The sequence below is a fragment of the Pseudophryne corroboree genome (genome assembly GCF_028390025.1).
Source record: "Pseudophryne corroboree isolate aPseCor3 chromosome 3 unlocalized genomic scaffold, aPseCor3.hap2 SUPER_3_unloc_4, whole genome shotgun sequence".
NCBI lineage: Eukaryota > Metazoa > Chordata > Amphibia > Anura > Myobatrachidae > Pseudophryne > Pseudophryne corroboree.
The window spans coordinates 80,463-224,641 of record NW_026967530.1 but is presented as its reverse complement, the minus strand read 5'-3'; the positions used below and the strand labels follow the sequence as shown (position 1 = coordinate 224,641).

The 144,179-nt window shown below is 43.9% G+C and overlaps 2 protein-coding genes and 1 long non-coding RNA gene across 3 annotated transcripts in view; 1 reads left to right on the top strand and 2 right to left on the bottom strand.

Moving 5' to 3' along the window:
- Positions 1 to 40,992: 40,992 nt before the first annotated feature.
- Positions 40,993 to 95,071, bottom strand: LOC134984172 (gastrula zinc finger protein XlCGF26.1-like). Its single transcript, XM_063949796.1, has 7 exons — positions 94,726 to 95,071; positions 57,873 to 57,977; positions 56,772 to 56,963; positions 54,057 to 54,135; positions 53,841 to 53,938; positions 53,516 to 53,672; positions 40,993 to 45,562 (listed from the first exon to the last, which is right to left on the bottom strand). Exons 2-7 carry the CDS (start codon positions 57,948 to 57,950, stop codon positions 44,232 to 44,234), a joined length of 1,935 nt encoding a protein of 644 aa, XP_063805866.1. The 5' UTR covers positions 57,951 to 57,977; positions 94,726 to 95,071; the 3' UTR covers positions 40,993 to 44,231.
- Positions 95,072 to 102,948: 7,877 nt separating this feature from the next.
- Positions 102,949 to 119,160, top strand: LOC134984165 (uncharacterized). Its single transcript, XR_010191717.1, has 3 exons — positions 102,949 to 102,979; positions 116,878 to 117,071; positions 119,006 to 119,160. It is a non-coding gene; the product is annotated as an uncharacterized LOC134984165 (long non-coding RNA).
- An 11,254-nt stretch (positions 119,161 to 130,414) lies between these two features.
- LOC134984177 (zinc finger protein 260-like) overlaps positions 130,415 to 144,179 on the bottom strand; it is a 15,025-nt gene continuing 1,260 nt past the window's right edge. The window contains exons 2-6 of the mRNA XM_063949801.1: positions 143,901 to 144,092; positions 142,192 to 142,270; positions 141,975 to 142,072; positions 141,654 to 141,810; positions 130,415 to 134,948 (exon numbers count right to left, since the gene is read on the bottom strand). Of these exons, the coding sequence (XP_063805871.1) occupies positions 133,534 to 134,948; positions 141,654 to 141,810; positions 141,975 to 142,072; positions 142,192 to 142,270; positions 143,901 to 144,092 (1,941 nt within the window). The 3' untranslated portion in view covers positions 130,415 to 133,533. The remainder of the gene's footprint in view (positions 134,949 to 141,653; positions 141,811 to 141,974; positions 142,073 to 142,191; positions 142,271 to 143,900; positions 144,093 to 144,179) is intronic.

Here is a 144,179-nt window from a genome sequence, read left to right as displayed (position 1 = left end):
CTGTGTGTATGTATATTACAGTGTATGAGGTATAACAGGGATATAATATACAGTATAATACAGATCAGTGATGACATTGCTGTGTGTGTGTATATTACAGTGTATGAGGTATAACAGGGATATAATATACAGTATAATACAGATCAGTGATGACATTGCTGTGTGTGTGTATATTACAGTGTATGAGGTATAACAGGGATATAATATACAGTATAATACAGATCAGTGATGACATTGCTGTGTGTGTATATTACAGTGTATGAGGTATAACAGGGATATAATATACAGTATTATACAGATCAGTGATGATATTGCTGTGTGTGTGTATATTACAGTGTATGAGGTATAACAGGGATATAATATACAGTATAATACAGATCAGTGATGACATTGCTGTGTGTGTGTATATAGTACAGTGTATGAGGTATAACAGGGATATAATATACAGTATAATACAGATCAGTGATGACATTGCTGTGTGTGTGTATATTACAGTGTATGAGGTATAACAGGGATATAATATACAGTATAATACAGATCAGTGATGACATTGCTGTGTGTATATTACAGTGTATGAGGTATAACAGGGATATAATATACAGTATAATACAGATCAGTGATGACATTGCTGTGTGTGTATATAGTACAGTGTATGAGGTATAACAGGGATATAATATACAGTATAATACAGATCAGTGATGACATTGCTGTGTGTGTATATAGTACAGTGTATGAGGTATAACAGGGATATAATATACAGTATAATACAGATCAGTGATGACATTGCTGTGTGTGTGTATATTACAGTGTATGAGGTATAACAGGGATATAATATACAGTATAATACAGATCAGTGATGACATTGCTGTGTGTGTGTGTATATTACAGTGTATTAGGTATAACAGGGATATAATATACAGTATAATACAGATCAGTGATGACATTGCTGTGTGTATATTACAGTGTATGAGGTATAACAGGGATATAATATACAGTATAATACAGATCAGTGATGACATTGCTGTGTGTGTGTATATTACAGTGTATGAGGTATAACAGAGATATAATATACAGTATAATACAGATCAGTGATGACATTGCTGTGTGTGTATATAGTACAGTGTATGAGGTATAACAGGGATATAATATACAGTATAATACAGATCAGTGATGACATTGCTGTGTGTGTATATTACAGTGTATGAGGTATAACAGGGATATAATATACAGTATAATACAGATCAGTGATGACATTGCTGTGTGTGTGTGTATATAACAGTGTATGAGGTATAACAGGATATAATATACAGTATAATACAGATCAGTGATGACATTGCTGTGTGTGTATATTACAGTGTATGAGGTATAACAGGGATATAATATACAGTATAATACAGATCAGTGATGACATTGCTGTGTGTGTGTGTATATTACAGTGTATGAGGTATAACAGGGATATAATATACAGTATAATACAGATCAGTGATGACATTGCTGTGTGTATATTACAGTGTATGAGGCATAACAGGGATATAATATACAGTATAATACAGAGCAGTGATGACATTGCTGTGTGTGTGTGTGTATATTACAGTGTATGAGGTATAACAGGGATATAATATACAGTATAATACAGATCAGTGATGACATTGCTGTGTGTGTGTATATTACAGTGTATGAGGTATAACAGGGATATAATATACAGTATAATACAGATCAGTGATGACATTGCTGTGTGTGTATATTACAGTGTATGAGGTATAACAGGGATATAATATACAGTATAATACAGATCAGTGATGACATTGCTGTGTGTGTGTGTGTATATATATTACAGTGTATGAGGTATAACAGGGATATAATATACAGTATAATACAGATCAGTGATGACATTGCTGTGTGTATATATTACAGTGTATGAGGTATAACAGGGATATAATATACAGTATAATACAGGTCAGTGATGACATTGCTGTGTGTATATATTACAGTGTATGAGGTATAACAGGGATATAATATACAGTATAATACAGATCAGTGATGACATTGCTGTGTGTGTATATTACAGTGTATAAGGTATAACAGGGATATAATATACAGTATAATACAGATCAGTGATGACATTGCTGTGTGTGTATATTACAGTGTATGAGGTATAAGGGATATAATATACAGTATAATACAGATCAGTGATGACATTGCTGTGTGTGTGTATATTACAGTGTATGAGGTATAACAGGATATAATATACAGTATAATACAGATCAGTGATGACATTGCTATGTGTGTATATTACAGTGTATGAGGTATAACAGGGATATAATATACAGTATAATACAGATCAGTGATGACATTGCTGTGTGTGTGTGTATATTACAGTGTATGAGGTATAACAGGGATATAATATACAGTATAATACAGATCAGTGATGGCATTGCTGTGTGTGTGTATGTATATTACAGTGTATGAGGTATAACAGGGATATAATATACAGTATAATACAGATCAGTGATGACATTGCTGTGTGTGTGTGTGTATATTACAGTGTATGAGGTATAACAGGGATATAATATACAGTATAATACAGATCAGTGATGACATTGCTGTGTGTGTGTGTGTGTATATTACAGTGTATGAGGTATAACAGGGATATAATATACAGTATAATACAGATCAGTGATGACATTGCTGTGTGTGTGTATATTACAGTGTATGAGGTATAACAGGGATATAATATACAGTATAATACAGATCAGTGATGACATTGCTGTGTGTGTGTATATTACAGTGTATGAGGTATAACAGGGATATAATATACAGTATAATACAGATCAGTGATGACATTGCTGTGTGTGTGTATATTACAGTGTATGAGGTATAACAGGTATATAATATACAGTATAATACAGATCAGTGATGACATTGCTGTGTGTGTGTGTGTATATATTACAGTGTATGAGGTATAACAGGGATATAATATACAGTATAATACAGATCAGTGCTGACATTGCTGTGTGTGTGTGTGTGTGTGTGTGTGTGTGTGTGTGTGTGTGTGTGTATTATAGTGTATGAGGTATAACAGGGATATAATATACAGTATAATACAGGTCAGTGATGACATTGCTGTGTGTATATATTACAGTGTATGAGGTATAACAGGGATATAATATACAGTATAATCATACATGCCGACATTCTGGCTGCTCTCTGCGGGAGAGAGCAGCCAGGTCGGCTTAGCAGGGGGGGCAGGGGAGGGCTGTGACGTAGGGAGGAGGAGGGAGGAGGCGGGACGGAGGCGGAGCAGGGGCGGGACAGGGCGGAGTTACGGCGTGACATCATTTAAGCCACGCCCTCCGCTATGTAATGCCGCGATCCCCGACATTACACTGCAGGGGGCGTGGCTATGATGACGCGATTCAGCAAGAATCGCGTCATCAACTGCCCGGACCGCCCACTTTACATACTAAGTGGGCGGACGGGCAGGGGGGGCCCCAAATTCCGGGAGACTTGCCTGCTCTTCCGTGGGGCCGGGAGGGTCACCCGATTTTCGGGAGCCTCCCGGCCATTCCGGGAGAGTAGGTAAGTATGAGTATAATACAGATCAGTGATGACATTGCTGTGTGTGTGTATATTACAGTGTATGAGGTATAACAGGGATATAATATACAGTATAATACAGATCAGTGATTACATTGCTGTGTGTGTGTATATTACAGTGTATGAGGTATAACAGGGATATAATATACAGTATAATACAGATCAGTGATGACATTGCTGTGTGTGTGTGTGTGTGTGTGTGTGTGTGTGTGTGTGTGTGTGTATATTACAGTGTATGAGGTATAACAGGGATATAATATACAGTATAATACAGATCAGTGATGACATTGCTGTGTGTGTGTATATTACAGTGTATGAGGTATAACAGGGATATAATATACAGTATAATACAGATCAGTGATGACATTGCTGTGTGTGTATATTACAGTGTATGAGGTATAACGGATATAATATACAGTATAATACAGATCAGTGATGACATTGCTGTGTGTGTGTATATTACAGTGTATGAGGTATAACAGTGATATAATATACAGTATAATACAGATCAGTGATGACATTGCTGTGTGTGTGTGTGTATATTACAGTGTACGAGGTATAACAGGGATATAATATACAGTATAATACAGATCAGTGATGACATTGCTGTGTGTGTATATTACAGTGTATAAGGTATAACAGGGATATAATATACAGTATAATACAGATCAGTGATGACATTGCTGTGTGTGTGTGTATATTACAGTGTATGAGGTATAACAGGGATATAATATACAGTATAATACAGATCAGTGATGACATTGCTGTGTGTGTGTATATTACAGTGTATGAGGTATAACAGGGATATAATATACAGTATAATACAGATCAGTGATGACATTGCTGTGTGTGTGTATATTACAGTGTATGAGGTATAACAGGGATATAATATACAGTATAATACAGATCAGTGATGACATTGCTGTGTGTGTGTGTATATATTACAGTGTATGAGGTATAACAGGGATATAATATACAGTATAATACAGATCAGTGATGACATTGCTGTGTGTGTGTATTACAGTGTATGAGGTATAACAGGGATATAATATACAGTATAATACAGATCAGTGATGACATTGCTGTGTGTGTATATTACAGTGTATGAGGTATAACAGGGATATAATATACAGTATAATACAGATCAGTGATGACATTGCTGTGTGTATATATTACAGTGTATGAGGTATAACAGGGATATAATATACAGTATAATACAGATCAGTGATGACATTGCTGTGTGTGTGTGTGTATATTACAGTGTATGAGGTATAACAGGGATATAATATACAGTATAATACAGATCAGTGATGACATTGCTGTGTGTGTGTATTACAGTGTATGAGGTATAACAGGGATATAATATACAGTATAATACAGATCAGTGATGACATTGCTGTGTGTGTGTATATTACAGTATATGAGGTATAACAGGGATATAATATACAGTATAATACAGATCAGTGATGACATTGCTGTGTGTGTGTATATTACAGTGTATGAGGTATAACAGGGATATAATATACAGTATAATACAGATCAGTGATGACATTGCTGTGTGTGTGTATATTACAGTGTATGAGGTATAACAGGGATATAATATACAGTATAATACAGATCAGTGATGACATTGCTGTGTGTGTGTATATTACAGTGTATGAGGTATAACAGGGATATAATATACAGTATAATACAGATCAGTGATGACATTGCTGTGTGTGTATATTACAGTGTATGAGGTATAACAGGGATATAATATACAGTATAATACAGATCAGTGATGACATTGCTGTGTGTGTGTGTGTATATATTACAGTGTATGAGGTATAACAGGGATATAATATACAGTATAATATAATATAACATCAGGGATTATTACGCTGCAGGAGACATACTCACCGTGTGATATCAGGGAATGAGATGAGGAAACAAAGCATGCTGGGTAGTGTAGTACATATCAGGTGACCACTAGAGCTTCCCTGTCATGTGACACATTTGTCCTCTCCCAGGCAGCCATTTTGGTGTAGGGATCATTCCTAAAGGAACAGTCTCAGGCTTCTGTAAAATGGCCGAAATACAGTGTGTAAGCCACATGACTCTGCTTCTGCTGTGTGGGTCACATGACTTTGTGAGCCAATCAGAGCAGTGAGTGCAGGATCACATGACTGTGAGAGCCAATAAGAGCAGAGAGTGTAGCAGTGGAGGTGTCAGTGAGTACGGAGCACATACAGTATAATGAGGTTGGGGTGTGACTGCTGCTACTATGGGGACAGTGACATTATATTATTATGCTATATGCTGTGTGGTATTATCCCCATGTGTCTCTGTACAGTCCCTGTGCCCGACCGTCCTGCCCCCGCTCCTGCCGCCTCCACATAGAGTGTCAGCAGTGCGGCTCCCCCTGTATTATACACATAGTGCCCGGCTCCCCCTGTATTATACACAGATAGTGCCCGGCTCCCCCTGTATTATACACATATAGTGCCTGGCTCCCCCTGTATTATACACAGATAGTGCCCGGCTCCCCCTGTATTATACACAGATAGTGCCCGGCTCCCCCTGTATTATACACAGATAGTGCCCGGCTCCCCGTGTATTATACACAGATAGTGCCCGGCTCCCCCTGTATTATACACAGATAGTGCCCGGCTCCCCCTGTATTATACACAGATAGTGCCCGGCTCCCCCTGTATTATACACAGATAGTGCCCGGCTCCCCCTGTATTATACACAGATAGTGCCCGGCTCCCCCTGTATTATACACAGATAGTGCCCGGCTCCCCCTGTATTATACACAGATAGTGCCCGGCTCCCCCTGTATTATACACAGATAGTGCCCGGTGCTCTGTATTATACACAGATAGTGCCCGGCTCCTCCTGTATTATACACAGATAGTGCCCGGCTCCCCCTGTATTATACACATATAGTGCCCGGTGCTCTGTATTATACACAGATAGTGCCCGGCTCCCCCTGTATTATACACAGATAGTGCCCGGTGCTCTGTATTATACACAGATAGTGCCCGGCTCCCCCTGTATTATACACAGATAGTGCCCGGCTCCCCCTGTATTATACACAGATAGTGCCCGGCTCCCCCTGTATTATACACAGATAGTGCCCGGCTCCCCCTGTATTATACACATAGTGCCCGGCTCCCCCTGTATTATACACAGATAGTGCCCGGCTCCCCCTGTATTATACACAGATAGTGCCCGGCTCCCCCTGTATTATACACAGATAGTGCCCGGCTCCCCCTGTATTATACACAGATAGTGCCCGGCTCCCCCTGTATTATACACAGATAGTGCCCGGCTCCCCCTGTATTATACACAGATAGTGCCCGGCTCCTCCTGTATTATACACAGATAGTGCCCGGCTCCCCCTGTATTATACACAGATAGTGCCCGGCTCCCCCTGTATTATACACATAGTGCCCGGCTCCCCCTGTATTAGACACAGATAGTGCCCGGCTCCCCCTGTATTATACACAGATAGTGCCCGGCTCCCCCTGTATTATACACAGATAGTGCCCGGCTCCCCCTGTATTATACACATATAGTGCCCAGCTCCTCCTGTATTATACACAGATAGTGCCCAGCTCCTCCTGTATTATACACAGATAGTGCCCGGCTCCCCCTGTATTATACACATATAGTGCCCAGCTCCTCCTGTATTATACACAGATAGTGCCCGGCTCCCCCTGTATTATACACAGATAGTGCCCGGCTCCCCCTGTATTATACACAGATAGTGCCCGGCTCCCCCTGTATTATACACAGATAGTGCCCGGCTCCCCCTGTATTATACACAGATAGTGCCCAGCTCCTCCTATATTATACACAGATAGTGCCCGGCTCCCCCTGTATTATACACATATAGTGCCCAGCTCCTCCTGTATTATACACAGATAGTGCCCGGCTCCCCCTGTATTATACACAGATAGTGCCCGGTGCTCTGTATTATACACAGATAGTGCCCGGCTCCACCTGTATTATACACAGATAGTGCCCGGCTCCCCCTGTATTATACACAGATAGTGCCCGGCTCCCCCTGTATTATACACAGATAGTGCCCGGCTCCCCCTGTATTATACACAGATAGTGCCCGGCTCCCCCTGTATTATACACAGATAGTGCCCGGCTCCCCCTGTATTATACACAGATAGTGCCCGGCTCCCCCTGTATTATACACATATAGTGCCCAGCTCCTCCTGTATTATACACAGATAGTGCCCGGCTCCCCCTGTATTATACACAGATAGTGCCCGGTGCTCTGTATTATACACAGATAGTGCCCGGCTCCACCTGTATTATACACAGATAGTGCCCGGCTCCCCCTGTATTATACACAGATAGTGCCCGGCTCCCCCTGTATTATACACAGATAGTGCCCGGCTCCCCCTGTATTATACACAGATAGTGCCCGGCTCCCCCTGTATTATACACAGATAGTGCCCGGCTCCCCCTGTATTATACACATAGTGCCCGGCTCCCCCTGTATTATACACATAGTGCCCGGCTCCCCCTGTATTATACACATAGTGCCCGGCTCCCCCTGTATTATACACAGATAGTGCCCGGCTCCCCCTGTATTATACACAGATAGTGCCCGGCTCCCCCTGTATTATACACAGATAGTGCCCGGCTCCCCCTGTATTATACACATATAGTGCCCGGTGCTCTGTATTATACACAGATAGTGCCCAGTGCTCTGTATTATACAGAGATAGTGCCCGGCTCCCCCTGTATTATACACAGATAGTGCCCGGCTCCCCCTGTATTATACACAGATAGTGCCTGGCTCCCCCTGTATTATACACAGATAGTGCCCGGCTCCCCTGTATTATACACAGATAGTGCCCGGCTCCCCCTGTATTATACACAGACAGTGCCCGGCTCCTCCTGTATTATACACAGATAGTGCCCGGCTCCCCCTGTATTATACACAGATAGTGCCCGGCTCCCCCTGTATTATACACAGATAGTGCCCGGCTCCCCCTGTATTATACACAGATAGTGCCCGGCTCCCCCTGTATTATACACAGATAGTGCCCGGCTCCCCCTGTATTATACACAGATAGTGCCCGGCTCCCCCTGTATTATACACAGATAGTGCCCGGCTCCCCCTGTATTATACACAGATAGTGCCCGGCTCCCCCTGTATTATACACAGATAGTGCCCGGCTCCCCCTGTATTATACACAGATAGTGCCCGGTGCTCTGTATTATACACAGATAGTGCCCGGCTCCCCCTGTATTATACACAGATAGTGCCCGGCTCCCCATGTATTATACACATATAGTGCCCGGCTCCCCCTGTATTATACACAGATAGTGCCCGGCTCCCCCTGTATTATACACAGATAGTGCCCGGCTCCCCCTGTATTATACACAGATAGTGCCCGGCTCCCCCTGTATTATACACAGGTAATGTCCAGCTCCCCCTGTATTATACACAGATAGTGCCCGGTGCTCTGTATTATACACAGATAGTGCCCGGCTCCCCCTGTATTATACACAGATAATGCCCGGCTCCCTGTATTATACACAGATAGTGCCCGGCTCCCCCTGTATTATACACAGATAGTGCCCGGCTCCCCCTGTATTATACACATATAGTGCCCGGCTCCCCCTGTATTATACACAGACAGTGCCCGGCTCCCCCTGTATTATACACAGATAGTGCCCGGTGCTCTGTATTATACACAGATAGTGCCCGGCTCCCCCTGTATTATACACAGATAGTGCCCGGCTCCCCCTGTATTATACACAGATAGTGCCCGGTGCTCTGTATTATACACAGATAGTGCCCGGTGCTCTGTATTATACACAGATAGTGCCCGGCTCCCCCTGTATTATACACAGATAGTGCCCGGTGCTCTGTATTATACACAGATAGTGCCCGGCTCCCCCTGTATTATACACAGATAGTGCCCGGCTCCCCATGTATTATACACATATAGTGCCCGGCTCCCCCTGTATTTTACACAGATAGTGCCCGGCTCCCCCTGTATTATACACAGATAGTGCCCGGCTCCCCCTGTATTATACACAGATAGTGCCCGGCTCCTTCTGTATTATACACAGATAGTGCCCGGCTCCCCCTGTATTATACACAGATAGTGCCCGGCTCCCCCTGTATTATACACAGATAGTGCCCGGTGCTCTGTATTATACACAGATAGTGCCCGGCTCCCCCTGTATTATACACAGGTAATGTCCAGCTCCCCCTGTATTATACACAGATAGTGCCCGGTGCTCTGTATTATACACAGATAGTGCCCGGCTCCCCCTGTATTATACACAGATAGTGCCCGGCTCCCCCTGTATTATACACAGATAATGCCCGGCTCCCTGTATTATACACAGATAGTGCCCGGCTCCCCCTGTATTATACACAGATAGTGCCCGGCTCCCCCTGTATTATACACATATAGTGCCCGGCTCCCCCTGTATTATACACAGACAGTGCCCGGCTCCCCCTGTATTATACACAGATAGTGCCCGGTGCTCTGTATTATACACAGATAGTGCCCGGCTCCCCCTGTATTATACACAGATAGTGCCCGGTGCTCTGTATTATACACAGATAGTGCCCGGTGCTCTGTATTATACACATATAGTGCCCGGCTCCCCCTGTATTATACACAGATAGTGCCCGGTGCTCTGTATTATACACAGATAGTGCCCGGTGCTCTGTATTATACACAGATAGTGCCCGGTGCTCTGTATTATACACATATAGTGCCCGGCTCCCCCTGTATTATACACAGATAGTGCCCGGTGCTCTGTATTATACACAGATAGTGCCCGGCTCCCCCTGTATTATACACAGATAGTGCCCGGCGCTCTGTATTATACACAGATAGTGCCCGGCTCCCCCTGTATTATACACAGTTAGTGCCCGGCTCCCCCTGTATTATACACAGATAGTGCCCGGTGCTCTGTATTATACACAGATAGTGCCCAGCTACCCCTGTATTATACACAGATAGTGCCCGGCTCCCCCTGTATTATACACAGATAGTGCCCGGCTCCCCCTGTGATATACACAGGTAATGTCCAGCTCCCCCTGTATTATACACAGATAGTGCCCAGTGCTCTGTATTATACACAGATAGTGCCCGGCTCCCCCTGTATTATACACAGATAATGCCCGGCTCCCTGTATTATACACAGATAGTGCCCGGCTCCCCCTGTATTATACACAGATAGTGCCCGACGCTCTGTATTATACACAGATAGTGGCCGGCTCCCCATGTATTATACACAGATAGTGCCCGGCTCCCCCTGTATTATACACAGATAGTGCCCGGTGCTCTGTATTATACACAGATAGTGCCCGGCTCCCCCTGTATTATACACAGATAGCGCCCGGTTCCCCCTGTATTATACACAGATAGTGCCCGGTGCTCTGTATTATACACAGATAGTGCCCGGCTCCCCCTATATTATACACAGATAGTGCCCGGCTCCCCCTGTATTATACACAGATAGTGCCCGGCTCCCCCTGTATTATACACAGATAGTGCCCGGCTCCCCCTGTATTATACACAGATAGTGCCCGGTGCTCTGTATTATACACAGATAGTGCCCAGCTCCCCCTGTATTATACACAGATAGTGCCCGGCTCCCCCTGTATTATACACAGATAGTACCCGGCTCCCCCTGTATTATACACAGATAGTACCCGGCTCCCCTGTATTATACACAGATAGTGCCCGGCTCCCCCTGTATTATACACAGATAGTGCCCGGTGCTCTGTATTATACACAGATAGTGCCCGGCTCCCCCTATATTATACACAGATAGTGCCCGGCTCCCCCTGTATTATACACAGATAGTGCCCGGCTCCCCCTGTATTATACACAGATAGTGCCCGGCTCCCCCTGTATTATACACAGATAGTGCCCGGTGCTCTGTATTATACACAGATAGTGCCCGGCTCCCCCTATATTATACACAGATAGTGCCCGGCTCCCCCTGTATTATACACAGATAGTGCCCGGCTCCCCCTGTATTATACACAGATAGTGCCCGGCTCCCCCTGTATTATACACAGATAGTGCCCGGTGCTCTGTATTATACACAGATAGTGCCCAGCTCCCCCTGTATTATACACAGATAGTGCCCGGCTCCCCCTGTATTATACACAGATAGTACCCGGCTCCCCCTGTATTATACACAGATAGTACCCGGCTCCCCTGTATTATACACAGATAATGCCCGGAGCTCTGTATGATACACAGATAGTGCCCGGCTCCCCCTGTATTATACACAGATAGTGCCTGGCTCCCCCTGTATTATACACAGATAGTGCCTGGCTCCCCCTGTATTATACACAGATAGTGCCCGGCTCCCCCTGTATTATACACAGATAGTGCCCGGCTCCCCCTGTATTATACACAGATAGTGCCCGGCTCCCCCTGTATTATACACAGATAGTGCCTGGTGCTCTGTATTATACACAGATAGTGCCCGGTGCTCTGTATTATACACAGATAGTGCCCGGCTCCCCCTGTATTATACACAGATAGTGCCCGGCTCCCCCTGTATTATACACAGATAGTGCCCGGCTCCCCCTGTATTATACAGATAGTGCCCGGCTCCCCCTGTATTATACACAGATAGTGCCCGGCTCCCCCTGTATTATACACAGATAGTGCCCGGCTCCCCCTGTATTATACAGATAGTGCCCGGCTCCTCCTGTATTATACACAGATAGTGCCCGGCTCCCCCTGTATTATACACAGATAGTTCCCGGCTCCCCCTGTATTATACACAGATAGTGCCCGGCTCCCCCTGTATTATACACAGATAGTGCCCGGCTCCCCCATTATTATACACAGATAGTGCCCGGCTCCCCCTGTATTATACACAGATAGTGCCCGGTGCTCTGTATTATACACAGATAGTGCCCGGCTCCCCCTGTATTATACACAGATAGTGACCGGCTCCACCTGTATTATACACAGATAGTGCCCGGCTCCCCCTGTATTATACACAGATAGTGCCCGGCTCCCCCTGTATTATACAGATAGTGCCCGGCTCCCCCTGTATTATACACAGATAGTTCCCGGCTCCCCCTGTATTATACACAGATAGTGCCCGGCTCCCCCTGTATTATACACAGATAGTGCCCGGCTCCCCCATTATTATACACAGATAGTGCCCGGTGCTCTGTATTATACACAGATAGTGCCCGGATCCACCTGTATTATACACAGATAGTGCCCGGCTCCCCCTGTATTATACACAGATGGTGCCCGGCTCCCCCTGTATTATACACAGATGGTGCCCGGCTCCCCCTGTATTATACACAGATAGTGCCCGGCTCCCCCTGTATTATACACAGATAGTGCCCGGCTCCCCCTGTATTATACACAGATAGTGCCCGGCTCCCCCTGTATTATACACAGATAGTGCCCGGCTCCCCCTGTATTATACACAGATAGTTCCCGGCTCCCTCTGTATTATACACAGATAGTGCCCGGCTCCCCCTGTATTATACACAGATAGTGCCCGGCACCCCCTGTATTATACACAGATAGTGCCCGGTGCTCTGTATTATACACAGATAGTGCCCGGCTCCCCCTGTATTATACACAGATAGTGACCGGCTCCCCCTGTATTATACACAGATAGTGCCCGGCTCCCCCTGTATTATACACAGATAGTGCCCGGCTCCCCCTGTATTATACACAGATAGTGCCCGGCTCCCCCTGTATTATACACAGATAGTGCCAGGTGCTCTGTATTATACACAGATAGTGGCCGGCTCCCCCTGTATTATACACAGATAGTGCCTGGCTCCCCCTGTATTATACACAGATAGTGCCCGGCTCCCCCTGTATTATACACAGATAGTGCCTGGCTCCCCCTGTATTATACACAGATAGTGCCCGGCCCCCCCTGTATTATACACAGATAGTGCCCGGCTCCCCCTGTATTATACACAGATAGTGCCCGGCTCCCCCTGTATTATACACAGATAGTGCCCGGCTCCCCCTGTATTATACACAGATAGTGCCCGGCTCCCCCTGTATTATACACAGATAGTGCCCGGCTCCTCCTGTATTATACACAGATAGTGCCCGGCTCCCCCTGTATTATACACAGATAGTTCCCGGCTCCCACTGTATTATACACAGATAGTGCCCGGCTCCTCCTGTATTATACACAGATAGTGCCCGGTGCTCTGTAATATACCAAATGTGATGGTAATGTTTAGATGTTATGACTTTCCTAGCCTGTATCAGGGTAGGAATAACCTTGCTCAGAATACCCTTTAGAGCCAAGATTTGTCGCTCAACCTCCATGCCATCAAACGTAGCCGCGGTAAGTCTTGATAAGCGAATGGCCCCTGCAGTAGAAGGTCCTCGCGAAGAGGAAGGGGCCTCGGATCTTCCAGCTGTAAGTCCACAAGATCCGCGTACCAAGCCCTCCTTGGCCAGTCCGGAGCAATGAGGATCGCCTGAACTCTTGTTCTTTTTACAAGCTTTAGAATTCTTGGAATGAGTGGAAGTGGAAGGAACACATACACTGACTTGAACACCCACGGTGTTACCAGGGCATCCACTGCCACTGCTTGTGGGTCTCTTGACCTGGAACAGTACCTCCGAAGTTTCTTGTTGAGATGCGAGTCCATCATGTCTATGTGAGGCACGCACCAATGACTGGTCACCTCTGTGAACACCTCCGGATGGAGGCCCCATTCTCCTGGACGGAGATCGTGCCTGCAGAGGAAGTCCGCTTCTCAGTTGTCCACACCCGGAATGAAGATTGCTGACAGCGCCACCGCGTGCCTTTCTGCCCATAGGAGTATTTTTGTCACCTCTGTGTCACGCTCGGCGTAAGTTGGGGTTCCGACAACCGAGTTCTGGCTGAAGGGACAGCTACCTGTGAGGAGAGCAAACAAGGTGGCTGAATGTAATTCCTCCTCATGGGGTGGAAGCCATACTAAGTGTTAACGATGGCCGTAGGGCGTAAAAAAAAGGAGTACTTCGTAGGAAGATAACTGTAGTTTTAATGAATAATCAGGCTGTACACGAATATTGGAGCAATTGAAGAAACTGGAAGAATTAGAGTCTATGGTTAAATGACTTTAAGAGTGAAGCTGAAGAACTCCGGTAAAGAAGAACTGAAGACTGTGTTTTATGATTAAAAGACAAGGCTGAAGAACTTGAACTTTGAAGAAATGAAGACTGTGGTTTGTGATTGAAAGACGAGGCTGAAGAACTTGGACTTTGAAGAAATGAAGACTGTGGTTTGTGATTGAAAGACGAGGCTGAAGAACTTGGACATTGAAGAAATGAAGACTGTGGTTTGTGATTGAAAGACGATGCTGAAGAACTTGGACTTTGAAGAAATGAAGACTGTGGTTTGTGATTGAAAGACGATGCTGAAGAACTTGGACATTGAAGAAATGAAGACTGTGGTTTGTGATTGAAAGACGAGGCTGAAGAACTTGGACATTGAAGAAATGAAGACTGTGGTTTGTGATTGAAAGACGATGCTGAAGAACTTGGACTTTGAAGAAATGAAGACTGTGGTTTGTGATTGAAAGACGAGGCTGAAGAACTTGGACTTTGAAGAAATGAAGACTGTGGTTTGTGATTGAAAGACGAGGCTGAAGAACTTGGACTTTCAAGAAATGAAGATGTCTGCGGGAACCGCTGTTAGCACCTGGAGTCCTCTACGACCTGGGACCCCGTGAGCGCTTCCACGAGTGGCAACGGATTTAGACAGCAGGACTGCAGCAGTGTTTAGGTAACCAATGGATGAGAGCAACCAGGACCAGGGAACTAGAAGTAACTTGGGAGCACAGAGCTGGAGAACCTTTCACAAGGAGGTAACTTGAAGCACTGGCACTCTCCCTCTGAGCCAGCCCCCTTTAGTAAGGGAAGAACACGCAGGATTGGCTGGACACAGATTGGGAACTTCATTGGTAATACTCTGGTCTACAACATGGCTGCCCCCCCAGCACAGGAGACATACTTAGCTGTTAGCACATAGCTTTAGCCAGCTTCAGTCTCTGACACACTATACTGTGTCACCACTAGAGGACCTTACCGCAGCGACCCCCGCCGCAGCGCACGGCTCTCCAGACCCTCGGCCTCCGGCTCTTGGCAGCCGCACATCTGTCAAGAAGGACCCGCCGCCGCAGCCGCGCCAACCAGCGGGACGGTAACCCATGGGAGCACCCGCCGGAGGTAAGGCTCCGGAGCCTGACACTCTGACATTGCAGCTCTGCTCTTCGTTCCGCCCTTTCGGTTTATGTAGGCCACTGTCGTTACATTGTCCGACTGCACCTGAATGGCCTGAGCCTGTAGAAGGTTTTCTGCTTGAAGAAGCCCGTTGTACACGGCTCTGAGCTCCAGGATGTTTATAGGAAGAAGGGATTCCTGACTTGACCACCTTCCTTGGGAGGTTTCCCCTTGGGCGACTGCTCCCCAACCTCTGAGACTTGCATCCGTGGTTAGAAGGATCCAGTTCAGAACCCCGTTCCTGCGGCCCTCCAGAAGGTGAGGCAGTTGCAGCCACCAGAGTAGTGAAATCCTTGCTTTCGGCGACAGACGTATCCTCTGGTGCATGTGTAGGTGAGATCCCGACCACTGGTCTAGCAGATCCAGTTGGAACAACTGAGCATGAAATCTTCTGTACTGTAGAGCCTCATAAGAGGCAACCATCTTCCCCAGAAGGCGAATGCACTGATGAAACGATACCCGGGCAGGCATCAAGACATCCCGGACCATTGACTGTATCACCAACGCTTTCTCCCCTGGCAGAAACACCCTCTGCACCTCCGTGTCGAGGATCATCCCCAGGAAAGATAATCTACTTGTCGGCTCCAAATGTGACTTTGGAAGGTTCAGGATCCAACCGTTCTCCCTGAGCAGATGAGTCGTGAGAGCAATGGACTGTAACAACTTCTCCCTGGACAATGCCTTTATCAGCAGATCATCCAGATATGGAATTATGTTCACTCCCTGTCTGTGGAGAACCATCACCTCTGCCATCACCTTGGTGAAGACCCTCGGTGCCGTGGAGAGGCCAAATGGTAGTGCCTGGAACTGAAAATGATTGTCTAACAGTGCAAACCTGAGATAAACCTGATGCGGCTGCCAAATGGGAATGTGGAGGTACGCATCCTTAATATCTAGGGACACCAGAAACTTCCCCTCCTCCAGACCTGAGATCACCGCCCTCAGAGATTCCATCTTGAATTTGAACTCCCTTAGATAAGGGTTTAGCGATTTCAAGTTCAAAATTGGCCTGACCTAACCATCCGGTTTCGGTACCACAAAAAGGTTTGAATAGTAACCTTTGTTTTGCTGATGAGGTGGAACTGAAACAATGACCTCTGACTTTTCCAATTTTTGGATCGCTTCCTGTAGGATAGCCCTGTCTATCAGTAAAGCTAGCTAGCCTGATTTGAAGAATCGGTGAGGTGGGAGATCTTGAAACTCCAGCCTGTACCCCTGGGACACAATATCCTGTACCCAGGGATCCAGGCTGGATGACACCCAGACGTGGCTGAAACTTCTGAGTCTTTCTCACACTTGACCATCCTCCAGGCTGTGTGGTCCACCATCATGCTGAGGATTTTGAGGTACCAGAAGCAGGCTTCTGGTCCTGGGAACCTGCAGGTGCAGGTTTTATGGATTTTGCACGACCTCCTCTAAAAAAGGTGGTAGGAGGCTTGGACTTTTTTGTCTTAGTGGCCCGAAAGGACTGCGATGCAGATGAAGAAAAGGGTTTCTTCATAGAAGGCGGAGCTGAGTGAAGAAAAGGTGACTTACCCGCGGTTTCCATGGAAATAAACGCATCCAATGCTTCCCCAAATAGAGCCTGACCTGTGTAGGGTAGGTTCTCCACACTTCTCCTGGATTCCGCGTCGGCAGACCATTGGCATAGTCAGAGTCCCCTGCGAGCTGAGATGGGCATGGAAGATATCCTTCCATTCAGCATATTCAGATCCTTCATGGATTCCACCATGAACCCCGCAGAATCCGGTATGTTGCGTAAAAACAATTCAATGTCACTTCTATCCATTGTATCTAAGCCCTCTAGTACCGTGCCTGACCACTTTACTATAGCTTTAGAGATCCTCGCACAGGCAATAGTAGGCCTTAACGCCACCCCTGACACAGTGTATATGGATTTGAGCATAGTGTCAATCTTACGATCAGCCGGTTCTTTTAACGCGGTAGACAGGTAACACCACCTTTTTTGACAGCCTGGAGACAGATGTGTCAACTATAGGCGGAGTCTCCCAACTTTTTCTATCCTCTTCAGGGAAGGGAAAAGCAACCATAACCCTTTTGGGGATCTGGAATTTTTTCTCCGGGTCTTTCCAGGATTTAACAAATATAGCGTTTAATTATTTGGACGCAGGGAAGGTTAGCGAGGCTTTCTTATTATCTGTGAAGTAAGCCTCCTCAACCTGCACAGGTGGTGTCTCAGTAATGTGTAACACATCTCTAATGGCCTCAATCATCAGCTGCACACCCTTTGCAAGGGATGCCACCCCCCTCAGCACATCCACATCACCGTCCGCCGTGTCAGAGTCGGTATCTGTGTCATCTTGCATAATCTGGGCAAGTGCACGCTTCTGTGGGTATACGCTAGGGGTGTTAGAAGGAATAGGTATGGAACCTGACCACACTGCCATAGACTTCTTTAAAACCTGAGTTTCAGTCTCGGTGTCACGATCCGGGTATCTGGACGCCATTACTTACCCTTCAGATGCCTCCTAAGGCGGGCTCAGCGTTCCAGGACCGGATTCCGCTGTTCCTGAGTTTCCACATGCAGAGTGGTCTTTTCATCAGCCGCGGCCTCCGCTGTGCCCGCGTGGTTAAATGTGCATCTACAGCCTGGCGTCTCCTGTCTCCGGTGGCCGGCGCCGCCATTACTGTTTCCCAGACCACATGGATTACAAACCAAACTTCCCTCCAAGTGTCTGCATGGGCGCAGCCATCTTGGATTCTGTCATCTGATCATTTCCACCAATCTGCTGTCTGTGTTGTTGATTTGCATAATTGCCTAGCCAACCCCTTCCTTGCTGCAGGTATAAGTAAGCTGTACCTGAGCAAGGAAGACGTCAGTGCTTTGGTTGTCAAACCTAGTTCCTGTTTGTCTCTCTTCTATGATTGTCTTCCAGGTTCCAGCTCCTGTCTCAAGACTTCCACCATAGAGACCCGCACCAGCATTCCACCTGCGGTGTAGCCTGACTCTCCAATCCATTGTGGATTCATCTGTTTCCAGCTACAACACTACCTGCTTCCAGCCTCAGCTTCCAGCAGAGTACAGCGGTGTCCTTTCTACACTTTACCACTCTCCACCGGAATTATTATTTCTCCGCTCTCAAGTTCTACATTTCAGTTCACATTTCATCGTTCCCAAAGTTCATTTATTATTTAACTGGTTCCAGCCAGTATCCACTCCGTGCTAACAACAGTCTGGTTCCAGCCAGTATCCACAGCAGCTGTTTTACCTTCAGCAACCCAGCTCTTCCTGGAACACCAGCTGGTACAATCCTGGGTAATCTCCATTGCTACAGCCGGGCCTGGTAAGGACTTTCCATCTAGAAGATCATAAGAACTATCTCACACTACCAGTGCCCTGTGGCTCCTGCCATGCTGTAGTACTCAGGAACTGTATTTATTCTTTGCTGACTTTTACGTTTTCTTTTATTGCTGCTGTGATGCGGAGTTGTCATAATAAACATCATTGACTTTTATCTAAGTTGTCGTGGTCACGCCTTCGGGCAGTTATTATTCATGTTACTTACATGTCCAGGGGTCTGATACAACCTCCCAGGTTCCGGTACATCTCAGCCCCTACAACTGAGGCTGCCTCCCGTCAGCTCAGGCCCTCAGTTGTGACAGTAAGCACTGACCAAATGAATCCAGCCGGAGACCAGGATCAAGCGGCCAGGCCGATGCAAGAACTGGCAGCCCGACTTGAACATCAGGAGGCTGCACAGGGCCACATCATCCGCTGTCTCCAGGATCTCTCTACTCGGCTGGATGGGATTCAGACAACTCTCCGTGGATCAGGCGCGTCTGGTGCGTCAACCACAGTGACTCCAGCTATAACCCCACCCACCTTACCCATTTCTGCTCCACGTCTTCATCTTCCAACGCCAGCAAAATTTGACGGATCTCCAAGATTCTGCAGGGGATTTCTCAACCAGTGTGAGATTCAGTTTGAGCTACAACCTGGCAATTTTCCCAGTGACCGTACAAAAATTGCCTACATTATTTCTCTTCTCAGTGGCTCAGCCCTTGATTGGGCATCACCGTTATGGGAGAGGTCCGACACCCTACTATCTTCTTACACTGCATTTGTGTCAACATTCAGGCGCATCTTCGACGAGCCAGGCCGGGTAACTTCAGCTTCGTCTGAGATTCTCCGTTTACGCCAGGAATCACGTACTGTAGGACAATATCTTATACAGTTCCAGATCCTGGCATCCGAACTGGCATGGAACGACGAGGCCCTGTATGCTGCATTCTGGCATGGTTTATCCGAGCGTATTAAAGATGAGTTAGCTACCAGAGACTTACCCTCCAAGTTAGATGAGCTAATCTCACTTTGTACGAAAGTTGACTTACGTTTCAGAGAGAGAGCAACTGAGCGTGGAAGATCATCTGCTCCAAAATCTTCTACTCCTCCTCCTCGCCAACTGTCACCAACTACAGATGAACCCATGCAAATTGGCCGTTCCCGTTTAACTCCTGCTGAGCGCCGAAGACGTCTCTCCGAGTTTCTCTGTCTGTATTGTGCAGCTCCGTCTCACACCATTAATGCCTGTCCCAAACGTCCGGGAAACTCCAAATCCTAGCTCGCCAAGGAGAGGGCCGGCTAGGAGTAATGATCTCCTCTCCATCTCCTCAAGATTGTAACCTCCCAGTCTCGCTTCAAGTTGCTCAACGTTATCAGAACGTCATTGCCCTCCTGGATTCCGGAGCAGCTGGGAACTTTATTACTGAAGCCTATGTTAAACGGTGGTCCCTACCCACCGAGAGACTTCCTTCGTCCTTTTCCTTAACTGCTGTGGATGGCAGTAAAATTTTTGATACAGTTATTTCTCTAAGGACTCTACCAGTTCGTCTGAGAGTGGGAGTTCTTCATTCCGAACTTATTTCATTTTTAGTGATTCCAAGAGCCACACATCCTGTGGTCCTGGGCCTTCCATGGCTCCGTCTTCACAATCCTACAATTGATTGGACGACTACGCAAATCCTGGCATGGGGTTCCTCCTGTACTAAGACATGTTTGTTTAAAGTGTTGCCTGTCTGTTCTTCCTCCCCTAGGTCGTCTGTAGTTCCACCTCCTCCATATCAAGATTTCACGGATGTGTTCAGTAAAGCTTCTGCTGATATCCTTCCTCCTCATAGAGAATGGGACTGCCCGATTGATCTCGTTCCAGGGAAGGTTCCACCTCGAGGCCGAACTTATCCGTTGTCTCTCCCCGAGACACATTCTATGGAGGAATACATTAAAGAGAACCTAGCAAAGGGGTTCATTCGACCTTCTTCTTCTCCAGCCGGCGCAGGCTTCTTTTTTGTAAAGAAGAAAGATGGTGGTCTGCGGCCGTGCATCGACTACAGAGGTTTGAACGACATTACCATCAAGAACCGCTATCCTTTACCCCTGATTACTGAGCTCTTTGACAGAGTTAGCGGAGCTACCATCTTTACAAAGCTGGACCTGAGAGGTGCATACAATCTCATCCGGATCCGTGAGGGTGACGAGTGGAAGACCGCATTTAACATCCGTGACGGACATTATGAGTACCTCGTCATGCCCTTCGGATTGAGCAATGCTCCAGCTGTCTTCCAGCATTTCGTCAATGAGATCTTCAGAGACATTCTATACCGTCATGTCGTGGTCTATCTAGATGATATCCTCATTTTTGCCAACGATTTAGAGGAACATCGTTTCTGGGTAAAGGAGGTTCTGTCCCGTCTCCGTGTCAATCATCTCTACTGCAAATTAGAGAAATGCGTCTTTGAAGTCAAGTCCATTCCGTTTCTAGGGTACATTGTGTCCGGTTCCGGACTAGAGATGGATCCTGAGAAACTACAAGCAATCCAGAATTGGCCGGTACCCTTAACCCTCAAAGGGGTCCAGAGGTTCTTAGGGTTCGCCAATTATTACCGAAAGTTTATACGAGACTTTTCCACCATTGTGGCGCCTATTACTGCTTTCACCAAGAAGGGTGCTAACCCGTCCAAGTGGTCTGAAGAAGCCATGCAAGCTTTTCATCTTTTAAAACAGAGGTTCATCTCTGCACCTGTCCTGAAACAGCCTGACATCGACTCTCCTTTCATCTTAGAGGTGGATGCCTCCTCCGTTGGAGTAGGAGCGGTGTTATCTCAGAGGGCTAAAGATGGTCATTTACATCCTTGCAGTTTCTTCTCACGGAAGTTCTCCCCAGCGGAGCGCAACTATGCCATTGGCGACCAGGAGTTGCTAGCCATCAAGCTCGCTCTAGAGGAGTGGAGATATCTGTTGGAGGGAGCTTCTCATTCAATCACCATCCTTACAGACCACAAGAACCTTCTATATCTAAAAGGCGCACAATGTCTCAACCCTCGTCAGGCCAGATGGGCACTTTTCTTTTCCAGGTTCGACTTTAAACTCCAGTTCTGTCCGGGCTCTCAGAATCGCAAGGCCGATGCCCTTTCCCGCTCATGGGAGAAAGAAAATGAGTCAGAGTCTTCAGACAAGCATCCTATTATAAATCCGTTGGCATTCTCCACGGTAGGGATGGACTCTACGCCCCCATCAGGGAAAAGTTTTGTGAAGCCGACACTAAGGAAGAAGCTCATGCATTGGGCCCATGCTTCCCGTTTTGCCGGACATACAGGTATCCAAAAAACCCTGGAGTTTATCTCTAGGTCCTATTGGTGGCCAACTCTGAAAAAGGACATTTTGGAGTTTATTGCATCTTGCCCAAAGTGTGCTCAACATAAAGTATCCCGCCAGTCGCCTGCGGGGCAACTGGTTCCACTATCTGTTCCCCGTCGACCATGGACCCATTTGTCGATGGATTTTATTACAGATTTGCCCATGTGCAACAAGTTCAATACCATCTGGGTGGTAGTTGACCGGTTCACCAAGATGGCACACTTCATTCCTCTCACCGGTCTTCCGTCAGCTTCCAAGTTGGCTCAAGTATTCATACAAGAGATCTTCCGACTCCACGGTCTTCCAGAAGAAATTATCTCAGATCGAGGAGTTCAATTCACAGCCAAATTCTGGCGAAGTTTATGTCAAGTCCTCCAAGTCAAGTTAAAGTTTTCCACGGCTTACCATCCTCAGACCAATGGTCAAACTGAGAGGGTGAATCAGGACTTGGAGGCCTTCCTCCGCATCTATGTGTCCTCCTCTCAAGATGACTGGGTTCAATTACTTCCCTGGGCCGAGTTCTGTCATAACAACCAGTATCATTCTTCATCTTCCTCAACACCATTCTTCACCAACTTTGGATTCCACCCTAAAGTCCCTGAGTTCCAACCGCTTCCAGCAACTTCTGTTCCCGCAGTGGATATCACCTTGCATCAGTTTGCCAATATCTGGAAGAGCGTACGATCAGCTCTGCTCAAGGCATCGTTCAGGTACAAGAAGTTTGCGGATAAGAAGCATCGAGCAGTTCCTGCTCTCAAGGTGGGTGATCGGGTATGGTTATCCACGAAGAATTTGAGGTTAAGAGTTCCCAGTATGAAGTTTGCACCTCGCTACATCGGTCCTTTTAAAATTGATCAAGTCATCAATCCTGTTGCTTACAGACTCCAGTTACCTCCCTTCTTAAAAATACCCAGGACATTCCATGTTTCCCTGTTGAAACCGCTAATCTTGAATCGGTTTCATTTCTCACTTCCACCAACTCCGAAAGTCCAAACTCAACGAGGCGTTGAGTATGAAGTGGCCAAGATCCTGGACTCACGTCACCGTTACGGTCAACTTCAGTATCTCATTGACTGGAAGGGCTATGGTCCTGAAGAACGCTCTTGGACCAATGCCTCTGACGTCCATGCTCCTGCCTTGGTCCGAAATTTCCACGCAAAGTTTCCTTTAAAGCCTAAGAAGTGTCCTGGGGCCACTCCTAAAGGGGGGGGTGCTGTCACGATCCGGGTATCTGGACGCCATTACTTACCCTTCAGATGCCTCCTAAGGCGGGCTCAGCGTTCCAGGACCGGATTCCGCTGTTCCTGAGTTTCCACATGCAGAGTGGTCTTTTCATCAGCCGCGGCCTCCGCTGTGCCCGCGTGGTTAAATGTGCATCTACAGCCTGGCGTCTCCTGTCTCCGGTGGCCGGCGCCGCCATTACTGTTTCCCAGACCACATGGATTACAAACCAAACTTCCCTCCAAGTGTCTGCATGGGCGCAGCCATCTTGGATTCTGTCATCTGATCATTTCCACCAATCTGCTGTCTGTGTTGTTGATTTGCATAATTGCCTAGCCAACCCCTTCCTTGCTGCAGGTATAAGTAAGCTGTACCTGAGCAAGGAAGACGTCAGTGCTTTGGTTGTCAAACCTAGTTCCTGTTTGTCTCTCTTCTATGATTGTCTTCCAGGTTCCAGCTCCTGTCTCAAGACTTCCACCATAGAGACCCGCACCAGCATTCCACCTGCGGTGTAGCCTGACTCTCCAATCCATTGTGGATTCATCTGTTTCCAGCTACAACACTACCTGCTTCCAGCTCAGCTTCCAGCAGAGTACAGCTTCCCTTAAAGGGCCGGTGTCCTTTCTACACTTTACCACTCTCCACCGGAATTATTATTTCTCCGCTCTCAAGTTCTACATTTCAGTTCACATTTCATCGTTCCCAAAGTTAATTTATTATTTAACTGGTTCCAGCCAGTATCCACTCCGTGCTAACAACAGTCTGGTTCCAGCCAGTATCCACAGCAGCTGTTTTACCTTCAGCAACCCAGCTCTTCCTGGAACACCAGCTGGTACAATCCTGGGTTATCTCCATTGCTACAGCCGGGCCTGGTAAGGACTTTCCATCTAGAAGATCATAAGAACTATCTCACACTACCAGTGCCCTGTGGCTCCTGCCATCCTGTAGTACTCAGGAACTGTATTTATTCTTTGCTGACTTTTACGTTTTCTTTTATTGCTGCTGTGATGCGGAGTTGTCATAATAAACATCATTGACTTTTATCTAAGTTGTCGTGGTCACGCCTTCGGGCAGTTATTATTCATGTTACTTACATGTCCAGGGGTCTGATACAACCTCCCAGGTTCCGGTACATCTCAGCCCCTACAACTGAGGCTGCCTCCCGTCAGCTCAGGCCCTCAGTTGTGACACTCGGTATGAGCTACCCTAGTAGAGACCTGAGAGATCAGTCCCTTAATAGAAGTCAGCCATTCTGGCTCAGTAACAGGAATCTGAGACAAGACATTACATTCCTGTGTACATGGAATGGATTCCTCTGGAGAAGAAACATCCTCTGCAGCATAAGACACAGAGTCCCTGGACATGGTTATGTGAGAAACATACACCACACTCACCCAGGGAAATGCCAGACACAGTTTCCCCCAAGTACGCCACAGAGAGACACAGAGACTGGAGCCAGCACACACACACAGCGCTGTTTGAGGTAGAAGTAATGACACTACCAGCGCTGCCTGTATACCTTTATAGCTACACAGACTTTACACAACCCCCCCCCCCTTCTACAACCCCCTGGTACCGCACAGGATAGCTGGAGTCGCGTGGAGGGACAGCTCTCCCTGTCAGCGTCACTGTAGCTGGATCTGCAGGCAGGAAAATGGTGCTGGTGAGCTGCTGGGTCCGCTCTGAGGAGAAGCTCCGCCCCTTGAACATGGCGCTGCTTCCCGCACTCCCCATCTTTATACTGGCCTGAGGAATGGTGCTGGCAGCGTTACCGAGGTCCCTGACAGTGTGAGTGACCAGTGTAGGGTATAGGCGCTGTCTCAGGCTGCCCCTCACAGCGCCGCACATTGTACCGCTGAGCCTCCGGAGTGCGGTTAATACCGCGCTCCCATCCTGTTGCCGCCATCTTCACACCGGCTCCCCGCTTGTCAGGGAGGCTGGTGACTCACTCGCCACCGGAATCTTCTGGCTCTGTTAGGGGGTGGCGGCATGCTGCGGGAGTGAGCGGTCGCCTGGGGCGGCTAACGATCATCACCCTCAGGAGCTCAGTGTCCTGTCAGTGGAGATAGTGGCTCAGACCCCGCAGGGCGAACACTACTCTCCCCTAAGTCCCACGAAGCAGGGAGGCTGTTGCCAGCAGACTCCCTGTGCTTAAATACTCTTAGAAAGATAATAAAAACTAAAGAAGCTCCCCTAGCTGTGACCGGCTCCTCCGGGCACATTTTCTAAACGGAGTCTGGTAGGAGGGGCATAGAGGGAGGAGCCGGCCCACACTATTAAACTCTTAGAGTGCCCATGGCTCCCAAGGGTCCCGTCTATACCCCATGGTACTAAATGGAACCCCAGCATCCTCTACGGACTACGAGAAAAGCATTTACCGGTAGGTCATTAAAATCCTATTTTCTGTGTGTTCCCCATGCTAAGTGAGAAGATATGTAATAATACCATCTGGGGAGATATTCGTATTTCAAGCCCAAATATTTGGGTCAACAGATTTCCTATCTCTGTCCAAAAAGAATCAAGTTTTTAGAGGACCAAAATATATGTATAATCTCTCCAATTTCTTCTTGATATCTCCAACAGAGATCGAGTTGCTCTGGCCATATTCTATGCATCTTGGCTGGCGTTAGATACATGTGATAAGAAATCTTTATGTATCTTTCAGTATGGGTCATTGATTTGGACATTTGGTGTACTGAGTGGAACAGTTTGGCCCATTGTGTCTAATCCATCAAAATCGTTAGGTCTTGTTCCAATCTTTTCTGCCACACGGTCTTGTGTTCCCCTTTATCTTCTAGCAGTACCTTCCAAAATGCAATTCCTCCCCTTTTCATTGGTGCAGAAAGTTGGGCCAGGACCTTCCTTGGCAGTACCCCCTCCACCTTTTAGACAGTAGGATATGAATGTATCCAGTGTCTAATTTCTACAAATTGTATACAATTCTCCTGTTGCAATTTTATATTTTTCCTCAATCTGTGCAAATGACATCAGAACATTCTCTAGATATAGATCGTTCAATGTGTTTATTCCCTTCTTCCTCCAGCTGTGTAACTTCAAGTTAGGGGAGATGTTTGTCAGTGTCTCTGCTGATAAGTGCCTCATCAGGGCTCCAGAGTATCTGCTGTTCTATGACGCCATCCCAGACTTTCAATGTCGCCCCTGTTGCTTTTAATATTGGCTTTGTCATCTTTTGACTTTGTGGTGGCAACCATATTATATCTCTCAATGGTATTTCTCCTACCAATTTCTCCTCCAACTCAATATTTCCCCCCACCGCAATCCAGCCTACCCAAATTGTTTCCTGAGCATGTCTAATAATTTCCGTTAGTGGTTCTATCACCAACACAAAGATAATTGGGAACAAGGGACACCCATGTTCCATTCATGATGGGAAATTTGGATGAAACAAGCCCATTACAATAGACATGGGCTGTTGGTATAAAGTGCCAATATGGCATCCAAGAAGCCCCCCACTATTCCATAAAGTGTCCTTTTCATATACCACAATGCAAGTGGTCAAAAGCATTTTCTCCATCCAGCGATATAACCAGTAGTGGAGTTTCCTTTTGAGCTCGTTGTTCTATTATGTTCATTGCTCTGCGAATATTATCCAGTCCTTTTCTGTCTTTTATAAAACCTACTTGATCTGGTTTAACAAGTTCCCCCAGGGGTGGGATCAATCTATTTACAATCATTTTAGCATATATTTTGATATCCGTACTTAATAGGAATATCGGCCTATAGTTTTGTGATGATATTAGATCTTTCCCTTCCCCTATGGGATTCAAGCATCTCTTCCGGAAATTTCCCTTCCTGCATCCCTGCTTGGTGTACTTGTAAAAAAAACTGGAGCTAATTATTTTTGATAGTTTTTATAAAAAAATATGTATAAATCCATCTGGCCCTGACGACTTATTTACCTTCAATGTCGTAATGGCTTCTATCACTTCCTGTAATTTCCAAGGCACATTAAGTATTTCTAATTGTTGTTGGTTTATTCTAGGTAGATTTACTTTTACTAGGAAGGCATTTATGTCTTCTTTAGATGGTTGATACGTATTGGTATCCTCTTTTATGTTATATAATTGCTTAAGATATTCAGCAAATATATTCGAGATCTCTGAGGGATTTGTTACTTTAGCTTCTTTGGAATTATAAAGGGCTTTGACCAAGGTCCTCAATCTTCTCCCTTTAATCTTCCTAGCTAAAAACGGTGAGGCTTTATTTCCTTCTGTATAGTGTCTGTGGTTAAGCCTATACCAATCCCTAAGGATCTGTTTGATATTATGAGTTTCTAATTCCGCTCTTAGTTTAGTAAGTTCATGTCTATATTGATCATCATTGGGTTTTGCCTTATGAATTTGTTCAAGAACCCTTGAGTCCTATTGGAGAAAGAGCGCTATAGTAATAAAATGATGATGATTATTATTATTATTAGTACTATTATTATCTTAATTTCTAGGTCATTTAAAAAAGTTTAGCCTCTTGTTTTATTTTTTTTAATTTTTTTTTTCCAAATATGTTTTATTGAGGTACAGTCATAAACCAACAATAAGATTTTACTCACCGGTAAATCTATTTCTCGTAGTCCATAGTGGATGCTGGGGACTCCGTAAGGACCATGGGGATTAGCGGCTCCGCAGGAGACTGGGCACAACTAAAGAAAGATTTAGGACTACCTGGTGTGAACTGGCTCCTCCCCCTATGACCCTCCTCCAGACCTCAGCTAGGATACTGTGCCCGGAAGAGCTGACACAATAAGGAAGGATGTATGAATCCCGGGTAAGACTCATACCAGCCACACCAATCACACCGTACAACTTGTGATCTGAACCCAGTTAACAGCATGATAACAGAGGAGCCTCTGAATAGATGGCTCACAACAATAAAATCTTATTTTCTCTGACGTCCTAGTGGATGCTGGGGACTCCGTAAGGACCATGGGGATTATACCAAAGGGACTATAAATAACGATAAAAGAGAGCGCAAGCATACATACTGATAAAAACAATTTATTATTATAAACCGCATATAATTAAATAAATTAATCATATGAAACGGTGCTTAAAGAGCCATAAGCCAAATATAGAGAAGCACTAAATCATACCATATCATATATATCATATATCAAATGAATAATGAATAGGGATAAATATGTTAATATAGTCCCTTTATATAGTCTTCTCTGGTGGTTGATCCAGTATTCTCAAAAAAATAAAAAAATTGTTCCTTAGTATCCAAGACAATTATTATTCAGCTGAATCCCTGTTGTTATAAGAAATACCTGTAGTGTTGTAAATTGCCTCATTAAATGGTGCCAATATTCATGAAATGGTGCGCAAAAATTCTCCAACAGAAAGATGATTTTTAATTCTTTAACAACGTAATTATGACACCCCTCGGCCGTTATTAGGGTATATTCTCACCAAATATACAGTTCTTGATGCCGTGTCCTATTGCACAGGGACGAAGCGGCTGCAGCGGCGGTGGGTGTTAACGTTGGTGCCGGGTCCTATCGCACAAGGATCGGACGGCACTGAAAGAGGTGGCAGCAAGCCAAGTTTGAAATCACAACACATCAAATTTGCTGCCTGGTGTCCTCGTTGTAGTTAGTGTCACTGATATCTGTTTGTATTGCGGTCCTAATGGATAACCGATGGTTTGCCATCCGTTCCCTGAAACACCGGGTAGTAAGCCCCACATAACATAAACCACAGGGACATGTAAGGGTATACACCACAAAGTCTAACCTACAATGTAGACAGCATTAGACAACCTGATAACATCTATTAAAATACTTTATGTTACATATATACAGTACTCACCAATAGTGATCTGGTCCTCACAACCTCTACAGCCACACAGCTTAGAAGCTGATGGGCTGTCCTTATATACCCCTTACACAGGAAGTGAGTTGTGCACCCTGCCAAACGTCTCCCTCACCACTCTCCTACTACACAGGGATCTATCCTGCTAGTGCTAATGTCCTCAACGGTCTATACCTAACCTCCCACGGGTACATAAGCGAGACTCGCTGCCAGACACAGGACAAAACAGTCCGGGCATCGATCGCGTTTTCAGTGGAACGCAATGCGTTCCACGACCCGGAAGTCGGACGCCGGAAGCGCCATGCACTCCATTCTCTACAGTGGCCAAACGGGTGCAAAAAGCCTATTAACATTATGAACAGACAGCCCTCTGCTAGCGCCGATGATGAAGTGGACAGATTTAGATACATAGACAATAATAGAATGGGAAATACATCTAATCTCATAAAAAGTGTAAGATTTAGTTACACTCATGATTACTCATTCAGAGACATGATCAAAACTTAAATTATTAAGGGGACGCGGTGGTCACTGCGTGCGGACATATTACAAAAACATATACATCTAAACAAAAAGTCAAAATACAAACTCAATGTGGTACAACATAAGACAATTAACTGAAACCTCTAAAGATTACATTTCCTTCATCCACTCCATAGGTTGTTAATACTTTGTATCTGTGCACGGTGATATAAGCCCTCGGTGTAGGTGTGCATACACACGGTGATTACTTACAGAGACATTGGCTTGTGCTTTTGACTCACATTTGGTGTCAAACGAACTTGTTTGATAATTGACACAATGGGCGTGGTGGTCTACTGAGGTTTTATTGTATTTTGTTTCTTTATTGTATGTATTTTTATTTTTGGTCTATTCTTTGTTTTTTCAGTAATCAATATATGATGCTCTCAAAATATTGTGTATAAATTGGAAGCTTATCTTGATAAAGATCCCAAACTGAGGATCGAAACGTCGACTAAATAAGCCTAATCTTGACTGCAATAAAGCTACTGTGAAAAAAATGAACTTGCGAGAAATCATTTGATTGGATGAGTGCACCTCCACATTGCTGGACTTCTGTCTAAATATTGTGGGTCTACCATTCTATGGAGATTTCCACTAGGAGCACCCCATTGTTGTCCTAAAATTCTGATGCGAGTGCAGGATTATACTTGTTATATATCTGAATATATATATATATATATATATATATATATATATATTATCCCAAGCATGTTTAAAATTGCTCTACCATCTTAGCCTCTACCACCTCTGATGGGAGGCTATTCCACTTATACACTACCCTTTCTGTGAAGTAATTTTTCCTTAAATTTCCCTTGAACCTGCCTCCCTCCATTTTCAGTATATGTCCTCAAGTTCTAATACTTCTTTTCCTTTGAAGAATGTTTCCCTCCTGAACTTTGTTAAGACCCTTGGTATATTTGAAAGTTTCTATCATGTCCCCCCTTTCCCTTCTCCCCCTCCAAACTTGCAAGCCTTTCCTCATATTCCAGCGTCTCCATGCCCTTGATTAGTTTGGTCGCCCGCCTCTGAACCTTTTCTACCTCCAGGATATCCTTTTTGTAATATGGTGCCCAAAATTGTACACAGTATTCGAGATGAGGCCTCACTAGTGATTTATATAATGGGAGTATAACACTCTCGTCCCTTGCATCCATTCCCCGTCTTATTAGCCTTCTCTGCTGCCATCCTACTTTGGGTACTGCTGCTTAGTTTGCTATCTATGAGGACACCTAAGTCTTTTTCCAGTACAGAGGCCCTCATTCCGAGTTGTTCGCTAGCTGCTTTCGGTCGCAGTGCGGCGATTAGGTGAAAAAGCGGCATTTCTGCGCATGCATACGGGCCGCAGTACACACGCGCGAAGTACTTTTTACACAAAACTATGCAGTTTTACACAAGGTCGAGCGATGCTTTTCAGTCGCTCTGTTGATCGGAGTGTGATTGACAGGAATGGGGTGTTTCTGGGTGGCAACTTACCGTTTTCCAGGAGTGTGCTAAAAAACGCAGGCGTGTCAGGTGAAAACGCAGGCGTGCCTGGGGAAACGTGGGAGTGGCTGGCCAAACGCAGGGCGTGTTTGTGACGTCAAAGCAGGAACTAAACTGTCTGCAGTGATGGCAAGGTAGGAGTAGGTCTGGAGCTGCTCAGAAACTGCAGGGAAATATTTACGAGCAGTTCTGCTAACCTTTCGTTCGCACTTCTGCTAAGCCAAGATACACTACCAGAGAGCGGCGGCCTAGCGTGGGCAATGCTGCTAAAAGCAGCTAGCGAACGATCAACTCGGAATAAGGGCCCATGCTTCCACTTTAACTAAGTCGTTCTGAAGAGACTCCGCATTCCCCTCCGAATTTATAATCTTACACAATTTGGTATCGTCTGCAAAAATTTACGCCAAACTCTCTAGACCTACTGTTAGGTCATTAATGAAAATGTTGAACAATAGTGGTCCAAGTACAGACTCTTGTGGCACACCGCTTAGTACTTCAGTCCAATTTGAAAATGATCTATTAACCACAACGCGCTGTTCCCCATTATCTAACCAATTTCTTACCCAAGAGATATGGTCTCCAGAACTGGACACAGTATTCCAGATGGGGCCGTACCAATGACCTATACAGTGGCATTATCACTTCTTTTTTCCTGCTACTGATTCCTCTCCCTATGCAGCCAAGCATCTGACTTGCCTTTCTCATTGCTTTGTTGCATTGCTTTCCTGCCTTCAAGTCACTTGAAATAGTGACTCCTAGATCCCTTTCCTCCTCAGTAGTTTCCATTATAGTACCCTTGATACTATATTTAGCCTTTGGGTTTTTGAGACCCAAGTGCATGATTTTGCATTTTTTAGCATTAAACTGTAGTTGCCATGTTCTCGACCATTTCTCAAGCCTACCTAGGTCATCAATTATTTGTTTTACCCCTCCCACTATGTCTACCCTGTTGCATATCTTTGTATCATCTGCAAAAAGGCATATCTTCCCTTCAATACCATCTGCAATGTCACCAACAAAGATATTAAAGAGAACTGGACCAAGTACAGATCCCTGGGGTACTCCACTGGTAACTTTTCCCTCCATAGATTGCACTCCATTTACTACAACTGTCTGTTTCCTATCCTGCAACCAGGTTCTTATCCATTTAACTGTCTTATAATCCACCCCTATGCTTTCAAGTTTATTTAGCAGTCTGCGATGTGGGACAGTGTCAAATTACTTACTAAAGTCTAGATATGCTACATCTACAGCTCCCCCTTGATCTATTATTTTCATCACAGAAAAAAAAAAGTCTTCTTCTCAAGAAGATTTGTGTGCCACAATCAGCGGAGTTTTAAATTGCTCATGAGTTGAAGCATTTTACGGAGTGTAATGTGTTCGTCCATATTTTCCTCCTTGGATGTAGGGGAGTTTGTTCGTGAATGTGGGGATGTAGACAATTTATCTTTTTGTTTATTTATTGGCATTTGGGAGGGTTTAAAAAAACTTGGGTTGGAGATATTCTTATATATAAATAGTTAGAGATATTCTTATATATATATAAATAGTTCATAGTCTTTATAACCCCTTCTCCTCCCCCGGGCTAGTGTTCCCCCCTCAAACCCCAGTTCTTTCCCACCAAGTACCTTTCTGGATCTCTCCAGGCTGCCTGTAGTACAATGCTCTGTACTCAGGGTCGCCCTCCTCTCTCCACTTCCCTCCTGACCTCACACTTCAGGTTACCATGGTGGCTTCTGGGAAGGAGTGTGGGGTTTATGGATTCTGGCAGCGGCTGGTGTTTATTTGTGGCTCCCCTGGCCTCCTCTCTGGTACTCCAGGCACAAGACTGGGGCCGGGATGGTGTTGCGGGTCTCTGTAGCCCAGTCTTGCTAGCTGACCCGGCTCTCATACGGGAGTCCTATCCCGAAGCTTTCACGTGGCTCCCTTGATCTCCCGCAGCCACCTCCTCTTCTTGGGTCAGGGATGTATCCCTCTCACGTTCCGTTGCCGCTGTGTCCGCCCGCCTCCCTCCCGAGTCTCAGCCGGTAGTCCACTGCACGCTCTGTCCTGTAGCCGTGGCTCCACGTGTTGGGTTAGCCAGCATCTCCTGCTGCTACTCAGGCTTGGAGAGAGCATTTCCTTCTTCCTCTCCTCGTGATTATCTGGTCACTACCCCAGCTAGCATGGTTTTTAAGCACATGCATTGGTAGGTGTTACAGATTAGTGTAGGTTATTTTTAGTCCCCATTACAAGGGTATTTATGTCCTATTTCTTATTCCACCACCACAGCAGCCGTTACCACCACCACCTAGGCCACAGCCCAACTTTCCCAATGTGGAAGAGATTGCCATCTCCCTCAACCAATTGCGTCAACACCACATGGCATTTATGGAGCACCAGACCAGCCAGCTGGATACATTGGGTGGCAAATGCGGCGGCATACCATACCCAACTAGTTCTAAACATCTAGTATCTGTCCTGTAAGCTAATCTATTGCAGGCCAATCATAGCTGACCTTGCCTTCTCTCGAGTTACAATGGGAGGGAGATCTGGGACCAATTTCCAAAACGGATAACTGTCTATGTCACATCTAGCAAAGTTTGGGGATCCGGCAGTTGAGACTTGCCCAAGGAGGTAGCAGGCTGGGGAAGAACAAAATGAGGGGGTTGGATATAGTTCCTTTGCATGGGAATGAAGGATGTAGGCGGAGTTTGAGAGTCAATGAAAAGTGTTTATTATGTACATCCTCTGTAGAGTATTCATAACATCACATATCTTGTCTTTATTTAGTCTCACACCCTCCTGACACTTGGATAACTTTGTGGGGTATCATCATACAACCCATTAAGAACCTAGCAATCTGGTGGACCATTATGCAATAGGTAGCATCTATCCTTGTGTATCTATGCCTATTTCCCTATAGATTGTAAGCTTGCGAGCAGGGCCTTCCTACCTCTATGTCTGTCTGTTTTTAACCCACTTTTGTTCTATTACTGTTGTTCTAATTGTAAAGCGCAACGGAATATGCTGCGCTATATAAGAAACTGTTAATAAATAATAAATAAATAAATAAATACAGAGAAAAGGTAGAAAACTGAGGTTGATGAACGGTGACTTGAGAACGTGGTCGTAGACAAAGAACTGTGGAACTGTGGGTGAGTGTAAAATGAGGCTGAAAACAAGAACCTTGGACTGCGACTTATGAGGTGAAACTGCGGTAGTGGAGCTGAGAACTGTGGACGATAGTTTGGGTCGTGACTGGAGACTGTGAACTGTAGACTGTGGCTTGAAAGATGAAGCTGGAGATAACGAGCTGAGGACTGTGAATGGTGGTTCGAGGCCTTGGCTGGTAGCAAGAATCTGCGGACTGGGGCTTGGAGGACGAGGCAAGAGACCCGGGGTCGTCCGTGCCCAAAGGGTCTTACTGAACCGGGTTTTCCAAGAGCGTCTCCGCTGGCAGCAGCAGGCTAGGAACGGGAAAACGGCAACAGCAACTGAGAACTGGCAAAGCAGGGTTAGAAGTACCAGAATACAGCAGGAATCCTGGGAGCACAGGCTAAAGCACCTACAACAGGGTTGTAACTTAAAGCACTGGCATCCCTGTCCTAAACCAGCCCCCTTTTATAGGAAGAAGTCTCCCTGGATTGGCTGGAAAACTAGGAACAGGAATTATGTCAGAAACTTGGTCTCCAACATGGCGGCGCCCAGTAATGCAGACATTTTCTGACAACATGCTGCTCACTGCCCCTGGTCTCCTAGGCAACGGCTTAGCGAATGCGAGCTGCTGCAGTGGCGTCCCGCCGCCACGAGCGGACCCCCTCAACGCCATTTGCCTGTACCCATGAACCCAGCGCCGCAGCCCTCCACCACCACTGCCCGGCCGCCCGTGAAGCCCGCCCCGCGGCCCCAGCGTTCCGGTAAGACCCCGGACGCTGACAGTACCCCCCCTTTGCGGGTGGACTCCGGACACCTATAAGGTTTAGCTGGAAATTTGGCATGAAATGTCCAAAGAAGTCTTGGGGCATGGACGTCCTCTGCCTCTACCCAGGACCTTTCCTCAGGTCCATATCCCTTCCAATCAACAAGGTACTGGAGGCGACCATATCGTTTGCGGGAGTCGAGGATCTTATGAATCTGAAATTCGTCTCCTTGTGTTGACTGGATCTTGGGTGATTTAGGTAGAGCAGCTCTGAATCGATTGAGTACCAACGGTTTTAAGAGAGAAATATGAAAAGCCTTAGGGATTCTTAAATGTGGAGGTAACTTCACCTTGTAAGCCACACGATTCAAAACTCTTTCGATTGGGTAGGGCCCAATAAACCTGGGAGCAAACTTCTTAGTAGGAACCTTCAATATTAGGTTACGTGTGGAAACCCAAACCCGATCTCCCAGATCTGCGTAGGTCTTATACTTCTTGGATGTCTTGAGCAAGGCCTGGTGAATTTGTCTCCAGGTTTCAGTAAATTGTCTAAGTCTAATTGTCTAAGTAAATTGTCGAGGTTCCTGCGTCAGGAACCTCGAATGCAGGCAGAAGTTGGAAGTCAGGAACTTTCGGATGATAACCATAATTAATGAAAAATGGAGAAGATTTTGTGGCAGCGTGATAAAGATTGTTATGGGCAAATTCTGCAAATGGGAGGAAGTCCAGCCAGTCGTCCTAAGAGGAGGACATGAATAAACGCAGAAATGTCTCCAGGTCTTGGTTCACTCTTTCTGTTTGACCATCCGTTTGAGGATGATATCCTGAGGAGAAATTAAATTTCACGCCAAGAGCAGAACATAAGGATCTCCAAAACTTGGCCACAAACTGGGGACCTCTATCAGATACGATTTCCTGCGGTAATCCATGGAGACGAAAAATCTCTGCTATGAATAATTTTGCCAGCTGGGATGCTGATGGAAGACTGGCCAGGGGAACAAAGTGTGTCATTTTAGAAAATCAATCAACTATGACCCATACGGTGTTCCGTCCGCCAGACACAGGCAAATCAGTAATAAAGTCCATAGAAATATGTGTCCATGGTCTTTGCGGCACAGGTAGCGGATGAAGTAACCTGGCTGGAGGACCTTTAGGACTTTTATGCTGAGCACACTTTGGACAGGCAGCCACGAATTCCTGTAAATCAGTCCTGAGATGAGGCCACCAGTAGGAGCGCTGAATGAATTTGAGCGTTTTATGACCACCCGCATGGCCCATGAAGGAGGAGGAGTAAGCCCATGTAAGCAGTCTCTTGCGAAGATTTGGAGCAACGAAGATCTTTCCTGGAGGAGGAAGTAGAGAGGTATTGGTTGCTAAAAAAGAGGTGGAGTCTAAGATGTATTGTTCTTTTGAATGGTCAGAGGGTTCTTCAGAACTCAAGGAACGAGATAATGTATCTGCCTTTTTGTTGAGGGACCCTGGGCAGTAACTAAGTTTAAAGTTGAAACGGGTAAAGAAGAGTGCCCATCTTGCTTGACGTGGATTTAGGCATCGGGCTGACTGTAGATACAGGAGGTTCCTATGATCCGTGGTTACTGAGATTGGATGCTGAGCTCCCTCCAACAAATACCTCCACTCCTCAAAGGCTAACTTAATTGCTAGTAATTCTTGTTCCCCAATAGCGTAATTCTGCTCAGCGGGGGAGAATCTTCGCGAGAAGAACGCACAAGGATGGACTTTCTTGTCCTCGAAGAGCTGAGATAAAACTGCTCCCTCTCCTACCGTGGAGGCATCGACTTCCACCAGGAACGGACAACTAAGATCAGGTTGTCGAAGAACAGGAGCAGTCATGAAGGCCTTCTTTAACGATGAAAAGGCTTCTAAAGCCTCTGGAGACCATTTGGCTGGATCGGCTCCTTTCCTGGTTAATGCTGTTATGGGGGCTATGACAGAGAAATAATTCTGAATGAACCTTCGGTAGAAGTTAGCGAACCCCAGGAAACATTGAACTCCCTTAAGAGAAGCTGGAAGCGACCAATCCTGAATCGCTTGGACTTTAGCGGGATCCATCTGCAATTTCTGCCCTGAAAGGATGTAACCGAGAAATGGAATCGTGGGTACTTCGAAGGTGCACTTCTCGAGCTTCCAAAATAGTTGATTCCTCCGTAAACGAGTTAGAACTTCTTTGACTTGTTCTCGATGGGTCTTCAGATCCCTAGAAAAAATGAGGATGTCATCCAAGTAAACCACCAAGCAGTCATAGAGAAGATCTCTGAAGATTTAATTAACGAATTCTTGAAAGACGGCTGGGGCGTCACATAGGCCGAAAGGCATTACCAGATATTCGTAGTAGCCGTCGCAGGTATTAAAAGCTGTCTTACATTCGTCACCTGGGCGAATACGTATAAGGTTGTAGGCTCCCCGTAAGTCCAGATTAGTGAATACAGTAGCTCCTTTAACAGGGTCGAACAGTTCTGGAATTAGAGGTAATGGATATCTGTTCTTAATTGTAATGTCATTGAGACCTCTATAGTCAATACAGGGCTGCAGACCCCCATCCTTCTTTTTGACAAAGAAAAACCCCCGCCAGCCGGAGAGGTGGATGACCTAATGAACCCTTTTTCCAAGTTCTCCCGGATATACTCCGACATGGCCTGAGTCTCAGGGAGTGAGAGCGGGTAGATTCGACCTCGGGGAGGAGTCTTGCCGGGTACCAGATCAATGGGACAATCCCAAGTGCGATGCGGAGGCAAGGTGTCCGCCCCATGCTTACTAAAAACATCTTGGAAGGCCTGGTATTCTGCAGGGAGGCTGGAAGGACTAGAAGAGCAGAGAGGTCTGGAAGCAGTTTCATCCCCAGGAAAGAACATCCATGGTTTGCCAATCTATGTGGGGATTGTGTCTACTTAACCATGGAAATCCTAGGATCAGTTTGTGAGAGGCTTTGGGAATTACTAGGAAAGAGATGTTTTCCGAATGAAGAGCTCCAACCTTCATCTTAAGAGGAATTGTACGAAGAGTGATAATTCCCTCAGGAATATGACTTCCATCCACAGCAGTAATTGAGATGGTACGATCCAAATGGACCGTTTGTATACCAGATCGTTTGACCAGAGCTGATGTAATAAAACTTTCGGCGGCTCCGGAGTCGAGTAGTGCAGGGATGAGAAGAGAGGAAGAAGGAAGCTCCAGGTGGGTTAACAAGACTGACTCTTTCTTGGCAAGTAATTCTGAGAATTCTCCTAGCTTGACCTCTCCGGCACAAGCTAGGAGCGGGCGTTTCCCGGACGTTGGCTACCAGATTTAACAAAATGATTAGATGCACCACAGTACAGGCATAAGTTCCCTTGTCGCCGTCTCTGACGTTCCTCGTTGGAAAGACGGGAACGGTTGATCTGCATGGGTTCCTCAGTAGTTGGAGTTGATGGTGTTGGTGGAGGAACGACTCGAGGCCTGGGACGATCTGACCGTGATTTCTCCATACAGCGTTCTCTGCATCTTAAGTCTAATTTATTGCATAGGGAAATTAACTTATCCAACTTATCAGGTACGTCCTGAGTCACGAGGTCATCTTTGATCTTCTCGGAGAGACCGCTCCAGAAAGCTGCTTTGAGAGCCTCCTCATTCCAGTTCAGTTCAGAGGAGAGAGTACGAAACTGGATCACGTACTGACTGACCGTACGCGTGCCCTGACGCAGGCGCAGGATCTCCAATGAGGCAGCAGAAGTCCTGCCCGGTTCGTCGAAGATTCTTCGAAAGGCGGCTACAAACTCCGAGTAGTTAGACAGGATTGGATCTGACCTCTCCCACAATTGTGACGCCCATTCCAACGCTTGACCAGTAAGTAAGGAAATTATATAAGCTGCCTTGGTTCGTGCTGATGGGAAACTGGCCGACTGTAGTTCGAACTGGATTTCACACTGGTTAAGAAACCCATGGCATTGCTTTGGATTCCCATCGAATTTACTGGGAGATGGCAAATGCAACCGTGGAAGTGGGCCTGGCACAGGAGGAAGCGGAACCGGAGGTGCTAATGTGGGAGCAACTGTAGAAACTTGAGGAGCCATCATGGCAACACAGAGAGAATCGAGACGTTCGGACATACTCTGCATGAACTGCACAATTTGAGATTGTGTGGCCTCCTGCTTACCTAAGCGAGACCAGATATCTGCGGTTGAATCTCCTCCTGAGGCCTGATCACCCGTCGAATCCATTGGGCCAGTGCTTACTGTCACGTCTAGCAAAGTTTGGGGATTCGGCAGTTGAGACTTGCCCAAGGAGGTAGCAGGCTGGGGAAGAACAAAATGAGGGGGATAGATATAGTTCCTTTGCATGGGATACGGAGCAATGAAGGATGTAGGCGGAGTTTGAGAGTCAATGAAAAGTATTTATTATGTACAGAGAAAAGGTAGAAAACTGAGGTTGATGAACGGTGACTTGAGAACGTGGTCGTAGACAAAGAACTGTGGAACTGTGGGTGAGAGTAAAACGAGGCTGAAGACAAGAACCGTGGACTGCGACTTATGAGATGAAACTGCGGTAGAGGAGCCGAGAACTGTGGACGATAGTTTGGGTCGTGACTGGAGACTGTGAACTGTAGACTGTGGCTTGAAAGATGAAGCTGGAGATAACGAGCTGAGGACTGTGAATGGTGGTTCGAGGACTTGGCTGGTAGCAAAAATCTGCGGACTGTGGCTTGGAGGACAAGGCAAGAGACCCGGGGTCGACCGTGCCCAAAAGGTCTTACTGAACCGGGTTTTCCAAGAGCGTCTCCACGGGCAGCAGTAGGCTAGGAATGGGAAAACTGCAACAGCAACTGAGAACTGGCAAAGCAGGGTTAGAAGTACCAGAATACAGCAGGAATCCTGGGAGCACAGGCTAAAGCACCTACAACAGGGTTGTAACTTAAAGCACTGGTATCCCTGTCCTAAACCAGCCCCCTTTTATAGGAAGAAGTCTCCCTGGATTGGCTGGAAAACTAGGAACAGGAATTATGTCAGAAACTTGGTCTCCAACATGGCGGCGCCCAGTAATGCAGACATTTTCTGGCAACAGAAAAAGAGCGTCAGTGGGTGTAATCCCACAGACAAAAGGTGGGCGCTGATTACTAGAACTGATTTGATTATAAGAAATACAATTAATTGATTAAATAGGTGTTATACCTATGGTGTAAGAATCACCCTGTTAGCTGCCCACAATGGTGGACCTGGGTATCCACCTAACTAAACGAAGAGAAAAATGATGATAATGTGGGCGCTCAAGGGAATTTTAAATACAACAGCTGCTGGTTTTGTAAAAAATCAATGGCATTTATTGGTACAAATAAAAATTATCTAAAAAGAGCAAATCAACATGTATTATATGGTTGCCATAAACGGCAACTGATGACAAATTAATAAGACAAGTTACAACAATACTAAAATAGTTTAAAAGATATTAGTAATCACTGTGTCCTGGGTCCCGGGACTTTAAGTAATGTTAGTGCACTATCCCAGATTTATGTTGTTAGTTCTCTTGCATGCATGCATGTAGCTGTTAATAATAAGTAGGAATTGAGTGCTGTTACTGGCTCAAATGCACTTTGCGGGATAAAAGAAGAAAAAGGCTGAGAATAAACAACGCCTGTTTATACTTCACCAATTGGTGTGGCTGAATTGGTGGTATGCCAGTCCCGCAGCTGTCTCCCTCCGTATGACTGGCCGCACTGCGGCGGTTTCTCTTGGGGCCGTGCCTGATGTATATGGCACAGTGTCCTGCAGGCTTGTGCTCGGCTACGTCAGGAGCGGAGACAGAGAGCCGTATGTGGAGATCCTGGGTAGCAGGGGACGCTACGATGCCGCGGTTCGCGACTTCCGGTTACGGTGCTTCCGGCTTCCGGTTTGCGGTCCACCTGCGTTCCACAGTTGTGCAAGTCACAGTTGTGCTCACTGCCCCATGTCTCCTAGGCAACGGCTTAGCGAAAGCGAGCTGCTGCAGCGGCGTCCCAACGCAACGAGCGGACACCCTCAACGCCATTACCGCTGCCTGTACCCTTGAACCCAGCGCCGCAGCCCTCCACCGCCGCTGCCCGGCCGCCTGTGAAGCCCGCCCCGCGGCCCCAGCGTTCCGGTAAGACCCCGGACGCTGACAGTCTACAACCACGTCATACGCTGCTTGTATAACAAATTGCTAAAGTGAAAGAGGCCACACAAATTGTTCAGCTTGTTGTTTATTGTGCGGTAAATGTTATTGCTCATCAAAAACTCAATAAAAACATATTGTTTTTTTGTTTTGTTTTTAAATACACTCTGCACATTTGGTTATACTTTCCCATCACTTATATAGACTACTCTTACTATGTATGGCGGCATAGTGATTAGAATTGCTCAGGTAGGATTCCCACCAAGGCCCTATTAGTGTGGAGTTTGTACGTTCTTGCCATGTGTGCATGGGTTGCCAATGGATACTCTGGTTTCATACCACTAAATTCAACACCAGACTGGTAGATTAAGAGGAATCTGAGAAAAATTGGAATCCGGTGTGTGATATGGAATTTAGATTGTAAGCTCCAAAGGGACATGGATCGATATGACTGATTACCTGTAATAGCAACTGCACATACCCAAGATGGCTGCCTGCCCTTATACTAATATGCAAATGAGTTTATTCCTATTGGGAGTTTATTACAGATTTATCGTTACCACAGATTTCTTATATAAAATATTAATGTAGCCCTGTCTAATGTCTACAGACTCGAGGACACTCAGCTGTGACCATTTTATTCCGGACTTCCATGGCAGGCTGTAATGGAGTCCGAGATTGCCTGATGTGCGGAATACTGACCGATCTCTGACTTTTTATAAAGCAGCAATAACTTTCAATGCAAAATCATGCCTTGTAAATGATTACCCCTTTAAAAAGCATCAGGAATAAGCCAGGCATACCGCACATCCGGCAATCCTGGACTCCATTATATCCCACCCCCTATATTTATACCTACTCAGAAAACAGAAATATCTTCTCTCCTGTGTGACGACTCTGATGTCTATGTAAAACATTTCCACACACACAGATCATGGAAATGGCTTCTCACCTGTGTGACTTCTCTCATGTGTAACACAAGCTGATTTCTGTGTAAACCATTTCCCACAATCAGAGAACATGAATGGCTACTTCTTGTTACACATCGGGGATGGCGGCCGCCGCCGCATTTACCCCTGCGTGTTCGCTGGCTCTCCTGGTGGCTCCGGCCTCCGGTGGGTTACCGGGCCCCGGCGTTTGGCCGGCGATCCTCCGGAGCGTGGGCGCCGCCATTGCGCCTGGCGCCCTCATAGGTGTTGTGAGCGGGTGACTTCACTTGCTCCCCTCTCCGCCAATCAGGGCAAAGCGGGAACTACAAAAGCGGACGCTCGTCTGTGTCCGGCGCCTGAGTATCGTCTCTCCACTGTGGCAAACACCAGTGCTCCTGACAGCAGTGTGCTTACCAGCGGCTATACTCTAGCGCTCCCTGCATTCTAGGTGTCTGCCTGCAAATTCATTTCTTCAGTGTCTTTAAACATCGCTCACAAGTTCTTCATTTCTTCAGCGTCTTTAAACATCGCTCACAAGGTCTTCATTTCTTCAGTGTCTTTAAACATCGCTCCCAAGGTCTTCATTTCTTCAGTGTCTTTAAACATCGCTCCCAAGGTCTTCATTTCTTCAGTATCTTCAAACATCGCTCACAAGTTCTTCATTTCTTCAGTGTCTTCAAACATCGCTCACAAGTTCTTAATTTCTTCAGTGTCTTCAAACATCGCTCACAAGTTCTTCATTTCTTCAGTATCTTCAAACATCGCTCACGAGTTCATCAGTGTCTTTAAACATCGCTCCCAAGGTCTTCATTTCATCAGTGTCTTTAAACATCGCTCACAAGTTCTTCATTTCTTCAGTGCCTTTAAACATCGCTCCCAAGGTCTTAATTTCTTCAGTATCTTCAAACATCGCTCACGAGTTCATCAGTGTCTTTAAACATCGCTCACGAGTTCATCAGTGTCTTTAAACATCGCTCACAAGTTCTTCATTTCTTCAGCGTCTTTAAACATCGCTCCCAAGGTCTTCATTTCTTCAGTGTCTTTAAACATCGCTCCCAAGGTCTTCATTTCTTCAGTGTCTTTAAACATCGCTCACGAGTTCATCAGAGTCTTAAAACATCGCTCACAAGTTCTTCAATTCTTCAGTGTCTTTAAACATCGCTCACAAGTTCATCAGTGTCTTTAAACATCGCTCACAAGTTCATCAGTGTCTTTAAACATCGCTCACAAGTTCTTCATTTCTTCAGTGTCTTTAAACATCGCTCACAAATTCATCAGTGTCTTTAAACATCGCTCACAAGTTCTTCATTTCTTCAGTGTCTTTAAACATCCCTCACGAGTTCATCACTGTCTTTAAACATCGCTCACAAGTTCTTAATTTCTTCAGTGTCTTTAAACATCGCTCACGAGTTCATCAGTGTCTTTAAACATCGCTCACGAGTTCATCATTTCATCAGTATCTTCAAACATCGCTCACGAGTTCATCAGTGTCTTTAAACATCGCTCACAAGTTCCCATTCTTCTATGTGCCTCAGCATCGTGCCCGACCCTTCTCATCATAAAGTTCTTTGCATTTGACATCAATTATAACTGTTAAATTTCTGCATGAGGAAAACCTATATCCGGCTATCTCTACTCCGGCCCAGCTGTGCTTCCTCTTCCCGACCATCGGAAGAACCTCAGAGTTCACAACACTCTCAATTCAGGTCAGTGATACTTCTCACCTGTGTGTATTTTCATGTGTGTAAAAAGAGAATATTTCGTTTTCAAACATTTCCCACACTCTGAGCATGGAAATGGCTTCTCATCTGTGTGAACTTTTTTGTGTGCAAAAAGAGAAGACTGAGCTTTAAAACATTTCCCACACTCAGAGCAACTAAATGGTTTCTCACCTGTGTGGCTTCTCTCATGTATAACAAGCAATGATTTCTGCACAAAAGATTTCCCACACTCAGAGCATGGAAATGGTTTCTCACCTGTGTGACATCTCTGATGTGTTACAAGATTTGATTTCTCTAGAAAAGATTTCCCACACTCAGAGCATGGAAATGGTTTCTCACCTGTGTGACTTCTCTGATGTACAACAAGACGTGCTTTCTGTGTAAAACGTTTCCCACACTCAGAGCATCTAAACGGCTTCTCACCTGTGTGACTTCTCTCATGTGCAACAAGTTTTGATTTTTTAATGAAATACTTTCCACACTCAGAACATGGAAATGGCTTCTCACCTGTGTGACTTAGGTTATGCTTAATAAGATTTGATTTGTTTGTAAAACATTTCCCACACTCAGAACATAGAAAAGGTTTCTCACCTGTGTGAATTCTCTGATGTACAACAAGATGTGATTTCTGAGTAAAACATTTTCCACACTCAGAGCATGGAAATGGCCTCTCACCTGTGTGACTTCTTTCATGTGTAGTAAGATCTTTTTTACTTGTAAAACATTTCCCACATTCAGAGCATGGAAATTGTTTCTCACCTGTGTGACTTCTTTCATGTATAGTAAGATATCTTTTACATGGAAAACATTTCCCACATTCAGAGCATGGAAATGGTTTCTCACCTGTGTGAATTCTCTCATGTATAACAAGACGTGATCTATCTATAAAAGATTTCTCACACTCAGAACATGGAAATGGTTTCTCACCCATGTGACGCATCAGGTGTCTGCGAAGATCTGATTTCTGTGTAAAACATTTCCCACACTCAGAACATGGAAAAGGCTTCTTACTTACGTGACTGCTCTTATGTTTAACAAGAGCTTGTTTATGTGTAAAACATTTCCCAATTTTAGAAGAGGAAATTATTGTATCACCGCAATGACCTGTACTAGGTGCAGTAGTATGTGAGTTACCAGGAGAACATTCCTCAATAATAGATGGATCAGATGATATATCTGCACTGTGAAGTGCTGGATGTATATTTAGTTTAATGCAGTTTTCTTCTGGAGATCCTCGTGTGATGTTCTTATCTTCTAATTTACAATCTGGAGACCAAACAAGATGTCCCTCAGAGGTATTCCTTGTATTGCATCCATCTGGTGGAAATAAAATAGTTAACCAAGTCTTCTTTAGCAGAGGCATCATTAATCACAATATGACCTCACCACTATTCTCAGGTGTGTGCTCAGTAAAGACTCATGTGCAATATTTTCGGTGTGCTACCTTTCACACTCAGAAACATAATACTGGAGAAGAACAGAAACAAGGAGAGTTTTATGAGAGTCTGGCTGGGTCCCCATCAGAGTGCCTGAGAAGCCCAGCAGATGAAGGTGTTTACCTCTTACCCATAACTCCTGTGGATGTCAGATCTGGAGATAATGTCTCCATGTGAGGCACACAAGTTGTGTCCTCCTTGGTGCAATAGCACGCTCAAAACCAAAGGGATTCAAGCACAGCCAATGAGTGGCTCTTATTTCAAACATGCTATCCCTGGTTTGGAATACGAGGCATTGCCAGTAGACAGCCAATCCAGAGCAGACGTGGCGAGTCGGGATTGTGGAGAGCTCCGTCCACAGGTGGCACATCAAGAAAGAAGAGCGCCTGGAAGGAGTAATTATAATGGCAAATAATAGGCCAGAAGGAGAAGACTCTGAGGCTGCAGCTAAGCATTGAGAACCACGGCTGACAGTGAAAGCCAAGAAGGAAGCTGAGGACTGGAGAGGCCAGCAGTGGTGGGAATTCAAGAGAACCATACAAGGCAGCCTCTCCCTATAGACTAGGTAGACACACTTGGGACTTCACTGCTTACTTAGAATCCTCTAAACCACCAGGGAGTATGGGCACAAGGCTGTTGGTGCGCACTAAATTTGGAAATAAGCCTGTAGCATACAGTAATGTCAGGTGTAAGACCCATGAATACACTGTAGGTCTGAGTGCAGGGTCCAAGGCGCAAAATAATTTCAAGTCCATGACTAATAAATATCTCTTTATTGACATGAAACATTATCCAGTAGAAATAAAGTTATTATTCCCTGACAAAGTAGAAAATAGGCCTCCTAAATAGAGTAGACCCCTAGTCTATTCTACCTAGCCCAGGAGCCAGCCAGCGCTAGATAACACCCAAGGGGGGACTTTCACCTGGTTCCCCAGGTACAAGCAAAGAGTAATGGTCTATCACTCACCTCAGAATTTAGGCTGTACATGTAGGAGGCTGCCATTTTTTCCACCATCTCACATAAATCCAAAGGTTGTGCTTCTTCTACAACCCGTATCCTTTCATGTGTTGCTGTTTCTCTGTTCTTACCTCCATGCATAATTATTAATAAGTAGTCTCATCCACTAGAAGTTGTGTTAGTACACTACGCTCAGAGTTAGGCCAGGTTATTGTTTGCACACTAGCACTGCTGAGAGTCAGCAATCAGTGTAGAGCGTTAGACACCTGGTTGGGTGGTACACTAATTAGTTGAGGATTAGGAAGCTGTGCGGGTGTGTTGTCTCTTTCTCCACAGGGCTATGTGGCAGACCACAAAGTGACAAGGTTAGCTATGGTGAGTATCCATCTGTCTCTATGTGCTTCCTCTCCTCTTTCCTTTCCAAGTGCAGTGGGCTTTGCACCTCCCAGTGTAAGGCTACAGCTTTTCTCCTCTTGCACAAACATCTACAGGTGAAAAATGTGCCCTGAAGGCAAAAGTGCTAGTGATGACCATCCACTCCACCTAGTGAGTGACATCCCATATGCAGGTGGGTTGTAAGTGATCCACGGGTGGTAAAAGGCAGAATCGAGAGACTGAATTGACCTTCTCTGTCCTTCTTTTCAAACACCTCATCCTAAATATCACTGATGGTGAAAATCTGGAGGGAGTACCAACAAAGTAACTCGTCATCTTCTGAGGTAAGCAGAATATAAGTGGAGTATGAAATAATGTGATATAAAATCTTGTACATCTATGCTCCAAAAATGTAATTCTTAATTAAATTATTTGTTCCAAACCTATACTCTGTGTGTGTATCCTTTAATATATAATAGAATACGTAGAGGATGGAGAAAGTGGTGGAACTAGCATGAAATAATATATACGCTATCCTAAACTAACAGGTCCTCCGATATCTATCTCTGTCCCTACATATTATATTAGCATGTAAGGCAGATTTATTTAGTCCGACAGTGAGTAAATCGCTTAATATGAATGTAACAGAACATGGAGAGATAAAGGAGGTGAAATTTACCCTGGAAATTGCTAAAAGAAGTTGGGCAAACTGGGACCACGGGAAGCTGGTTAGTGATGAAGATCCAAAAAGAAAAAAAAGAGTATGAACGGATGCGACCTCACTGCCAACGCCAAGTGATCACAAATTGTTCTTGTGTCAAACAGGACCTTGGAAAATAAGGAATTCACTATTTTGCTGCCACCACCAGGCTCCTAACACGTGGCACTTGGAACCACATTTCTACTCAGGCTTCTATTACTGGCACCTGTTACCGCTTGCAGCTGTGTATGTGTGGACACTACTCGTATCGGTTTGACCCCCTCTGGTCATTGACCAGGCCCTGTATTGATAACTGGCAGAGAGTGGAGATTGGAGACAGTGGGCTCAGCCCAGAACAGGTGGAGAATGGGACTGCGGGTGTCACATTCCCGTTGGTCACAAGAAGGGGGAAGTTCTGCCCTGTTGTCTTTACCCAATCAACTGAAGTGCATGTGCCTTGCATTCCCAAAGCATGATTACCTTTACATTTGTCCCTTATGGACAGTGGGGAGTGGTCACTTCTCTGTGCCTTGGTCCACCCAGGGTGTTAGTCACAGCTCAGGTGCTGGCTTGTCTGGGGAGGGAAAAAGTTTCCTCTACAATTACTTCCAGGAGTCTGCTGTGGGACCAAGACTGCTTCCTTCAGTCTGAATCATAGCTCCAGAGATAGGCAACCAAGGTAACCAGGCAGAGTCTCCTTCGGACCTTGGTTACCCAGGGGCTGGCTGGGATAGCAAACCATTCCTCTGCCTTTTCATGCACTCTCATTTAGGAGGCTGATTGGGAGGGCATTCTATTATCATTCCTGAGAGGTGGGCTGGTGGTCCAAGACCCAGATTCTCCCTAGACCACCAGGGATACCAGTAAGTGCCCTTTTCTTACTTAACATGCATTCATTTATACATTGGCTTTAACCATCTCATCACTGCAGCTTGGGACCAGGTGATTGCTGCAAATATACTTATTATAAATTGTTGTCTCTACTGCCCAGCACACAGGGCTCGGTTCCCCTAGCCCTGCAGTCTGGGACCACTGGGGCTTTCCCTCAGCACACCAGGGGCTGACAGCTTAAAGCACCGCACTGAGAGCCAGCTTTTCCAGTTACCCCAGTGGGCAGCACCATGCCACTCTCCAGGTCAAAATTATAGCTTGCCAACCTACAGTGCTGGGAAACCGGGTAGCTGGTTCTCCCTGCCCCAGCAGTATACATCCATACTGCTCTACAATCCCAGGACCAACCGACGTTACTGTGGCAGACGGAAAGGAACAAGAGGTACCCATGGCAAGGGTCTACCTGGACTGGGGAATGGGTCAAAAGGTTTGAGATGTTTAAGTCATGGATGGTTTCCCAACTGATGTAGTCCTAGGGAATGACCCTGATGGTGGAATCCATACATTATTTTCTAACTCCATCATCTGGAGTCCAGCTGCTCAGCTACAGGTGTCATCTACACCAGCACAGCCCAGAGGAACATATCACAGTGACTAGACATCTGCCAGCAACCAGCCCAGAGGAAAAGACCGAAGCAGCAAGAATGGCACATCTACCCAGCATGCCTCTTGCCTCTGGTAGGTCAACATCACATAGCAATGCAGAGGATGTTGGATTCTGCAAGGGTGTCCTGTGATGCTGGTGGTGAGAATGAGTGACCACACTGACCTCTATATAATTGACCTGACCGAAACTGACCCTAGCAATCCCAAACTCAACCCCCTTGTACACCCAGTATCCACACTGTGGTAATATCTCCCAACACAGATATTACCCACACACAGGCATCTCATAAACAGACACACACACACACACACACACACACACACACACACACACACACACACACACACACACACACACACACAATGGAAGCAGAGCAGATATGTCCTAAATGAGCACTGTGTCCTACACATGGGCTAATTGAACATCTATAAGTTCTTGTGGTTGCCCCTAAGGAGTAAAGCCCTGCAGCCAGTGTCTTACTGATATTCTAGGCTGAGGCTACCAGGTAGACCAGCACGGAGAGGGAAATACAGCAGGACAGAACCACAGCGCAGGACGTAGCAACATGACTAAGCAGCAGGACAGAGCAATAGAGTAGGGATCAGCAGCTCATTCATAGGGAACAGCAGAATGTGGGAGATGTATAAGGACAGAACATAAAGAGTATTAGCACAGAGTCATCATATACATTAACTGGAGCTACTGCACAATGACGTTTGTGTGGTTACAGTGCTGTGTATGAGACAGTGATGCTTGTGTGAAGGTGGTGAGTGTGAACATAAAGTGACATGATGTGAGGGGAGAACAGGAGTATAATAGGTGCTGATGTCTCCTGATGTATGAGATACACCAGAGAGTGTGGGGAGGAGACTGGTCAGATCTCTGGGCTGGTAACACACAGTGACATGATGTGAGGGGGAGAACAGGAGTATAATAGGTGCTGATGTCTCCTGATGTATGAGATACACCAGACAGTGTGGGGAGGAGACTGGTCAGATCTCTGGGCTGGTAACACACAGTGACATGATGTGAGGGGGAGAGCAGGAGTATAATAGGGGCTGATGGCTCCTGATGTATGAGATACACCAGAGAGTGTGGGGAGGAGACAGGTTAGATCTCTGGGCTGGTAACACACAGTGACATGATGTGAGGGGGAGAGCAGGAGTATAATAGGGGCTGATGTCTCCTGATGTATGAGATACACCAGAGAGTGTGGGGAGGAGACTGGTCAGATCTCTGGGCTGGTAACACACAGTGACATGATGTGAGGGGGAGAACAGGAGTATAATAGGTGCTGATGTCTCCTGATGTATGAGATACACCAGACAGTGTGGGGAGGAGACTGGTCAGATCTCTGGGCTGGTAACACACAGTGACATGATGTGAGGGGGAGAGCAGGAGTATAATAGGGGCTGATGGCTCCTGATGTATGAGATACACCAGAGAGTGTGGGGAGGAGACAGGTTAGATCTCTGGGCTGGTAACACAGTGACATGATGTGACGGAGGAGCAGGTGTATAATAGGGGCTGATGGCTCCTGATGTATGAGATACACCAGAGAGTATGGGGAGGAGACTGGTCAGATCTCTGAGCTGGTAACACACAGTGACATGATGTGAGGGGGAGAGCAGGAGTATAATAGGGGCTGATGGCTCCTGATGTATGAGATACACCAGAGAGTGTGGGGAGGAGAATGGTCAGATCTCTGGGCCGGTAACACAGTGACATGGTGTGACGGGGGAGCAGGTGTATAATAGGGGCTGATGGCTCCTGATGTATGAGATACACCAGAGAGATTGGGGAGGAGACAGGTTAGATCTCTGGGCTGGTAACACAGTGACATGATATGAGGGGGAGAGCAGGAGTATAATAGGGGCTGATGGCTCCTGATGTATGAGATACACCAGAGAGTGTGGGGAGGAGACTGGTCAGATCTCTGGGCTGGTAACACACAGTGAGATGATGTGAGGGGAGAGCAGGAGTATAATAGGGGCTGATGGCTCCTGATGTATGAGATACACCAGAGAGTGTGGGGATGAGACTGGTCAGATCTCTGGGCTGGTAACACACAGTGACATGATGTGAGTGGAGAGCAGGTGTTTAATAGGGGCTGATGGCTCCTGGTGTATGAGATACACCAGAGAGTGTGGGGAGGAGACTGGTCAGATCTCTGGGCTGGTAACACACAGTGACATGATGTGAGGAGAGAGCAGGTGTATAATAGGGGCTGATGGCTCCTGATGTATGAGATACACCAGAGAGTGTGGGGAGGAGACTGGTCAGATCTCTGGGCTGGTAACACACAGTGACATGATGTGAGGAGAGAGCAGGTGTATAATAGGGGCTGATGGTTCCTGATGTATGAGATATACCAGAGAGTGTGGGGAGGAGACTGGTCAGATCTCTGGGCCAGTAACACACAGTGACATGATATGAGGGGGAGAGCAGGAGTATAATAGGGGCTGATGTCTCCTGATGTATGAGATACACCAGAGAGTGTGGGGAGGACACTGGTCAGATCTCTGGGCTGGTAACACACAGTGACATGATGTGAGGAGGAGAGCAGGAGTATAATAGGGGCTGATGGCTCCTGATGTATGAGATACACCAGAGAGTGTGGGGAGGAGACTGGTCAGATCTCTGGGCTGGTAACACACAGTGACATGATGTGAGGGGGAGAGCAGGAGTATAATAGGGGCTGATGGCTCCTGATGTATGAGATACACCAGAGAGTGTGGGGAGGAGAATGGTCAGATCTCTGGGCCGGTAACACAGTGACATGGTGTGACGGGGGAGCAGGTGTATAATAGGGGCTGATGGCTCCTGATGTATGAGATACACCAGAGAGTATGGGGAGGAGACAGGTTAGATCTCTGGGCTGGTAACACAGTGACATGATGTGAGGGGAGAGCAGGAGTATAATAGGGGCTGATGGCTCCTGATGTATGAGATACACCAGAGAGTGTGGGGATGAGACTGGTCAGATCTCTGGGCTGGTAACACACAGTGACATGATGTGAGTGGAGAGCAGGTGTATAATAGGGGCTGATGGCTCCTGATGTATGAGATACACCAGAGAGTGTGGGGAGGAGACTGGTCAGATCTCTGGGCTGGTAACACACAGTGACATGATGTGAGGAGAGAGCAGGTGTATAATAGGGGCTGATGGCTCCTGATGTATGAGATACACCAGAGAGTGTGGGGAGGAGACTGGTCAGATCTCTGGGCTGGTAACACACAGTGACATGATGTGAGGAGAGAGCAGGTGTATAATAGGGGCTGATGGCTCCTGATGTATGAGATATACCAGAGAGTGTGGGGAGGAGACTGGTCAGATCTCTGGGCTGGTAACACACAGTGACATGATGTGAGGGAGAGAGCAGGAGTATAATAGGGGCTGATGGCTCCTGATGTATGAGAGACATGATGTGAGTGGAGAGCAGGTGTATAATAGGGGCTGATGGCTCCTGATGTATGAGATACACCAGAGAGTGTGGGGAGGAGACTGGTCAGATCTCTGGGCTGGTAACACACAGTGACATGATGTGAGGAGAGAGCAGGTGTATAATAGGGGCTGATGGCTCCTGATGTATGAGATATACCAGAGAGTGTGGGGAGGAGACTGGTCAGATCTCTGGGCCAGTAACACACAGTGACATGATATGAGGGGGAGAGCAGGTGTATAATAGGGGCTGATGTCTCCTGATGTATGAGATACACCAGAGAGTGTGGGGAGGAGACTGGTCAGATCTCTGGGCTGGTAACACACAGTGACATGATGTGAGGAGAGAGCAGGTGTATAATAGGGGCTGATGGCTCCTGATGTATGAGATACACCAGAGAGTGTGGGGAGGAGACTGGTCATATCTCTGGGCTGGTAACACACAGTGACATGATGTTAGGGGGAGAGCAGGAGTATAATAGGGGCTGATGGCTCCTGATGTATGAGATACACCAGAGAATGTGGGGAGGAGACTGGTCAGGTCTCTGGGCTGGTAAAACACAGTGACATGATGTGAGGGAGAGCAGGAGTATAATAGGGTATGATGGCTCCTGATGTATGAGATACAACAGAGAGTGTGGGGAGGAGACTGGTCATATCTCTGGGCTGGTAACACACAGTGACATGATGTGAGGAGGAGATCAGGAGTATAATAGGGGCTGATGGCTCCTGATGTATGAGATACACCAGAGAGTGTGGGGAGGAGACAGGTTAGATCTCTGGGCTGGTAACACACAGTGACATGATGTGAGGGGGAGAGCAGGAGTATAATAGGGGCTGTAATAATTGTTTATTGCTCACCTTTGCTGATATCTGTAGGAATTTCCTCCACCTTACACTGAACACTCCTTATAGATGTCTCTTCTTCTCCCTCTGTATCTTCTGCCTTATTATAAGTCACAAGCATCTTGGCTTCTTTCTTTATATCTTCTGTTTTTATATCAGTTAGTTCTTCACTCTAAATAATCCACATAACAATACAATTATATGTTATTTATGTCTTATGTTGATAAAACTGATGTTTTATCTGTAAAATATCAGTGTATATATAAGACACACAGCTTCTCTACAGATCATATAGTGACAGTCACTTTGGTATATTGGGGAGACCCTAAATCCCACCTACCTGATCCTCCTGTGGGGTCCTGTGATTCTCCTCTGTACAGTCCTGGGAATACAGAGGACGGGGACATCTCTCTGGGGTATCTCTGTTACTGGGCCCATCTGTAGGAGACACACAGTGACTGAGTACAGTGTATATATGTGATTATCAGGTGATGTGTGTATATAGGGACCCCTATACCTGCTCTCCCCTGTACAATACATGACAGTCTCCTCTTACCCAGTGATGTGAGGGGCCGGTGATTCTCCATCATGACGTCCTTGTACAGACCCCTGTGTTCCTCTATATACTCCCCCTCCTGCATGGAGACATAGACAGTGACATCCTGACACCTTATAGGAACCGGACACACACAGTGATACAGTCATCACCCAGACACGTCCCCTGGTGTTATTGTATAATGCCCCATTCCCAGCAGTCACCTCTCCAGTCATCACCCAGACACGTCCCCTGGTGTTACTGTATAATGTCCCATTCCCAGCAGTCACCTCTCCAGTCATCACCCAGATACATCCCCCGGTGTTACTGTAAAATGTCCCATTCCCAGCAGTCACCTCTCCAGTCATCACCCAGACACATGCCCCCCGGTGTTACTGTATAATGTCCCTTTCCCAGCAGTCACCTCTCCAGTCATCTTTCAGACACGTCACCCATTGTTACTGTATAATGCCCCATTCCCAGCAGTCACCTCTCCAGTCATCACCCAGACACGTCCCCCGGTGTTACTGTATAATGCTGCATTCTCAGCAGTCACCTCTCCAGTCATCACCCAGACACGTCCCCTGGTGTTACTGTATAATGTCCCATTCCCAGCAGTCACCTCTCCAGTCATCTTTCAGACACGTCACCCATTGTTACTGTATAATGCCCCATTCCCAGCAGTCACCTCTCCAGTCATCACCCAGACACGTCCCCTGGTGTTACTGTACAATGCCCCATTCCCAGCAGTCACCTCTCCAGTCATCACCCAGATACAACCCCCCGGTGTTACTGTATAATGCCCCATTCCCAGCAGTCACCTCTCCAGTCATCACCCAGACATGTCCCCTGGTGTTACTGTACAATGTCCCATTCCCAGCAGTCACCTCTACAGTCATCACCCAGACACGTCCCCTGGTGTTACTGTATATTTCCCCATTCCCAGCAGTCACCTCTCCAGTCATCACCCAGACACATCCCCTGGTGTTATTGTATAATGTCCCATTCCCAGCAGTCACCTCTCCAGTCATCACCCAGACACGTCCCCTGGTGTTACTGTATAATGTCCCATTCCCAGCAGTCACCTCTCCAGTCATCACCCAGACACGTCCCCTGGTGTTACTGTATAATGTCCCATTCCCAGCAGTCACCTCTCCAGTCATCACCCAGACACGTCCCCTGGTGTTACTGTATAATGTCCCATTCCCAGCAGTCACCTCTCCAGTCATCACCCAGACACGTCCCCTGGTGTTACTGTATAATGTCCCATTCCCAGCAGTCACCTCTCCAGTCATCATCCAGACACATCCCCCGGTGTTACTGTATAATGTCCCATTCCCAGCAGTTACCTCTCCAGTCATCACCCAGACACGTCCCCTGGTGTTACTGTATAATGTCCCATTCCCAGCAGTCACCTCTCCAGTCATCATCCAGACACATCCCCCGGTGTTACTGTATAATGTCCCATTCCCAGCAGTTACCTCTCCAGTCATCACCCAGACACATTCCCTGGTGTTATTGTATAATGTCCCATTCCCAGCAGTCACCTCTCCAGTCATCACCCAGACACATTCCCCGGTGTTACTGTATAATGCCCCATTCCCAGCAGTCACCTCTCCAGTCATCACCCAGACACATCCCCCGGTGTTACTGTATATTTCCCCATTCCCAGCAGTCACCTCTCCAGTCATCATCCAGACACGTCCCCTGGTGTTACTGTATAATGTCCCATTCCCAGCAGTCACCTCTCCAGTCATCACCCAGACACGTCCCCTGGTGTTACTGTATAATGCCCCATTCCCAGCAGTCACCTCTCCAGTCATCACCTAGACACATCCCCCGGTGTTACTCTATAATACCCCATTCCCGGCAGTCACCTCTCCAGTCATCACCCAGACACATCCCTTGGTGTTACTGTATAATGTCCCATTCCCAGCAGTCACCTCTCCAGTCATCACCCAGACACGTCCCCTGGTGTTACTGTATAATGCCCCATTCCCAGCAGTCACCTCTCCAGTCATCACCTAGACACATCCCCCGGTGTTACTCTATAATACCCCATTCCCAGCAGTCACCTCTCCAGTCATCACCCAGACACATCCCCTGGTGTTAGTGTATAATGTCCCATTCCCAGCAGTCACCTCTCCAGTCATCACCCAGACACATCCCCTGGTATTACTGTATAATGTCCCATTCCCAGCAGTCACCTCTCCAGTCATCACCCAGACACATCCCCTGGTGTTACTCTATAATACCCCATTCCCAGCAGTCACCTCTCCAGTCATCACTCAGACACATCCCCTGGTGTTACTGTATAATGTCCCATTCCCAGCAGTCACCTCTCCAGTCATCACCCAGACACATCCCCTGGTGTTACTGTATAATGCCCCATTCCCAGCAGTCACCTCTCCAGTCATCACCCAGACACATCCCCTGGTGTTACTGTATAATGCCCCATTCCCAGCAGTCACCTCTCCAGTCATCACCCAGACACGCCCCCTGGTGTTACTGTATAATGTCCCATTCCCAGCAGTCACCTCTCCAGTCATCACTCAGACACATCCCCTGGTGTTACTGTATAATGCCCCATTCCCAGCAGTCACCTCTCCAGTCATCACCCAGACACATCCTCCGGTGTTACTGTATAATGCCCCATTCCCAGCAGTCACCTCTCCAGTCATCACCCAGACACATCCCCTGGTGGTACTGTATAATGCCCCCATTCCCGGCAGTCACCTCTCCAGTCAGCAGCTGAATGATCTTGTTGGTGAGTTCCAGGATCTTCTGGTCACTGTGCCCCTCATGTGTCAGTGAGAGAGGTGGAGGCACCAGGATGGGGCTCTGGCTCGTGCTCAGTCCTCCCGACACATTGGGATGTATGCTGGATGTCTCACACTCACTGGATGTCTTCCTCACTACTGTGTAATCCTGTATAAATGAGGGAAACATCAAATATCACTGTCCCCAGTCATCTCCCTGTATTATTACTATAGATATAATTGATCTCATTGTGAAGTTCCCAGATCTCCTCACCTCCCCAGTCAAGTCTCTGTATTATTACTATAGATATAAGTGATGTCACTATGATGCTCCCAGATCCCCTCACCTCCCCAGTCATGTCCCGATATTATTACTATAGATATAAATGATGTCACTGTGATGATCACAGATCCCCTCACCTCCCCAGTCATGTCCCTGTATTATTACTATAGATATAAGTGATGTCACTATGACACTCCCAGATCCCCTCACCTCCCCAGTCATGTCCCTGTATTATTACTATAGATATAAATGATGTCACTGTGATGATCACAGATCCCCTCACCTCCCCAGTCATGTCCCTGTATTATTACTATAGATATAAGTGATGTCACTATGACGATCACAGATCCACTCACCTCTCCAGTCATGTCCTTGTATTATTACTATAGATATAAATGATGTCACTGTGATGATCATAGATCCACTCACCTCCCCAGTCATGTCCCTGTATTATTACTATAGATATAAGTGACATCACTGTGACACCCCCAGATCCCCCTCACCTCCCCAGTCATGTCCCTGTATTATTACTATAGATATAAATGATGTCACTGTGATGCTCCCAGATCCCCTCACCTCCCCAGTCATGTCCCTATATTATTACTATAGATATAAATGATGTCACTGTGATGATCACAGATCCACTCACCTCCCCAGTCATGTCCCTGTATTATTACTATAGATATAAGTGATGTCACTATGACGATCACAGATCCACTCACCTCTCCAGTCATGTCCTTGTATTATTACTATAGATATAAATGATGTCACTGTGATGATCACAGATCCACTCACCTCCCCAGTAAGCAGGTAGATTATCTCCAGGGTGATATTTAGTATACTTTCTGTTTTCAAATTTTTATTCTTGTCCATCTTCTTTTATGTTCTACGGTGTTACGCCTGTAATTTCAATACTTCTATATGAAATATTCATTATGGTAGACTTTCCGTTCATAATGCTATTTCTCCTAAGTCCACAGGATCCACAGAATAACATTGGGATATGAGGTAGCGACAGCAGATTGGCACCATACGATCAAAGCTTTTGGCCTCCCAGCATGCAACGGGTCCGTCCCTATATCCCCGCCTCCTAGCTCAGGCAAATCAGTTGTTTTTCCAAAGTTCAAGGCAGGAGCATCATAGAGAGCCCTAATCAGGCGAGAAGAACACATATGCACACCCTTCCATACAAGAAGGAAGAGGGTAGTGAGTGAAAGGATCCTCAAGTCAGGTGTGTCAGGGTGGGATCCCTGTGGATCCTGAGAACGTAGGAGAAATAGCGTTATCAACGGTAAGTCTACCGTAACGAATATTTCTCCGGCACGGTCCACAGGTTATCCACAGGATAACATTGGGATGTCCCAAAGCAATTTAGTGGTGGGGACACTCCTGATTAGACAGGAGAATCTTTTGCCCAAATTCAGCGTCCTGAGAGGCAAAGGTATCAAAGGCATGATGTCTAATGAATGTGTTAATGGAAGACCATATGGCTGCCTTACACATCTGTTCTGCTGAAGCATCATGTTGTGCTGCCCATGAAGGACCTACCTTATGAGTAGAGTGAGCAGAGACATTAGCCGGAACAGGGAGATCAGCTCGAGAATATGCTTCTGAAATAGTCATCCGAAGCCACCTTGCCAGTGTCTGCTTGTCAGCAGGCCATCCTCTCTTGTGAAATCCGTAAAGAATGAAGAGAGTGTCTGTTTTTCCGATGGAACTGGTACGATCCACGTAGATCCTTAAAGCAAGGACTATGTCCAACGATGCACCTCCCGCAGAAAAGTCTGGCCCTTTGAAGGCTGGGACTATAATATCTTCATTAAAGGTGGAATTTAGACACCACCTTAGGAAGATACCCAGATTTGGTTCTGAGAACCACTCTATCTGGAAAAAAAAAAAAAATCAGCAAAGGAGGGCTCTCAGGAATCGACTCACCACGGTCACATCTGTCCGCCGGTGCGGACTCCGTCCTGGGTCCCTGCGTTCCACTGTCATCCGCACCTCTGCCATCAGACGTCATCCTGGGCCTGGGAGCGCTCCTGTGACAGCGGGCGTGTAGCACGCCGCGTTCCTGCTAGGCCGCGGCATGGGCGCCGCCATGACAGTCTCCATCAGTCAGAGCACGGCGGCCAATCCGGTGCTTGGCCGCACCTACTTTCCTCACTCCCACCAATGACTGCACATCAGGGGGTATATCAGGAGCTGCAGGATCAGTCTGCAGGCATCCTGAACTTTGTGTCACTCCTGCGACTCATGTGTCTGGATCTGGTTCCTGTTCCTCCGTGTTCCTGGATACCTACCTGTTGTTCCGTGTTCCTGGCTATCTACCTGAGACTCTGTGCTCCTGGTTACTTCTCACAGCTCCGTGGAACTACAAGCCTCAGCAACACCTGCTTCTATCTACAGGCTTCACACTCACCACCATCTCTGTGTGCTTCAGCCTAGCAGTAGAGACTGACTCCAAGTGTGTTCCATCTCTCCACCTGTGATGCAGCTTGCTTGCTGCCAGTGCCTCATCACCTGCACTGTGGACATTGTCAGTCTCCTGCCTCTGCTACCAGGTTTGCCATTCATTACCATCTCTGCTGGCTCCACGTTTTAAACTGCTCTGGTTCCCATACCAGAATATTCTCTGCCAAGTTATTACTCATCTGTGTTCATTCATCTGTTATCATTACTACCGGTTATCATTTCATCAGTTACCATTCATCCATTTGCCATATTTCTGTTACCATAGACTTTCAGCTTCCACGCTGCACTATTGACATTTGCATTTCTTACTGTTATTTTCTGCTGCCGTTTGTGAACTATCTGTATAATAAATATAATTGCGCTCATGCGCCTAAACATAATCCAGCCTCCTCGCTTTCTCCCATCTACCTCCACTGACCCACTAGCGCCCCCTCCGGGGACACAGACAAAACTAAGTCTGACAGTAAGTTCAGGATCTATGGACTCGGACGGTGGTCGGAGTGTGGGGTCAGAGGCCTTGCAAAATCTGGTCTCCCGTTTGGATGGTCAAGAGGCTGCGCAGCAGCAGATGTTCCAGTTCCTGCAAGGGATGTCCTCCCGGATTGATACACTACAGCAAACCCTGCCTAGTGTACTCACTTCTACAGTTCCTGTTACTCCAGCACCTGCAAGTACTGTGAGTTCTTCTATGCCGGCTGCATCAGCTCCAGTGTCACGTTTGCATCTGCCCGTGCCCAGCAAGTATGATGGCAGTCCAAGGTTATGTCGCGGGTTTCTTAACCAATGTGAAATCCAGTTTGAATTATTGTCACACAATTTCCCCACGCCAAGATCCAAGGTTGCTTACATCATCTCTCTACTCTCTGGATCTGCCTTGAGTTGGGTATCTCCTCTGTGGGAACGTGCTGACCCTCTGATAAACAACTACGCAGAATTCGTCTCAACCTTCAGACGGATCTTTGACGAGCCGGGTCGTGCAACATCAGCTTCTGCAGACCTTATCCAACTTCGTCAAGGTACCCGTAGTATGGGGCAATATGTCATCCAGTTCCAGACGTTGGCCGCAGAGATTCAGTGGAACAATCAAGCCCTGGTAGCAGCTTTCTGGCATGGACTCTCTGATCGGATCAAGGATGAACTGGCAACCCGCGACCTTCCTGAGCAATTGTCTGATTTAATTTCCCTGTGCATCAAGTTGGACTCTCGCATCCGCGAACGCAACAGTGAGCGTGCTCGTAGTGAGCCACGCAGGTCAAGGATGGTACCTTCCGTACAGTTTCAGTCTCCACCTTCTGATGAGCCTATGCAGTAAATAGGTCCCGCCTAACTCCTGAGGAGCGGTCAAGAAGACTTCGTGAGAGACTGTGTCTTTATTGTGCGGCTGCAGGTCACCAGATTAATTCTTGTACAGTGCGTTCGGGAAACGCCAGATCCTGACTTGTAAAGGAGGAGTCAAGTTGGGATCTTCTAGTCAAGCTCCTTCAAATCAAGACCTTATCCTTCCCGTGACATTAGAGACTTCAGTTGGGCTTCAATCTGCATCTGCGTTAGTGGACTGTGGAGCCGCAGGAAACTTCATCACTCAAGCTGCGGTAGATAAGTTTTGTTTGCCTGTATGTGAACTTTCTTACCCAGTCTATATTACCGCTGTGGATGGTAGCCGAATCTCCAAGGGGAATATCTCTCACCAAACTGCACCAGTGGTTTTGGGAGTTGGGTTCCTGCACTCAGAATTAATAAAGTTCTTAGTCATTCCTCAGGCCACCCAGGAGATCGTTTTGGGCATGCCCTGGCTCCAGCTACACAATCCACAGTTTGATTGGTCAACGTTACAACTTACTTCTTGGGGTTCACACTGCCACCAGTCCTGTTTAGCTCAAGTTTGTCCTATCAAGTCTACTGAAGTAAAAACCCAGTCAAGTCTTCCTGCGGCTTACCAAGATTTCTCTGACGTCTTCAGTGAGAAAGCCGCTGATGTCCTGCCGCCCCATAGAGAGTGGGATTGCCCCATCGACCTTCTTCCCGGCAAGAAACCACCTAGGGGGCGTACCTATCCGTTATCTGTTCCTGAAACTGAGGCGATGAGCGACTACATCAGGGAGAATTTACAGAAGGGATTCATCCGTCCCTCGTCATCACCCGCTGGTGCAGGCTTCTTCTTTGTTAAGAAAAAGGATGGAGGACTGCGTCCATGCATTGACTACCGGGGTCTCAATGACATTACCATCAAAAATAGTTATCCATTACCACTCATCACTGAATTATTTGACAGAGTGAAGGGAGCCCGCATCTTCACCAAGTTAGACCTCCGCGGTGCCTACAACCTCATTAGAATCCGAAGTGGTGATGAATGGAAGACAGCTTTTAATACTCGAGATGGTCATTACGAGTACCTGGTAATGCCATTCGGGTTGAGTAATGCCCCAGCAGTGTTCCAGCACTTTGTGAACGAAATCTTCCGGGACGTTCTGTACAAATACCTTGTAGTTTATCTGGATGATATCCTTATCTTCTCCCAAGATCTTCCCTCTCATCGTCTACAAGTCCGTGAAGTCCTCCGACGTCTTCGTGAGAACCGGCTCTACGGTAAATTATCCAAGTGTACCTTTGAAGTTTCCTCTATACCCTTCCTGGGGTATATAATTTCCGGATCGGATCTCCAGATGGACCCGACAAAGTTGGATGCCATTGCCAATTGGTCCATTCCAAATTCTCTCAAGTCTATTCAGCGATTCCTGGGATTCGCCAATTACTATAGGAAATTTATTCGAGGATTCTCCACTCTCATCACTCCTATTACCAACTTAACTCGGAAAGGGGCAGACCATTCCAACTGGTCAGAAGAGGCTTTAGTGGCCTTCCAGAAGATCAAGCTGGCTTTTATGTCTGCTCCAGTTCTGTCTCAACCAGATGTAAACAAGCCATTCGAGTTGGAGGTGGATGCCTCTACAGTTGGAGTTGGAGCTGTTCTCTCCCAGAAGGGAACTGATGGGAAGATCCACCCCTGTGGATTTTATTCTCGTAAATTCCTCCCTGCAGAAGCTAACTATTCCGTTGGAGATCAAGAACTACTGGCGATTAAGCTGGCCCTCGAGGAATGGAGGTATCTCCTGGAAGGGGCCAAATATCCGTTCAACATCTATACGGATCATAAAAATCTGTTATATTTAAAGGCAGCCCAGTGCCTTAATCCTCGCCAGTCCCGGTGGGCTATGTTTTTCTCTCGTTTTAACTTTAAGCTTAATTTCCGCCCAGGTTCGCAGAATGTTAAAGCTGATGCCTTATCCCGATCTATGGAATCCGAAGAGGAAACGTCTAACTCAGTTCCGCATTCCATCCTGAGTCCAGTGGTATTTGCTGCATCTCAAGTCTCCCCAGCTCCTCCTCCTGGTAAGTCTTTTGTTTCCCCAGAACTCCGTCCCAAGTTGCTATCTTGGGCCCATCAATCCAAGTTCACTGGACATCCCGGTGTTCTGAAAACCTTCAAGTTCCTCTCTGAGACATACTGGTGGCCAAAGATGAAAGCTGACATCAAGGATTTCGTGGCATCCTGTCCTAAGTGTGCGCAGCACAAAATTCCTCATCAGTCTCCAGCAGGTCAGTTACAACCATTGTCTGTTCCTAGCCGTCCCTGGTCACACCTGTCCATGGACTTTATTTCCGATCTCCCTCCTTCTCAAGGATACAATACCATCTGGGTTGTGGTGGACAGATTTACCAAGATGGCCCATTTTGTTCCCCTCCAGGGTCTCCCTTCTGCCCCAAAACTTGCCCAAATCTTCCTACGGGAGATTTTCCGTCTACATGGTCTACCCTCAGAAATAATATCCGACCGAGGTGTACAGTTTGTAGCGAGGTTTTGGAGGGCCCTGCCATGCAGGTTAAACTGAAGTTCTCGTCATCTTACCACCCTCAGACGAATGGCCAGACAGAGAGGGTAAATCAGTATTTGGAGACATTTTTAAGACTTTATGTTTCATCTTCTCAGGATGACTGGTTGGATCTGCTCCCGTGGGCCGAATTTGCCCACAATTTCCGTTATCACACTGCTACTGACACAACTCCTTTATTTGCTGTATATGGGCAACATCTTTGTGTTCCAGACTTCCAAGAACTCCCTCGCATTGATGTTCCTGCTGCCACTACTGCCCTGAGTCAGTTCTCTTCAACCTGGAGGAAGATTCACACTTCTCTCAAGAAGGCCTCCAGCCGGTATAAATACTTTGCTGACCGCAAAAGACGTGCAGTTCCTAGCCTGAAACCTGGGGACAAGGTTTGGCTTTCTACCCGGAACCTCCGTCTTAGAGTCCCGTCTATGAAATTTGCACCACGTTTCATCGGTCCCTTTCCTGTTGAAAGAGTCATCAGCCCTGTGGCCTACAAGCTGAGGTTACCACCTTCTCTGCGAATACCTAATGCCTTTCATGTTTCTCTCCTCAGACCATTAGTCCTGAATCGCTTCCAAAGAGCTCTTCCAGTCGGCCCCAAAGTTCGAACTCAGGGGGGCGTGGAGTTCGAAATGGAGAAGATTCTGGATTCCCGTTGCCGGTATGGTCGTCTACAATATCTTATCGATTGGTCCGGTTATGGTCCGGAGGAGAGAAGTTGGGTGAATTCGTCAGATGTCCATGCTCCAAGGTTGGTCCGTGTCTTCCATAACACTCATCCTTCCAAGCCACGTGGGTGTTCAGTGCCCACCCTTAAAGGGGGGGGTACTGTCAGGAATCGACTCACCACGGTCACATCTGTCCGCCGGTGCGGACTCCGTCCTGGGTCCCTGCGTTCCACTGTCATCCGCACCTCTGCCATCAGACGTCATCCTGGGCCTGGGAGCGCTCCTGTGACAGCGGGCGTGTAGCACGCCGCGTTCCCGCTAGGCCGCGGCATGGGCGCCGCCATGACAGTCTCCATCAGTCAGAGAACGGCGGCCTACTTTCCTTACTCCCACCAATGACTGCACATCAGGGGGTATATCAGGAGCTGCAGGATCAGTCTGCAGGCATCCTGAACTTTGTGTCACTCCTGCGACTCATGTGTCTGGATCTGGTTCCTGTTCCTCCGTGTTCCTGGATACCTACCTGTTGTTCCGTGTTCCTGGCTATCTACCTGAGACTCTGTGCTCCTGGTTACTTCTCACAGCTCCGTGGAACTACAAGCCTCAGCAACACCTGCTTCTATCTACAGGCTTCACACTAATCACCAACTCTGTGTGCTTCAGCCTAGCAGTAGAGACTGACTCCAAGTGTGTCCCATCTCTCCACCTGTGATGCAGCTTGCTTGCTGCCAGTGCCTCATCACCTGCACTGTGGACATTGTCAGTCTCCTGCCTCTGCTACCAGGTTTGCCATTCATTACCATCTCTGCTGGCTCCACGTTTTAAACTGCTCTGGTTCCCATACCAGATTATCTTCTGCCAAGTTATTACTCATCTGTGTTCATTCATCTGTTATCATTACTACCGGTTATCATTTTATCAGTTACCATTCCTCCATTTGCCATATTTCTGTTACCATAGACTTTCAGCTTCCACGCTGCACTATTGACATTTGCATTTCTTACTGTTATTTTCTGCTGCCGTTTGTGAACTATCTGTATAATAAATATCATTGCGCTCATGCGCAGAAACATAATCCAGCCTCCTCGCTTTCTCCCATCTACCTCCACTGACCCATTAGCGCCCCCTCCGGGGACACAGACAAAACCAAGTCTGACAAGGGCAACATAACAATACCCCTAAATCTGAAACTCTTCTAACTGAAGCAATGGCCAGTAGAAAGAGAACTTTAGCTTTCAACCATTTAAGATCCAATCATTTTAGTGGTTCAAATGGTGCAATTTGAAGAACCTTTAGGACTAAACTTAAATCCTGAGGCACTGTAGGAGGAACAAAAGGAGGTGGAATGTGCAGCATTCCTTGGAAAAAAATGTGCACATCCTGTAGGTTAGCAATTTTCTTTTGTAAGTATACAGTGAATGCCGACACCTGCACTCTCAAGGAAGCCACCCGCAGACCTTTATCCATTCCTGCTTGAAGGAATGCGAAGACTCTGGAAACTCTGAAAGACCTAGGGTCATATTTCCGGTCACTGCACCACTGAATATAGGCTTGCCATATTCGGTAATAAATGCGAGCTGAGGAAGGTTTCCTTGCTCTAAGCATAGTTTGAATTACCTGTTGTGAGAATCCTTTTGCCTTCAGGATGGAAGTCTCAAGAGGCACGCTGTCAAAGATAGTCAATCCAGGTGCTTGTGATAGCAAGGACCCTGAGACACAATGTCTTCTGGGCCAAGCCAGAGCTATTAGTATCACGGTGCCCTTTCCCTGTTTTACCTTTCACATCACACTGGGTAATAGGGTGATTGGTGGAAACACATAGGCCAGACGAAAGTCCCATCTCACTGACAGGGCATCCACAAAGGTCAGTTTGGGATCCTTTGTTCTTGACCTGTATGCAGGAACTTTGTTGTTCTGACGGGATGCCATGAGATCTATGTCCGGAAACCCCCACTTATCTACCAGAGTTTGTAAGACCTCGGGGTGTAAAGCCCATTCGTTTGCATGAATGGCGTGTCAACTGAGAAAATCCGCTTCCCAGTTTAGGACTCCCAGAATGAACACTGCGCGGACAAGGCTGGATAATGAAGTTCTGTCCACTTTAACGTGTGACTTACCTCCTTCATTGATTTTTGGCCGCGAGTTCCTCCCTGATGGTTGATGTTCGCTACTGTCGTTGCATTGTCCGAGTGGATTTGAACTGGTTTCCCCTGAAGGATGTCCTTTGCCTGAATAAGTGCCATATATATATGGCTCGAAGTTCCAATATAATTATTGGCAGGCAACTTTCTTCCTTGGTACACTGCCCCTGGAAGCAACTTCTTCCTGACACCGCTCTCCAGCCCTGAAGGCTGGCATCCGTGGTCAGAATTTCCCAATCTGATATCCAAAAGGGTCTTTTGCTACCCAGATGGGATGTCTGTAGCCACCATGCTAATGACCTCCTTAGTGTACTTCCAGAGGACGGACCATAGTCTGCATTTTTATTGTCTGATGAAAACCATTCCATTTGGAAAGGATCAGATGCTGCAGAGGTCTCGAGTGGAACGGAGTATACTCCACCATGTTGAATGTCGACACCATAGATCCCATCACACGCATTGCCACGTGAGTGGATACCCTTTGACTGTGTAGCAGGTCCTGAATCCTTGACTGAACTTTGGATATTTTGTTCAGAGGTAAAATTACTGTCTGAAGACCCGAATGCAACACAGCCCCCAAGTGAGTCATCCGTTGTGACGAAACCAGGGACGACTTTGCCCAATTTATGAGACAACTGTGGGGGTCATTCAGAGTTGTTCGCTCGTTATTTTTTTCTCGCAACGGAGCGATTAGTCGCTAATGTGCATGCGCAATGTCCGCAGTGCGACTGCGCCAAGTAAATTTGCTATGCAGTTAGGTATTTTACTCACGGCATTACAAGGTTTTTTCTTTGTTCTGGTGATCGTAATGTTATTGACAGGAAGTAGGTGTTTCTGGGCGGAAACAGGCCGTTTTATGGGTGTGTACGAAAAAACGCTACCGTTTCTGGGAAAAACACGGGAGTGGCTGGAGAAACGGGGGAGTGTCTGGGCGAACGCTGGGCGTGTTTGTGACGTCAAACCAGGAACGACAAGCACTGAACTGATCGCAGATGCCGAGTAAGTCTGGAGCTACTCAGAAACTGCTAAGAAGTATCTATTCGCAATTTTGCTAATCTTTCGTTCGCAATTTTAATAAGCTAAGATTCACTCCCAGTAGGCGGCGGCTTAGTGTGTGCAAAGCTGCTAAACGCAGCTTGCAAGCGAACAGCTCGGAATGAGGGCCTGTGTCTCTGTAAACAAGCTATTGTCTGTTGCAGATGACACAGAAGCAAATCCAGATATTGTGCCAGGATTAATAAGTCGTTGAGGTATGGAAAAACCTTATCCCCTGCTGACGGAGATAAGCCGCCATTACCACCATAATATTGGTGAATACACTGGGAGCTGTGGCCACTACAAATAGTACTGAAAATGTTGTTGGAGGATAGCAAACCTGAGACAGTGCTGATGGGACAATGCTATAGGAACATGTAGGTAAGCATCCTGGATATTCAGGGATACCATAAAATCCAAGAATGGGCAGAGGAAACTTTTTTTCTGGGGGCAGTTATAGTTATAAAATGTAACTTTAATTACTGTACTTTCAAAACAATAAGTATTGTAATCACATACAGATAGACAAACATCACATATAACATATAGTTGTAGATAATAGCCGAGATAATAAATTCTCTTGCTGTAATAAATGCTTCAAATAGACAATGCGCAGTTCACGGATAATTCAGAAAGCTTGAGCAAAATAAAAAAATTTCAAAACTGGAACCATATTTTCAAGGTCTCCTAGATAATTCCTATCGATACAGTAGGTAACACAGTTCACAGTGCAGATACTGAATACAGCTGGTAAAGAATAATAATGACTCCAAACAACAATCCCCAATGAGTCCACACCACAGAATATCCCACAAAATTAGTTGAGGATGTATGATACATCAACGAGGAAGGATACTTACTAACAGAACTATATAGGAAGGAAGCGGCCACAAACTGCCTTCTACACAGGAAAAGCTCCCACTTTCCACCAACAATTAGAAACTTACCTAAGGGTGAATTCCTACGATTAAGGAGGAATTGTACCACTATTCAGGCATATGAAGAAAAGAGTCAAGAACTTATGACAAGACTTCTGGAACGAGGTTACAGCAAACAATCAATCAAGACTGCAAAATTCCATGCCGCAAAGACAAAATCGAGAAACCCTTCTCTTCCCAAAAAACAAAAATAATCAATCAGATTTGTAACCAACTATTGCAACGAATGGAGAGGACTACAGGAGATTAGTTCAGAAACACTGGCAAGTTCTTCTGATTGATGAGGCGAAAAAGCCAACAACCTAAGGGACAAATTGGTGAGAAGCCACTATGTTGGTAACCCCAGGAGAGAACCCAAACTCAGGGGTACCTACCCATGTGGCAAATGTAAGGCCTGAGATCATATGGCCAGAAAGGAGACCATAATAGACAGAGATGGTAATGAAATCAAGTTGAAACAAATCTTTAACTGTGACGTTGTGGGATTGGTATACTGCCTAGAGTTTCTTCTGCCCCTTCTTGTATATATGTTCCTCATACTCTCAGGGGAGCACCTTCACCTGAGGTATTTCTAAGTGGAATTGGACAAAACCATGGTACTTATAGTACACTGTGGAACAATATATTCTTTGCAATTGATTCACACCCTAATTGATACACCTGTGCTCAGGTCTTCCCCTCCCCTTTTCCCTTCAAATACCATAAAATCCTCCTGCTCTATGGCCAAAATAATGGAAGGTAAAGTCTCCATATGAAACAGATGCACCCAATGTACTTGTTCAGCACCTTGAGATTGAGTATGGGCCGGAACAACCCATTTGGCTTCTGGACTAGAAACAGGTTAGAATAAAAACCTTGTCCTCGTTGTGCCGGAGGAACTGGAATTATCACTCCTCATTGAAGCAACTTCTGAGTAAGGCCCTGGCCTTCATTTCCACTGAGGACGGGCTGGTACAAAAAAAACCTTTGTGGAGGGTGCTTCTTGAAAGCAAAGTCATAACCGTGAGATACCGCTTCTTGCACCCAGGCATCTGTGGTGGACTGCTGCCAGATCTGTGCAAATAGAAGAAGTCGGCCTCCCACCCTGGGGTCCCCCAGGTGGAGGCTAGCACCATCAGGCTGATGGCTTACCTACCGACTCTGGTAGCCCAATGCTTTTTAGTCTTCCCAGACTTGTCAGATTGTGACTGTTTGCCATAACCCTTCCCTTTTCCTTTTCATTGAGTCCAGAAGGGCCAAAAAGCTGGAAGCCTAGGTTTGGATTTGTGTGTGGAAGGAAACTTCACTTTCTTAGAGAGTCTGCTTCTGACTCCAAAATACTGTTTAATACTTTACCAAAAAGAATATCTCCAGTAAAAGGCAAAGACTCTAGAACCTTCTTGGACTCCATCTTGGATTCTTGGATTTTCTTGGATTTCCATCAGCTGTTCTGACCCAGGAAACTCAGTCCTATCTTTTTTGGGATGTTTAAACACAGGTGCCTTAGGTTTTACCAAAGGCTCTGCTGCCTCCTCTAAGGATAGAATGGATTTCATAGCACTAATTAGCTCAGGTATGCCCACTGAGCTGAGGCCTTCCTCCTCGTCTATGTACACAGACCCAGAGTGCGATGAGTCCTCATCCTCTGATGAGTCCTCATCTGAAACATGTGCAGATGATGTAGTTTTAGGTCAAAGTCTGTGGAAAAGTAGCCCATGGGGTTTCAACTTAAACCTGTGCCTGCCTCGGCTTATTTAAGAGACTTTGGTGAAAGCTAAAACAATTTGCACATAATCCATTTTGAACCAGATCCTGTGAGGTTAACGCAGCTTTGCAAGACAAACATGAAATGAGTGTTGGTGCTGCTGTGGAGAGTGTATCCTCCTCACCCTTGCCGCTCTTAGACATGATAAATAAATCACACACCTGTACAGTGTTAACTACACAATTTGTGACTGCAATCCCTTTAAAATTGTGTTAAAGTGACATACAATCCGATTCATCCCTGCTTTGCACCAGCATTGAGGATCGGTATATACACAGAAACTGACAGGAATAGTAAAGTCAGCAATCACACTAGCAATCAGTCACAGGTTATACATTAGTGTAATAAGCAATATGAGCACATCATCAACTACAGATACATTTCAAGTATGTAGGAGAAACATATTACTGCATTACCTTATATAGGAGTTTAACCGTATTCAGTCGGAACCAGCAGCAATAGTTTACAGACTCATCTGCATCAGGCACTTATCCAACTATCCTTTCTCAGAGGTAGATAGAGACTTAGTGCTGTATCACCCGGCTCAGGAGAGTGGGATACAGGGAGACTTCACCTCGCTTCCAGGATCGATCAATACGTTAGTGAACGCTAAGTGGATCCAGACGCTATTAGTGAACACAATCGCCCCGTGAACCTACAGTGAACACAGACGCCCAAGTGAACACCGACGCAGGAGTCACACAGCCGCCTATGCTGCAACCGGGTCCTTTTAGATACACAGTATCTCAGACGGAAGCGGGAAATCAGTTCATGTCGGGAGACTTGGAGGAAACTGGTCATGAACCGTGGGAGGGCCGACCAGGGGAGCGTCTGACTCCCCACTGCTGACATCAACCCTAGGGATCGCGGCCTCATACTACCCCTGGAGCCTATGATACATGAGGCCTAGCGCTGGTGTACCCGAGGTAGCAGCCGTGTCAGGGACTGTTTGGTAGTCTCCATCCTGGAACAGTGCGGCTGTGTCTGTATTCCCCTTCTAAGCAGAACCGATGCCTTACCTTCTCCCCGTGCTCCGGCCACAGTCTGGTAACGTCTGCTGGACCTGCTAGTATATCCAACACAGACACCCGCCGAAACAGCAATGTACTCATGGGTAAGCGTTGTCGCGGCCTGGCGGAGAGTTGTTGGAGCGACGCTTTCTAAGATACGTATAAGACGCTGTTTAGAAAGATCACTCAAGAAAAATAGTAAGACTATAAAAATAAAATAAGAAAGCCAGGAGGTGGGGATATAAGGACGGGCCCATTGCATGCTGGGAGGAAGAAAGATTTTATATACAGTATAATACAGATCAGTGATGACATTGCTGTGTGTGTGTGTGTGTGTGTGTATATTACAGTGTATGAGGTATAACAGGGATATAATATACAGTATAATACAGATCAGTGATGACATTGCTGTGTGTGTGTGTATATTACAGTGTATGAGGTATAACAGGGATATAATATACAGTATAATACAGATCAGTGATGACATTGCTGTGTGTGTGTGTATTACAGTGTATGAGGTATAACAGGGATATAATATACAGTATAATACAGATCAGTGATGACATTGCTGTGTGTGTATATTACAATGTATGAGGTATAACAGGGATATAATATACAGTATAATACAGATCAGTGATGACATTGCTGTGTGTGTGTATATTACAGTGTATGAGGTATAACAGGGATATAATATACAGTATAATACAGATCAGTGATGACATTGCTGTGTGTGTATATTACAGTGTATGAGGTATAACAGGGATATAATATACAGTATAATACAGATCAGTGATGACATTGCTGTGTGTGTGTATATTACAGTGTATGAGGTATAACAGGGATATAATATACAGTATAATACAGATTAGTGATGACATTGCTGTGTGTGTGTATATTACAGTGTATGAGGTATAACAGGGATATAATATACAGTATAATACAGATCAGTGATGACATTGCTGTGTGTGTGTATATTACAGTGTATGAGGTATAACAGGGATATAATATACAGTATAATACAGATCAGTGATGACATTGCTGTGTGTATATTACAGTGTATGAGGTATAACAGGGATATAATATACAGTATAATACAGATCAGTGATGACATTGCTGTGTGTGTGTATATTACAGTGTATGAGGTATAACAGGGATATAATATACAGTATAATACAGATCAGTGATGACATTGCTGTGTGTGTGTATATTACAGTGTATGAGGTATAACAGGGATATAATATACAGTATAATACAGATCAGTGATGACATTGCTGTGTGTGTATATTACAGTGTATGAGGTATAACAGGGATATAATATACAGTATAATACAGATCAGTGATGACATTGCTGTGTGTACATTACAGTGTATGAGGTATAACAGGGATATAATATACAGTATAATACAGATCAGTGATGACATGTGTGTGTGTGTGTGTGTGTGTGTGTGTGTGTGTGTGTGTGTGTGTGTGTATATTACAGTGTATGAGGTATAACAGGGATATAATATACAGTATAATACAGATCAGTGATGACATTGCTGTGTGTGTGTATATATTACAGTGTATGAGGTATAACAGGGATATAATATACAGTATAATACAGATCAGTGATGACATTGCTGTGTGTGTATATTACAGTGTATGAGATATAACAGGGATATAATATACAGTATAATACAGATCAGTGATGACATTGCTGTGTGTGTGTATATTACAGTGTATGAGGTATAACAGGGATATAATATACAGTATAATACAGATCAGTGATGACATTGCTGTGTGTGTATATTACAGTGTATGAGGTATAACATGGATATAATATACAGTATAATACAGATCAGTGATGACATTGCTGTGTGTGTATATATTACAGTGTATGAGGTATAACAGGGATATAATATACAGTATAATACAGATCAGTGATGACATTGCTGTGTGTGTGTATATATTACAGTGTATGAGGTATAACAGGGATATAATATACAGTATAATACAGATCAGTGATGACATTGCTGTGTGTATATTACAGTGTATGAGGTATAACAGGGATATAATATACAGTATAATACAGATCAGTGATGACATTGCTGTGTGTATGTGTATATTACAGTGTATGAGGTATAACAGGGATATAATATACAGTATAATACAGATCAGTGATGACATTGCTGTGTGTGTGTATATTACAGTGTATGAGGTATAACAGGGATATAATATACAGTATAATACAGAGCAGTGATGACATTGCTGTGTGTGTATATTACAGTGTATGAGGTATAACAGGGATATAATATACAGTATAATACAGATCAGTGATGACATTGCTGTGTGTGTGTATATTACAGTGTATGAGGTATAACAGGGATATAATATACAGTATAATACAGATTAGTGATGACATTGCTGTGTGTGTGTATATTACAGTGTATGAGGTATAACAGGGATATAATATACAGTATAATACAGATCAGTGATGACATTGCTGTGTGTGTATATTACAGTGTATGAGGTATAACAGGGATATAACATACAGTATAATACAGATCAGTGATGACATTGCTGTGTGTGTGTATATTACAGTGTATGAGGTATAACAGGGATATAATATACAGTATAATACAGATCAGTGATGACATTGCTGTGTGTGTATATTACAGTGTATGAGGTATAACAGGGATATAATATACAGTGTAATACAGATCAGTGATGACATTGCTGTGTGTGTGTGTATATTACAGTGTATGAGGTATAACAGGGATATAATATACAGTATAATACAGATCAGTGATGACATTGCTGTGTGTGTGTGTATATATTACAGTGTATGAGGTATAACAGGGATATAATATACAGTATAATACAGATCAGTGATGACATTGTTGTGTGTGTATATTACAGTGTATGAGGTATAACAGGGATATAATATACAGTATAATACAGATCAGTGATGACATTGCTGTGTGTTTGTATATTACAGTGTATGGGGTATAACAGGGATATAATATACAGTATAATACAGATCAGTGATGACATTGCTGTGTGTATGTGTGTGTATATTACAGTGTATGAGGTATAACAGGGATATAATATACAGTATAATACAGATCAGTGATGACATTGCTGTGTGTGTATATTACAGTGTATGAGGTATAACAGGGATATAATATACAGTATAATACAGATCAGTGATGACATTGCTGTGTGTGTATATTACAGTGTATGAGGTATAACAGGGATATAATATACAGTATAATACAGATCAGTGATGACATTGCTGTGTGTGTGTATATTACAGTGTATGAGGTATAACAGGGATCTAATATACAGTATAATACAGATCAGTGATGACATTGCTGTGTGTGTGTATATTACAGTGTATGAGGTATAACAGGGATATAATATACAGTATAATACAGATCAGTGATGACATTGCTGTGTGTGTGTGTATATTACAGTGTATGAGGTATAACAGGGATATAATATACAGTATAACACAGATCAGTGATGATATTGCTGTGTGTGTATATTACAGTGTATGAGGTATAACAGGGATATAATATACAGTATAATACAGATCAGTGATGACATTGCTGTGTGTGTGTATATTACAGTGTATGAGGTATAACAGGGATATAATATACAGTATAATACAGATCAGTGATGACATTGCTGTGTGTGTGTATATTACAGTGTATGAGGTATAACAGGGATATAATATACAGTATAATACAGATCAGTGATGATATTGCTGTGTGTGTGTATATTACAGTGTATGAGGTATAACAGGGATATAATATACAGTATAATACAGATCAGTGATGACGTGTGTGTGTGTGTGTGTGTGTGTGTGTGTGTGTGTGTGTGTGTGTGTGTGTGTGTATATTACAGTGTATGAGGTATAACAGGGATATAATATACAGAATAATACAGATCAGTGATGACATTGCTGTGTGTATATATTACAGTGTATGAGGTATAACAGGGATATAATATACAGTACAATACAGATCAGTGATGACATTGCTGTGTGTGTGTATATATTACAGTGTATGAGGTATAACAGGGATATAATATACAGTATAATACAGATCAGAGATGACATTGCTGTGTGTGTGTGTGTATATTACAGTGTATGAGGTAAAACAGGGATATAATATACAGTATAATACAGATCAGTGATGACATTGCTGTGTGTGTGTGTATATTACAGTGTATGAGGTATAACAGGGATATAATATATAGTATAATACAGATCAGTGATGACATTGCTGTGTGTGTGTATATATTACAGTGTATGAGGTATAACAGGGATATAATATACAGTATAATACAGATCAGAGATGACATTGCTGTGTGTGTGTGTGTATATTACAGTGTATGAGGTATAACAGGGATATAATATACAGTATAATACAGATCAGTGATGACATTGCTGTGTGTGTGTGTGTGTGTGTGTGTGTGTGTGTGTGTGTGTGTGTGTGTGTGTGTATATTACAGTGTATGAGATATAACAGGGATATAATATACAGTATAATACAGATCAGTGATGACATTGCTGTGTGTGTGTGTATATTACAGTGTATGAGGTATAACAGGGATATAATATACAGTATAATACAGATCAGTGATGACATTGCTGTGTGTGTGTATATTACAGTGTATGAGGTATAGCAGGGATATAATATACAGTATAATACAGATCAGTGATGACATTGCTGTGTATGTATATTACAGTGTATGAGGTATAACAGGGATATAATATACAGTATAATACAGATCAGTGATGACATTGCTGTGTGTGTATATTACAGTGTATGAGGTATAACAGGGATATAATATACAGTATAATACAGATCAGTGATGACATTGCTGTGTGTGTGTATATTACAGTGTATGAGGTATAACAGGGATATAATATACAGTATAATACAGATCAGTGATGACATTGCTGTGTGTGTGTGTGTGTGTATATTACAGTGTATGAGGTATAACAGGGATATAATATACAGTATAATACAGATCAGTGATGACATTGCTGTGTGTGTGTGTATATTACAGTGTATGAGGTATAACAGGGATATAATATACAGTATAATACAGATCAGTGATGACATTGCTGTGTGTGTGTGTGTGTATATTACAGTGTATGAGGTATAACAGGGATATAATATACAGTATAATACAGATCAGTGATGACATTGCTGTGTGTGTGTGTGTATATTACAGTGTATGAGGTATAACAGGGATATAATATACAGTATAATACAGATCAGTGATGACATTGCTGTGTGTGTGTGTATATTACAGTGTATGAGGTATAACAGGGATATAATATACAGTATAATACAGATCAGTGATGACATTGCTGTGTGTGTGTGTGTGTGTGTGTATATTACAGTTTATGAGATATAACAGGGATATAATATACAGTATAATACAGATCAGTGATGACATAGCTGTGTGTGTGTGTGTGTGTGTGTGTGTGTGTGTGTGTGTGTGTGTGTGTGTGTGTGTGTGTGTATATATTACAGTGTATGAGGTATAACAGGGATATAATATACAGTATAATACAGATCAGTGATGACATTGCTCTGTGTGTGTATATTACAGTGTATGAGGTATAACAGGGATATAATATACAGTATAATACAGATCAGTGATGACATTGCTGTGTGTGTGTATATTACAGTGTATGAGGTATAACAGGGATATAATATACAGTATAATACAGATCAGTGATGACATTGCTGTGTGTGTGTGTGTGTGTATATTACAGTGTATGAGGTATAACAGGGATATAATATACAGTATAATACAGATCAGTGATGACATTGCTGTGTGTGTGTGTATATTACAGTGTATGAGGTATAACAGGGATATAATATACAGTATAATACAGATCAGTGATGACATTGCTGTGTGTGTGTGTATATATTACAGTGTATGAGGTATAACAGGGATATAATATACAGTATAATACAGATCAGTGATGACATTGCTGTGTGTGTATATTACAGTGTATGAGGTATAACAGGGATATAATATACAGTGTAATACAGATCAGTGATGACATTGCTGTGTGTGTGTGTATATTACAGTGTATGAGGTATAACAGGGATATAATATACAGTATAATACAGATCAGTGATGACATTGCTGTGTGTGTGTGTATATATTACAGTGTATGAGGTATAACAGGGATATAATATACAGTATAATACAGATCAGTGATGACATTGTTGTGTGTGTATATTACAGTGTATGAGGTATAACAGGGATATAATATACAGTATAATACAGATCAGTGATGACATTGCTGTGTGTGTGTGTATATTACAGTGTATGAGGTATAACAGGGATATAATATACAGTATAATAAAGATCAGTGATGACATTGCTGTGTGTGTGTGTATATATTACAGTGTATGAGGTATAACAGGGATATAATATACAGTATAATACAGATCAGTGATGATATTGCTGTGTGTGTGTGTATATTACAGTGTATGAGGTATAACAGGGATATAATATACAGTATAATACAGATCAGTGATGACATTGCTGTGTGTGTGTATATTACAGTGTATGAGGTATAACAGGGATATAATATACAGTATAATACAGATCAGTGATGACATTGCTGTGTGTGTGTGTGTGTATATTACAGTGTATGAGGTATAACAGGGATATAATATACAGTATAATACAGATCAGTGATGACATTGCTGTGTGTGTGTGTATATTACAGTGTATGAGGTATAACAGGGATATAATATACAGTATAATACAGATCAGTGATGACATTGCTGTGTGTGTGTGTATATATTACAGTGTATGAGGTATAACAGGGATATAATATACAGTATAATACAGATCAGTGATGACATTGCTGTGTGTGTATATTACAGTGTATGAGGTATAACAGGGATATAATATACAGTGTAATACAGATCAGTGATGACATTGCTGTGTGTGTGTGTATATTACAGTGTATGAGGTATAACAGGGATATAATATACAGTATAATACAGATCAGTGATGACATTGCTGTGTGTGTGTGTATATATTACAGTGTATGAGGTATAACAGGGATATAATATACAGTATAATACAGATCAGTGATGACATTGTTGTGTGTGTATATTACAGTGTATGAGGTATAACAGGGATATAATATACAGTATAATACAGATCAGTGATGACATTGCTGTGTGTGTGTGTATATTACAGTGTATGAGGTATAACAGGGATATAATATACAGTATAATAAAGATCAGTGATGACATTGCTGTGTGTGTGTGTATATATTACAGTGTATGAGGTATAACAGGGATATAATATACAGTATAATACAGATCAGTGATGATATTGCTGTGTGTGTGTGTGTATATTACAGTGTATGAGGTATAACAGGGATATAATATACAGTATAATACAGATCAGTGATGACATTGCTGTGTGTGTATATTACAGTGTATGAGGTATAACAGGGATATAATATACAGTATAATACAGATCAGTGATGACATTGCTGTGTGTGTGTATATTACAGTGTATGAGGTATAACAGGGATATAATATACAGTATAATACAGATCAGTGATGACATTGCTGTGTGTGTGTGTGTGTGTGTGTGTGTGTGTGTGTGTGTGTGTGTGTGTGTGTGTGTGTGTGTGTGTGTGTGTATAGTACAGTGTATGAGGTATAACAGGGATATAATATACAGTATAATACAGATCAGTGATGACATTGCTGTGTGTGTGTATATTACAGTGTATGAGGTATAACAGGGATATAATATACAGTATAATACAGATCAGTGATGACATTGCTGTGTGTGTGTATATTACAGTGTATGAGGTTTAACAGGGATATAATATACAGTATAATACAGATCAGTGATGACATTGCTGTGTGTGTGTGTGTGTGTGTGTGTGTGTGTGTGTGTGTGTGTGTGTATATTACAGTGTATGAGGTATAACATGGATATAATATACAGTATAATACAGATCAGTGATGACATTGCTGTGTGTGTATATATTACAGTGTATGAGGTATAACAGGGATATAATATACAGTATAATACATGTCAGTGATGACATTGCTGTGTGTGTGTGTGTGTGTGTGTGTATATTACAGTGTATGAGGTATAACAGGGATATAATATACAGTATAATACAGATCAGTGATGACATTGCTGTGTGTGTGTGTGTGTGTGTGTGTGTGTGTGTGTGTGTGTGTGTGTGTGTATATTACAGTGTATGAGGTATAACAGGGATATAATATACAGTATAATACAGATCAGTGATGACATTGCTGTGTGTGTGTATATATTACAGTGTATGAGGTATAACAGGGATATAATATACAGTATAATACAGATCAGTGATGACATTGCTGTGTGTATATATTACAGTGTATGAGGTATAACAGGGATATAATATACAGTATAATACAGATCAGTGATGACATTGCTGTGTGTGTGTGTATATTACAGTGTATGAGGTATAACAGGGATATAATATACAGTATAATACAGATCAGTGATGACATTGCTGTGTGTGTGTATATTACAGTGTATGAGGTATAACAGTGATATAATATACAGTATAATACAGATCAGTGATGACATAGCTGTGTGTGTGTGTGTATATATTACAGTGTATGAGGTATAACAGGGATATAATATACAGTATAATACAGATCAGTGATGACATTGCTGTGTGTGTGTATATTACAGTGTATGAGGTATAACAGGGATATAATATACAGTATAATACAGATCAGTGATGACATTGCTGTGTGTGTGTATATTACAGTGTATGAGGTATAACAGGGATATAATATACAGTATAATACAGATCAGTGATGACATTGCTGTGTGTGTGTATATATTACAGTGTATGAGGTATAACAGGGATATAATATACAGTATAATAAAGATCAGTGATGACATTGCTGTGTGTGTGTGTGTGTGTATATTACAGTGTATGAGGTATAACAGGGATATAATATACAGTATAATAAAGATCAGTGATGACATTGCTGTGTGTGTGTATATATTACAGTGTATGAGGTATAACAGGGATATAATATACAGTATAATACAGATCAGTGATGACATTGCTGTGTGTGTGTGTGTATATTACAGTGTATGAGGTATAACAGGGATATAATATACAGTATAATACAGATCAGTGATGACATTGCTGTGTGTGTGTATATTACAGTGTATGAGGTATAACAGGGATATAATATACAGTATAATACAGATCAGTGATGACATTGCTGTGTGTGTATATATTATAGTGTATGAGGTATAACAGGGATATAATATACAGTATAATACAGATCAGTGATGACATTGCTGTGTGTGTGTATATTACAGCGTATGAGGTATAACAGGGATATAATATACAGTATAATACAGATCAGTGATGACATTGCTGTGTGTGTATATATTACAGTGTATGAGGTATAACAGGGATATAATATACAGTATAATACAGATCAGTGATGACATTGCTGTGTGTGTGTGTATATTACAGTGTATGAGGTATAACAGGGATATAATATACAGTATAATACAGATCAGTGATGACATTGCTGTGTGTGTGTGTGTATATTACAGTGTATGAGGTATAACAGGGATATAATATACAGTATAATAAAGATCAGTGATGACATTGCTGTGTGTGTATATTACAGTGTATGAGGTATAACAGGGATATAATATACAGTATAATACAGATCAGTGATGACATTGCTGTGTGTGTGTATATTACAGTGTATGAGGTATAACAGGGATATAATATACAGTATAATACAGATTAGTGATGACATTGCTGTGTGTGTGTATATTACAGTGTATGAGGTATAACAGGGATATAATATACAGTATAATACAGATCAGTGATGACATTGCTGTGTGTGTGTATATTACAGTGTATGAGGTATAACAGGGATATAACATACAGTATAATACAGATCAGTGATGACATTGCTGTGTGTGTATATTACAGTGTATGAGGTATAACAGGGATATAATATACAGTATAATACAGATCAGTGATGACATTGCTGTGTGTGTGTATATTACAGTGTATGAGGTATAACAGGGATATAATATACAGTATAATACAGATCAGTGATGACATTGCTGTGTGTGTATATTACAGTGTATGAGGTATAACAGGGATATAATATACAGTATAATACAGATCAGTGATGACATTGCTGTGTGTGTATATATTACAGTGTATGAGGTATAACAGGGATATAATATACAGTATAATACAGATCAGTGATGACATTGCTGTGTGTGTATATTACAGTGTATGAGGTATAACAGGGATATAATATACAGTATAATACAGATCAGTGATGACATTGCTGTGTGTGTGTATATATTACAGTGTATGAGGTATAACAGGGATATAATATACAGTATAATAAAGATCAGTGATGACATTGCTGTGTGTGTGTGTGTGTGTATATTACAGTGTATGAGGTATAACAGGGATATAATATACAGTATAATAAAGATCAGTGATGACATTGCTGTGTGTGTGTATATATTACAGTGTATGAGGTATAACAGGGATATAATATACAGTATAATACAGATCAGTGATGACATTGCTGTGTGTGTGTGTGTATATTACAGTGTATGAGGTATAACAGGGATATAATATACAGTATAATAAAGATCAGTGATGACATTGCTGTGTGTGTGTGTGTATATTACAGTGTATGAGGTATAACAGGGATATAATATACAGTATAATACAGATCAGTGATGACATTGCTGTGTGTGTGTATATTACAGTGTATGAGGTATAACAGGGATATAATATACAGTATAATAAAGATCAGTGATGACATTGCTGTGTGTGTGTGTATATTACAGTGTATGAGGTATAACAGGGATATAATATACAGTATAATACAGATCAGTGATGACATTGCTGTGTGTGTGTGTATATTACAGTGTATGAGGTATAACAGGGATATAATATACAGTATAATACAGATCAGTGATGACATTGCTGTGTGTATATATTACAGTGTATGAGGTATAACAGGGATATAATATACAGTATAATACAGATCAGTGATGACATTGCTGTGTGTGTGTATATTACAGTTGATAAGGGGATCATAGAGGTATAACAGGGATATAATATACAGTATAATACAGATCAGTGATGACATTGCTGTGTGTGTGTATATTACAGTGTATGAGGTATAACAGTGATATAATATACAGTATAATACAGATCAGTGATGACATAGCTGTGTGTGTGTGTGTATATATTACAGTGTATGAGGTATAACAGGGATATAATATACAGTATAATACAGATCAGTGATGACATTGCTGTGTGTGTGTGTGTGTGTGTGTATATTACAGTGTATGAGGTATAACAGGGATATAATATACAGTATAATACAGACCAGTGATGACATTGCTGTGTGTATATTACAGTGTATGAGGTATAACAGGGATATAATATACAGTATAATACAGATCAGTGATGACATTGCTGTGTGTGTGTATATTACAGTGTATGAGGTATAACAGGGATATAATATACAGTATAATACAGATCAGTGATGACATTGCTGTGTGTGTGTATATTACAGTGTATGAGGTATAACAGGGATATAATATACAGTATAATACAGATCAGTGATGACATTGCTGTGTGTGTATATTACAGTGTATGAGGTATAACAGGGATATAATATACAGTATAATACAGATCAGTGATGACATTGCTGTGTGTGTATATTACAGTGTATGAGGTATAACAGGGATATAATATACAGTATAATACAGATCAGTGATGACATTGCTGTGTGTGTATATATTACAGTGTATGAGGTATAACAGGGATATAATATACAGTATAATACAGATCAGTGATGACATTGCTGTGTGTGTGTATATTACAGTGTATGAGGTATAACAGGGATATAATATACAGTATAATACAGATCAGTGATGACATTGCTGTGTGTGTATATTACAGTGTATGAGGTATAACAGGGATATAATATACAGTATAATACAGATCAGTGATGACATTGCTGTGTGTATATTACAGTGTATGAGGTATAACAGGGATATAATATACAGTATAATAAAGATCAGTGATGACATTGCTGTGTGTGTGTGTATATTACAGTGTATGAGGTATAACAGGGATATAATATACAGTATAATACAGATCAGTGATGACATTGCTGTGTGTGTGTATATATTACAGTGTATGAGGTATAACAGGGATATAATATACAGTATAATACAGATCAGTGATGACATTGCTGTGTGTGTGTATATATTACAGTGTATGAGGTATAACAGGGATATAATATACAGTATAATACAGATCAGTGATGACATTGCTGTGTGTGTGTATATTACAGTGTATGAGGTATAACAGGGATATAATATACAGTATAATACAGATCAGTGATGACATTGCTGTGTGTGTGTATATTACAGTGTATGAGGTATAACAGGGATATAATATACAGTATAATACAGATCAGTGATGACATTGCTGTGTGTGTATATATTACAGTGTATGAGGTATAACAGGGATATAATATACAGTATAATACAGATCAGTGATGACATTGCTGTGTGTGTGTATATTACAGTGTATGAGGTATAACAGGGATATAATATACAGTATAATAAAGATCAGTGATGACATTGCTGTGTGTGTGTATATATTACAGTGTATGAGGTATAACAGGGATATAATATACAGTATAATACAGATCAGTGATGACATTGCTGTGTGTGTGTGTATTACAGTGTATGAGGTATAACAGGGATATAATATACAGTATAATACAGATCAGTGATGACATTGCTGTGTGTGTGTGTGTGTGTATATTACAGTGTATGAGGTATAACAGGGATATAATATACAGTATAATACAGATCAGTGATGACATTGCTGTGTGTGTGTGTATATTACAGTGTATGAGGTATAACAGGGATACAATATACAGTATAATACAGATCAGTGATGACATTGCTGTGTGTATATTACAGTGTATGAGGTATAACAGGGATATAATATACAGTATAATACAGATCAGTGATGACATTGCTGTGTGTGTGTATATATTACAGTGTATGAGGTATAACAGGGATATAATATACAGTATAATACAGATCAGTGATGACATTGCTGTGTGTGTATATATTACAGTGTATGAGGTATAACAGGGATATAATATACAGTATAATACAGATCAGTGATGACATTGCTGTGTGTGTGTATATTACAGTGTATGAGGTATAACAGGGATATAATATACAGTATAATACAGATCAGTGATGACATTGCTGTGTGTGTGTATATTACAGTGTATGAGGTATAACAGGGATATAATATACAGTATAATACAGATCAGTGATGACATTGCTGTGTGTGTATATATTACAGTGTATGAGGTATAACAGGGATATAATATACAGTATAATACAGATCAGTGATGACATTGCTGTGTGTGTGTATATTACAGCGTATGAGGTATAACAGGGATATAATATACAGTATAATACAGATCAGTGATGACATTGCTGTGTGTGTATATATTACAGTGTATGAGGTATAACAGGGATATAATATACAGTATAATACAGATCAGTGATAACATTGCTGTGTGTGTGTGTATATTACAGTGTATGAGGTATAAGAGGGATATAATATACAGTATAATACAGATCAGTGATGACATTGCTGTGTGTGTATATTACAGTGTATGAGATATAACAGGGATATAATATACAGTATAATACAGATCAGTGATGACATTGCTGTGTGTGTGTGTGTATATTACAGTGTATGAGGTATAACAGGGATATAATATACAGTATAATACAGATCAGTGATGACATTGCTGTGTGTGTGTATATTACAGTGTATGAGGTATAACAGGGATATAATATACAGTATAATACAGATCAGTGATGACATTGCTGTGTGTGTATATTACAGTGTATGAGATATAACAGGGATATAATATACAGTATAATACAGATCAGTGATGACATTGCTGTGTGTGTATATTACAGTGTATGAGGTATAACAGGGATAAAATATACAGTATAATACAGATCAGTGATGACATTGCTGTGTGTGTATATATTACAGTGTATGAGGTATAACAGGGATATAATATACAGTATAATACAGATCAGTGATGACATAGCTGTGTGTGTGTGTGTATATATTACAGTGTATGAGGTATAACAGGGATATAATATACAGTATAATACAGATCAGTGATGACATTGCTGTGTGTGTGTGTGTGTATATTACAGTGTATGAGGTATAACAGGGATATAATATACAGTATAATACAGACCAGTGATGACATTGCTGTGTGTGTGTGTGTGTGTGTGTGTGTATTACAGTGTATGAGGTATAACAGGGATATAATATACAGTATAATACTGATCAGTGATGACATTGCTGTGTGTGTGTATATTACAGTGTATGAGGTATAACAGGGATATAATATACAGTATAATACAGATCAGTGATGACATTGCTGTGTGTGTGTATATTACAGTGTATGAGGTATAACAGGGATATAATATACAGTATAATACAGATCAGTGATGACATTGCTGTGTGTGTGTGTATATTACAGTGTATGAGGTATAACAGGGATATAATATACAGTATAATACAGATCAGTGATGACATTGCTGTGTGTGTATATTACAGTGTATGAGGTATAACAGGGATATAATATACAGTATAATACAGATCAGTGATGACATTGCTGTGTGTGTATATTACAGTGTATGAGGTATAACAGGGATATAATATACAGTATAATACAGATCAGTGATGACATTGCTGTGTGTGTATATATTACAGTGTATGAGGTATAACAGGGATATAATATACAGTATAATACAGATCAGTGATGACATTGCTGTGTGTGTGTATATTACAGTGTATGAGGTATAACAGGGATATAATATACAGTATAATACAGATCAGTGATGACATTGCTGTGTGTGTATATTACAGTGTATGAGGTATAACAGGGATATAATATACAGTATAATACAGATCAGTGATGACATTGCTGTGTGTATATTACAGTGTATGAGGTATAACAGGGATATAATATACAGTATAATACAGATCAGTGATGACATTGCTGTGTGTGTGTATATTACAGTGTATGAGGTATAACAGGGATATAATATACAGTATAATACAGATCAGTGATGACATTGCTGTGTGTGTGTATATATTACAGTGTATGAGGTATAACAGGGATATAATATACAGTATAATAAAGATCAGTGATGACATTGCTGTGTGTGTGTGTATATTACAGTGTATGAGGTATAACAGGGATATAATATACAGTATAATAAAGATCAGTGATGACATTGCTGTGTGTGTGTATATATTACAGTGTATGAGGTATAACAGGGATATAATATACAGTATAATACAGATCAGTGATGACATTGCTGTGTGTGTGTGTGTATATTACAGTGTATGAGGTATAACAGGGATATAATATACAGTATAATACAGATCAGTGATGACATTGCTGTGTGTGTGTATATTACAGTGTATGAGGTATAACAGGGATATAATATACAGTATAATACAGATCAGTGATGACATTGCTGTGTGTGTATATATTACAGTGTATGAGGTATAACAGGGATATAATATACAGTATAATACAGATCAGTGATGACATTGCTGTGTGTGTGTATATTACAGCGTATGAGGTATAACAGGGATATAATATACAGTATAATACAGATCAGTGATGACATTGCTGTGTGTGTATATATTACAGTGTATGAGGTATAACAGGGATATAATATACAGTATAATACAGATCAGTGATAACATTGCTGTGTGTGTGTGTATATTACAGTGTATGAGGTATAACAGGGATATAATATACAGTATAATACAGATCAGTGATGACATTGCTGTGTGTGTGTGTGTATATTACAGTGTATGAGGTATAACAGGGATATAATATACAGTATAATACAGATCAGTGATGACATTGCTGTGTGTGTATATTACAGTGTATGAGATATAACAGGGATATAATATACAGTATAATACAGATCAGTGATGACATTGCTGTGTGTGTATATTACAGTGTATGAGGTATAACAGGGATAAAATATACAGTATAATACAGATCAGTGATGACATTGCTGTGTGTGTATATATTACAGTGTATGAGGTATAACAGGGATATAATATACAGTATAATACAGATCAGTGATGACATTGCTGTGTGTGTATATATTACAGTGTATGAGGTATAACAGGGATATAATATACAGTATAATACAGATCAGTGATGACATTGCTGTGTGTATATTACAGTGTATGAGGTATAACAGGGATATAATATACAGTATAATACAGATCAGTGATGACATTGCTGTGTGTGTATATATTACAGTGTATGAGGTATAACAGGGATATAATATACAGTATAATACAGATCAGTGATGACATTGCTGTGTGTGTGTATATTACAGTGTATGAGGTATAACAGGGATATAATATACAGTATAATACAGATCAGTGATGACATTGCTGTGTGTGTGTGTATATTACAGTGTATGAGGTATAACAGGGATATAATATACAGTATAATACAGATCAGTGATGACATTGCTGTGTGTGTATATTACAGTGTATGAGGTATAACAGGGATATAATATACAGTATAATACAGATCAGTGATGACATTGCTGTGTGTGTGTGTATATTACAGTGTATGAGGTATAACAGGGATATAATATACAGTATAATACAGATTAGTGATGACATTGCTGTGTGTGTGTATATTACAGTGTATGAGGTATAACAGGGATATAATATACAGTATAATACAGATCAGTGATGACATTGCTGTGTGTGTGTATATTACAGTGTATGAGGTATAACAGGGATATAATATACAGTATAATACAGATCAGTGATGACATTGCTGTGTGTGTATATTACAGTGTATGAGGTATAACAGGGATATAATATACAGTATAATACAGATCAGTGATGACATTGCTGTGTGTGTGTATATTACAGTGTATGAGGTATAACAGGGATATAATATACAGTATAATACAGATCAGTGATGACATTGCTGTGTGTGTGTATATTACAGTGTATGAGGTATAACAGGGATATAATATACAGTATAATACAGATCAGTGATGACATTGCTGTGTGTGTATATTACAGTGTATGAGGTATAACAGGGATATAATATACATTATAATACAGATCAGTGATGACATTGCTGTGTGTGTGTATATTACAGTGTATGAGGTATAACAGGGATATAATATACAGTATAATACAGATCAGTGATGACATTGCTGTGTGTGTATATATTACAGTGTATGAGGTATAACAGGGATATAATATACAGTATAATACAGATCAGTGATGACATTGCTGTGTGTGTATATTACAGTGTATGAGGTATAACAGGGATATAATATACAGTATAATACAGATCAGTGATGACATTGCTGTGTGTGTGTATATTACAGTGTATGAGGTATAACAGGGATATAATATACAGTATAATACAGATCAGTGATGACATTGCTGTGTGTGTGTATATTACAGTGTATGAGGTATAACAGGGATATAATATACAGTATAATACAGATCAGTGATGACATTGCTGTGTGTGTATATTACAGTGTATGAGGTATAACAGGGATATAATATACATTATAATACAGATCAGTGATGACATTGCTGTGTGTGTGTATATTACAGTGTATGAGGTATAACAGGGATATAATATACAGTATAATACAGATCAGTGATGACATTGCTGTGTGTGTATATATTACAGTGTATGAGGTATAACAGGGATATAATATACAGTATAATACAGATCAGTGATGACATTGCTGTGTGTGTATATTACAGTGTATGAGGTATAACAGGGATATAATATACAGTATAATACAGATCAGTGATGACATTGCTGTGTGTGTGTATATATTACAGTGTATGAGGTTGAAGGGTTACCTCTTCTGTCTTGGTACATATTACTTTTTATATGATCAATTTCCTTATAATAAGTATAGTGTAAAAGTGAATATTTCTACCTCCCTAATGAAGGGTTAAACATGCTATATGAATTGTTATGTGTTTGAATAGACACGTACGCACTCTCTACAAGATGCCTTTGTCTGTTCATATAATATAAGGCTTGTGTGTGTCTTATCTTCAAGGACAATTACATACCAGATCAAAACTGTTACTTCTGTGTGTTACTAAAATATCCTGCATGTAATGTCGTATGCTACTTCTATTTATCCAATCATATGCTTGCACATATTGTATACACCCATGTTTCTTTTCTATATAGTACTCTGTAATTTATTAAATAAACAGTGTGAGTTTTTACTGCTTGTGTTGTGCATGTAACTGATAGCGTAAAGGTTTACACTCCAGACGTCTAAGAGGCCATCACATCGAGGGTTAAGAATATAAGGGCAAATCCTTTCAGCTGGGGGCTACGTCCGCGATTCAGTGATCGTCCCTGGATGGTAAAAATAGAGAATTTATTGTCTGTCTTTGCCATACAGGATTGCGGTCATACACTGAAGCTGAATCCGTGTCAGTGTTCCGGGAACACGTGACAAGGTAATATTTAAGTCCGGGACTTAATATTACGAAGTTTTATGTAAAAGCATAAAACAGGTATCAGGGATACCATAGAATCTTTAATGTCTGGGACTTAAAGATACGTCTGAGAAAGGACCCGAGGTCCAAGCGCAATTCTCCAAAGACGTCAGTATCTGGGATACTTAAAAATAGACCTGGGAGTCTATACGTAACGTAGAGAATACCCCGATTTGATCGCCTATATATTTTTGTATGTTGTAGTGAGATAAGTTCTTATATTTGGTCCAGACGGCTGGTAAGTTTTCGTCTGCCAGATATCTTCACTCAAACACTTTTCTTGCTTCCTGTTTAAAACGCTGTATTTTTCTGACATCTTGTACGAATGGTAAGCGTACCCGTCAAAAGATTTCATGTTCTCACTATACAGATAATATTGTGATATTGTCAATGACTAATTAACTGGTTAAGCTGATGCATGTATAAGTAGAGTGTTGTATATTTTAGATAATTTTCTTTTAAAAGTTGTACTGTTGATTTATATTACTGTCTGACAATGGGCTCTAGTCAGAGTAAAAAACTGCATATCCCCCGCCCCTCCCTGGTGAGACATGCAAGATGTATGTCGCCCGCAACTCTACCTCAGAGTATTATTTAGTTAACCCATGGGTGGATAATTTAGCGGGATGGACAGAGAAAGCAGGACAGGACCCATTCCTACGGGAAGGCAGTAATTACCTTTTCTATATGGAGATTTAAGAAAAAATGTCAGTTTAGCACAGAAGCGAAACTGCAGAGAACTGTAAATCTTTTAAAATCCCTCTCGCCTCCCCCCCTTGCATTCCAATGTATCCTGCGCTCAGAGACACAAATCTCTTGGCAGCAGTAACCCTTTCACACTAAATGGGATTGCCTCCAGCTCCACTGCTGGAGAGTGCGTCCACTAGCTCTATCCCTAGCACCAATAACCCAGAGTTTAGATAATAATAAAACACTGTCCCAAGCCCACTATTACCCTCGATGGCTGTATATCTTATTTGCGCAAAGCTTGCAAAGGACGCAGCTATACACATATGAAGGAAGTCTTTAAAGCCTGTGCTTTTTGCCTGTCGCTGTAGCTTGTAAACAGAAACCTTCATAGTCTGTTACTGCGTTTTGGAAAAGGTTTAAGGACTGCTGGACAGATGACACTGGCTTACCTTTGCTTAACTCAGAAAGCTTACTCATTTCCCCACCCACTCATGCCTATCAGAGCTCCGGACGCTTTGACAGACAGAGCCAACCCCGCAGTCAGGGAAGATTCCAAAGACCCCGCGCACTGACGGGGCCCGGAGGAGGGTATCCCAGCCTTTATTCAACTCTCCCGTCATAGTAAAGATTCACCTCTGCTGCCACTTATTATAAATGGAAGTAAAATTCCCTTTTTAGTGGACAGCGGTGCAACAACCAGTGTTTTGTGTTCTGACTTATGCAGTATCCCCTCTCACCAGAAAAGATAGAAGGTCTCCGCCCCATGATACAGCAATTCTTACAACAGGGTATTCTCAGACATATTGTATCACCATACTGTACTCCTGTGAACCCTGTTGCCAAAGCTGATGGTAGTATAAGATTTGTACAGAATCTCAGAGCGATCAATCAGCCAATTGTCCCAATTGCACCAATTGTTCTAGATGTAAACTCACTCATTTCTGCAATCCCTGCAGATGCTGCGTTCTCTGTAATTGATTTGAAGAATGCCTTTTTTTTCAGCATACCTGTAGATTCACAGACACAATTACTTTTTGCCTTTTCTTTTGAGGGTAAACAACTTACCTGGTGCAGATTATTGACGCACCTGTTGTCTCCAGGCCACATTGAGGCCCTGGCAACCTCACCATGGTTCAGTCCTGCTACAGTATGCAGATGATCTGCTGCTCTGTAGTAAAACTGAGGAGGCCTGCCGAGAGGATGGTGTTTCATTACTAAACTGGCTTTGTGAATGTGGACACAAGGTGTCCAAAATAAAAATGCAATGGTGTAAAAAGCATGTTGATTACTTAGGTTTTGTGCTCACTCAGGGAGAGAGGAAAGTCAGTCCACAACGCATACAGTCTGTATTGGGCCTGGTCACCCCAACTACCCAGAGGGAACTACTGTCCTTCCTGGGTATGGTAAATTACTGCAGACAGTGGATATCTGATTGCTCTTATTATGATAACATTTTGAGACAAGCCACACTGAAGGACAAGCCTAAAACTGTACAATGGTCACAAGAAATGTTAACTGCATATGAAAGTTTAAAATGTATGTTGATAAAAAGTCCGGCACTTGGCCTCCCCAGTTATGTGCTACCTTTCCATCTATATGCAAGGGACAATTGTAAAACCATGGCGGGGGTGCTCACACAGTTTCATGGAGGGAAGTTGCGCCCCGTGGCATTTTTTTCCCAAAGTCATGCCAGTGTCTGTGCAGGGTATGCCTGCCTGCCTCAGGGTTTTGGCAGCCTGTGCAATGGTTGCAGAAATGGCCACTACCCTCACTTTGGGCCACATCACAGTACTCCACACCACACATGATGTCCTGGCAATACTTAAAGGCTTACACACACAGTACATGTCAGCACAACGCCTTAGTGGATATGAAGTACTCCTTTTGAGTAACCCTACCCTTACCATTAAGTACACTGCTAGTTCTTCTGGCCCTGCACCCATTCTCAATGCCCTTTTAGGCTTGAAAGGTCCCGAGGATGAACCACCTGACCTACATGACTGTGCTGCTTCCATTGAAGCTGAAACTTCTCCCAGACTTGACATGTCTCCCGTTCCCATACCAGGCGCAGACGTAGTTTTTGTTGACGGCTCATGTAGTAGGCCCAATGACAATACATACCAGGCTGGCTATGCCATTGTCACCCTCCCTGATACTGTGTTGGAAACCCTACCAATACCTTATCAGTCCGCGCAAGCTGCAGAACTCATTGCACTCACTAGAGCATGTCCCTCCCTTTACAACGTCCATCTGCTCACTCAACTTCAAGCTGCTGCGACTAATACTGATCTCTCCGACTGGACTTACCCAATTCTGCAGAAAAAATCCTAAATCAGGATTAATCTGCAAAGAGGGGAAACCCTGTATGCCCCAGTCCAGTGCCCCTTTGCTCGTTGCCCAGTGCCGTGGTGTTGGTCACCGTGGTGAAGCCACAACACTCCTCCTACTAACCAATGATTTTTATGTTACTAATGCCAAATCACTTGTGGACCAGTATGTTAGCAGATGCATCACTTGCCTCAGGAACAACCCTAATAAAGCTAAACACCAGCATCTTGAATACCCCACAGAAAACTCTAGGTTACTCCCCATTTGAAATACTAATGGGCAGGCCTTTTCCTACACCCTGGGCTAAGAAACCACTAGTAATACAGGAAGGAGATCTAGAACTTATAAGGGAAGAGTATGTCAGGTCCCTGATAACAAAACTGAATGAAATTGAACATGAGGTTGTTTGTAAAAACCCTTTGAATCCACAGGAACCTACACACCCCTTTAAAGTCGGAGACAGAGTCGTGGTGAAGGTGCTCCCCAGGAACAAGAGCCCAGGAGACTTCACCTATGGTCCAGAGACAGAGGTCGTAGCAGTTACCCGGACAGCAGTCCTGACAGAGGAAAGTCCTACCTGGATCCATGCATCCCGAGTAAAAAAAGGTTCCTAGACCAGACCTAGAGAGGGAAGCAAGTGATTCCAGTGAGGTACGAACCGGGGCAGACAGCCCTGACCTCCCACCTAGCGAAGAAAGAAGTACAGAAGAAGATGAGGAACCTGTCCCCTATCTTTATCCTGGGGACTATCTCGATAGCCCTACTGGCCCTCATTCACCTCACACTATGTGAAGTCGACATCACACAAACAGATGGGGTCCCCACCTTGTGGTACAATTCCTCCAATACACACGTAGCCACATACATCCTTGATTATTTCATGTTCCCTAAACTTGCTGACAACAAACATTTCATACAGCAGAAAAGGAAATCAGGAATGTCTGAGACAGTATATATTTGTGTTACTGACGAATGGTACTATGACATTAGATATTATGGATCTAATTGTAATTCCTGGGAAGCTGTGGGGTGGAATACAGGAGCAGATTGGAAATATGGCCCATCATTTGCAAAAAATAGATATAGCAAATATCCCCAAAACAAACCTTTAAAGCCCCATATTGCCACTTCTAAAGATATGGTGGCTATTACTAACCCTACCTTTGAAGACACCCTAGCTATTGAAACTGGTTTCCCTGACATTAATTTTGGTTGGAATGGATGAAGTATAGTGCTAACAAACACAATAAAAGCAACTGTTATGTCTGTGGCAAATCTAGGCCCCACCTAGGTACAGTGCCCCTTAATATACCCCTAGAACAGGAAAATTGTTTTTTTTTTCAGCCTTTTTAATGATCACCGATGACCCCACTCCTCCCTCTAATACTCCTGTTAATCGAAAGAAAAGAGCACTCCCAGGAGGTAGCTTTGACCCCCACGTATACATTGATGCTATAGGGGTCCCAAGAGGTGTTCCAAATGAGTTCAAAGCTAGAGATGAGGTGGCTGCGGGTTTTGAGTCATTGTTCCCTATAGTAACTGTAAATAAAAACGTAGCCTGGATTAATTATATATATTATAATCAACAAAGATTTGTTAATGATACCAAAGATGCTCTTAAAGGTATAGCTGAACAGCTAGAAGCCACTTCCCAAATGACATTTCAAAATAGAATGGCCCTTGACATGATCCTAGCAGAAAAAGGCGGTACATGTGTTTACATTAGTAAGGTGGAAGGCTGTTGTACATATATTCCTGACAACACTGGTCCCAATGGTAAGGTTACTTTAGCCATAAACGAGTTAGAAACCTTATCCATAGAACTTAAGAAAAATTCAGGTATTGATAACCCATGGAGCCAATATTTTGGATGGTTTGAAAATTGGAAACAGGCTCTTGTGCAAATAAGCATATTCATACTTGTAACTTTAATTCTTGTAGGCATTATAGTTTATTGTGTAATCCCCTGTGGAAAGAAACTTACCTCCAAAGGCATTGATAAGGCCCTGATGTACTATGATATAACCACCAGTCCTGTCACCTCCTCTGATAGTAAGGGACCCGACGATTATGTCCAATATCTCAAGAACTGGAGGAACAAGAAAGGAGCCTCACTCAAGAATCATGTCATATAATAATCATGATTCTAAGAGGGGATTGAAGGGTTACCTCTTCTGTCTTGGTACATATTACTTTTTATATGATCAATTTCCTTATAATAAGTATAGTGTAAAAGTGAATATTTCTACCTCCCTAATGAAGGGTTAAACATGCTATATGAATTGTTATGTGTTTGAATAGACACGTACGCACTCTCTACAAGATGCCTTTGTCTGTTCATATAATATAAGGCTTGTGTGTGTCTTATCTTCAAGGACAATTACATACCAGATCAAAACTGTTACTTCTGTGTGTTACTAAAATATCCTGCATGTAATGTCGTATGCTACTTCTATTTATCCAATCATATGCTTGCACATATTGTATACACCCATGTTTCTTTTCTATATAGTACTCTGTAATTTATTAAATAAACAGTGTGAGTTTTTACTGCTTGTGTTGTGCATGTAACTGATAGCGTAAAGGTTTACACTCCAGACGTCTAAGAGGCCATCACATCGAGGGTTAAGAATATAAGGGCAAATCCTTTCAGAGGTATAACAGGGATATAATATACAGTATAATAAAGATCAGTGATGACATTGCTGTGTGTGTGTGTATATTACAGTGTATGAGGTATAACAGGGATATAATATACAGTATAATAAAGATCAGTGATGACATTGCTGTGTGTGTGTGTATATATTACAGTGTATGAGGTATAACAGGGATATAATATACAGTATAATACAGATCAGTGATGACATTGCTGTGTGTGTGTGTGTGTGTGTGTGTATATTACAGTGTATGAGGTATAACAGGGATATAATATACAGTATAATACAGATCAGTGATGACATTGCTGTGTGTGTGTATATTACAGTGTATGAGGTATAACAGGGATATAATATACAGTATAATACAGATCAGTGATGACATTGCTGTGTGTGTATATATTACAGTGTATGAGGTATAACAGGGATATAATATACAGTATAATACAGATCAGTGATGACATTGCTGTGTGTGTGTATATTACAGCGTATGAGGTATAACAGGGATATAATATACAGTATAATACAGATCAGTGATGACATTGCTGTGTGTGTGTGTGTATATTACAGTGTATGAGGTATAACAGGGATATAATATACAGTATAATACAGATCAGTGATGACATTGCTGTGTGTGTATATTACAGTGTATGAGATATAACAGGGATATAATATACAGTATAATACAGATCAGTGATGACATTGCTGTGTGTGTGTATATTACAGTGTATGAGGTATAACAGGGATATAATATACAGTATAATACAGATCAGTGATGACATTGCTGTGTGTGTGTATATTACAGTGTATGAGGTATAACAGGGATATAATATACAGTATAATACAGATCAGTGATGACATTGCTGTGTGTGTATATATTACAGTGTATGAGGTATAACAGGGATATAATATACAGTATAATACAGATCAGTGATGACATTGCTGTGTGTGTATATTACAGTGTATGAGGTATAACAGGGATATAATATACAGTATAATACAGATCAGTGATGACATTGCTGTGTGTGTATATATTACAGTGTATGAGGTATAACAGGGATATAATATACAGTATAATACAGATCAGTGATGACATTGCTGTGTGTGTGTATATTACAGTGTATGAGGTATAACAGGGATATAATATACAGTATAATACAGATCAGTGATGACATTGCTGTGTGTGTGTGTATATTACAGTGTATGAGGTATAACAGGGATATAATATACAGTATAATACAGATCAGTGATGACATTGCTGTGTGTGTATATTACAGTGTATGAGGTATAACAGGGATATAATATACAGTATAATACAGATCAGTGATGACATTGCTGTGTGTGTGTATATTACAGTGTATGAGGTATAACAGGGATATAATATACAGTATAATACAGATTAGTGATGACATTGCTGTGTGTGTATATTACAGTGTATGAGGTATAACAGGGATATAATATACAGTATAATACAGATCAGTGATGACATTGCTGTGTGTGTGTATATTACAGTGTATGAGGTATAACAGGGATATAATATACAGTATAATACAGATCAGTGATGACATTGCTGTGTGTGTGTGTGTATATTACAGTGTATGAGGTATAACAGGGATATAATATACAGTATAATACAGATCAGTGATGACATTGCTGTGTGTGTATATATTACAGTGTATGAGGTATAACAGGGATATAATATACAGTATAATACAGATCAGTGATGACATTGCTGTGTGTATATTACAGTGTATGAGGTATAACAGGGATATAATATACAGTATAATACAGATCAGTGATGACATTGCTGTGTGTGTGTATATTACAGTGTATGAGGTATAACAGGGATATAATATACAGTATAATACAGATCAGTGATGACATTGCTGTGTGTGTGTATATTACAGTGTATGAGGTATAACAGGGATATAATATACAGTATAATAATACAGATCAGTGATGACATTGCTGTGTGTGTATATTACAGTGTATGAGGTATAACAGGGATATAATATACAGTATAATACAGATCAGTGATGACATTGCTGTGTGTGTGTGTATATTACAGTGTATGAGGTATAACAGGGATATAATATACAGTATAATACAGATCAGTGATGACATTGCTGTGTGTGTATATTACAGTGTATGAGGTATAACAGGGATATAATATACAGTATAATACAGATCAGTGATGACATTGCTGTGTGTGTATATTACAGTGTATGATGTATAACAGGGATATAATATACAGTATAATACAGACCAGTGATGACATTGCTGTGTGTGTGTGTGTATATTACAGTGTATGAGGTATAACAGGGATATAATATACAGTATAATACAGATCAGTGATGACATTGCTGTGTGTGTGTATATTACAGTGTATGAGGTATAACAGGGATATAATATACAGTATAATACAGATCAGTGATGACATTGCTGTGTGTGTATATTACAGTGTATGAGGTATAACAGGGATATAATATACAGTATAATACAGATCAGTGATGACATTGCTGTGTGTGTATATATTACAGTGTATGAGGTATAACAGGGATATAATATACAGTATAATACAGATCAGTGATGACATTGCTGTGTGTGTATATTACAGTGTATGAGGTATAACAGGGATATAATATACAGTATAATACAGATCAGTGATGACATTGCTGTGTGTGTATATTACAGTGTATGAGGTATAACAGGGATATAATATACAGTATAATACAGATCAGTGATGACATTGCTGTGTGTGTGTGTGTATTACAGTGTATGAGGTATAACAGGGATATAATATACAGTATAATACAGATCAGTGATGACATTGCTGTGTGTGTGTATATTACAGTGTATGAGGTATAACAGGGATATAATATACAATATAATACAGATCAGTGATGACATTGCTGTGTGTGTGTATATTACAGTGTATGAGGTATAACAGGGATATAATATACAGTATAATACAGATCAGTGATGACATTGCTGTGTGTGTATATATTACAGTGTATGAGGTATAACAGGGATATAATATACAGTATAATACAGATCAGTGATGACATTGCTGTGTGTGTATATTACAGTGTATGAGGTATAACAGGGATATAATATACAGTATAATACAGATCAGTGATGACATTGCTGTGTGTATATTACAGTGTATGAGGTATAACAGGGATATAATATACAGTATAATACAGATCAGTGATGACATTGCTGTGTGTATATTACAGTGTATGAGGTATAACAGGGATATACTATACAGTATAATACAGATCAGTGATGACATTGCTGTGTGTGTGTATATATTACAGTGTATGAGGTATAACAGGGATATAATATACAGTATAATACAGATCAGTGATGACATTGCTGTGTGTGTATATTACAGTGTATGAGGTATAACAGGGATATAATATACAGTATAATACAGATCAGTGATGACATTGCTGTGTGTGTGTATATTACAGTGTATGAGGTATAACAGGGATATAATATACAGTATAATACAGATCAGTGATGACATTGCTGTGTGTGTATATTACAGTGTATGAGGTATAACAGGGATATAATATACAGTATAATACAGATCAGTGATGACATTGCTGTGTGTGTGTATATTACAGTGTATGAGGTATAACAGGGATATAATATACAGTATAATACAGATCAGTGATGACATTGCTGTGTGTGTGTATATTACAGTGTATGAGGTATAACAGGGATATAATATACAGTATAATACAGATCAGTGATGACATTGCTGTGTGTGTATATTACAGTGTATGAGGTATAACAGGGATATAATATACAGTATAATACAGATCAGTGATGACATTGCTGTGTGTGTGTATATTACAGTGTATGAGGTATAACAGGGATATAATATACAGTATAATACAGATCAGTGATGACATTGCTGTGTGTGTGTATATTACAGTGTATGAGGTATAACAGGGATATAATATACAGTATAATACAGATCAGTGATGACATTGCTGTGTGTGTGTATATTACAGTGTATGAGGTATAACAGGGATATAATATACAGTATAATACAGATCAGTGATGACATTGCTGTGTGTGTATATTACAGTGTATGAGGTATAACAGGGATATAATATACAGTATAATACAGATCAGTGATGACATTGCTGTGTGTGTATATTACAGTGTATGAGGTATAACAGGGATATAATATACAGTATAATACAGATCAGTGATGACATTGCTGTGTGTGTGTGTGTATATTACAGTGTATGAGGTATAACAGGGATATAATATACAGTATAATACAGATCAGTGATGACATTGCTGTGTGTGTATATTACAGTGTATGAGGTATAACAGGGATATAATATACAGTATAATACAGATCAGTGATGATATTGCTGTGTGTGTGTGTATATTACAGTGTATGAGGTATAACAGGGATATAATATACAGTATAATACAGATCAGTGATGACATTGCTGTGTGTGTGTATATTACAGTGTATGAGGTATAACAGGGATATAATATACAGTATAATACAGATCAGTGATGACATTGCTGTGTGTGTATATTACAGTGTATGAGGTATAACAAGGATATAATATACAGTATAATACAGATCAGTGATGACATTGCTGTGTGTGTATATATTACAGTGTATGAGGTATAACAGGGATATAATATACAGTATAATACAGATCAGTGATGACATTGCTGTGTGTATATTACAGTGTATGAGGTATAACAGGGATATAATATACAGTATAATACAGATCAGTGATGACATTGCTGTGTGTGTGTGTATATTACAGTGTATGAGGTATAACAGGGATATAATATACAGTATAATACAGATCAGTGATGACATTGCTGTGTGTGTGTATATTACAGTGTATGAGGTATAACAGTGATATAATATACAGTATAATACAGATCAGTGATGACATTGCTGTGTGTGTGTATATTACAGTGTATGAGGTATAACAGGGATATAATATATAGTATAATACAGATCAGTGATTACATTGCTGTGTGTGTGTATATATTACAGTGTATGAGGTATAACAGGGATATAATATACAGTATAATACAGATCAGTGATGACATTGCTGTCTGTGTGTATATTACAGTGTATGAGGTATAACAGGGATATAATATACAGTATAATACAGATCAGTGATGACATTGCTGTGTGTGTGTATATTACAGTGTATGAGGTATAACAGGGATATAATATACAGTATAATACAGATCAGTGATGACATTGGTGTGTGTGTATATTACAGTGTATGAGGTATAACAGGGATATAATATACAGTATAATACAGATCAGTGATGACATTGCTGTGTGTGTATATTACAGTGTATGAGGTATAACAGGGATATAATATACAGTATAATACAGATCAGTGATGACATTGCTGTGTGTGTGTGTATATTACAGTGTATGAGGTATAACAGGGATATAATATACAGTATAATACAGATCAGTGATGACATTGCTGTGTGTGTATATTACAGTGTATGAGGTATAACAGGGATATAATATACAGTATAATACAGATCAGTGATGATATTGCTGTGTGTGTGTATATTACAGTGTATGAGGTATAACAGGGATATAATATACAGTATAATACAGATCAGTGATGACATTGCTGTGTGTGTATATTACAGTGTATGAGGTATAACAAGGATATAATATACAGTATAATACAGATCAGTGATGACATTGCTGTGTGTGTATATATTACAGTGTATGAGGTATAACAGGGATATAATATACAGTATAATACAGATCAGTGATGACATTGCTGTGTGTGTGTATATTACAGTGTATGAGGTATAACAGGGATATAATATACAGTATAATACAGATCAGTGATGACATTGCTGTGTGTGTATATATTACAGTGTATGTGGTATAACAGGGATATAATATACAGTATAATACAGATCAGTGATGACATTGCTGTGTGTGTGTGTGTATATTACAGTGTATGAGGTATAACAGGGATATAATATACAGTATAATACAGATCAGTGATGACATTGCTGTGTGTGTGTATTACAGTGTATGAGGTATAACAGGGATATAATATACAGTATAATACAGATCAGTGATGACATTGCTGTGTGTGTGTGTATATTACAGTGTATGAGGTATAACAGGGATATAATATACAATATAATACAGATCAGTGATGACATTGCTGTGTGTGTGTATATTACAGTGTATGAGGTATAACAGGGATATAATATACAGTATAATACAGATCAGTGATGACATTGCTGTGTGTGTATATTACAGTGTATGAGGTATAACAGGGATATAATATACAGTATAATACAGATCAGTGATGACATTGCTGTGTGTGTATATTACAGTGTATGAGGTATAACAGTGATATAATATACAGTATAATACAGATCAGTGATGACATTGCTATGTGTGTGTATATTACAGTGTATGAGGTATAACAGGGATATAATATATAGTATAATACAGATCAGTGATTACATTGCTGTGTGTGTGTATATATTACAGTGTATGAGGTATAACGGATATAATATACAGTATAATACAGATCAGTGATGACATTGCTGTCTGTGTGTATATTACAGTGTATGAGGTATAACAGGGATATAATATACAGTATAATACAGATCAGTGATGACATTGCTGTGTGTGTGTATATTACAGTGTATGAGGTATAACAGGGATATAATATACAGTATAATACAGATCAGTGATGACATTGGTGTGTGTGTATATTACAGTGTATGAGGTATAACAGGGATATAATATACAGTATAATACAGATCAGTGATGACATTGCTGTGTGTATATTACAGTGTATGAGGTATAACAGGGATATAATATACAGTATAATACAGATCAGTGATGACATTGCTGTGTGTGTGTGTGTATATTACAGTGTATGAGGTATAACAGGGATATAATATACAGTATAATACAGATCAGTGATGACATTGCTGTGTGTGTATATTACAGTGTATGAGGTATAACAGGGATATAATATACAGTATAATACAGATCAGTGATGACATTGCTGTGTGTGTGTATATTACAGTGTATGAGGTATAACAGGGATATAATATACAGTATAATACAGATCAGTGATGACATTGCTGTGTGTGTGTGTATATTACAGTGTATGAGGTATAACAGGGATATAATATACAGTATAATATAATATAACATCAGGGATTATTACGCTGCAGGACACATACTCACTGTGTGATATCAGGGAATGAGATGAGGAAACAAAGCATGCTGGGTAGTGTAGTACATATCAGATGACCACTAGAGCTTCACTGTCATGTGACACATTTGTCCTCTCCCAGGCAGCCATTTTGTGTAGGGCTCATTCCTAAAGGAACAGTCTCAGGCTTCTGTAAAATGGCCGAAATACTGTCTGTAAGACTAGTGCTGGCTGTGGTTGTGCCACATGACTCTGCTGTGTGGGTCACATGACTTTGTGAGCCAATCAGAGCAGAGAGTGCAGGATCACATGACTGTGAGAGCCAATAAGAGCAGAGAGTGTAGCAGTGGAGGTGTCAGTGAGTACGGAGCACATACAGTATAATGAGGTTGGGGTGTGACTGCTGCTACTATGGGGACAGTGACATTATATTATTATGCTATAGTCTGTGTGGTATTATCCCCATGTGTCTCTGTACAGTCCCTGTGCCCGACCGTCCTGCCCCCGCTCCTGCCGCCTCCACATAGAGTGTCAGCAGTGCGGCTCCCCCAGTATTATACACATAGTGCCTGGCTCCCCCTGTATTATACACAGATAGTGCCCGGCTCCCCCTGTATTATACACAGATAGTGCCCGGCTCCCCCTGTATTATACACAGATAGTGCCCGGCTCCCCCTGTATTATACACAGATAGTGCCTGGTGCTCTGTATTATACACATATAGTGCCCGGCTCCCCCTATATTATACACAGAAAGTGCCCGGTGCTCTGTATTATACACAGATAGTGCCCGGCTCCCCCTATATTATACACAGAGAGTGCCCGGCTCCCCCTGTATTATACACAGATAGTGCCCGGCTCCCCTGTATTATACACAGATAGTGCCCGGCTCCCCCTGTATTATACACAGATAGTGCCCGGCTCCCCCTGTATTATACACAGTTAGTGCCCGGCTCCCCCTGTATTATACACAGATAGTGCCCGGCTCCCCCTGTATTATACACAGATAGTGCCCGGTGCTCTGTATTATACACAGATAGTGCCCGGTGCTCTGTATTATACACAGATAGTGCCCGGCTCCCCCTGTATTATACACAGATAGTGCCCGGCTCCCCCTGTATTATACACAGATAGTGCCCAGTGCTCTGTATTATACACAGATAGTGCCCGGCTCCCCCTGTATTATACACAGATAGTGCCCGGCTCCCCCTGTATTATACACAGATAGTGCCCGGCTCCCCCTGTATTATACACAGATAGTGCCCGGCTCCCCCTGTATTATACACAGATAGTGCCCGGCTCCCCCTGTATTATACACAGATAGTGCCCGGCTCCCCCTGTATTATACACAGATAGTGCCCGGCTCCCCCTGTATTATACACAGATAGTGCCCGGCTCCCCCTGTATTATACACAGATAGTGCCCGGTGCTCTGTATTATACACAGATAGTGCCCGGCTCCCCCTGTATTATACACAGATAGTGCCCGGCTCCCCTGTATTATACACAGATAGTGCCCGGCTCCCCCTGTATTATACACAGATAGTGCCCGGCTCCCCCTGTATTATACACAGATAGTGCCCGGCTCCCCCTGTATTATACACAGATAGTGCCCGGCTCCCTGTATTATACACAGATAGTGCCCGGCTCCCCCTGTATTATACACAGATAGTGTCCGGCTCCCCCCTGTATTATACACAGATAGTGCCCGGCTCCCCCTGTATTATACACAGATAGTGCCCGGTGCTCTGTATTATACACAGATAGTGACCGGTGCTCTGTATTATACACAGATAGTGCCCGGCTCCCTCTGTATTATACACAGATAGTGCCCGGCTCCCCCTGTATTATACACAGATAGTGCTCAGTGCTCTGTATTATACACACATAGTGCCCGGTGCTCTGTATTATACACAGATAGTGCCCGGCTCCCCCTGTATTATACACAGATAGTGCCCGGTGCTCTGTATTATACACAGATAGTGCCCGGCTCCCCCTGTATTATACACAGATAGTGCCCGGCTCCCCCTGTATTATACACAGATAGTGCCCGGCTCCTCCTGTATTATACACAGATAGTACCCGGTGCTCTGTATTATACACAGATAGTGCCCGGCTCCCCCTGTATTATACACATATAGTGCCCGGCTCCCCCTGTATTATACACATAGTGCCCGGCGCTCTGTATTATACACAGATAGTGCCCGGCTCCTCCTGTATTATACACAGATAGTGCCCTGCTCCCCCTGTATTATACACAGATAGTGCCCGGCTCCCCCTGTATTATACACAGATAGTGCCCGGCTCCCCCTGTATTATACACAGATAGTGCCCGGCTCCCCCTGTATTATAAACAGATAGTGCCCGGCTCCCCCTGTATTATACACAGATAGTGCCCGGCTCCCCCTGTATTATACACAGATAGTGCCCGGCTCCCCCTGTATTATACACAGATAGTACCCGGCTCCCCCTGTATTATACACAGATAGTGCCCGGCTCCCCCTGTATTATACACAGATAGTGCCCGGCTCCCCCTGTATTATACACAGATAGTGCCCGGCTCCCCCTGTATTATACACAGATAGTGCCCGGCTCCCCCTGTATTATACACAGATAGTGCCCGGCTCCCCCTGTATTATACACAGATAGTGCCCGGCTCCCCCTGTATTATACACAGATAGTGCCCGGCTCCCCCTGTATTATACACAGATAGTACCCGGCTCCCCCTGTATTATACACAGAAAGTGCCCGGCTCCCCCTGTATTATACACAGATAGTGCCCGGCTCCCCCTGTATTATACACAGATAGTGCCCGGCTCCCCCTGTATTATACACAGATAGTGCCCGGCTCCCCCTGTATTATACACAGATAGTGCCCGGCTCCCCCTGTATTATACACAGATAGTGCCCGGCTCCCCCTGCATTATACACAGATAGTGCCCGGCTCCCCCTATATTGTACACAGATAGTGCCCGGCTCCCCTTGTATTATACACAGATAGTGCCCGGCTCCCCCTGTATTATACACAGAGAGTGCTCGGTGCTCTGTATTATACACAGATAGTGCCCGGCTACCCCTGTATTATACACAGATAGTGCCCGGCTCCCCCTGTATTATACACAGATAGTGCCCGGCTCCCCCTGTATTATACACAGATAGTGCCCAGCTCCCCCTGTATTATACACAGATAGTGCCCTGCTCCCCCTGTATTATACACAGATAGTGCCCGGCATCCCCTGTATTATACACAGATAGTGCCCGGCTCCCCCTGTATTATACACAGATAGTGCCCGGCTCCTCCTGTATTATACACAGATAGTGCCCTGCTCCCCCTGTATTATACACAGATAGTGCCCGGCTCCCCCTGTATTATACACAGATAGTGCCCGGCTCCCCCTGTATTATACACAGATAGTGCCCGGCTCTCCCTGTATTATACACAGATAGTGCCCGGCTCCCCCTGTATTATACACAGATAGTGCCCGGCTCCCCCTGTATTATACACAGATAGTGCCCGGTGTTCTGTATTATACACAGATAGTGCCCGGTGCTCTGTATTATACACAGATAGTGCCCGGCTCCCCTTGTATTATACACAGATAGTGCCCGGCTCCCCCTGTATTATACACAGATAGTGCCCGGCTCCCCCTGTATTATACACAGATAGTGCCCGGCTCCCCCTGTATTATACACAGATAGTGCCCGGCTCCCCCTGTATTATACACAGATAGTGCCCGGCTCCCCCTGTATTATACACAGATAGTGCCCGGCTCCCCTGTATTATACACAGATAGTGCCCGGCTCCCCCTGTATTATACACAGATAGTGCCCGGCTCCCCCTGTATTATACACAGATAGTGCCCGGCTCCCTCTGTATTATACACAGATAGTGCCCGGCTCCCCCTGTATTATACACAGATAGTGCCCGGCTCCCCCTGTATTATACACAGATAGTGCCCGGCTCCCCCTGTATTATACACAGATAGTGCCCGGCTCCCCCTATATTGTACACAGATAGTGCCCGGCTCCCCTTGTATTATACACAGATAGTGCCCCGGCTCCCCCTGTATTATACACAGATAGTGCTCGGTGCTCTGTATTATACACAGATAGTGCCCGGCTCCCCCTGTATTATACACAGATAGTGCCCGGCTCCCCCTGTATTATACACAGATAGTGCCCGGCTCCCCCTGTATTATACACAGATAGTGCCCAGCTCCCCCTGTATTATACACAGATAGTGCCCTGCTCCCCCTGTATTATACACAGATAGTGCCCGGCATCCCCTGTATTATACACAGATAGTGCCCGGCTCCCCCTGTATTATACACAGATAGTGCCCGGCTCCTCCTGTATTATACACAGATAGTGCCCTGCTCCCCCTGTATTATACACAGATAGTGCCCGGCTCCCCCTGTATTATACACAGATAGTGCCCGGCTCCCCCTGTATTATACACAGATAGTGCCCGGCTCCCCCTGTATTATACACAGATAGTGCCCGGCTCCCCCTGTATTATACACAGATAGTGCCCGGCTCCCCCTGTATTATACACAGATAGTGCCCGGTGTTCTGTATTATACACAGATAGTGCCCGGTGCTCTGTATTATACACAGATAGTGCCCGGCTCCCCTTGTATTATACACAGATAGTGCCCGGCTCCCCCTGTATTATACACAGATAGTGCCCGGCTCCCCCTGTATTATACACAGATAGTGCCCGGCTCCCCCTGTATTATACACAGATAGTGCCCGGCTCCCCCTGTATTATACACAGATAGTGCCCGGCTCCCCTGTATTATACACAGATAGTGCCCGGCTCCCCCTGTATTATACACAGATAGTGCCCGGCTCCCCCTGTATTATACACAGATAGTGCCCGGCTCCCTCTGTATTATACACAGATAGTGCCCGGCTCCCCCTGTATTATACACAGATAGTGCCCGGCTCCCCCTGTATTATACACAGATAGTGCCCGGCTCCCCCTGTATTATACACAGATAGTGCCCGGCTCCCTCTGTATTATACACAGATAGTGCCCGGCTCCCCCTGTATTATACACAGATAGTGCCCGGCTCCCACCTGTATTATACACAGATAGTGCCCGGCTCCCCCTGTATTATACACAGATAGTGCCCGGCTCCCCCTCTATTATACACAAGATAGTGCCCGGCTCCCCCTATATTGTACACAGATAGTGCCCGGCTCCCCTTGTATTATACACAGATAGTGCCAGGTTCCCCCTGTATTATACACAGATAGTGCCCGGCTCCCCCTCTATTATACACAGATAGTGCCCGGCTCCCCCTCTATTATACACAGATAGTGCCCGGTGCTCTGTATTATACACAGATAGTGCCCGGCTCCCCCTTTATTATACACAGATAGTGCCCGGCTCCCCTGTATTACACACAGAAAGTGCCCGGCTCCCCCTGTATTATACACAGATAGTGCCCGGTGCTCTGTATTATACACAGATAGTGCCCGGTGCTCTGTATTATACACAGATAGTGCCCGGCTCCTCCTGTATTATACACAGATAGTGCCCGGCTCCTCCTGTATTATACACAGATAGTGCCCGGTGCTCTGTATTAAAAACAGATAGTACACGGTGCTCTGTATTATACACAGATAGTGCCCGGCTCCCCCTGTATTATACACAGATAGTGCCCGGCTCCCCCTGTATTATACACAGATAGTGCCCGGCTCCCCCTGTATTATACACAGATAGTGCCCGGCTCCCCCTGTATTATACACAGGTAGTGCTCGGTGCTCTGTATTATACACAGATAGTGCCCGGTGTTCTGTATTATACACAGATAGTGCCCAACTCCCCCTGTATTATACACAGATAGTGCCCGGCTCCCCCTGTATTATACACAGATAGTGCCCGGCTCCCCCTGTATTATACACAGATAGTGCCCGGCTCCCCCTGTATTATACACAGATAGTGCTCGGTGCTCTGTATTATACACAGATAGTGCCCGGTGTTCTGTATTATACACAGATAGTGCCCAACTCCCCCTGTATTATACACAGATAGTGCCCAACTCCCCCTGTATTATACACAGATAGTGCTCGGTGCTCTGTATTATACACAGATAGTGCCCAACTCCCCCTGTATTATACACAGATAGTGCCCGGCTCCCCCTGTATTATACACAGATAGTGCCCGACTCCCCCTGTATTATACACAGATAGTGCCCGGTGCTCTGTATTATACACAGATAGTGCCCGGCTCCCCCTCTATTATACACAGATAGTGCCCGGTGCTCTGTATTATACACAGATAGTGCCCGGCTCCCCCTTTATTATACACAGATAGTGCCCGGCTCCCCTGTATTACACACAGAAAGTGCCCGGCTCCCCCTGTATTATACACAGATAGTGCCCGGTGCTCTGTATTATACACAGATAGTGCCCGGTGCTCTGTATTATACACAGATAGTGCCCGGCTCCCCCTGTATTATACACATATAGTGCCCGGCTCCCCCTGTATTATACACAGATAGTGCCCGGCTCCCCCTGTATTATACACAGATAGTGCCCGGCTCCCCCTGTATTATACACAGATAGTGCCCGGCTCCCCCTGTATTATACACAGATAGTGCCCGGCTCCCCCTGTATTATACACAGATAGTGCCCGGCTCCCCCTGTATTATACACAGATAGTGCTCGGTGCTCTGTATTATACACAGATAGTGCCCGGCTCCCCCTGTATTATACACAGATAGTGCCCAACTCCCCCTGTATTATACACAGATAGTGCCCGGCTCCCCCTGTATTATACACAGATAGTGCCCGGTGCTCTGTATTGTACACAGATAGTGCCCGGCTCCCCCTGTATTATACACCGATAGTGCCCGGTGCTCTGTATTACACACAGATAGTGCCCGGCTCCCCCTGTATTATACACAGATAGTGCCCGGCTCCCCCTGTATTATACACAGATAGTGCCCGGTGCTCTGTATTACACACAGATAGTGCCCGGCTCCCCCTGTATTATACACAGATAGTGCCCGGCTCTCCCTGTATTATACACAGATAGTGCCCGGCTCCCCCTGCATTATACACAGATAGTGCCCGGCTCCCCCTGTATTATACACAGATAGTGCCCGGCTCCCCCTGTATTATATACAGATAGTGCCCGGCTCCCCCTGTATTATACACAGATAGTGCCCGGCTCCCCCTGTATTATACACAGATAGTGCCCGGCTCCCCCTGTATTATACACAGATAGTGCCCGGTGCTCTGTATTATACACAGATAGTGCCCGGCTCCCCCTGTATTATACACAGATAGTGCCCGGCTCCCCCTGTATTATACACAGATAGTGCCCGGTGCTCTGTATTATACACAGATAGTGCCCGGCTCCCCCTGTATTATACACAGATAGTGCCCGGCTCCCCCTGTATTATACACAGATAGTGCCCGGCTCCCCCTGTATTATACACAGATAGTGCCCGGCTCCCCCTGTATTATACACAGATAGTGGCCGGCTCCCCCTGTATTATACACAGATAGTGCCCGGCTCCCCCTGTATTATACACAGATAGTGCGCGGTGCTCTATTTTTGTCACCTCTGTGTCACGCTCGGTGTAAGTTGGGGTTCCGACATCAGAGTTCTGGCTGAAGGGACAGCTACCTGTGAGGAGAGCAAACGAGGTGGCTGAATGTAATTCCTCCTCATGGGGTGGAAGCCATACGAAGTGTTAACGTTGGCCGTAGGGCGTAAAATAAAGGAGGACTTCGTAGGAAGATAACTGTAGTTTTAATGAATAATCAGGCTGTACACGAATATTGGAGCAATTGAAGAAACTGGAAGAATTAGAGTCTATGGTTAAATTACTTGAAGAGTGAAGCTGAAGAACTCCAGTAAAGAAGAACTGAAGACTGTGTTTTATGATTAAAAGACGAGGCTGAAGAACTTGAACTTTGAAGAAATAAAGACTGTGGTTTGTGATTGAAAGACGATGCTGAAGAACTTGGACTTTGAAGAAATGAAGACTGTGGATTGTGATTGAAAGACGAGGCTGAAGAACTTGGACTTTGAAGAAATGAAGACTGGTTTGTGATTGAAAGACGAGGCTGAAGAACGTGGACTTTGAAGAAATGAAGATGTCTGCGGGAACCGCTGTTAGCACCTGTTAGCAGACAGCTTTAGCCAGCTTCTGTCTCTGACACACTATACTGTGTCACCACTAGAGGACCTTACTGCAGCGACCCCCGCCGCAGCGCACGGCTCTCCAGACCCCGGCCCCCGGCCCTTGGCAGCCGCACATCTGTCCAGAAGGACCCGCCGCCAGAGGCTCCCTGCCGCCGCAGCCGCGCCAACCAGCGGGACGGTAACCCATGGGAGCACCCGCCGGAGGTAAGGCTCCGGAGCCTGACACTCTGACATTGCAGCTCTGCTCTTCGTTCCGCCCTGCTGGTTTATGTAGGCCACTGTCGTTACATTGTCCGACTGCACCTGAATGGCCTGAGCCTGTAGAAGGTTTGCTGCTTGAAGAAGCCCGTTGTACACGGCTCTGAGCTCCAGGATGTTTATAGGAAGAAGGGATTCTTGACTTGACCACCTTCCTTGGGAGGTTTCCCCTTGGGCGACTGCTCCCCAACCTCTGAGACTTGCATCCGTGGTTAGAAGGATCCAGTTCAGAACCCCGTACCTGCGGCCCTCCAGAAGGTGAGGCAGTTGCAGCCACCAGAGTAGTGAAATCCTTGCTTTCGGCGACAGACGTATCCTCTGGTACATGTGTAGGTGAGATCCCGACCACTGGTCTAGCAGATCCAGTTGGAACAACTGAGCATGAAATCTTCTGTACTGTAGAGCCTCATAAGAGGCAACCATCTTCCCCAGAAGGCGAATGCACTGATGAAACGATACCCGGGCAGGCATCAAGACATCCCGGACCATTGACTGTATCACCAACGCTTTCTCCCCTGGCAGAAACACCCTCTGCACCTCCGTGTCGAGGATCATCCCCAGGAAAGATAATCTACTTGTCGGCTCCAAATGTGACTTTGGAAGGTTCAGGATCCAACCGTGCTCCCTGAGCAGATGAGTCGTGAGAGCAATGGACTGTAACAACTTCTCCCTGGACAATGCCTTTATCAGCAGATCATCCAGATATGGAATTATGTTCACTCCCTGTCTGTGGAGAACCATCATCTCTGCCATCACCTTGGTGAAGACCCTCGGTGCCGTGGAGAGGCCAAATGGTAGTGCCTGGAACTGAAAATGATTGTCTAACAGTGCAAACCTGAGATAAGCCTGATGCGGCTGCCAAATGGGAATGTGGAGGTACGCATCCTTAATATCTAGGGACACCAGAAACTTCCCCTCCTCCAGACCTGAGATCACCGCCCTCAGAGATTCCATCTTGAATTTGAACTCCCTTAGATAAGGGTTTAGCGATTTCAAGTTCAAAATTGGCCTGACCTAACCATCCGGTTTCGGTACCACAAAAATGTTTGAATAGTAACACTTGTTTTGCTGATGAGGTGGAACTGAAACAATGACCTCTGACTTTTCCAATTTTTGGATCGCTTCCTGTAGGATAGCCCTGTCTATCAGTAAAGCTAGCTAGCCTGATTTGAAGAATCGGTGAGGTGGGAGATCTTGAAACTCCAGCCTGTACCCCTGGGACACAATATCCTGTACCCAGGGATCCAGGCTGGATGACACCCAGACATGGCTGAAACTTCTGAGTCTTTCTCACACTTGACCATCCTCCAGGCTGTGCGGTCTACAGTCATGCTGAGGATTTTGAGGTACCAGAAGCAGGCTTCTGGTCCTGGGAACCTGCAGGTGCAGGTTTGTTGGATTTTGCACGACCTCCTCTAAAAAAGGTGGTAGGAGGCTTGGACTTTTTTGTCTTAGTGGCCCGAAAGGACTGCAATGCAGATGAAGAAAAGGGTTTCTTCATAGAAGGCGGAGCTGAGTGAAGAAAAGGCGACTTACCCGCGGTTGCCGTGGAAATAAACGCATCCAATGCTTCCCCAAATAGAGCCTGACCTGTGTAGGGTAGGTTCTCCACACTTCTCCTGGATTCCGCGTCGGCAGACCATTGGCGTAGCCAGAGTCCCCTGCGAGCTGAGATGGACATGGAAGATATCCTTGCATTCAGCATATTCAGATCCTTCATGGATTCCACCATGAACCCCGCAGAATCCTGTATGTTGCGTAAAAACAATTCAATGTCACTCCTATCCATTGTATCTAAGCCCTCTAGTACCGAGCCTGACCACTTTACTATAGCTTTAGAGATCCTCGCACAGGCAATAGTAGGCCTTAACGCCACCCCTGACGCAGTGTATATGGATTTGAGCATAGTGTCAATCTTACGATCAGCCGGTTCTTTTAACGCGGTAGACAGGTAACACCACCTTTTTTGACAGCCTGGAGACAGATGCGTCAACTATGGGCGGGGTCTCCCAACTTTTTCTATCCTCTTCAGGGAAGGGAAAAGCAACCATAACCCTTTTGGGGATCTGGAATTTTTTCTCCGGGTCTTCCCAGGATTTAACAAATATAGCGTTTAATTCTTTGGGCGCAGGGAAGGTTAGCGAGGCTTTCTTATTATCTGTGAAGTAAGCCTCCTCAATCTGCTCAGGTGGTGTCTCAGTAATGTGTAACACATCTCTAATGGCCTCAATCATCAGCTGCACACCCTTTGAAAGGGATGCCGCCCCCCCTCAGCACATCCACATCACCGTCCGCCGTGTCAGAGTCGGTATCTGTGTCATCTTGCATAAATTGGGCAAGTGCACGCTTCTGTGGGTATACGCTAGGGGTGTTAGAAGGAGTAGGAATGGAACCTGACCACACTGCCATAGACTTCTTTAAAACCTGAGTTTCAGTCTCAGTATGAGCTACCCTAGTAGAGACCTGAGAGATCAGTCCCTTAATAGAAGTCAGCCATTCTGGCTCAGTAACAGGAATCTGAGACAAGACATTACATTCCTGTGTACATGGAATGGATTCCTCTGGAGAAGAAACATCCTCTGCAGCATAAGACACAGAGTCCCTGGACATGGTTATGTGAAAAACATACACCACACTCACCCAGGGAAATGCCAGACACAGTTTCCCCCAAGTACGCCACAGAGAGACACAGAGACTGGAGCCAGCACACACACAGCGCTGTTTGAGGTAGAAGTAATGACACTACCAGCGCTGTCTGTATACCTTTATAGCTACACAGACTTTACACAACCCCCCCCCCTTCTACAAGCCCCTGGTACCACACAGGATAGCTGGAGTCGCGTGGAGGGACAGCTCTCCCTGTCAGCGTCACTGTAGCTGGATCTGCAGGCAGGAAAATGGCGCTGGTGAGCTGCTGGGTCCGCTCTGAGGAGAAGCTCCGCCCCTTGAACATGGCGCTGCTTCCCGCACTCCCCATCTTTATACTGGCCTGAGGAATGGTGCTGGCAGCGTTACCGAGGTCCCTGACAGTGTGAGTGACCAGTGTAGGGCATAGGCGCTGGCTCAGGGCGCCCCTCACAGCGCCGCACAATGTACCGGTGAGCCTCCGGAGCGCGGTTAATACCACGCTCCCACCCTGTTGCCGCCATCTTCACACCGGCTCTCGGCTTTTCAGGGGGGCTGGTGACTCACTCGCCACCGGAATCTTCTGGCTGTTAGGGGGTGGCGGCGTGCTGCGGGAGTGAGCGGTCGCCTGGGGCGGCTAACGATCATCACCCTCAGGAGCTCAGTGTCCTGTCAGTGGAGATAGTGGCTCAGACCCCGCAGGGCGGACACTACTCTCCCCTAAGTCCCACGAAGCAGGGAGGCTGTCGCCAGCAGCCTCCCTGTGCTTAAATACTCTTAGAAAGATAATAAAACTAAAGAAGCTCCCCTAGCTGTGACCGGCTCCTCCGGGCACATTTTCTAAACGGAGTCTGGTAGGAGGGGCATAGAGGGAGGAGCCGGCCCACACTATTAAACTCTTAGAGTGCCCATGGCTCCCAAGGGTCCCGTCTATACCCCATGGTACTAAATGGAACCCCAGCATCCTCTACGGACTACGAGAAAAGGATTTTCCGGTAGGTCATTAAAATCCTATTTTCTGTGTGTTCCCCATGCTAAGTGAGAAGATATGTAATAATACCATCTGGGGAGATATTCGTATTTCAAGCCCAAATATTTGGGTCAACAGATTTCCTATCTCTGTCCAAAAAGAATCAAGTTTTTAGAGGACCAAAATATATGTATAATCTCTCCAATTTCTTCTTGATATCTCCAACAGAGATCGAGTTGCTCTGGCCATATTCTATGCATCTTGGCTGGCGTTAGATACATGTGATAAGAAATCTTTATGTATCTTTCAGTATGGGTCATTGATTTGGACATTTGGTGTACTGAGTGGAACAGTTTGGCCCATTGTGTCTAATCCATCAAAATCGTTAGGTCTTGTTCCAATCTTTTCTGCCACACGGTCTTGTGTTCCCCTTTATCTTCTAGCAGTACCTTCCAAAATGCAATTCCTCCCCTTTTCATTGGTGCAGAAAGTTGGGCCAGGACCTTCCTTGGCAGTACCCCCTCCACCTTTTAGACAGTAGGATATGAATGTATCCAGTGTCTAATTTCTACAAATTGTATACAATTCTCCTGTTGCAATTTTATATTTTTCCTCAATCTGTGCAAATGACATCAGAACATTCTCTAGATATAGATCGTTCAATGTGTTTATTCCCTTCTTCCTCCAGCTGTGTAACTTCAAGTTAGGGGAGATGTTTGTCAGTGTCTCTGCTGATAAGTGCCTCATCAGGGCTCCAGAGTATCTGCTGTTCTATGACGCCATCCCAGACTTTCAATGTCGCCCCTGTTGCTTTTAATATTGGCTTTGTCATCTTTTGACTTTGTGGTGGCAACCATATTATATCTCTCAATGGTATTTCTCCTACCAATTTCTCCTCCAACTCAATATTTCCCCCCACCGCAATCCAGCCTACCCAAGTTGTTTCCTGAGCATGTCTAATAATTTCCGTTAGTGGTTCTATCACCAACACAAAGATAATTGGGAACATGGGACACCCATGTCTAGTTCCATTCATGATGGGAAATTTGGATGAAACAAGCCCATTACAATAGACATGGGCTGTTGGTATAAAGTGCCAATATGGCATCCAAGAATCCCCCCACTATTCCATAAAGTGTCCTTTTCATATACCACAATGCAAGTGGTCAAAAGCATTTTCTCCATCCAGCGATATAACCAGTAGTGGAGTTTCCTTTTGAGCTCGTTGTTCTATTATGTTCATTGCTCTGCGAATATTATCCAGTCCTTTTCTGTCTTTTATAAAACCTACTTGATCTGGTTTAACAAGTTCCCCCAGGGGTGGGATCAATCTATTTACAATCATTTTAGCATATATTTTGATATCCGTACTTAATAGGAATATCGGCCTATAGTTTTGTGATGATATTAGATCTTTCCCTTCCCCTATGGGATTCAAGCATCTCTTCCGGAAATTTCCCTTCCTGCATCCCTGCTTGGTGTACTTGTAAAAAAAACTGGAGCTAATTATTTTTGATAGTTTTTATAAAAAAATATTTATAAATCCATCTGGCCCTGACGACTTATTTACCTTCAATGTCGTAATGGCTTCTATCACTTCCTGTAATTTCCAAGGCACATTAAGTATTTCTAATTGTTGTTGGTTTATTCTAGGTAGATTTACTTTTACTAGGAAGGCATTTATGTCTTCTTTAGATGGTTGATACGTATTGGTATCCTCTTTTATGTTATATAATTGCTTAAGATATTCAGCAAATATATTCGAGATCTCTGAGGGATTTGTTACTTTAGCTCCTTTGGAATTATAAAGGGCTTTGACCAAGGTCCTCAATCTTCTCCCTTTAATCTTCCTAGCTAAAAACGGTGAGGCTTTATTTCCTTCTGTATAGTGTCTGTGGTTAAGCCTATACCAATCCCTAAGGATCTGTTTGATATTATGAGTTTCTAATTCCGCTCTTAGTTTAGTAAGTTCATGTCTATATTGATCATCATTGGGTTTTGCCTTATGAATTTGTTCAAGAACCCTTGAGTCCTATTGGAGAAAGAGCGCTATAGTAATAAAATGATGATGATGATTATTATTATTATTACTATTATTATCTTAATTTATAGGTCATTTAAAAAAGTTTAGCCTCTTGTTTTATTTTTTTTTATTTTTTTTTTCCAAATATGTTTTATTGAGGTACAGTCATAAACCAACAATAAGATTTTACTCACCGGTAAATCTATTTCTCGTAGTCCATAGTGGATGCTGGGGACTCCGTAAGGACCATGGGGATTAGCGGCTCCGCAGGAGACTGGGCACAACTAAAGAAAGATTTAGGACTACCTGGTGTGAACTGGCTCCTCCCCCTATGACCCTCCTCCAGACCTCAGCTAGGATACTGTGCCCGGAAGAGCTGACACAATAAGGAAGGATGTATGAATCCCGGGTAAGACTCATACCAGCCACACCAATCACACCGTACAACTTGTGATCTGAACCCAGTTAACAGCATGATAACAGAGGAGCCTCTGAATAGATGGCTCACAACAATAAAATCTTATTTTCTCTGACGTCCTAGTGGATGCTGGGGACTCCGTAAGGACCATGGGGATTATACCAAAGGGACTATAAATAACGATAAAAGAGAGCGCAAGCATACATACTGATAAAAACAATTTATTATTATAAACCGCATATAATTAAATAAATTAATCATATGAAACGGTGCTTAAAGAGCCATAAGCCAAATATAGAGAAGCACTAAATCATACCATATCATATATATCATATATCAAATGAATAATGAATAGGGATAAATATGTTAATATAGTCCCTTTATATAGTCTTCTCTGGTGGTTGATCCAGTATTCTCAAAAAAATTAAAAAATTGTTCCTTAGTATCCAAGACAATTATTATTCAGCTGAATCCCTGTTGTTATAAGAAATACCTATAGTGTTGTAAATTGCCTCATTAAATGGTGCCAATATTCATGAAATGGTGCGCAAAAATTCTCCAACAGAAAGATGATTTTTAATTCTTTAACAACGTAATTATGACACCCCTCGGCCGTTATTAGGGTATATTCTCACCAAATATACAGTTCTTGATGTCGTGTCCTATTGCACAGGGACGAAGCGGCTGCAGCGGCGGTGGGTGTTAACGTTGGTGCCGGGTCCTATCGCACAAGGATCGGACGGCACTGAAAGAGGTGGCAGCAAGCCAAGTTTGAAATCACAACACATCAAATTTGCTGCCTGGTGTCCTCGTTGTAGTTAGTGTCACTGATATCTGTTTGTATTGCGGTCCTAATGGATAACCGATGGTTTGCCATCCGTTCCCTGAAACACCGGGTAGTAAGCCCCACATAACATAAACCACAGGGACATGTAAGGGTATACACCACAAAGTCTAACCTACAATGTAGACAGCATTAGACAACCTGATAACATCTATTAAAATACTTTATGTTACATATATACAGTACTCACCAATAGTGATCTGGTCCTCACAACCTCTACAGCCACACAGCTTAGAAGCTGATGGGCTGTCCTTATATACCCCTTACACAGGAAGTGAGTTGTGCACCCTGCCAAACGTCTCCCTCACCACTCTCCTACTACACAGGGATCTATCCTGCTAGTGCTAATGTCCTCAACGGTCTATACCTAACCTCCCACGGGTACATAAGCGAGACTCGCTGCCAGACACAGGACAAAACAGTCCGGGCATCGATCGCGTTTTCAGTGGAACGCAATGCGTTCCACGACCCGGAAGTCGGACGCCGGAAGCGCCATGCACTCCATTCTCTACAGTGGCCAAACGGGTGCAAAAAGCCTATTAACATTATGAACAGACAGCCCTCTGCTAGCGCCGATGATGAAGTGGACAGATTTAGATACATAGACAATAATAGAATGGGAAATACATCTAATCTCATAAAAAGTGTAAGATTTAGTTACACTCATGATTACTCATTCAGAGACATGATCAAAACTTAAATTATTAAGGGGACGCGGTGGTCACTGCGTGCGGACATATTACAAAAACATATACATCTAAACAAAAAGTCAAAATACAAACTCAATGTGGTACAACATAAGACAATTAACTGAAACCTCTAAAGATTACATTTCCTTCATCCACTCCATAGGTTGTTAATACTTTGTATCTGTGCACGGTGATATAAGCCCTCGTGTAGGTGTGCATACACACGGTGATTACTTACAGAGACATTGGCTTGTGCTTTTGACTCACATTTGGTGTCAAACGAACTTGTTTGATAATTGACACAATGGGCGTGGTGGTCTACTGAGGTTTTATTGTATTTTGTTTCTTTATTGTATGTATTTTTATTTTTTGTCTATTCTTTGTTTTTTCAGTAATCAATATATGATGCTCTCAAAATATTGTGTCTAAATTGGAAGCTTATCTTGATAAAGATCCCAAACTGAGGATCGAAACGTCGACTAAATAAGCCTAATCTCGACTGCAATAAAGCTACTGTGAAAAAAATGAACTTGCGAGAAATCATTTGATTGGACGAGTGCACCTCCACATTTCTGGACTTCTGTCTAAATATTGTGGGTCTACCATTCCATGGAGATTTCCACTAGGAGCACCCCATTGTTGTCCTAAAATTCTGATGCGAGTGCAGGATTATACTTGTTATATATCTGAATATATATATATATATATATATATATATATATATGTAAAAAATAGGAGTATAGCGCCACGTGTGAGGGAAAAAACACCTAGAAATAAAAAATATATTTATATGTAGAAAACACTCCCTTATAAATAATAGGGTGTCAGCCGTCCCCTAAAATTTCAGCATTGGTAAGATGCTGTATAATGTTAAGGTAAATATGGGTAGGTAGGGGCTGTGGCGACCAACTGGTGTTTATTAAAAGATATTTTAGTGGACTAAAATGCAATTTATAAAGGACATGATAAAAAGACCTTTTTTGTAAAAGAATAAAGACAATTTATTTTGCAAAAGGTAAAAACCACTAATTTTAAAAAAACAAAAACCGTTTTTTCACAAAGCTACATATATGAGAAAAAATGTAGTAAAACCGGATAAATGCTAAAAAATGGATATGTAAAATTCTTTAAGACATAAATAGAATAAAAGAATTTATAATTAATAAAAAACAGCTTAACTTAAGATTGAGGGTCATACCTTGGGATATCCTGTATGACCCTCCATCTTAAGTTAAGCTGTTTTTTATTAATTATAAATTCTTTTATTCTATTTATGTCTTAAAGAATTTTATATATCCATTTTTTAGCATTTATCCGGTTTTACTACATTTTTTCTCATATATGTAGCTTTGTGAAAAAACGTTTTTGTTTTTTTTTAAATTAGTGGTTTTTACCTTTTGCAAAATAAATTGTCTTTATTCTTTTACAAAAAAGGTCTTTTTATCATGTCCTTTATAAATTGCATTTTAGTCCACTAAAATATCTTTTAATAAACACCAGTTGGTCGCCACAGCCCCTACCTACCCATATATATATATATATATATATATATATATATATTATCCCAAGCATGTTTAAATTGCTCTACCATCTTAGCCTCTACCACCTCTGATGGGAGGCTATTCCACTTATACACTACCCTTTCTGTGAAGTAATTTTTCCTTAAATTTCCCCTGAACCTCCCCCCCTCCAGTTTCAGTGTATGTCCTCGAGTTCTAATACTTCTCTTCCTTTGAAGAATGTTTCCCTCCTGAACTTTGTTAAGACCCTTGGTATATTTGAAAGTTTCTATCATGTCCCCCCTTTCCCTTCTCCCCCTCCAAACTTGCAAGCCTTTCCTCATATTCCAGCGTCTCCATGCCCTTAATTAGTTTGGTCGCCCGCCTCTGAACCTTTTCTAGCTCCAGGATATCCTTTTTGTAGTATGGTGCCCAAAATTGTACACAGTATTCGAGATGAGGCCTCACTAGTGATTTATATAATGGGAGTATAACACTCTCGTCGCTTGCATCCATTCCCCGTCTTATTAGCCTTCTTTGCTGCATCCTACTTTGGGTACTGCTGCTTAGTTTGCTATCTATGTGAACACCTAAGTCTTTTTCCAGTACAGAGGCCCTCATTCCGAGTTGTTCGCTAGCTGCTTTCGGTCGCAGTGCGGCGATTAGGTGAAAAAGCTGCATTTCTGCGCATGCATACGGGCCGCAGTACACACGCGCCAAGTACTTTCACACAAAACTATGCCGTTTTACACAAGGTCGAGCAACGCTTTTCTGTCGCTCTGTTGATCGATGAGTGATTGACAGGAAGTGGGTGTTTCTGGGTGGTAACTGACCGTTTTCCGGGAGTGTGCTAAAAAACGCAGGCGTGACAGGTGAAAACGCAGTCGTGTCTGGGGAAACGGGGGAGTGGCTGGCCAAACGCAGGGTGTGTTTGTGACGTCAAAGCAGGAACTAAACTGTCTGCAGTGATGGCAAGGTAGGAGCAGGTCTGGAGCTGCTCAGACACTGCAGGGAAATATTTACGAGCAGTTCTGCTAACCTTTCGTTCACACTTCTGCTAAGCCAAGATACACTACCAGAGGGCGGCGGCCTAGTGTGGGCAATGCTGCTAAAAGCAGCTAGCGAGCGAACAACTCGGAATAAGGGCCCATGCCTCCAGTTTAACTAAGTCGTTCTGAAGAGACTCAGCATTCCCCTCCGAATTTATAATCTTACACAATTTGGTATCGTCTGCAAAAATTTACGCCAAACTCTCTAGACCTTCTGTTAGGTCATTAATGAAAATATTGAACAATAGCGGCCCAAGTACAGACCCTTGTGGCACACCACTTAGTACTTCAGTCCAATTTGAAAATGATCTATTAACCACAACGCGCTGTTCCCTATTATCTAACCAATTTCTTACCCAAGAGATAGGGTCTCCAGAACTGGACACAGTATTCCAGATGGGGCCGCACCAATGACCTATACAGTGGCATTATTACTTCTTTTTTCCTGCTACTGATTCCTCTCCCTATGCAACCAAGCATCTGACTTGCCTTTATCATTGCTTTGTTGCATTGCTTTCCTGCCTTCAAGTCACTTGAAATAGTGACTCCTAGATCCCTTTCCTCCTCAGTAGTTTCCATTATAGTACCCTTGATACTATATTTAGCCTTTGGGTTTTTGAGACCCAAGTGCATGATTTTGCATTTTTTAGCATTAAACTGTAGTTGCCATGTTCTCGACCATTTCTCAAGCCTACCTAGGTCATCAATTATTTGTTTTACCCCTCCCACTATGTCTACCCTGTTGCATATCTTTGTATCATCTGCAAAAAGGCATATCTTCCCTTCAATACCATCTGCAATGTCACCAACAAAGATATTAAAGAGAACTGGACCAAGTACAGATCCCTGGGGTAATCCACTGGTAACTTTTCCCTCCATAGATTGCACTCCATTTACTACAACTGTCTGTTTCCTATCCTGCAACCAGGTTCTTATCCATTTAACTGTCTTATAATCCACCCCTATGCTTTCAAGTTTATTTAGCAGTCTGCGATGTGGGACAGTGTCAAATGACTTACTAAAGTCTAGATATGCTACATCTACAGCTCCCCCTTGATCTATTATTTTCATCACAGAAAAAAAAAAGTCTTCTTCTCAAGAAGATTTGTGTGCCACAATCAGCGGAGTTTTAAATTGCTCATGAGTTGAAGCATTTTACGGAGTGTAATGTGTTCGTCCATATTTTCCTCCTTGGATGTAGGGGAGTTTGTTCGTGAATGTGGGGATGTAGACAATTTATCTTTTTGTTTATTTATTGGCATTTGGGAGGGTTTAAAAAAACTTGGGTTGGAGATATTCTTATATATAAATAGTTAGAGATATTCTTATATATATAAATAGTTCATAGTCTTTATAACCCCTTCTCCTCCCCCGGGCTAGTGTTCCCCCCTCAAACCCCAGTTCTTTCCCACCAAGTACCTTTCTGGATCTCTCCAGGCTGCCTGTAGTACAATGCTCTGTACTCAGGGTCGCCCTCCTCTCTCCACTTCCCTCCTGACCTCACACTTCAGGTTACCATGGTGGCTTCTGGGAAGGAGTGTGGGGTTTATGGATTCTGGCAGCGGCTGGTGTTTATTTGTGGCTCCCCTGGCCTCCTCTCTGGTACTCCAGGCACAAGACTGGGGCCGGGATGGTGTTGCGGGTCTCTGTAGCCCAGTCTTGCTAGCTGACCCGGCTCTCATACGGGAGTCCTATCCCGAAGCTTTCATGTGGCTCCCTTGATCTCCCGCAGCCACCTCCTCTTCTTGGGTCAGGGATGTATCCCTCTCACGTTCCTTTGCCGCTGTGTCCACCCGCCTCCCTCCCGAGTCTCACCCGGTAGTCCACTGCACGCTCTGTCCTGTAGCCGTGGCTCCACGTGTTGGGTTAGCCAGCATCTCCTGCTGCTACTCAGGCTTGGAGAGAGCATTTCCTTCTTCCTCTCCTCGTGATTATCTGGTCACTACCCCAGCTAGCATGGTTTTTAAGCACATGCATTGGTAGGTGTTACAGATTAGTGTAGGTTATTTTTAGTCCCCATTACAAGGGTATTTATGTCCTATTTCTTATTCCACCACCACAGCAGCCGTTACCACCACCACCTAGGCCACAGCCCAACTTTCCCAATGTGGAAGAGATTGCCATCTCCCTCAACCAATTGCGTCAACACCACATGGCATTTATGGAGCACCAGACCAGCCAGCTGGATACATTGGGTGGCAAATGCGGCGGCATACCATACCCAACTAGTTCTAAACATCTAGTATCTGTCCTGTAAGCTAATCTATTGCAGGCCAATCATAGCTGACCTTGCCTTCTCTCGAGTTACAATGGGAGGGAGATCTGGGACCAATTTCCAAAACGGATAACTGTCTATGTCACATCTAGCAAAGTTTGGGGATCCGGCAGTTGAGACTTGCCCAAGGAGGTAGCAGGCTGGGGAAGAACAAAATGAGGGGGTTGGATATAGTTCCTTTGCATGGGAATGAAGGATGTAGGCGGAGTTTGAGAGTCAATGAAAAGTGTTTATTATGTACATCCTCTGTAGAGTATTCATAACATCACATATCTTGTCTTTATTTAGTCTCACACCCTCCTGACACTTGGATAACTTTGTGGGGTATCATCATACAACCCATTAAGAACCTAGCAATCTGGTGGACCATTATGCAATAGGTAGCATCTATCCTTGTGTATCTATGCCTATTTCCCTATAGATTGTAAGCTTGCGAGCAGGGCCTTCCTACCTCTATGTCTGTCTGTTTTTAACCCAGTTTTGTTCTATTACTGTTGTTCTAATTGTAAAGCGCAACGGAATATGCTGCGCTATATAAGAAACTGTTAATAAATAATAAATAAATAAATAAATACAGAGAAAAGGTAGAAAACTGAGGTTGATGAACGGTGACTTGAGAACGTGGTCGTAGACAAAGAACTGTGGAACTGTGGGTGAGTGTAAAACGAGACTGAAAACAAGAACCTTGGACTGCGACTTATGAGGTGAAACTGCGGTAGTGGAGCTGAGAACTGTGGACGATAGTTTGGGTCGTGACTGGAGACTGTGAACTGTAGACTGTGGCTTGAAAGATGAAGCTGGAGATAACGAGCTGAGGACTGTGAATGGTGGTTCGAGGCCTTGGCTGGTAGCAAGAATCTGCGGACTGGGGCTTGGAGGACGAGGCAAGAGACCCGGGGTCGTCCGTGCCCAAAGGGTCTTACTGAACCGGGTTTTCCAAGAGCGTCTCCGCTGGCAGCAGCAGGCTAGGAACGGGAAAACGGCAACAGCAACTGAGAACTGGCAAAGCAGGGTTAGAAGTACCAGAATACAGCAGGAATCCTGGGAGCACAGGCTAAAGCACCTACAACAGGGTTGTAACTTAAAGCACTGGCATCCCTGTCCTAAACCAGCCCCCTTTTATAGGAAGAAGTCTCCCTGGATTGGCTGGAAAACTAGGAACAGGAATTATGTCAGAAACTTGGTCTCCAACATGGCGGCGCCCAGTAATGCAGACATTTTCTGACAACATGCTGCTCACTGCCCCTGGTCTCCTAGGCAACGGCTTAGCGAATGCGAGCTGCTGCAGTGGCGTCCCGCCGCCACGAGCGGACCCCCTCAACGCCATTTGCCTGTACCCATGAACCCAGCGCCGCAGCCCTCCACCACCACTGCCCGGCCGCCCGTGAAGCCCGCCCCGCGGCCCCAGCGTTCCGGTAAGACCCCGGACGCTGACAGTACCCCCCCTTTGCGGGTGGACTCCGGACACCTATAAGGTTTAGCTGGAAATTTGGCATGAAATGTCCGAAGAAGTCTTGGGGCATGGACGTCCTCTGCCTCTACCCAGGACCTTTCCTCAGGTCCATATCCCTTCCAATCAACAAGGTACTGGAGGCGACCATATCGTTTGCGGGAGTCGAGGATCTTATGAATCTGAAATTCGTCTCCTTGTGTTGACTGGATCTTGGGTGATTTAGGTAGAGCAGCTCTGAATCGATTGAGTACCAACGGTTTTAAGAGAGAAATATGAAAAGCCTTAGGGATTCTTAAATGTGGAGGTAACTTCACCTTGTAAGCCACAGGATTCAAAACTCTTTCGATTGGGTAGGGCCCAATAAACCTGGGAGCAAACTTCTTAGTAGGAACCTTCAATATTAGGTTACGTGTGGAAACCCAAACCCGATCTCCCAGATCTGCGTAGGTCTTATACTTCTTGGATGTCTTGAGCAAGGCCTGGTGAATTTGTCTCCAGGTTTCAGTAAATTGTCTAAGTCTAATTGTCTAAGTAAATTGTCGAGGTTCCTGCGTCAGGAACCTCGAATGCAGGCAGAAGTTGGAAGTCAGGAACTTTCGGATGATAACCATAATTAATGAAAAATGGAGAAGATTTTGTGGCAGCGTGATAAAGATTGTTATGGGCAAATTCTGCAAATGGGAGGAAGTCCAGCCAGTCGTCCTAAGAGGAGGACATGAATAAACGCAGAAATGTCTCCAGGTCTTGGTTCACTCTTTCTGTTTGACCATCCGTTTGAGGATGATATCCTGAGGAGAAATTAAATTTCACGCCAAGAGCAGAACATAAGGATCTCCAAAACTTGGCCACAAACTGGGGACCTCTATCAGATACGATTTCCTGCGGTAATCCATGGAGACGAAAAATCTCTGCTATGAATAATTTTGCCAGCTGGGATGCTGATGGAAGACTGGCCAGGGGAACAAAGTGTGTCATTTTAGAAAATCAATCAACTATGACCCATACGGTGTTCCGTCCGCCAGACACAGGCAAATCAGTAATAAAGTCCATAGAAATATGTGTCCATGGTCTTTGCGGCACAGGTAGCGGATGAAGTAACCTGGCTGGAGGACCTTTAGGACTTTTATGCTGAGCACACTTTGGACAGGCAGCCACGAATTCCTGTAAATCAGTCCTGAGATGAGGCCACCAGTAGGAGCGCTGAATGAATTTGAGCGTTTTATGACCACCCGCATGGCCCATGAAGGAGGAGGAGTAAGCCCATGTAAGCAGTCTCTTGCGAAGATTTGGAGCAACGAAGATCTTTCCTGGAGGAGGAAGTAGAGAGGTATTGGTTGCTAAAAAAGAGGTGGAGTCTAAGATGTATTGTTCTTTTGAATGGTCAGAGGGTTCTTCAGAACTCAAGGAACGAGATAATGTATCTGCCTTTTTGTTGAGGGACCCTGGGCAGTAACTAAGTTTAAAGTTGAAACGGGTAAAGAAGAGTGCCCATCTTGCTTGACGTGGATTTAGGCATCGGGCTGACTGTAGATACAGGAGGTTCCTATGATCCGTGGTTACTGAGATTGGATGCTGAGCTCCCTCCAACAAATACCTCCACTCCTCAAAGGCTAACTTAATTGCTAGTAATTCTTGTTCCCCAATAGCGTAATTCTGCTCAGCGGGGGAGAATCTTCGCGAGAAGAACGCACAAGGATGGACTTTCTTGTCCTCGAAGAGCTGAGATAAAACTGCTCCCTCTCCTACCGTGGAGGCATCGACTTCCACCAGGAACGGACAACTGAGATCAGGTTGTCGAAGAACAGGAGCAGTCATGAAGGCCTTCTTTAACGATGAAAAGGCTTCTAAAGCCTCTGGAGACCATTTGGCTGGATCGGCTCCTTTCCTGGTTAATGCTGTTATGGGGGCTATGACAGAGGAATAATTCTGAATGAACCTTCGGTAGAAGTTAGCGAACCCCAGGAAACGTTGAACTCCCTTAAGAGAAGCTGGAAGCGACCAATCCTGAATCGCTTGGACTTTAGCGGGATCCATCTGCAATTTCTGCCCTGAAAGGATGTAACCGAGAAATGGAATCGTGGGTACTTCGAAGGTGCACTTCTCGAGCTTCCAAAATAGTTGATTCCTCCGTAAACGAGTTAGAACTTCTTTGACTTGTTCTCGATGGGTCTTCAGATCCCTAGAAAAAATGAGGATGTCATCCAAGTAAACCACCAAGCAGTCATAGAGAAGATCTCTGAAGATTTAATTAACGAATTCTTGAAAGACGGCTGGGGCGTTACATAGGCCGAAAGGCATTACCAGATATTCGTAGTAGCCGTCGCAGGTATTAAAAGCTGTCTTACATTCGTCACCTGGGCGAATACGTATAAGGTTGTAGGCTCCCCGTAAGTCCAGATTAGTGAATACAGTAGCTCCTTTAACAGGGTCGAACAGTTCTGGAATTAGAGGTAATGGATATCTGTTCTTAATTGTAATGTCATTGAGACCTCTATAGTCAATACAGGGCTGCAGACCCCCATCCTTCTTTTTGACAAAGAAAAACCCCCGCCAGCCGGAGAGGTGGATGACCTAATGAACCCTTTTTCCAAGTTCTCCCGGATATACTCCGACATGGCCTGAGTCTCAGGGAGTGAGAGCGGGTAGATTCGACCTCGGGGAGGAGTCTTGCCGGGTACCAGATCAATGGGACAATCCCAAGTGCGATGCGGAGGCAAGGTGTCCGCCCCATGCTTACTAAAAACATCTTGGAAGGCCTGGTATTCTGCAGGGAGGCTGGAAGGACTAGAAGAGCAGAGAGGTCTGGAAGCAGTTTCATCCCCAGGAAAGAACATCCATGGTTTGCCAATCTATGTGGGGATTGTGTCTACTTAACCATGGAAATCCTAGGATCAGTTTGTGAGAGGCTTTGGGAATTACTAGGAAAGAGATGTTTTCCGAATGAAGAGCTCCAACCTTCATCTTAAGAGGAATTGTACGAAGAGTGATAATTCCCTCAGGAATATGACTTCCATCCACAGCAGTAATTGAGATGGTACGATCCAAATGGACCGTTTGTATACCAGATCGTTTGACCAGAGCTGATGTAATAAAACTTTCGGCGGCTCCGGAGTCGAGTAGTGCAGGGATGAGAAGAGAGGAAGAAGGAAGCTCCAGGTGGGTTAACAAGACTGACTCTTTCTTGGCAAGTAATTCTGAAAATTCTCCTAGCTTGACCTCTCCGGCACAAGCTAGGAGCGGGCGTTTCCCGGACGTTGGCTACCAGATTTAACAAAATGATTAGATGCACCACAGTACAGGCATAAGTTCCCTTGTCGCCGTCTCTGACGTTCCTCGTTGGAAAGACGGGAACGATTGATCTGCATGGGTTCCTCAGTAGTTGGAGTTGATGGTGTTGGTGGAGGAACGACTCGAGGCCTGGGACGATCTGACCGTGATTTCTCCATACAGCGTTCTCTGCATCTTAAGTCTAATTTATTGCATAGGGAAATTAACTTATCCAACTTATCAGGTACGTCCTGAGTCACGAGGTCATCTTTGATCTTCTCGGAGAGACCGCTCCAGAAAGCTGCTTTGAGAGCCTCCTCATTCCAGTTCAGTTCAGAGGAGAGAGTACGAAACTGGATCACGTACTGACTGACCGTACGCGTGCCCTGACGCAGGCGCAGGATCTCCAATGAGGCAGCAGAAGTCCTGCCCGGTTCGTCGAAGATTCTTCGAAAGGCGGCTACAAACTCCGAGTAGTTAGACAGGATTGGATCTGACCTCTCCCACAATTGTGACGCCCATTCCAACGCTTGACCAGTAAGTAAGGAAATTATATAAGCTGCCTTGGTTCGTGCTGATGGGAAACTGGCCGACTATAGTTCGAACTGGATTTCACACTGGTTAAGAAACCCATGGCATTGCTTTGGATTCCCATCGAATTTACTGGGAGATGGCAAATGCAACCGTGGAAGTGGGCCTGGCACAGGAGGAAGCGGAACCGGAGGTGCTAATGTGGGAGCAACTGTAGAAACTTGAGGAGCCATCATGGCAACACAGAGAGAATCGAGACGTTCGGACATACTCTGCATGAACTGCACAATTTGAGATTGTGTGGCCTCCTGCTTACCTAAGCGAGACCAGATATCTGCGGTTGAATCTCCTCCTGAGGCCTGATCACCCGTCGAATCCATTGGGCCAGTGCTTACTGTCACGTCTAGCAAAGTTTGGGGATTCGGCAGTTGAGACTCTCCCAAGGAGGTAGCAGGCTGGGGAAGAACAAAATGAGGGGGATAGATATAGTTCCTTTGCATGGGATACGGAGCAATGAAGGATGTAGGCGGAGTTTGAGAGTCAATGAAAAGTATTTATTATGTACAGAGAAAAGGTAGAAAACTGAGGTTGATGAACGGTGACTTGAGAACGTGGTCGTAGACAAAGAACTGTGGAACTGTGGGTGAGAGTAAAACGAGGCTGAAGACAAGAACCGCGGACTGCGACTTATGAGATGAAACTGCGGTAGAGGAGCCGAGAACTGTGGACGATAGTTTGGGTCGTGACTGGAGACTGTGAACTGTAGACTGTGGCTTGAAAGATGAAGCTGGAGATAACGAGCTGAGGACTGTGAATGGTGGTTCGAGGACTTGGCTGGTAGCAAAAATCTGCGGACTGTGGCTTGGAGGACAAGGCAAGAGACCCGGGGTCGACCGTGCCCAAAAGGTCTTACTGAACCGGGTTTTCCAAGAGCGTCTCCACGGGCAGCAGTAGGCTAGGAATGGGAAAACTGCAACAGCAACTGAGAACTGGCAAAGCAGGGTTAGAAGTACCAGAATACAGCAGGAATCCTGGGAGCACAGGCTAAAGCACCTACAACAGGGTTGTAACTTAAAGCACTGGTATCCCTGTCCTAAACCAGCCCCCTTTTATAGGAAGAAGTCTCCCTGGATTGGCTGGAAAACTAGGAACAGGAATTATGTCAGAAACTTGGTCTCCAACATGGCGGCGCCCAGTAATGCAGACATTTTCTGGCAACAGAAAAAGAGCGTCAGTGGGTGTAATCCCACAGACAAAAGGTGGGCGCTGATTACTAGAACTGATTTGATTATAAGAAATACAATTAATTGATTAAATAGGTGTTATACCTATGGTGTAAGAATCACCCTGTTAGCTGCCCACAATGGTGGACCTGGGTATCCACCTAACTAAACGAAGAGAAAAATGATGATAATGTGGGCGCTCAAGGGAATTTTAAATACAACAGCTGCTGGTTTTGTAAAAAATCAATGGCATTTATTGGTACAAATAAAAATTATCTAAAAAGAGCAAATCAACATGTATTATATGGTTGCCATAAACGGCAACTGATGACAAATTAATAAGACAAGTTACAACAATACTAAAATAGTTTAAAAGATATTAGTAATCACTGTGTCCTGGGTCCCGGGACTTTAAGTAATGTTAGTGCACTATCCCAGATTTATGTTGTTAGTTCTCTTGCATGCATGCATGTAGCTGTTAATAATAAGTAGGAATTGAGTGCTGTTACAGGCTCAAATGCACTTTGCGGGATAAAAGAAGAAAAAGGCTGAGAATAAACAACGCCTGTTTATACTTCACCAATTGGTGTGGCTGAATTGGTGGTATGCCAGTCCCGCAGCTGTCTCCCTCCGTATGACTGGCCGCACTGCGGCGGTTTCTCTTGGGGCCGTGCCTGATGTATATGGCACAGTGTCCTGCAGGCTTGTGCTCGGCTACGTCAGGAGCGGAGACAGAGAGCCGTATGTGGAGATCCTGGGTAGCAGGGGACGCTACGATGCCGCGGTTCGCGACTTCCGGTTACGGTGCTTCCGGCTTCCGGTTTGCGGTCCACCTGCGTTCCACAGTTGTGCAAGTCACAGTTGTGCTCACTGCCCCATGTCTCCTAGGCAACGGCTTAGCGAAAGCGAGCTGCTGCAGCGGCGTCCCAACGCAACGAGCGGACCCCCTCAACGCCATTACCGCTGCCTGTACCCTTGAACCCAGCGCCGCAGCCCTCCACCGCCGCTGCCCGGCCGCCTGTGAAGCCCGCCCCGCGGCCCCAGCGTTCCGGTAAGACCCCGGACGCTAACAGTCTACAACCACGTCATACGCTGCTTGTATAACAAATTGCTTAAGTGAAAGAGGCCACACAAATTGTTCAGCTTGTTGTTTATTGTGCGGTAAATGTTATTGCTCATCAAAAACTCAATAAAAACATATTGTTTTTTTGTTTTGTTTTTAAATACACTCTGCACATTTGGTTATACTTTCCCATCACTTATATAGACTACTCTTACTATGTATGGCGGCATAGTGATTAGAATTGCTCAGGTAGGATTCCCACCAAGGCCCTATTAGTGTGGAGTTTGTACGTTCTTGCCATGTGTGCATGGGTTGCCAATGGATACTCTGGTTTCATACCACTAAGTTCAACACCAGACTGGTAGATTAAGAGGAATCTGAGAAAAATTGGAATCCGGTGTGTGATATGGAATTTAGATTGTAAGCTCCAAAGGGGCATGGATCGATATGACTGATTACCTGTAATAGCAACTGCACATACCCAAGATGGCTGCCTGCCCTTATACTAATATGCAAATTAGTTTATTCCTATTGGGAGTTTATTACAGATTTATCGTTACCACAGATTTCTTATATAAAATATTAATGTAGCCCTGTCTAATGTCTACAGACTCGAGGACACTCAGCTGTGACCATTTTATTCCGGACTTCCATGGCAGGCTGTAATGGAGTCCGAGATTGCCTGATGTGCGGAATACTGACCGATCTCTGACTTTTTATAAAGCAGCAATAACTTTCAATGCAAAATTATGCCTTGTAAATGATTACCCCTTTAAAAAGCATCAGGAATAAGCCAGGCATACCGCACATCCGGCAATCCTGGACTCCATTATATCCCACCCCCTATATTTATACCTACTCAGAAAACAGAAATATCTTCTCTCCTGTGTGACGACTCTGATGTCTATGTAAAACATTTCCACACACACAGATCATGGAAATGGCCTCTCACCTGTGTGACTTCTCTCATGTGTAACACAAGCTGCTTCTGTGTAAACCATTTCCCACAATCAGAGAACATGAATGGCTACTTCTTGTTACACATCGGGGATGGCGGCGGCCGCCGCCGCATTTACCCCTGCGTGTTCGCTGGCTCTCCTGGTGGCTCCGGCCTCCGGTGGGTTACCGGGCCCCGGCGTTTGGCCGGCGATCCTCCAGAGCGTGGGCGCCGCCATTGCGCCTGGCGCCCACATAGGTGTTGTGAGCGGGTGACTTCACTTGCTCCCCTCTCCGCCAATCAGGGCAAAGCGGGAACTACAAAAGCGGACGCTCGTCTGTGTCCGGCGCCTGAGTATCGTCTCTCCACTGTGGCGAACACCAGTGCTCCTGACAGCAGTGTGCTTACCAGCGGCTATACTCTAGCGCTCCCTGCATTCTAGGTGTCTGCCTGCAAATTCATTTCTTCAGTGTCTTTAAACATCGCTCACAAGTTCTTCATTTCTTCAGCGTCTTTAAACATCGCTCACAAGGTCTTCATTTCTTCAGTGTCTTTAAACATCGCTCCCAAGGTCTTCATTTCTTCAGTATCTTCAAACATCGCTCACAAGTTCTTAATTTCTTCAGTGTCTTCAAACATCGCTCACAAGTTCTTCATTTCTTCAGTATCTTCAAACATCGCTCACGAGTTCATCAGTGTCTTTAAACATCGCTCCCAAGGTCTTCATTTCATCAGTGTCTTTAAACATCGCTCACAAGTTCTTCATTTCTTCAGTGCCTTTAAACATCGCTCCCAAGGTCTTAATTTCTTCAGTATCTTCAAACATCGCTCACGAGTTCATCAGTGTCTTTAAACATCGCTCACAAGTTCTTCATTTCTTCAGCGTCTTTAAACATCGCTCCCAAGGTCTTCATTTCTTCAGTGTCTTTAAACATCGCTCACGAGTTCATCAGAGTCTTAAAACATCGCTCACAAGTTCTTCAATTCTTCAGTGTCTTTAAACATCGCTCACAAGTTCATCAGTGTCTTTAAACATCGCTCACAAGTTCATCAGTGTCTTTAAACATCGCTCACAAGTTCTTCATTTCTTCAGTGTCTTTAAACATCGCTCACAAATTCATCAGTGTCTTTAAACATCGCTCACAAGTTCTTCATTTCTTCAGTGTCTTTAAACATCCCTCACGAGTTCATCACTGTCTTTAAACATCGCTCACAAGTTCTTAATTTCTTCAGTGTCTTTAAACATCGCTCACGAGTTCATCAGTGTCTTTAAACATCGCTCACGAGTTCATCATTTCATCAGTATCTTCAAACATCGCTCACGAGTTCATCAGTGTCTTTAAACATCGCTCACAAGTTCATCATTTCATCAGTATCTTCAAACATCGCTCACGAGTTCATCAGTGTCTTTAAACATCGCTCACAAGTTCCCATTCTTCTATGTGCCTCAGCATCGTGCCCGACCCTTCTCATCATAAAGTTCTTTGCATTTGACATCAATTATAACTGTTAAATTTCTGCATGAGGAAAACCTATATCCGGCTATCTCTACTCCGGCCCAGCTGTGGTTCCTCTTCCCGACCATCGGAAGAACCTCAGAGTTCACAACACTCTCAATTCAAGTCAGTGATACTTCTCACCTGTGTGTATTTTCATGTGTGTAAAAAGAGAATATTTCGTTTTCAAACATTTCCCACACTCTGAGCATGGAAATGGCTTCTCATCTGTGTGAACTTTTTTGTGTGCAAAAAGAGAAGACTGAGCTTTAAAACATTTCCCACACTCAGAGCAACTAAATGGTTTCTCACCTGTGTGGCTTCTCTCGTGTATAACAAGATTTGATTTCTGCACAAAAGATTTCCCACACTCAGAGCATGGAAATGGTTTCTCACCTGTGTGACATCTCTGATGTGTTACAAGATTTGATTTCTCTAGAAAAGATTTCCCACACTCAGAGCATGGAAATGGTTTCTCACCTGTGTGACTTCTCTGATGTACAACAAGACGTGCTTTCTGTCTAAAACGTTTCCCACACTCAGAGCATCTAAACGGCTTCTCACCTGTGTGACTTCTCTCATGTGCAACAAGTTTTGATTTTTTAATGAAATACTTTCCACACTCAGAACATGGAAATGGCTTCTCACCTGTGTGACTTAGGTTATGCTTAATAAGATCTGATTTGTTTGTAAAACATTTCCCACACTCAGAACATAGAAAAGGTTTCTCACCTGTGTGAATTCTCTGATGTACAACAAGATGTGATTTCTGAGTAAAACATTTTCCACACTCAGAGCATGGAAATGGCCTCTCACCTGTGTGACTTCTTTCATGTGTAGTAAGATCTTTTTTACTTGTAAAACATTTCCCACATTCAGAGCATGGAAATTGTTTCTCACCTGTGTGACTTCTTTCGTGCATAGTAAGATATCTTTTACATGGAAAACATTTCCCACATTCAGAGCATGGAAATGGTTTCTCACCTGTGTGACTTCTCTCATGTATAACAAGACGTGATCTCTCTGTAAAAGATTTCTCACACTCAGAACATGGAAATGGTTTCTCACCTGTGTGACTTCTCTCATGTATAACAAGACGTGATCTATCTATAAAAGATTTCTCACACTCAGAACATGGAAATGGTTTCTCACCCATGTGACGCATCAGGTGTCTGCGAAGATCTGATTTCTGTGTAAAACATTTCCCACACTCAGAACATGGAAAAGGCTTCTTACTTACGTGACTGCTCTTATGTTTAACAAGAGCTTGTTTATGTGTAAAACATTTCCCAATTTTAGAAGAGGAAATTATTGTATCACCGCAATGACCTGTACTAGGTGCAGTAGTATGTGAGTTACCAGGAGAACATTCCTCAATAATAGATGGATCAGATGATATATCTGCACTGTGAAGTGCTGGATGTATATTTAGTTTAATGCAGTTTTCTTCTGGAGATCCTCGTGTGATGTTCTTATCTTCTAATTTACAATCTGGAGACCAAACAAGATGTCCCTCAGAGGTATTCCTTGTATTGCATCCATCTGGTGGAAATAAAATAGTTAACCAAGTCTTCTTTAGCAGAGGCATCATTAATCACAATATGACCTCACCACTATTCTCAGGTGTGTGCTCAGTAGAGACTCATGTGCAATATTTTCGGTGTGCTACCTTTCACACTCAGAAACATAATACTGGAGAAGAACAGAAACAAGGAGAGTTTTATGAGAGTCTGGCTGGGTCCCCCATCAGAGTGCCTGAGAAGCCCAGCAGATGAAGGTGTTTACCTCTTACCCATAACTCCTGTGGATGTCAGATCTGGAGATAATGTCTCCATGTGAGGCACACAAGTTGTGTCCTCCTTGGTGCAATAGCACGCTCAAAACCAAAGGGATTCAAGCACAGCCAATCAGTGGCTCTTATTTCAAACATGCTATCCCTGGTTTGGAATACGAGGCATTGCCAGTAGACAGCCAATCCAGAGCAGACGTGGCGAGTCGGGATTGTGGAGAGCTCCGTCCACAGGTGGCACATCAAGAAAGAAGAGCGCCTGGAAGGAGTAATTATAATGGCAAATAATAGGCCAGAAGGAGAAGACTCTGAGGCTGCAGCTAAGCATTGAGAACCACGGCTGACAGTGAAAGCCAAGAAGGAAGCTGAGGACTGGAGAGGCAAGCAGTGGTGGGAATTCAAGAGAACCATACAAGGCAGCCTCTCCCTATAGACTAGGTAGACACACTTGGGACTTCACTGCTTACTTAGAACCCTCTAAACCACCAGGGAGTATGGGCACAAGGCTGTTGGTGCACACTAAATTTGGAAATAAGCCTGTAGCATACAGTAATGTCAGGTGTAAGACCCATGAATACACTGTAGGTCTGAGTGCGGGGTCCAAGGCGCAGAATAATTTCAAGTCCATGACTAATAAATATCTCTTTAATGACATGAAACATTATCCAGTAGAAATAAAGTTATTATTCCCTGACAAAGTAGAAAACAGGCCTCCTAAATAGAGTAAACCCCTAGTCTATTCTACCTAGCCCAGGAGCCAGCCAGGACTAGATAACACCCAAGGGGGGACTTTCACCTGATTCCCCAGGTACAAGCAAAGAGTAATGGTCTATCACTCCCCTCAGAATTTAGGCTGTACATGTAGGAGGCTGCCATTTTTTCCACCATCTCACATAAATCCAAAGGTTGTGCTTCTTCTACTACCCTTATCCTTTCATGTGTTGCTGTTTCTCTGTTCTCACCTCCATGCATAATTATTAATAAGTAGTCTCATCCACTAGAAGTTGTGTTAGTACACTACGCTCAGAGTTAGGCCAGGTTATTGTTTGCACACTAGCACTGCTGAGAGTCAGCAATCAGTGTAGATCATTAGACACCTGGTTGGGTGGGACACTAATTAGTTGAGGATTAGGAAGCTGTGCGGGTGTGTTGTCTCTTTCTCCACAGGGCTATGTGGCAGACCACAAAGTGACAAGGTTAGCTATGGTGAGTATCCATCTGTCTCTATAGGCTTCCTCTCCTCTTTCCTTTCCAAGTGCAGTGGGCTTTGCACCTCCCAGTGTAAGGCTACAGCTTTTCTCCTCTTGCACAAACATCTACAGGTGAAAAATGTGGCCTGAAGGCAAAAGTGCTAGTGATGACCATCTACTCCACCTAGTGAGTGACATCCCATATGCAGGTGGGTTGAAAGTGATCCACGGGTGGTAAAAGGAAGAATCGAGAGACTGAATTGACCTTCTCTGTCCTTCTTTTCAAACACCTCATCCTAAATATCACTGATGGTGAAAATCTGGAGGAAGTACCAACAAAGTAACTCGTCATCTTCTGAGGTAAGCAGAATATAAGTGGAGTATGAAATAATGTGATATAAAATCTTGTACATCTATGCTCCAAAAATTGAATTCTTAATTAAATTATTTGTTCCAAACCTATACTCTGTGTGTGTATCCTTTAATATATAATAGAATACGTAGAGGACGGAGAAAGTGGTGGAACTAGCATGACATAATATATAGCTATCCTAAACTAACAGGTCCTCCGATATCTATCTCTGTCCCTACATATTATATTAGCATGTAAGGCAGATTTATTTAGTCCGACAGTGAGTAAATCGCTTAATATGAATGTAACAGAACATGGAGAGATAAAGGAGGTGAAATTTACCCTGGAAATTGCTAAAAGAAGTTGGCCAAACTTCCCCATGATGTGCAGCGATCTGTCACTCCAATCTGGGACCACGGGAAGCTGGTTAGTGATGAAGGTCCAAAAAGAAAAAGTATGAACGGAAGAGACCTCACTGCCAACGCCAAGTGATCACAAATTGTTCTTGTGTCAAACAGGACCTTGGAAAATAAGGAATTCACTATTTTGCTGCCACCACCAGGCTCCTAACACGTGACACTTGGAACCACATTTCTACTCAGGGTCCTACCACTGGCACCTGTTACCGCTTGCTGCTGTGTATGTGTGGACACTCTGCTGACACACCTTCTGACTCGTGTCGGTTTGATCCCCTCTGGTCATTGACCAGGCCCTGTATTGATAACTGGCAGAGAGTGGAGATTGCAGACAGTGGGCTCAGCCCAGAACAGGTGGAGAATGGGACTGCGGGTGTCACATTCCCGTTGGTCACAAGATGAAGGCAGTCATCTTGAAGGCAAGACGTTTATTGCTCTAATAATCTTTAAGATGCCTCACCTTTTGAAAGGGGGATACAGCATACAAGATGTTACAGCAGTTCAATACTTTTTGATGTCATAAAAAGTATATATCCTTAAACAGACTCACTGACCTTTTTTTTCTCATCCAACACACAATACCACAGGGGGAAGTTCTGCCCTGTTGTCTTTACCCAATCAACTGAAGTGCATGTGCCTTGCATTCCCAAAGCATGATTACCTTTACATTTGTCCCTTATGGACAGTGGGGAGTGGTCACTTCTCTGTGCCTTGGTCCACCCAGGGTGTTAGTCACAGCCCAGGTGCTGGCTTGTCTGGGGAGGGAAAAAGTTTCCTCTACAATTACTTCCAGGAGTCTGCTGTGGGACCAAGAGTGCTTCCTTCAGTCTGAATCATAGCTCCAGAGATAGGCAACCAAGGTAACCAGGCAGAGTCTCCTTCGGACCTTGGTTATCCAGGGGCTGGCTGGGTTAGCAAACCTTTCCTCTGCCTTTTCATGCACTCTCATTTAGGAGGCTGATTGGGAAGCCATTCTATTATCATTCCTGAGAGGTGGGCTGGTGGTCCAAGCCCCAGATTCTCCCTAGACCACCAGGGATAACAGTAAGTGTCAAAATTATAGCTTGCCAACCTACAGTGCTGGGGGGCCTGGGTAGCTGGTTCTCCCTGCCCCAGCAGTGTACATCCATACTGCTCTACAATCCCAGGACCAACCAACGTTACTGTGGCAGATGGAAAGGAACAAGAGGTACCCATGGCAAGGGTCTACCTGGACTGGGGAATGGGCCAAAGGGTTTGAGATGTTTAAGTCATGGATGGTTTCCCAACTGATGTAGTCCTAGGGAATGACCCTGATGGTGGAATCCATACATTATTTTCTAACTCCATCATCTGGAGTCCAGCTGCTCAGCTACAGGTGTCATCTACACCAGCACAGCCCAGAGGAACATATCACAGTGACTAGACATCTGCCAGCAACCAGCCCAGAGGAAAAGACCGAAGCAGCAAGAATGGCACATCTACCCAGCATGCCTCTTGCCTCTGGTAGGTCAACATCACATAGCAATGCAGAGGATGTTGGATTCTGCAAGGGTGTCCTGTGATGCTGGTGGTGAGAATGAGTGACCACACTGACCTCTATATAATTGACCTGACCGAAACTGACCCTAGCAATCCCAAACTCAACCCCCTTGTACACCCAGTATCCACACTGTGGTAATATCTCCCAACACAGATATTACCCACACACAGGCATCTCATAAACACACACACACACACACACACACACACACACACACACACACACACACACACACGCGCCATGGAAGCAGAGCAGATATGTCCTAAATGAACACTGTGTCCTACACATGGGCTAATTGAACATCTATAGGTTCTTGTGGTTGCCCTTAAGGAGTAAAGCCCTGCAGTTAGTGTCTTACTGATATTTTAGGCTGAGGCTACCAGGTAGACCAGCACGGAGAGGGAAATACAGCAGGACAGAGTAAGTGGACAGCAGGACGTAGCAACATGACTAAGCAGCAGGACAGAGCAATAGAGTACGGATCAGCAGCTCATTCATAGGGAACAGCAGAATGTGGGAGATGTATAAGGACAGAACATAAAGAGTATTAGTACAGAGTCATCATATACATTAACTGGAGCTACTGCACAATGACGTTTGTGTGGTTACAGTGCTGTGTATGAGACAGTGATGCTTGTGTGAAGGTGGTGAGTGTGAACATAAAGTGAAGGAATCACCTACTAATTACAGTGACATGATGTGACGGAGGAGCAGGTGTGTAATAGGGGCTGATGGCTCCTGATGTATGAGGTACACCAGAGAGTGCGGGAGAAGACTGGTCAGATCTCTGGGCTAGTAACACACAGTGACATGATGTGAGGGGGAGAGCAGGAGTATAATAGGGGCTGATGGCGCCTGATGTATGAGATACACCAGAGAGTGTGGGGAGGAGACTGGTCAGATCTCTGGGCTGGTAACACACAGTGACATGATGTGAGGGGGGAGAGCAGGAGTATAATAGGGGCTGATGGCTCCTGATGTATGAGATACACCAGAGAGTGTGGGGAGGAGACTGGTCAGATCTCTGGGCTGGTAACACACAGTGACATGATGTGAGGGGGAGAGCAGGAGTATAATAGGGGCTGATGACTCCTGATGTATGAGATACACCAGAGAGTGTGGGGAGGAGACTGGTCAGATCTCTGGGCTGGTAACACACAGTGACATGATGTGAGGGGGACAGCAGGAGTATAATAGGGGCTGATGGCTCCTGATGTACGAGATACACCAGAGAATGTGGGGAGGACACTGGTCAGATCTCTGGGCTGGTAACACACAGTGACATGATGTGAGGGGGAGAGCAGGAGTATAATAGGGGCTGATGGCTCCTGATGTATGAGGTACACCAGAGAGTGCGGGAGAAGACTGGTCAGATCTCTGGACTGGTAACACACAGTGACATGATGTGAGGGGGAGAGCAGGAGTATAATAGGGGCTGATGGCGCCTGATGTATGAGATACACCAGAGAGTGTGGGGAGGAGACTGGTCAGATCTCTGGGCTGGTAACACACAGTGACATGATGTGAGGGGTGAGCAGGAGTATAATAGGTGCTGATGTCTCCTGATGTATGAGATACACCAGAGAGTGTGGGGAGGAGACTGGTCAGATCTCTGGGCTGGTGACACACAGTGACATGATGTGAGGGGAAGAGCAGGAGTATAATAGGGGCTGATGTCTCCTGATGTATGAGATACACCAGAGAGTGTGGGGAGGAGACTAGTCAGATCTCTGGGCTGGTAACACACAGTGACATGATGTGAGGGGGAGATCAAGAGTATAATAGGGGCTGATGTCTCCTGATGTATGAGATACACCAGAGAGTGTGGGAGGAGACTGGTCAGATCTCTGGGCTGGTAACACACAGTGACATGTTGTGAGGGGGGAGCAGGAGTATAATAGGGGCTGATGACTCCTGATGTATGAGATACACCAGAGAGTGTGGGGAGGAGACTGGTCAGATCTCTGGGCTGGTAACACACAGTGACATGATGTGAGGGGAGAGCAGGAGTATAATAGGGGCTGATGGCTCCTGATGTATGAGGTACACCAGAGAGTGCGGGAGAAGACTGGTCAGATCTCTGGGCTGGTAACACACAGTGACATGATGTGAGGGGAGACAGGAGTATAATAGGGGCTGATGGCTCCTGATGTATGAGATACACCAGAGAGTGTGGGGAGGAGACTGGTCAGATCTCTGGGCTGGTAACACACAGTGACATGATGTGAGGGGGAGAGCATGAGTATAATAGGGGCTGATGGCTCCTGATGTATGAGATACACCAGAGAGTGTGGGCAGGAGACTGGTCAGATCTCTGGGCTGGTAACACACAGTGACATGATGTGAGGGGAGAGCAGGAGTATAATAGGGGCTGATGACTCCTGATGTATGAGATACACCAGAGAGTGTGGGGAGGAGACTGGTCAGATCTCTTGGCTGGTAACACACAGTGACATGATGTGAGGGGAGAGCAGGAGTATAATAGGGGCTGATGGCTCCTGATGTATGAGGTACACCAGAGAGTGCGGGAGAAGACTGGTCAGATCTCTGGGCTGGTAACACACAGTGACATGATGTGAGGGGAGACAGGAGTATAATAGGGGCTGATGGCTCCTGATGTATGAGATACACCAGAGAGTGCGGGAGAAGACTGGTCAGATCTCTGGGCTGGTAACACACAGTGACATGATGTGAGGGGGAGATCAGGAGTATAATAGAGGCTGATGGCTCCTGATGTATGAGATACACCAGAGAGTGTGGGGAGGAGACGGGTCAGATCTCTGGGCTGGTAACACACAGTGACATGATGTGAGGAGGAGAGCAGGAGTATAATAGGGGCTGATGTCTCCTGATGTATGAGATACACCAGAGAGTGTGGGGAGGAGACTGGTCAGATCTCTGGGCTGGTAACACAGTGATATGATGTGAGGGGGAGAGCAGGAGTATAATAGGGGCTGTAATAATTGTTTATTGCTCACCTTTGCCGATATCTGTAGGAATTTCCTCCACCTTACACTGAACACTCCTTATAGATGTCTCTTCTTCTCCCTCTGTATCTTCTGCCTTATTATAAGTCACAAGCATCTTGGCTTCTTTCTTTATATCTTCTGTTTTTATATCAGTTAGTTCTTCACTCTAAATAATCCACATAACAATACAATTATATATTATTTATGTCTTATGTTGATAAAACTGATGTTTTATCTGTAAAATATCAGTCTATAAGACACACAGCTTCTCTACAGATCATACAGTGACAGTCACTTTGGTATATTGGGGAGACCCTAAATCCCACCTACCTGATCCTCCTGTGGGGTCCTGGGATTCTCCTCTGTACAATCCTGGGAATACAGAGGACGGGGACATCTCTCTGGGGTATCTCTGTTACTGGGCCCATCTGTAGGAGACACACAGTGACTGAGTACAGTGTATATATGTGATTATCAGATGATGTGTGTATATAGGGGGCCCCCATACCTGCTCTCCCCTGTACAGTACATGACAGTCTCCTCTTACCCAGTGATGTGAGGGGCCGGTGATTCTCCATCATCACGTCCTTGTACAGACCCCTGTGTTCCTCTATATACTCCCCCTCCTGCATGGAGACATAGACAGTGACATCCTGACACCTTATAGGAACCTGACACACACAGTGATACAGTCATCACCCAGACACGTCCCCTGGTGTTACTGTATAATGTCCCATTCCCAGCAGTCACCTCTCCAGTCATCACCCAGACACATCCCCCGGTGTTACTGTATAATGTCCCATTCCCAGCAGTCACCTCTCCAGTCATCACCCAGACACATCCCCTGGTGTTACTGTATAATGTCCCATTCCCAGCAGTCACCTCTCCAGTCATCACCCAGACACATCCCCTGGTGTTACTGTATAATGTCCCATTCCCAGCAGTCACCTCTCCAGTCATCACCCAGACACATCCCCCGGTGTTACTGTATAATGTCCCATTCCCAGCAGTCACCTCTCCAGTCATCACCCAGACACGTCCCCTGGTGTTACTGTACATTGCCCCATTCCCAGCAGTCACCACTCCAGTCATCACCCAGACACGTCCCCCGGTGTTACTGTATAATGTCCCATTCCCAGCAGTCACCTCTCCAGTCATCACCCAGACACATCCCCTGGTGTTACTGTATAATGTCCCATTCCCAGCAGTCACCTCTCCAGTCATCACCCAGACACATCCCCCGGTGTTACTGTATAATGTCCCATTCCCAGCAGTCACCTCTCCAGTCATCACCCAGACATGTCCCCTGGTGTTACTGTACATTGCCCCATTCCCAGCAGTCACCACTCCAGTCATCACCCAGACACGTCCCCCGGTGTTACTGTATAATGTCCCATTCCCAGCAGTCACCTCTCCAGTCATCACCCAGACACATCCCCTGGTGTTACTGTATAATGTCCCATTCCCAGCAGTCACCTCTCCAGTCATCACCCAGACACATCCCCCGGTGTTACTGTATAATGTCCCATTCCCAGCAGTCACCTCTCCAGTCATCACCCAGACACATCCCCTGGTGTTACTGTATAATGCCCCATTCCCAGCAGTCACCTCTCCAGTCATCTTTCAGACACGTCACCCATTGTTACTGTATAATGTCCCATTCCCAGCAGTCACCTCTCCAGTCATCACCCAGACACGTCCCCCGGTGTTACTGTATAATGCTGCATTCTCAGCAGTCACCTCTCCAGTCATCACCCAGACACGTCCCCTGGTGTTACTGTATAATGTCCCATTCCCAGCAGTCACCTCTCCAGTCATCTTTCAGACACGTCACCCATTGTTACTGTATAATGCCCCATTATCAGCAGTCACCTCTCCAGTCATCACCCAGACACGTCCCCTGGTGTTACTGTACAATGCCCCATTCCCAGCAGTCACCTCTCCAGTCATCACCCAGATACATCCCCCGGTGTTACTGTATAATGCCCCATTCCCAGCAGTCACCTCTCCAGTCATCACCCAGACACATCCCCTGGTGTTACTGTATAATGCCCCATTCCCAGCAGTCACCTCTCGGACACGTCCCCCGGTGTTACTGTATAATGCCCCATTCTCAGCAGTCACTTCTCCAGTCATCACTCAGACACATCCCCTGGTGTTACTGTATAATGCCCCATTCCCAGCAGTCACCTCTACAGTCATCACCCAGACACGTCCCCTGGTGTTACTGTATATTTCCCCATTCCCAGCAGTCACCTCTCCAGTCAGCAGCTGAATGATCTTGTTGGTGAGTTCCAGGATCCTCTGGTCATTGTGTCTCTCATGTGTCAGTGAGAGAGGTGGAGGCACCAGGATGGGGCTCTGGCTCGTGCTCAGTCCTCCCGACACATTGGGATGTATGCTGGATGTCTCACACTCACTGGATGTCTTCCTCACTACTGTGTAATCCTGTATAAATGAGGGAAACATCAAATATCACTGTCCCCAGTCATCTCCCTGTATTATTACTATAGATATAATTGATCTCATTGTGAA

Coding starts and splice junctions, on each gene's coding strand:
- LOC134984172 (XM_063949796.1), bottom strand. CDS start 57,950: ATGGACAAGAATAAAAATTTGAAAACAGAAAGTATACTAAATATCACC. Junction 53,673..53,840: donor GGACCCCACAGGAGGATCAG/GTAGGTGGGATT, acceptor TGGATTATTTAG/AGTGAAGAACTAACTGATAT. Junction 45,563..53,515: donor TCCTACAGATATCAGCAAAG/GTGAGCAATAAA, acceptor TATTTCCACCAG/ATGGATGCAATACAAGGAAT.